This window comes from Lepisosteus oculatus, chromosome 15 (genome assembly GCF_040954835.1).
Source record: "Lepisosteus oculatus isolate fLepOcu1 chromosome 15, fLepOcu1.hap2, whole genome shotgun sequence".
Classification (NCBI taxonomy): domain Eukaryota; kingdom Metazoa; phylum Chordata; class Actinopteri; order Semionotiformes; family Lepisosteidae; genus Lepisosteus; species Lepisosteus oculatus.
Window position 1 is genome coordinate 1,623,495 of NC_090710.1, and position 103,415 is coordinate 1,726,909.

Below are 103,415 nucleotides of genomic sequence, written 5' to 3' on the forward strand. Positions count from 1 at the left end.
TTTGTGCAATATGCTTTGTCATAGCAAAGAAGGCTGACGTACAGTAAGTGACCTCACAATTTGCACGTCTGTTGGTACAGTACTTGAGCCTCATGCAGCACTAAGGGCAACTACAGACCTAGCTAATGTATCAATTAATGCTGACCCAAAGGATAGAAGAAGAAGTATATCACCCACATTTTAGATTTTGAGCGATGTCCTTCTGCAATATCATCTCAGATTACCAAATGCATGTTTGAGCAATTCAATGCCTCTGCTACAAAAATGTAAGCAAAGATGTATTGCCTTTCGACTGTCAGAAGATTTGGAATTATAAGCCTACAGCTGGTTGTAGCTTTAATTCTCCATTTAGAACAAAATATACAGTACAGATAACTACTGGGAATTGCTGTGCTACATAGGCTGCTGTGTGAAAAAAAACTTGAAATTACCATTTCTATGCATTCTGAACATTAGAAAGCACAAGATTCATCCTTCTAAGGAACTGATTATTTCCTAAATAATTTCCTATTGTGATTCCAAGTTGTAATTGCACTAAAAGTTGCACAGACATTAAAACAATGTTTTAATAAAACGTTTTACAGTTTGTAGCCAGCATACTGTATATGCAGCAATGCAGCAATGTTATACAGTACAGTATATAGCCAGCAGCTACTGTACTGTATATGAACTCCCAACTGGCAACCCACTAAAGGTAAGCAGGTGGGAGCCTGGCCAATACCTGAATGAGAGACTTCTTGGGAAAGTGAAAGTTGCCGCTGGAAGTGGTGTTAATGGGGCCAGTAGTGGGTGCTCACCCTGCGGTCTGTGTGGGTCCTAATGCCTCAGTATAGTGACTGGGGCACTATACTGTAAAAAGGCGCCGCCCTTCGGATGAGATGTAAAACCGAGGTCCTGACTTTCTGTGGTCATTAAAAATCTCGGCGTTTCTCAAAAAGAGTAGGAGTGTAACTCCTGGCCAAATTTCCCATTGGCCCTCACCAATCATGACCTCCTAATAATCCCCATCTATAAATTGGTTTCATTACTCTGTTCTCCTCCCCACTGATAGCTGGTGTGGTGAGCGTTCTGGTGCACTTTGGCTTCTGTTGCATCATCCAGCTGGATGCTGCACATTGGTGGTGGTGGAGGGGAGTCCCAATTACCTGTAAAGCCCTTTGAGTGTAGTGTCCAGAAAAGTGCTATATAAGTGTAAGTGTATTATTATTGTTCTATCTCATCCTGTTCCTAGGTCCCCCTATCAATCAGAGATTCAGCCAAACCTGTTTGCAACCCTACACATTAACCCAGAATGGTGTGATAATTGCCCGGCTCTTATGTTTAGAGGGCCGTTGATCAGGGAAAGACACACAATCATCGCTAAAGTATCAGTGGCTCATCAAGAGGCAATTAACATCCATACAGCCCTCAACACCTGCTGCTCACACACCCATTCTTTTCACTCTGTGACATGCAGATTTATTACCCATATAACAATGAATAAGTGAATCCCCATAATTAGTATTGTAGCATGTCCTAGCTAGTGCAAGATAAAGGCCTTTATTTTAGTCTAACTGCAGCCTCTGATAAGATAGCCAAATAAACAAGTAGATAAATCTAGAAAGTAGAAAGACAGTGGAAAGACTGAAGATCCAATTTATGGCCACACCATGCTAATAGATTAAAATAATATTAAAACTTAAAGCTCACCTTAGCTTTTTATATCCACTTGAGCAGGATGCAATGACAAGAGAACAGAGGCTCAGGATCTATTTTTTTTCTGCATTATCTGGTAGTAATAGCTAGACAGGAAATAACAACAGAGACAAGTAGAGACATCTTTACTACAGTAGAGGTCACCTTGAATTTACTGAGATAACTCAGAATCTCAGTTTGTTCTATCATTTAATCACTTGATTTTTTTGTGACAAATTTTCTGTCCAAAAATACTCAAATCTTTAAACAGCTAAATGTATGCACTTGTGAGCAAGAGTCTCCTACTGGTGTGATACAGCTGCAAGGGCTGGTTAAATGAAATCATTTAATTTTTTTCCCATTGAAATGTTCCACATGCTTTAGTCTATTCACACTCATTTCATGCCATGTAAATTAAGCACCCACAGTAGTTTGATGATGTAGGAGATCACTATATATCTGTTTAAGTCTGTTTAAGTCACTGAACTTATGGTTATAATAATAATAATAATAATAATAATAATAATAATTGCTTATTATTAAGCACTTATAAAGTGCTTTTCTGGACACTCCACTCAAAGCGCTTTACAGGTAATGGGGACCCCGCTCCACCACCACCAATGTGCAGCCCCACCTGGATGATGCGACGGCAGCCATAGTGCGCCAGAACGCTCACCACACACCAGCTCTCAGTGGGGAGGAGAGCAGAGTAATGAAGCCAATTCATAGATGGGGATTATTAGGAGGATATTAATGGCCAATGGGAAATTTGGCCAGGACGCCGGGGTTACACCCCTACTCTTTTCAAGAAACGCCCTGGGATTTTTAATGACCACAGAGAGTCAGGACTTCGGTTTTACGTCTCATCTGAAGGACGGCGCCTGTTTACAGTATGGTGTCCCCGTCACTATACTGGGGCATTAGGACCCACATGGACCGCAGGGTGAGCACCCCCTGCTGGCCCCACTAAACCCTCTTCCAGCAGCAACCTTTGTTTTTCCCAGGAGGTTATCCCCAGGTTTTCCCAATAGAGGTTATATATCTATTTAATTCATTGCATGTCATTTCTGTTGCACCATGCTATAACCCAATCTGTCACAGAACATGGTAGTTGTAAGTATTAGTTAAGCTCTTGTAATAACTGGAAAACCCCCAGAAAAAAAAAGGTCTTCTATTCCTGATATTTTATGTTGGTTGTATAAAAATGAATAAGTGCGAATGCATATGCTGTTTTAATCTGGCCATTTAGATTCCTCCATTATTATTAGGACTTTTAGGGCAATCTGGATTTTTTGTCAATACAAACAGTTAATTTTCAGAAAGAAATCATGGGCTCTGACAAAGTGTTTTGACTATATGAACACTGATCACCTTCCACACAGGAATCTATCTACACCATACCTCAACTGAAACTACAATGTGCAGCTAGTACTTTATAATGCTTACTTTGAGTTTGGAAGCCATTGAATAATGTTAAAATATGAGAAGTTAAATCTGGTGTTCCTAAGGGGTCAATACTAAGCCACCTACTTTTCAGCATTCACATGTTTCCACTTGGTCAGCTTTTAAGATCACATGGCCTCAACTATCACTTTTATGCTGACAATACTCAAATCAACATCCATACCAAACCTCCATACCGGCATCACATTCTCTCCACTATGCATATCATTTCCATATCTCCTCCCTCCTCATCCAACTTCTCTGGTTCCTGTCTCTCCAGCTTCTCTCTTCTTGACTCAGCATCCCTAAACAAACTAGTTACGCGCATTAAACCCACCACATCTATTTTAGATCCCATTCCCACCACTTTATTCCAGTCCTGTTTCTCTTCTCTCTGTACCATTGTCCTCAATATTATACATTAATCCATGAGCACTGACATTGTACCAACAGTCCTCAAAACTGCTGCCATTACCCCTGTGCCAAAAAAGCCTAACATGGCTCTCGACAGTCTTAACAACTTTCGCCCCATCTCCAACTTACCATTTCTCTCTAAAATTCTAGAATGTGCTGTCACACTTCAGTTACATAACCACCTCATGACAAACAACCTTTTCGAATCCCTCCAATCTGGCTTCCGTCAACTTCACACCACAGAAATTACCCTGGTCAAAGTCACCAACGATCTCCTAATAGCTTCTCATTCTGGTTCTCTTTCCATACTCATCGTTCTTGATCTCAGTGCTGCCTTTGACACTGTTGACCATAACATCTTACTTTCTCGTCTCGAGACTGTGTTTGGAGTTTCTGACACTGCCCTCAAATGGTTTAAATCTTACCTCACTGATCGCTGTCACTTTGTCTCTCTCAATGGGTACAGGTCTGAAATTGGTCTTGTCAAGTCTGGTGTCCCACAGGGCTCAATACTGGGCCCCTTGCTCTTTAGCATTTACATGTTCCCACTTGGTCAGCTTTTAAGATCACATGGCCTCAGCTTTAATTTTTACACTGACGATACTCAAATATACATCCATACCAAACCTGACACTGATGTGGCTGTCTCTATTCTATCTAATTGCATCTCTGACAAAACTTCCTTCATCTTAACTGTGACAAGACCAAAGTCATGCTTATTGGTATCCCCCATCAACTTCATAAAGCCAGTCCTGTAACCCTATCTGTTGATGGCTCTGTACTTGAGCTTTAATCAAAATTGAAAAACCTTGGGATTATATTCGATTATGGCTTAACATTCGACCCACATGTGCAGCATACTGTCAAAACATCTTTTTTTCACCTTAGAAATATCTCAAGACTATGCCCTATGCTATCATTAACTGTGGCTGAAAAGCTGATCAACATATTTGTATTCTCTCGAATTGACTACTGCAATGCTCTACTCACTGGGGTATCTAAATCTACTCTGAACAAACTGCAGTATGTCCAGAATTCAGCAGCCAGACCAGGTCTAGTGTTCACATTACTCCTATCCTGGAGTCCTTGCACTGGCTTCCGGTCAAATTCCGCGTAGACTTTAAAATCCTCATGCTCACCTATAAGGCTCTACATGGCTTGGCACCTCAATACCTGTCTGAACTATTATCGCCCTACTCCCCACCTCACAACCTCCGCTCTTCAAATTCTCCCCTCCTTACTGTCCCCCAAGCCCGTCTACATTGTATGGGCGACAGGGCCTTCTCCTGTTATGCCCCCAAGCTCTGGAACTCTTTGCCCAAGGATATCAGAGAGTCACCTTCTCTAAACTCCTTCAAATCCAGACTCAAAACCTTCTTCTTCAGAAAAGCCTTTACTTAACTGGTTCCATTCTTCACCCGTCTGCTCTTCTTAATACCACCTTCCACGGTCTCCTCTATTGTTATTGTTGTATTGTTGTTATTGTAATTGTGTCTTATCTTGTGTATTCTTCTTATTTATTGTTGTATTCTTCTTATTGTTATTGTCATCCTGTAAAGCGCTTTGAGAAGCCACCTTTAAAGGCGCTATATAAAATAAAGTTGTTTATTATTATTATTATTATTATTATTATAAACCTGACACTGATGTGGCTGCCACTATCTCTCTAATTGCATCTCCAACATCAAAACATGGATGATCCAAATCTCCTTAATCTAAAGTGTGAAAAGACTGAAGTCATGCTTATCAGCATCCCCCTCAACTTTGTAAAGCAAGGCTGTAACCCTTTCTGTGGATGGTACTGTAATTGAGCTTCAGTCTAAATTGAAAAAAATAGGGATGATATTTGATTCAGGCTTGACTTACGACCCACATGTGCAACATATTGTCAAAACATCATTCTTTCACCTCAGAAATATCGCCAGACTATGTCCTATGTTATCCCAAACAGTTTCTGAAAAGCTAATCAACACTTTTGTCTTCTCACAAATTGACTATTGTAATGCTCTATTTACTGGGGTTTCTATCCTCATTGAACAAACTCCAGTATGTCCAATGTTCAGCGTCCAGAATCCTGACCAGGTCTAGTGCAAGTGTTTACATTATTCCTATCTTGTAGTCCTTGCAAGATGACTGAAAATAATTGAAAAATATCAACAAAATGCTTAAATACGCAAAAAATAAAGCTACAGTAACTAATGGACAAAGCATAATAAAACGTTTTAGACAACATGTAGCCTCACATCATATTCCGTACTCTGAATTAAAATTAGGAACGTTACATGCCTCGCAAAGCTCTCACTCGGACCAAATTTTTCACTGCAGCGCCTAACCTTGGCAATGTTTCTGTCAAAATGGACACATTTTTAATTCGTCCACTAAAACGACTTTCAGCCGATCTAGCGCAACCAAAAAGTCTCACTAACGTCTCAATCGCTGATGGAAACCCTCCAGTTCTGGATCCAGAAGATGACAAAGCACGCACAGCTAGCTACAAAAGGCATAAATGCTGAGCTAAAAAAACCACACATTTTTTTGCCTTTTTTTGCGCACAATCTGAAATGACGGTAACTATTGGTGTGGATAAGGAACTCCTAAAACTATCATACACTGTAGCCCAGAAAATAGCTCAACAGAAAAAAAACCCCGTACTATTAGGGAAACAAATCGTGAGGGAATTATTTGTCCAAGCAATTAGCCAAACTCCCGCTATCAAACGACACCGTCAAACGTCTCCTCTCTCGAAAGATATAAGTACAGTGCGGTTTGCGACATTGACTTCGCTCTCTTTCCACGCATTGACCACATTATTCACAAGCATCAGCAGCAGTCCTCAAACTCAGTGATTTGCTTCCGTAATGAAGTTATAAAAAAGTCTGCAGTGACAAATTCTGTATTTTGGAAATTATTTTTATTATTATTATTATTATTATTTTTATTATTATTATTATTATTATTATTATTATTATTATTGATTAATTGATTGATTATGTTATGATTAAGGAATTTAGGCACTAGCAAAAATAACTTTTACTTAATTAACATACAGGCTGTTTTTTTAAATGCCTATTAATTTTGTGTCATGTTGGAAAAAATACGTTTTGGTTAATAAACATAAGTTTGCAAAGAAGCGCCTTTATCATCATTGCAGCAAACTTACAGTACAAGAGAGAAAATGTCATGGCCTGTGTAGGAGGGCTCTCGAATATTCTCTTCGACACTTGGGGGGGACCTTGGAAAGGTTGAGAACCACTGAGGATAGCATTGTGTGCTGATACCGCCCTCTAGTGGACACTCCTTTGTACTATTGTTGTCATAAGGCTTGTGCTTTCCAGAGCCTTGTCTGTGTATTCAACTACATTTCCTCATGGTGCACAGTCATTGTGAAAGTGCTAAGGAATCAGGTTAATTAACAATTTATCCAAGAAATTAATAACACGTTGAAATTGAATACTGAAATTTTACTGGAATGTTGTGGCAGTGCCAGCAAACATATCACTTTGTAAATTACACCAGGCAACCCATTGAAGCGAAGCAGGTGTGAGCCTGGTCAGTACCTCGATGAGAGACCTCCTGGGAAAAACTAAGGTTGCTGCTGGAAGTGGTATTAGTGAGGCTAATTAGGTATTAGGGTGCGCTAGCCCTGCAGTCTGTATGTGTCCTAATACCCCAGTATAGTGACTATAGTTTAGTTACTATATTGTAAAAGGGCACCGTTCTTTGGATGAGACATAAAACAGAGGTCCTGACTCTCAGTGGTCATTAAAAATGGCAGGGCATTTCTCTAAAGGAGTAGGTCATCCTGGCCAAATTCCCCCCTGGCCTTCACCAATCATGGCCTGCTAATAATCCCCATGTACAGTATGAATTGGCTTCATCACTCTCTTCCCTCCCCACTGATAGCTAGTGTGGTGAGCGCAGTAGCACACAATGGCTGCTGTTACATCATCCAGGTGGATACAGCACATTGGTGGTGGAGGAGGGGAGCCTCCATTACCTGTAAAGTGCTTTGAGTTTCCAGAAAAGAGCTATATAAGTGTTCTTATTATTAAGTACCAATAACTTATGTTAAAGAAATGTATTTATCTAGAAAGACTTCATACCTAGTGCTTGTTTTTCCAAATATGGCATTCCAAGACTGATGTGTCACGCCCTCTGGCTCCTTCTCTGTCCTGTCCCTAGTTTCCTGTGCTTTGCTGCCCTTCAGGTGTCTCTCTGTCTGGGGTTATACTGTATATTAACCCGCCACTATGCGTAGGGTCTTTTTCTACTCTCCTGCCATTCCACGGTTCATCCCTTCTGACATCCGTGACAGATAGTTAGTATGACTTACAACTCTGCAGGTGTACCTGGTTTGAGGTTTAGTATCAATAACTACAGTTATTGACTAGACAACACACTCTCTGAACCATCCAGTACACTTTTAGCTTCCTGAACAACACAATCAAAAAGTAAAAACTTGTTTCTGCTCGCTATGGACATGACAAAAACGTTTTGGAGGAGCTCTCCAAAGGGATCACACCGGTGTCCTTGGTACCCCCAAAAGATGTAATGGCCACCCCCGGGCCCTGTGTGGGCGTGGGTGATTCCAGTATTTTGCACAGACACTGATTCCCTGATAGCCTGGTGCATAAAGGAACATATTTGGTATTTACAGAGGTCTCGAGTACAATTGTCTGATATACTCACTGTGCTATAGTTTAGCCTTCCTGTGTAGGATTTGGGTGGAATACAAAAAAACACCTTATTACCTAAACTGTCTTCAAATGTCTCCTCAAGGCTGTCTGTTTTTTGCCTTAGCCCAGCTCAGAACTGAGTTTTATACTGTTAGAAACTGTTCTCTTCAAATGGCAAGCTGATTAATAAGCATTTACTTTTTATAAAAAAAAAATATCTTTAAGCTGATGTGCTTAATATTATCTGATGTATGAAGGATAACATTTACCATGCAGTGATCCCAATCCTGTTGAGGCTTTTGATCAAAGATAAATATAACATGATTTAGTTAGTGCAACATCGCCATGAGTTGCAAAATCAAAAGTAATTTTTAACTGACTAAACTAGTTTAGTTGGCTAGAAGAAGGGGTTGAGTTATCAACTCCTTTGTTGTAACTGGAACACAATGTATTTGATTCAGCAGTTCCTCAAGTGATCAAGAGACTATTGATTAGTTTTGGTTTCTGCAAGAGTGCTAAATAAAGTGTTGAAAGTAAACAGGTCCTGCTGACTCATTTTACTGTGGTGTTTGCTGTAGTTTGGGATGCAAAGACCCTTAGTTTTGAAAACAAAATGTAAATGGTCAATGAGCAGAGAGCTTAAGAATATTAACATGTATACTTCTACTTACAAACATATACAAGTCATTTATACAGTGGATATAAAAAGTCTACACACCCTTAGTGAAATAGCAGGTTTTTTGTGGATGTACTGTAAAGCCAGAAATCAAGATAAATCATGTCAGACATTTTCCATGTGACCTTAATGTGACCTTGCAACCAACAAAATTCAAGAGAAAAACAAATAGATAATTATTAGTAAAAATAACTGCAATGACAAAACCTACAACACCCTGGTTGCATAAGTGTGCACACTCTTCAATAATGGGGGCTGTAGCTGTGTTCAGAGTTAACCAATCACATTCAAAATCATGTCCTACAAGTAAGTAGCATACTTACTGCCATCAATGAACGTGATTCTTTTTGCAGTTGCAACCTACTGGGATAGCCATGGTCCGCAAGGAGCTGACAAAACATCTACAGGATCTTATTGTTGAAAGGTACCAATCAGGAGAGGGGTATTAAAGAATATCAAAGACATTGGATGTACCTTGCAGCACTGTGAAGACTATCTTCAATAAGTGGAGAAAATGTGGCACCACAGGGACATTGCCAAGATCAGGACCACCCTCCAAAGTTGATGACAGAACAAGGAGAAAACTTATCAGGGAGGCTACCAAGAGGCCTACAGCAACATTAAAGGAGCTGCAAGAATTTCTGGCAGGTACTGGTCACTCCTTACATGTGACAACAATCTCCCATATTTTGCACGTCTGGGCTATGGAGTAGGATGGCAAGACGGAAGCCAAAAAAAGAACATCTAAGCCCGTCTAAATTTTGCAAAAAAATACATTCAATCACTCCAAACCATGTGGGAAAATGTCTTATGGTCTAATGAGACAAAGGTTGAACTTTTTTATTTTTTTATTATAAAAGTTGTTTGGCGCAAAGACAACACAGCTCATCGTCCAAAGAACACCATATCTACTGTGAAGCATGGTGGTGGCAGCATCATGCTTTGGGGTGGCTTCTCTTCAGCTGGGACAGGGGCTCTAGTCAAGATAGATGGGATAATGACTAGCTCCAAGTATCAAGATATTTCGGCACAAAACCTGCTGGCCTCTATCAGAAAGCTGAAGATGAAGAGGAATTTCACCTTCCAACATGATAATGACCCAAAGCACACATCAAAGTCAACCAAGGAATGGCTTCAGAAAAGAAAGATCGAAGTCTTGGAATGGCCCAGTCAGAGCCCAGACCTCAATCCCATAGAAAACCTGTGGAATGACCTAAAGAGGGCTGTGCACAGGAGATCCAAAAATACAAAAACATTTGCACACCATGCAAAACAAACTTTTTTATCCCCCAGAGAAAAGTGAAAAAATTGCTGCTTCCTTTTTGTGAATGCAAAAGTGAAAAAATAAAGTAGAAATCTAGCAAGAGAAAACAAGGGTAAGAAATTCAATTGTTTTTATGTCACTAAAGCTTTGCAAAAAGGAAACACCATAGTGACAGAATTATTGCATTTGTGCCTCCAAAGGCTACACATTTAAAAGTTACCAGTGTCCACCTTTCAGCCTTTTTATATGTCATTTTGGCCAAGCAGAGATCTTGGTCAGGGAGCTGACATATTGGCTACAGCTGCACAATGTTGTGTAGGGCGAAAGGTCAGATTCCAGTTCATTGATTTCTATAGCAGGAAAAACTGGGTATATTAATATAATAAAATATCTGAAAGATTATCAATGTCATCAAATATGACATGTATATCTGCAGAACTACATACATATGAATAATTTAAGTTGGAAAAAATGTTGAACTGGGATTGATTAGAACCATTTAAAAAACTGGTCAGACTATGCATCTGCTTTTCATTTTTTTTTAAAATGTAGTAATGAAAAGTAGTGAAATAAATAGAAAGGACTACACAAGGGTTTCCTCAGTATTAAAAATATATGAAGCTGAAGCAAGATAAAATTAAATCAATAATTTATTTATCAAAGTTTTATTATTTTGAAAGCATAATGGTGGATTTGTAATTTCAAGAAATTCAATTGTAAACAGACACTTGTATACACAAAGGGTCTGGAACAAGCTGCCATGCTATGTTGTTGAGGCCAGTGTCTTTGCTGCTTTCAGAAAACAGCTGGGATCTGAGATCTTCAGCTCAGTTAGCTACTAGCAAGTCAACCTGCTAGACTGGACAATTGGCCTCTATTCATTTGTAACCCTTCTTGTGTTCTTATTACAGGGCATCATTATTAATGTTTATCCCTGATCCCTAAACAACAGTCCTTCCAGATTCAGGAGATACTCAATGCATATTAGTGTATCTCTCACATCAAGCAACAAAAGTGCTCCATTGTTTAGTTAGAATGTATTGTATTGATATAAAGCAAAATACATGGCCCCCAAAATGATTGTTCATGTTCACATCTGCTATACAACCATCAATATTCAACATATGTTTAGTGCCATGATGTGAAGTCTTATCACTTGTGGCAAAACATAAATATAATACTGAAGCAATCCATAAAACATTGTACTATACATCTTAAATTGATGATTGGAGCCTTACAATAGAGATAATAATAGAAGAAAGGTTTGATTACATAATCTGATCATATTTCACTATTGGAAAACTGGCAGCATTAATAGAATGCATTATAAACATTTAATAGCTCTATTCCATGCTGAAAAGAGAAGAAAGAAAACACTATTTCAACCATGGAGCCTTCTTCATTGTCCAATTCACATACAGCACTATATTTCAGCACACATATTAAGATTCTTTTAGTTTGCATGTCATTTTCATTGCTAAACATTTAAATTCTAGGGAGGGATTTCCAATGAACTATTTAAACTATGACTTGGTCGTCTCATATACACACAAGTGTCTTCATCCTCTTCCTCATCTTCTGAGTCTGCACAGTAAGTCTGCGCAGGGCCCTTGCTGGGCTCTGTATTGGGCTCCTGTGTGCCCCAGTCCACAGCCTCCACTCTCACAGGGGACTGTATCAGTTCATCCTCCAGCTGCTGTTCCTGATCCTCAATTGCTCCAGCTTGGAAAGTCATTGAGAATGCCTCGTCCTGGCTTCCCAGCTTCACCGAAAACAGGTTGACAGCTAGAGAGATTTCTGCCTCCTCTCTGGAATCCTTACACTCTGTTTCAGGTTTCTGAGTTTCTAGACCAGACTGGCCTAGAGGCTCTGAGATTTCAGCTTTGGACACATCCGGAGATGACTTGTGTATGGAGTAACCCAAGTTTGTGGCCCCAGCTACATTCACACAAGGGTACTGAAAGCAGCAGCCTGGCTCAGCGCCTTGTCCAGAGTCATCATTTGTCTCTGCTAGGATAGACTTTATATCAGATTCAGGCCCATTGCTTGTGTTTGTACAAGCAGAAAAACCACCCTTTCGGTTTTCATACCCATCATACCCCTCGTCTGTATCCTCACTGTCACTGGATTCCCCCAGATTCTGATTTATTTTATCCTTCTTTTCTAGGCTGGAGTAAAAGGTTACAAAACTTATAGAGTGCTGCTCTGCTGTGAAGAACATCTGAATGATGTCAGAGTGGTCCTGTCCCTTAAATGAGGCCTGTGAAAAGAGTAGAAAAAAATTGGTTTTCCCATCAAATTGGGCTGGCTTGCAAGACTAGTTTTAACAGTTACATTCCCAAACTACTGATTATCCTCTTGATTATAATCTCCAAATTTGAAATCATCATTTGTTAGTCATCTTGTCCACAATTTATCAGAGCTTTTCATTCAAAAAGCTGAAAATTACACTTAAAACATCACCCAGTACTTAGCTAGTTGACACATACCAGCTATTCTGCGTCAGTCACCCCACTGCATGGCAGATCAGGGTGAGAAGTAAGAAATTGTTTCACCAGTTGAATTAAGGGGTCATTTTGATAGAGGTGATGATACAAGTCAAGAGATTAGCCAGGAACCAAGCTGTAATACCTCTAGTATAAAAACAGGGCTCATAAAATACATTCAACAAGTAGTTTTAATGGCAGGATTTTAAAATAAAAAAATACACAAATGGCCCTGCAAGACAGACTACTGAGAATAACAGTAGACAGAAGATCAAATAGATATCGGGGAGCCAAACTATTGAAGGAATTAGGAGTCATAAAAACACTGTTAAAATCAATATGAGACTTAATACATAAATATAGTTAAATAACTGAGAATGTGTCGATTTGATCACCCTGAGACCTCTGAATGAGCTCTAGATTCTGGCTACTGAATTTTGCAGGGTGTATTAAGACTTGTGTAAAACGTGTAAACAATAAATCATTAATGAAAAAAAATCACAGAAAGCCACTGCTGAAAACCAGCTGGACATCTTGAATGGAAGAAGATGTCTGTTGTAATACATGCCCTTACCAGCACCCAAGGGTGACGAGTCTTGCAGATGCAGCAGACGTACATCAAGGCAGACACAGTCACTCCACAGAGAACCAGAGCAATGGGCAGAGTACCCAGAACGTACGGACCTGGCAGTAGAACAACATATTTTTTAGTTCAGCATTTATTCTCAAACTAGATAGTTTATATAAACATGATATTGTTCTTCAGTACCATATTTCCAAGATTCCAACAAGATACTAATCCATCCATTTTTTAACTGCTTTATCCAATACAGGGTCTAGGGGGCGCCAAACCTGGCAAACAATAGCTGCAAGATAGGGCACACCCTGGGCGGCGCCAGTCCATCGCAGCGCACACACAGGCACAAACAGACACACACAAACTCACACTAGGGCCAATATTTCCTATGAATAACCTTATTAATCTACCAGTATGTCTTTGTACTGTGGGAGGAAACTGGAGCACCTGGAGGAAACCCACAAGAACACAGGAAGAGCACACAACCACCACGCACATAGTGCCCCAGGGGTCCAGCTCAGTGAGGAGCAATCCTAACCACTGCGCCCACTGTGCCGCCCCAAGGTGCTAATGAAAAACATTAATACTGATATAATTAAACGGTATTTGGAAACCAGAGGTGTACCAGCATGATTTTAGTCACAGAAAAACAGGAACAATTCAACAAGCACACAAATGTGGTACATTTAGGAAACAATCCGGCATCTGCATTCCAGTTACACAGTGGGATTTCAAACAAATACGTAGTGTCACAACCCTGGTCTAATTGGTGTCTAGTCTCTTGGCAGTAAAATTGATGACAAGAAGCCATGCCAGGATCTGAAGTGAGATGTTTTTGTTCCCTGATTTTCTGTGCCTAAGGGTTGTCCCCACTTACTCTGACGATATTTGTTCTACTCACTTTCATTTTTATGCAATGCGATGCTATTGGTGATTATGGATTTTCTTATAAACTTGTATTTTGTATTTTGTTTTGGTCATCATGATGCAATATTATTGCATTAACCAAATTACTTTTGGTTGTCTAGGGTGTATCCTGCCTTGTGCCCATTGCTTGCCAGGATAGGCTCTGGCTACTCTGCAACCCTCTACTGGATAAGTGGTTAGAAAATGGATGGATCTTGGTTATTCCTACCTGTGTATTTTTGCACTGTTATCATTTTTCAATGTCACAATTTCACTTGGCATAGACAAAAACACAGATGGAATCCTTTTCATTTACAGAAATGCCATTACTCTTGATATTGTGGAAAAACATTTGGAATAGTCCTAAAAGAAGCCTATCAAATTTTCTTCAGTATAGGACAGGAAAACAACCTTACCTTTGCTTGGCTCCTTGGAACCCGTGAATTCACAATGCCAACCTGAATACAAGGTGTTTTGATTTAAGGTAGTCTTCATTTTCACTTTTAAGCAGTATTGGGCAGCAGGCTCCAACTGGCTAATTTTGTATGTAGAATCTGCATTATTGGTAAATTCAATTTCACTTTCCTGAAAAATAAAAGCATCCATCACAATAATAATTATTCATTAGAATGTAAAGCATGCCATCTATTTATTTAGAAATTAGAAGTGATATACATATCCATATTCTTGAACTTTTTAGACATAAAACATAATTCGACCTTCATGAAAGTCTTAATAAAAGATGTAGACAACCTGATTAGTTATAACACAAAAACATTACATATATTTCAATTATTTTATTAACAAAATTACCCAACTGTAAGTTTCCCCTGGTGAAGTATGTAAACACATAGATACAGTTACTGTTGGTACGTCCTTCAGCAAAAATGATTTCAACTAGACAATTCCTTTAAGTGCTTATCAGTCATTTGCACTGTTTTTCTGGAATTTTGCCCCATTGATCCTTTACACAACTGATTTAAGTTGGTGGCATTTTGAGGGTTTCCTATCATGCAAGGTCTGCTTCAGGGCCTGCCATAACGTTTCAGTGGGATTTAGGCTTAAACTTTTTTACTTGGCCAAAAATGCAATATACAAATAATTTCTCATTGCAAACACAAATTTCAACTGTTGACTTGCACTTCGGTGGCCAAGAAGTGCAAACCACAAAATCAAAAACTGAGAGTGCACAAACAAAAAAATGACAACACAAACAAAAATGGGTGCACAAATTAAAATGTGTTCAAAATGGAAACAGGTTCTTACAACAGACATGACATCTTGTTGTTGGGTGAGAGAGCAGTGCTGGGTGGAGTGCACGTATTGAATTCTTGATGAGACGCTTTTGTGAATTTTCAAAAATCTTCAAAAACATAATGTCAGTAGGATGTTCTGTGCTTTTTTGTGGAGGGCAACTTGGTGAAAACCATTCGGGAAATACGTAGGAATTCTTCTCCATGAAAACTTTGAAAAGGCTTCAGGGAGCAATCATGCGATTTCAGGTTGTTGTGGAGGTGTGTTATAATCCGCAACAATATCTATTGAAATATTCTACAATAAATAGTGTGGAAGTATTTCACAACCTTTCATTTTTCTGCTAGATCAAGGAAAAACCTTTACATTTTGCCAGTCATACATTTCAGAGACCAGAAGCAACAGGAAAGATGTCCGTGGTCTACATCCAACAAGAAGATATCTGTTCATCTGGTTTGAACGCATTTTTATTTGTGCACTCTTTTTTGTGTTGTGTCATTTTTTGTTGGTGCACTCTTTTTATGTCGTTTTTTCGTTTGTTTACTCATTTTGTGTGTACACTCATTTTTGTTTTTGTGTTTTGCACTTCTAGGCCACCGTAGGAATGGGACCCAGACTTCCGTATGTATGTTGCATAATAAAGTTAAGCTATTTCGTATTTTGATTGTGATGCTTAAAGGGCACTAAAGACCCCAACTGCTTGAACAATTTCTAACAATTTAGTTTGACATGCCAAGTGCACAGGAATTATGAACTCCGTTCATGGCAAATGTGTACTGCATATAATTAGAGCTTGACATTTCTTTACATAAACTTAAAAACAAAGGATGTCAAAAAGCCTGATAAAGTTTAGTTATCAGTCTTTACTTTGGCCCTCTTTACAATACTGGTTCTGACTTATTTCTCCACTGAAACTAAACAAAACCTCCATTAATGTCTAAAACATACAATTTAAAATAGCCTGTAAAGTTTAAATAATTCAATTTACCTGACTTTTTCCATGTTTTTTCAATTTAACTGTAAAATTAATTTCTACATAAATGTCTTCCAAAGATGATGTTTTAAAGATCACTTCTCTGGGAATATTTATTTCAAGTAAAAGACAGTCTCCACAGCCCGTAAGAGATACATCCGGCGGACCCAGGATAGCTAGAGTGCACAAGCAAAGTGTTAATCAAGTGCATATCATTGCTACATTCACATAAAACCTACCTTACAACATTGATGTATTAAGTGAAGAAATCTTTTGGGTTTTTCACTTCTTAATTGCTTACATTTTTTACAATATAAAGTAGGAGGTCTTAAATAACAAAGCATTTGATCCATCTTGTTATCTGATGTAGCTTCTTGGGGATCTTGCCAAATTAGCTTTCTCAGCTTGGTTCAAAAGTTTCTTAAAGAAATGTTCTTATCTAAAAACAATTTAATTTGAGTGCCCCATTCATAATATATTTGCTGTAAAAAAAGTGGTTATTTGTTTGAGACCGCATTTTTGCTCTTATTATGTGTGTGTTGTTCTTTCTAACCTTCAGAGGAGTCAGAAACTTCCAACTAATTAAACATGTTAAATCTTGATAGTCTGTTTGCATGTGCTAAGCCTCTGGTCATAAGAACAGAAAGAGGTCACCTCCCCAGCTATGTTCTCCTATAAAATTTGAATTTCAATATGGAAGTCAATTCATAGGCAATTGCATACTGTTATGTGGTTAGCTACAGTCTCAATGAGACATACTTACTCTGTGACAGGGGCTGGAAGACATTGCTTACAGTCCAGTTAGATGTCTGTCTCGAACTAAAGGCTTGAACACCAAATTTATAGAAATCGTTGAGATCTCTTAAATGGCTAGTCAGGTTAAACATGGTCTTCCTGGTAGTGTTCTTTAATATTCTGGTAAGCTGCTGCCTGTGAAAAAAATACATTTGGGTTGTCACTGTTCACATATGGCAGCACAGAGGAAAGCAAGTTGAATAATAAAAGGTTGGAGGAACTTAGTGTACGTTTCAACATTATGAATGGTACACAAGAATAAAATATTGCCACAAAAGGTGAAAAAGATGTTTGGGAGAGAAGATATCCTACTGGACATGACTCTGGGCCTTCAAGGCTCTTCTGCTTTGTAGTCAAGTCCAAGTGTTAATTGTGTGACTATTAGGCTTTCAAGACCACCACAGTAGACCTGTAACTGTACTTTCTCCTAAGACAGTATGAGAGGCATAATAGCAGAGAGACGTTTCAGAACATACCCGGCTATCATCTTCACTCTGTAACGCACTCCTGCCGGAGTGCCTTCTCCTGGTCCCCATTTTAGGATGTACTTAAAGTCGTAAGACTCAATTGCCACATTGACAGGAGCTGGGAAAGCACAGCAAACTGAAAAACAGATGAATTAATTTATCATTCACTGTGGTTTATTTCAAGGCGAAGACAATTCAGTAATAAACTATTCTCAACTTACCTTGGCCAAATTAAACAGACGGGCCAATCTGCTGTCAGTAGTTGACTGTAATTACCCATGCAAACAGAATCTAGTTGTTTTTTTTTGCCACCAGCACTGGCTGGGCTTGAGGTGGTCAGAGGATTGTTGGATAGTAATGAATCTTGTGACTTATTCATGACCTGTGATGGTTGCAGTTTTATGTACAGGTTTTATGTACAGAAAAGCATGCCTGTTTTTCTGTGCCAGCAGCCCCACTACACAGCAGATCAGGTGGAGTAGTGAGAAAGTGCTTTGCCAAATGAATGAAAGGGGATCTTGAGGGAGGCGTGACTGTCAGCAGGGTCAGTGCACTCCTGCATTTGATGTTGACTCTGAGGAGGCTTGTTGTGAAAACAAAAAAAAGAGAAGTAGCAGCACATATTTCAGAGGGCAGCACCAGAGATCCTGGCCCATTCTGTGTACAGGAATAACAGCATTAATTGGGGTTGACTGACCAACCACCAACATAACACATTTGCATGTAGGTAGTATAAAGGCAAATGGCACTTCAAACCATCCTCAGTTTAATTAATAAATCTTAAGAGCTCAGCCGGAATGAAAACTGGGTGTACTGGAATACTGCAATTACAGAACAGCCCATGGCTCTTCCAGTCAACTTGATTGTACAATTTTACTAGAATACTTTATTTATTTGACAATTTACCAGTATAATAATTGAACCAGTAGATATTAGTGAATGATAGTCTTGTAATGGAGCATTAGTTGTACCTAAATAACCTGGCCAGGGAGATACTAAGGTCATAATTTTTTCTGCTTAATTATAGATCACATTCTATTATACCTGATTCATACCCGTGATGAGAAATTATTTACTCAAGAAAGGAGAACAGATCCTTGTGTGCATGTTGTACACAGAGCAATTCCTTGCTGGCCTGAGCCCCTGGGAATGGAGCAGAAGTGGAAACTTTATAAACATTCTGAGAGCATAATTCCACAGGTGATGGGGATTCCTCTCCACCACCAATGTGCAGCCCCACCTGGATGAGTCATAGTGCACCAGTACGCTCACCACACACCAGCTATCAGTGGGGACGAAAAAACAGTGATGAAGCCAGTTCATAGATGGAGATTATGGCAAAGGCCAGGACACCACGTTTAACAGCCCTGGGTGAGTGCTTCCTGTCACTGTTAGACTACCACCTCTTCCAGCAGCAACCTTAGTTTTCCCCAGAAGGTGTCCGATCCAGGTGCTGGCCAGGCTCACACCTGCTTAGCTTCAGTGGGTTGCCAATTGTGAGTTGCAGAATGATTATAGCTGCTAGTTATACAGTATGTTAAAGACAATCTTCTTGGTATAATAAAGAAATGTAATATTTACCCAGTGCACACAGCTGCATTAAATAAATTAAATTGATTAAATATCTCATCTTTTCAGAAGATCTTGCAGTTGCTTGTATTTTCTTCCATTTTGTAGCCCTAGACGAAAAAAGAAATACAGAAGTGCAAGTACCCACCAAAAATTGTAATGAAAATTAAAAATAAGGTTCTGAAGGAGCCACACACATCTGTTGCCACATTTCTTTTTAAAAAGGGAAGTAACACATTCACACCAATATTTTCCTCTTCTTCAGGTTTGACTATTCAAAATCCAAGGTAATTGTTTCTTTTAGTCCAGATCTTTAAATTGTTTTTGTGTGTGTGTTATCTGTCCATGGTGTGGTCCCACTTTGTACCCTGTACCTCTGAGTTGCTATGATCTGTACAATGACCCAAATAAGCAGCCTCATGTGTTTGCAAAGTGAAAAAAGTCCAGCACATGATGGATATGTAAAATCGGATAATTACTGTAAACCTTTCCTAACTATAATTGCCCTCCGTTATATTTGTATGTACTAAATAAAAAATATCATTGGCAATGGAGCTCATACAGTATGTGCTCCTCAATACCTTGCTATAAATCAAATTTACTAACAGGGCTTTCACAGAAAATCTTTTTTTTTTCGTGGACAAAAGCAAAGGTCTTTAATTCAAAATACTGTATGTTCATGTTTTAGCGAGCCCAAAACTTTAGAACTGAATATATAAGTAACATGTCCATAAATGTCTTCATTTAAAATTTAAATTTTATCTTAATCAAAGATAAAAATCTTAATTTAAAATTCATAACTCTTACTGTACCACAATTTCAGTGGTGCATGTTACTAAAGTAAAAGCTTTATACCAAATCGAGAAAGGACGCTGCCCTGGCCTTAAAGGCAAAACTAGGTAAGCGCAGACTAGATGTAAGACAAAAATATTCGTTCCACCTTTAATTATTTTTTTTTTAACTGTCATTAACATCTTATGAAGCTTATTGGTTTTGATATTCTTTCTTTTTAAAATCAAGTGTAGGAAACCGTCTGGGCTGTGTAGCGAAACACCGCGAAATATCACATTACAAAACTTGTTTTCTGTTAACATGTTAAACAGTTAACAAACATTGCCCATCTGTAACAATTTTGGATTAAAGTATCTGCATCTGCATTAGGGACTGTTCTGAAGTGTGATTAGTTAACTCGTAATGTCAACGTCTACAAAGAATATGGCTAAAGTCCAAAACGCAATTTTACTTACAGTAAGTGTTAAAATATTGATTTACCTTTCCCGGGAGTCCAGAAGTTCACACGGAAGTCAAGTTCATTCTTCACAGGCACAGACAATAGCAGCACATGAAATATGAAACATGTCTGTACAACCACCCCACACTGTATAAAACAAGGAATCGAAAACAGAAATGTCTAGTTGTCGGCTTCTTTTCTTGTAAACTGACATTCACACTATACAGGTGCACCTCTCCTGCTCCAATAAATTTACGTTTTTCCGGACATACCCTGCTAGACGACCTGCTGATTTCCAAGAAGCCCTCTGGATCACGTGATTTCCCCAGTCTAAGGCTTGATGTCTGACGAAGTATGTGGCAGCGAGCAGTTTCCGCCTTTTATTTACCAGCGACTGGACGAAATCGCAGTGTATGTACTGAGCATCAAAAGAAACATTACTGGACTTCGAAAAGCAAAATATTCGAATATGGAGTAGTGATTAAATGTTTTGGCGTTATTTTATTAAATAATCATTAATGACTTACTGTAATAGTGTCTAATGTGTTTGCACAAAGACGAAATTCCTTCTTTAGTGAGTTAAGTGGACACAGGGGATGAGGCGACTTATATTCCCTACATCTTCATCTTCATCAAGAGGCTAGGATGTAGAAGCAACACCTCTGCTGGACTTGCCTGCCCTCTTTAGAGATGAATTACGGATTTGTGTTGATCACCTTGACAGGTGTGAATGAGTGTGGTGCTGACGTTCAGTACAGTATGGTAATTACAACAGGCCTGTAGATGGGGACCAGACATTGCTACATTGATTATGGATTGGGCTCATCTTGATGTGACAATATTCCTCCAGACAGGGGTGTCCATCAGCATACAATTCCTTCCTGAAGGGCCTAGTATCGCCAGTATTTCTTCCAACCAGTGCCATAAATTAAAACAATGAACCTAATTATTTTCTTAGACATATGCAGTGTGTTACTTAACATTGTTTTTCAGTTGATAACTCCAATACCAAAATACCAAAGAGCCAAGCTTCAGGTGTTATGGTTATGCAGTTAATTAAATGTGTTAGAAGAGTATGTGACTCAAATCATTAAAAAAAAGTGTAGGAACTCAATCAGAATTGCCAACATGTAAAAAATCAAATAGTCTGATATGTCAGTATGTTATACCAGACAGAACCAGACCAACTGCAAGCATTGTCTTTGATGTTGTCTGGTATTTAGGGCTTAGAGACTAGTGAACAGCCCAGGCACTATGAGAGAATCCAACAAAACAGGATCTGAATCTCTTGAGAAGTATTGCAGATTTCACATTGCATTGCAGTGCCAGATTGCGTGTATTGTGGTGGCAGTGGCCTTTCACTGTAGAGCCCATGCTGATTGTGGATGTCAGATATTAATCAATATAATGAATATACCTGTCACGTCTGTTCAATAAAATGCCAATGCCCTTGCTAAAAAAGGGTCTTTCCTTAAATAATCAGCAAATAACTCAACTTTGTGAAAGTTTGCTTTGATGCTCAATTATTTGAATGCATTTCAATTACTGTGTTCCTCCAAGGGAGAAATTCATATCTGCCTGACGACTTCCTCGCATGCACCACCAAGGGAAATGTATACAGTACATGGCAGGCCTTTTGGGTAAGCTTAATTCTAGCAGTTTGTACACACAGTGTGTAATTATAAGGACTGAACAAGATTCAGAAAATATCTTAGGTTAATGAGTGTAATTTTGCACTTCAAATGATGTCTAAACTTTTTAATTTAACACACTGGTTTAATCATGTTAAAGTATGATTTTTCTATTTTTTTATTAATGATCTAAGGCTGAGTTTGAACATGTATGGAAAAAGGATACCGATGGAGTCTGGTCTATGCTGGTGGATTTTTATTCCCTTTTTATTAAGGGAAATTAAGTAAGCTCATAGACATAGAGTAAAAGAACACTAAGCAGACATGACAATTATTTCAAAACAGCCATATAACTCAGTACATTGACACAATTGATCACCATGCAGTGCACTATTTTTAAAACGAAGAGTAAGAAACGAGAAAAAACACAGAAAAAGTCCAAGATAAGAAGTCTCCGAATGGTTTGGAGCTTTTCACTGCGCCGATGGGTAAAAAGGATCTCTTAAACCTCTTTGTGGTTTGTCAGGGAGCTAAAAAAGACCATTAAATAGGTTTTTTTTATCCAAATCACTGTGTGGAGAGGATGCCACACATTCCCCACTATACTGTACATGTGGCATTCTTCAGGATCCAATTTATTTTCTTCCACAGCTTCAAATGGCCCTACAAAGATTATAAGAACTAAGCTTCCTAAGGAAAACAATTCTTGACTGGCCCAATTTACACACAATCCAAATTTGTGCCCCAGTCCAAGTTCTTACCATAGGACTCTGCAATCTCTTCTTCTCTAACCTGGATGTTAATGGGAATAGTTTGTGGTCTTTTCCTTCATTTTGCATATGTTAAGCTGTAAACAGTGTCCTTACCCCAAGTCACAAGTCTGTGAATCTGCTCTCATAAGAGATGCACTTCTGTGCACTTCTGTCTACCAAACACAAATCTTTAATGAGGATGACTGTTAAATATATATGGTTCTTATAACTGCATATGTTACTGCTAAACACTAGCAAATGTCTGGAATACCTTGGAGTAAACGATCAAATCATTGTTTGCAATAACATTATCACTCAAACTTTTTTTCCCTAAAGCAGAGCAAACAGCTTTCATTCCTGGAGGTGTAATAGCTGGGAAATTATCTTGCCCTCCAAAACTCACTAACTCTATTCGGTTTGAATTTGCAAACCTCCTGTCTATATTATTTGAAAATTATGCCAGGATTTAGCTACATAGATGTTTTAGTCTGAATGTTGACATTGAATCATATACTGTGGTCATGGTTAATTTTTGTTATTGATTTTATTTAATAATTTTAAAGAAAATAATCAAAATACTTATCATACTTTAATTTTAATTACTTCTCTTAATTTCTGACTATTTCTACATTTTCTTATTTGAGAGTTCTTTGCCTTTAACCTGAGGGTCTCATTCATCTTGTTAAACATTGGGATGTCTCAATTGTGTCAATTGACAGTGTCAATTACCTGAAAGGAATGCAATCATTACCAATGGGGATGTGGCTTGTTTCTGATGTCATACTGAGATCTTTAACTACCTTAATCCCATGGGGATCCAGTCACATCATCCCAAACAGAACTCTTTCTTCTGAAGTTGCGATGGCTTTACTGAAAGGCAGGCAGGGCGACTGATTTGCAAAGTTTTACTGATTCCATTTTAGGGTGCTGAGGTTGAGACATTCCATTCCCAGTGTACCCTTTCGATACAAAAGGCAATCATAGCAAATGGAGATGAAATATCAAAGCAATCTTGAGCAGGCTACTGGCTGTATTAGTCATTAGACGGAGTTCTTTAGAAGGTGGGTTATCTTCTTATAACGTATAATGTGCAATCTAGTAAATTTGGGTTGTGCAATCTGGTGAATGAGGATGGAGAGGACTACTTAGTTGCATGCAGATCTCTGTGAAGAAGTCTGAAGGGCAGAGATGTGACACCTTGTACCTTGGCCAAATGGCATCCATGATCCAGTGTGCAAGGTGTTTTAAATTTTACCTCCAGACGTGATGAATACGCAGGGACTGGTCTAGATTTGTTTCTTCTGGCCTATGGAATGTGAGGATAGTTTTCCTATTTAGAGACAGAGGTGGAGGGACATGTGGACATGTGTTCTCCTACCATCAGGGTTTGAAATTCACTCACTTGAGAGGTTGTGATAACTGCAGTAAAGCAGTCTTTAAGGCCATGAACACAGCTGTGGAGTCTAGTGGCTTGAAAGGGAGTTGAGATGTGGTGGGCTTCTCTAGGACTGAGGGAAGGTCTGACTGGGGGCTGCCTGTTAGGCAGGTGTCCTGTCCTGGCAAGCAATGGGTACAAGACAGAGTACACCCTGGACTGCCAGTCAATCACAGGGCAGTCATACAAACACAAACACAGACACCCACAAACTTAAAAGTTTATTCCATGCTGAAAAGAGAAGAAAAGAAACATAATGAAACAGCATGGAATAAACCTTGACTTTGTTCCTTTGCATATTCTACACCAGTTAGTAACAGTCACAGACTGGTCCAAATACTCTTTAGTAGGATACAAATAGCATGATGTACAATACAAAACACAACACTGCATTCACATAAAAAGATTAAAATAGACATGACATTTCAATAAGTTCAAGTAGGCAGCTGTGTCAGCATGCGTGGGCTGCAAAGGAACAAGTAAAGGTTTATTCCTCACACCTGAAGAAGGCTCCACAGCCGAAACGTTGTGTTTCCTTTCTTCTCTTTTCAGCATGGAATAAACCTTTACATATTACAATTAATGTATATCACTGGGATGCTTATGCAAAACACAAATTAGTGGCCTTTACCTACTACTGGCTAGACTCAAAGCTACCTTTTCACTAATTACAATTTTAAAAAGTCTATTTTTTCACATTCTCAGTCACCTCTGGTGGGTACTACTGCTGGGAAATGTATCTTTAGTTTTGTAATATTGTATTGTAAAGAAACCTTAACGGTGGGTCAGTGGCAGCTGTAGGGCTGGGATAACACAAGTCAGGGTAACAAGCCTTAGTCTTTTAAAAGAACACTGTGCAGAAGTGAAAATAACAGAGATATCTGTCATTATGTCATGTAAGGGGAACAGAAATTCAGTTTGGTTATATACTTCTTCAAATCAAGATTTCTACCAGCAAGAAAAGACATATAGATAAAGACATATGTAACAACATGCATCAACACATTTCAAGTCAGTATGTAATTGAATTAATATACAAAAAATTACTAGATGCTTATTACAAAATTAGGGGGAGTGGTTAAATAAAATATAGGGGCGGAGCGGTGGCTCTGTGGCTAAGAATCTGGCCTGTGGCTGGAAGGTTGCCGGTTTGTATCCCATGGCCAGCAGAGGAATCCTACTCCATTGGGCCCCTGAGCAAGGCCCTCAACCCCAACTGCTCCAGGGGCGCTGTATTAATGGCTGACCCTGTGCTCTGAACCCAAGCTTCTCTCCCTGTCTGTTTGTCTCATGGAGAGTTGGGGTGTGCGAAAAGACAAATTCCTTATACAAGAAATTGTATATGGCTAATAAAGTGATCTTATCTGATCTTATCTTATCTATCCAAGTGGTAAATTCTGAGGCATGTGTTTTTTGTATTATCTGTGAAAGTGTAATAAAATCATTGTCAAAACATTTTAAAAAAACAAGCAGTAACAGAGCTACATAACACAAAATGTTAAACAACATGCACCAGTTACACTCTAACATGTACATGTATATAGAAGTCTATGTCTCAGAGCCCTGCATTCCAAAGACCCAGAAACACAGAATTCTGCCCCTGTTATCTGTGGCACTATGAAACACCTTAAAAGGCCAAAAAGACAAATCCAACCTGAATCAAAAAAAGGAATATGAGTATGACTCAGAAATCTTCTTTCAAGACATTAATGCCCGAAGATGAAAGGGAATCAATCTTTCTATCCTAACAATGCGTCACCAGACTAGGAGAGAATGATTTTAATTTCCTAAAATAAGTTAGACAGCAAGGGTAGCACAGTGGCACATTCTTAGTATTACATAGTGGTTTCCCCCCACAGTCCAAAGACATACTGGTAGGCTTATTGCCTTCTGGGAAAATTGGCCTAAGGTGTGAGTGTGTCTCAAAAATAAACATGCTGTCTATTTTGGTGTCTGAAAAGATCAAATCTATAGATATAATAATATAATTGATCATGTAATTTTAATAGCTGATCAAGTGTGCACATGTACAGTAAATGCTGAATAGTAGGGAGCTCAATATTGATCTCTGAAGCACACCAGATTTAAGAAATCCAACTTCAGAACTGAAACCCCCAAGGAGACGAATCAATAAGAGTTGACTCATTTAAGAGCAAGGTCAGAAACTCTAAACACAGTCTCAAGATGTGAAAGTAAGATGTCACAGTTAACAGTGTCATAAGAAACACTGAAGTCAAGGAGAATGAGAATAGATAGAGAATGGGAATCAGAAGCCATAAAAAGATCATTTTTTGATCAAAGATCAAAAGATCAGAGCAGTTTCTGTGTTGTTTAACTGTGTGAAACCAGTTTGCAATGAGATGGCTGTTTAATTGAATTTAAAATTTGAACTAGATAAGGTAGGTTGGATATAGGATGGAAATGTGTTTTGATCATATTTTTGTTTGGCACAGGGGTAATTGCAATTGTTTTAAAGGCCGTTGGTACCACTCCAGTGCTCAAGGAGTCATTTATTAGATTGAGGACAACAGGGAAGAGGGTCTGGATCTGGACTGAAATTAAACAGCAGAAATTGGATTTAATAAACAAGTGGTAGGTTTCATATGCAATACAAATTCACAAAGCATGCAGTGTCAATTTGAGAGAAACAGGTGAAAAAGGGAATCAGCAAAACTAAGCATGCAACTAAGCATGTGAGGAGGTGTAGTACTGACATGCATTGTGCAGACAATGTGATGTCCTATGTTGTCAATCTCAGTACTAAATAACATTAAGAAAGTTGGGAAGAAGCAGGTAATGTAGTAGGGTACTTTGGCTTAAGCAGTATATTGATGGCTGAGAACAGGTATCTAGGATTGTTATGGTTGTTCTCAATGATAAGGGAGAAATAACTGGATCTAGCAGACTAGATGCTCCTTCCAAGACTGAAGATGTACATTCAAGCCAGGAAGACACCACCTACACTCTAGTTTGTGGGATACTGCCTTCATTGAGAGCAAGTGGTCACATTCCATGTGGCAGAGCGGGTAAAGGAGATGGTTCATGTTTTAAGAGAGGCTAAGGTGTCATGAGTAGTTAAGAGAGAGCCATTAAACACTTATACCTTGTCTTCCAGAATAACAGAGTTAGAAAAACACGGCAATGAATCAGCACATCTAGTCTGGTCAACTGATCACCAGTTGCAAAAACTTACAGAGCATAAGGGTAAAGAGTGTGAGACAGGACATTCTAAATCAAAGAGAATTGCATGGTGATGAGATAAAAAAAGCCCTAGTTCCAGAAAAGATGGGAAACAAAAGAGCCATTTGTCATTACTAAGTCCAGGGTGCAGCCTTTGTTAGACATGGGGGTTCTAGATTGGGGAACAGGGACATTTAAAACAAGACATACAATACAAGAAGCCATTCTCTGGATATACAGTGACTTCCAGGAAATACAGGATGGCAACTGAGGAAGATCTATGACACTAGAAAGACAGATGAAGTCCAGGAAAGACTGGTGTGGGTGTATGGGATCAGCAACCTCATGCACAGCACTCACAACAGGGCACCAGCAAGGTTACAGAAATTGAGGAATATCATCAGAGTCTCTCGAGTGGAAGAAGGATGAGAAATTCTACAAGACAGAAACTATGGTAAATGCAAGGTATATGAGAACATCAGTGGGTTGAGGATACATCAAGCAAAAACCAATTGTAGGAAAGTGAAGGCACAGGTCCAGCACCCGGTGCAATAATTACTGGTGAGATGAAGGAGGACTCCAGTCAGGAAGCATCCCACAGTTTTGGAGATCTCCCAGCACCTATGCCACCTCCAAACCATGAAAGGAGGTCGACTGATGCTACATTAGAGACCCATTACCAATCACGAATCAGAAAAAGGATCAACTGCCCCAAGGCGAGCAACATCACAAAATGGAAACAATTGGATGAAGACCCAACAGGATACTGGATGCAACTCTAGGGGTTAGTTGAACATCAAGTTAATACACCTACAACAAGTCTTACAACTTGACAAAGAAACGCTTTGGTATAGAAGTAAAGAAAGGTAAGATTGGAATAGGAAAGCAAATTAATAGAAAGGAGAGAGACATATGAAGGGCCAGCAGCCATGTTACCCTGCAAATTACAATTGGCAGCCCACTTAAGCTAAGCAGGTTTGATTCTGGTCAGTACCTGGATGAGAGACCTCCTGGGAAAAATTAAGGTTGCTGCTGGAAGAGGTGTTAGTGAGGCCAGCAGGGGGTGCTAACCCTGCGGTCCATGTGGGTCCTAATGCCCCAGTGTAGTGACGGGGACACTATACTGTAAACAGGCGCTGTCCTTCAGATGAGACATAAAACCGAGGTCCTGACTCTCTGTGGTCATTAAAAATCCCAGGGTGTTTCTTGAAAAGAGTAGGGGTGTAACCCCGGCGTCCTGGACAAATTTCCTATGCCTCCTAATAATCCCCCTCTATGAATTGGCTACATTACTTTGTCCCCCCCCTCCCCCCCATTCCGATGGCAGACGGAGCGACGCGCCGGTTGGTGTATTCTCGACAAGCGGACCCTGCTGATGCAGGATTAACGCTAGGATGAGAGAGAGAGACATATGAAGCTTGAGATCAAAATCATGAACAGATAATTTAAGAGAATTGCAGAGAAGTTCCAAAGGAAGGAAGTTTAAGGAAAGAACCCAAGGATTAGTAGAGTAAAAGAACCAACAAAGGATTTAAACATCAGTGAACTGTCCTGGAAAGAAGTCCAAGAAGTGGTGAAAGAAGCAAGATCAGGATCTGCCCCAGGCCCAAGTAGGATCCCCTTTAAGGTATATAAGAACTACCCAATGTTTCTCTGAAGGCTGTGGAAACTATTTCCATCAACATGAAAGAAGAGGACTGTCACAGATGTCGGAAAGGACGAACCGTGGAGAGGCAGGAGAGCGGTAAAAGACCCAATGCGTAGCAGCGGAACGGGGGATTAGCCCGGACTCAGCAGTTCAGGGGTCATATAGAAACCAGTGCCCTCAGGCAGCGGACATGGGGCGACCTGGTGTTAGGCGGGTCTCAGGACATCCGAACGTCAATGCTGAGCGAAGGTGAATGAGAGACTCAGAAATATATAGCCCCAGAGAGAGAGACACCGGAAGGACAGCAAAGCACAGGAAACTAGGGACAGGACAGAGTAGGAGCGCCCTATGGCTGCAGAGTGCGTGACAGGGACAATACATCAAGATGGAAGAGGGCAGAGAGCTGCTTTGTTCCTAAGGAGAAAGACTCCTCATGTATTGGACAGTCTAGAATGATCTCACTTCTTAGCATGGAGGGGAAGATCTTCTTCTCAATGTTAGCCACAAGGTTGTCAACATACATAACCAAGAACAAGTATGTTGACACATGTATACAGAAAGGGGGAATCCCAGGCTTTTCAGGAGACTTGGAGCACCTGTTACATTATCCAGGAGGTGAAGTCCAGTAGAAGAGACCTGACAGAAAAGACAGGCTAGACCTGGCTAACGCATATGGATCCATCCTGCATAGCTTGATTTGGGCTGCATTGGAGCACTGTCTATCTTACACCACATCAAGGGAATAATTATCAGCTACTAGGGAGGAATCAAGTTATGGTTTAAAGCAACATAGTTTACAACACGCTGTACTATCTCCCCAATCTAAATCATAATAGGAATGAACCTTATAATAACAACAGCAGGAGATCAGGCCCGGGGACCTCAATACAATTGGGCACTCACTTTCCTGCCCTTAGGCATGGTTGATCTTATGGTAACAATTACATCTGAAGTACAAGCAAGGTGGTTTTTAAAAGAACTAGAGGATTTGGCAACCTGGCGAGAATGAAGTTCAAACCAAGGAAGTCAAGATGTATGGTGATCTGGAAAGGTGGAGTGACCAATAGATTCAAACTCCAGATCCAAGGTGAAGCCATTTATTCAATTGAGGCAGATGCAGTCAAATGGTTGGGTAAGTGGTTTGGCGAGACATTATTGGACAGGGTAAATGTCAGAAAAACAGAATCGCAGGTAAGTGTGTGGCTGAGGAAGATTGGCTTTATCAACATGGGCTACAACATAGACTCCTGTGGCTGCTAACAGTACATGACATACCCCTGACAATGTGTATGAACAGTTCTTTCCGGACCCTATGCGGACGACACAATCCGAAGAAGTGGGGAAACACTGGGAAAACGTCATGCGGGAATACGGGGCTGAAAACAGGGGGGCGTGTCCAAAATGCGCTGGTGCACGGGGGAGGTGTGGCCGGGGCAAACAATCTAAAAGAGTAATCCTTAGAGGGTATCCAAAACACAAGGGTAAGTCCAAAACCAGGAGATCCATCAAAACTAGGAATTAAAACCAGAAACTGGGTCGGAACTGGCGGACAGGGAACAGGAACGGGAACAGAGATTAAAACCTTAATGGGACCAGGCGCTTCCAGGTCCCGGACTCGCACGGCACGGAAACCAGATGCAGAGCCCGGATGAGCGTCAGCGCCTGGCTTTTAAGGTGGGCTGGGAATAGGAATCAGGTGCACAGAATAAAGTCTAAAGTGAAAGAGCTGGAGCACCCTTAAGGAGGGGGGGCTATAACCGTGACACAATGGTGGAAAGAGTGGAGAGAAAGATGAATAAGCACCTCCAAAAGGCTGGGAATCTGACCAAGCTTCACATCAGTGGGGTTTTATATAAGATCAGGACAGCTCTAACTCCCCCTGTCTTCAGGTGTGGAACAATTTAAGGTGGAATTCAAAAAGCAGGGTGGAGATGTCCTTTAGAAACTCCAGAGATAGCCTGATCAGAGGGGCAGGAATCATTAACAGATCAGGAAATAAGTGGGCTGCTGTGGACTCTTTGACCCAAGCACAGAATACATTAAAGCTTCAGGACATCTTTAGAAACCCATGTCCTGACAGACAAGGTCTGGGAAAAATACATTTACATCAGTGGGGAAAATCTAGATTAAAAGAGAGGAGAGATATGGTACAGGAAGAAGTGAGGAATCAGGAGAAGAAGAGCTGAAGGTCCAGATCAGTGGAGCTGGGGGTGCAGGAAACATGGACAAAGTGGAATCTTTCTGAAAGAAGAGTGACGTGGACAGAATTGTGGAGGTTGGAGCTTTTTGCATCTCTTTCCTGGTGTTCTATTGCAGTCAATGACACCCTCCCATCACCAATAAATCTGTACAAGTGGGGTATGAAGGAAGATCCACTCTGAAGGCTCTGTGGAGAGAGGGGTACCATGGCACATGACATGGTCATGACAAGGTCTTCATGACACCAGCCAACATCCTGGAGAAGGAGAGACGGAAGAAACAGCAAGCTCATGGAGGGTCTACAAACACAGTTGCATTTGTCAGGGAGGGTGAGAAGTGGACAAAGTCAGGGAAAATCAAGGATTATATCCTGCATAAAGCTCCATTGTGGGACATGAGAATAGATCTTAGAGGAGGACTGCAATTTCCTGAGGTTGTACAAACACCCTTAAGGCCAGATGTACTGTAGTGATGTGCCCAGAGGGAAGGAAGTTGATCTTCATTGAGCTTGATATTGTTACAATGAGCTATGCAAACGTTTCAAAAAGTGCAGAGTGTATGCATCTCACAGTGTCTGGGTAGGTGCTGTTACAGAACGTAGCAGTCCTTATCTTAATAGACCTGAGCTGCGTACCAGAGAGGAGAGAAGTAAACAGAGATTGGGCAGTGTGGGAAGGGTTGACAAGGATCTTTAGAGCTTTGTGTTTCAGTCTAGAGCGGGTGAGTGTATCCACATAGGAATATATATACATTACTCTCTCTAGGTACTTCTTGTCCTTGACAGAAGTGTTGCTATACCACACAGTGATGGAGTGATGGAGTCAAAACTCTCCCAATTACAGATCTGTAGAAGGTAATTGCTTCCTGTGACAATCCAACCTTTCACTGTTTAAACTGTAATGGCAACGAGGTGTACCTTAATGACATTATGGTGGAATCCAGGATGACACAACAAAAAATGGAAAAAAAAAACAGGATATACTGTATCAAATGGTTTTGAAGTGCACCTCAATTCCAAAACAAAGCAGATAGGCTGTCAGAAATAGAATTAGAATCATGGTAGTAGTCCGATTGCACGGAAATAGTAATAATTCATACAGCTACAGTTAGTGGAAAACATAATGATTTAATGATAGGAAAATCACTGTTTTCTCTGACATGCACAATACAATAGACAACACAACACAATGTACACAGTACATTACAAAACAGTAAATAATAAATGATGACAATCACACAGAGATAGTACAGAACAATGAACACACAGGACACTAGATAGTAGCCAGTAAAAAGCAAAGAGTGCAGAGGTGCACTGAATTCTGAAGCATTACACAGCTGGCTGATAATTATGCATACTGCTATAGGTTGGAAGCTATTCTTAAGGTCCATGCTTTAATGATGTGGTACCACTTGTTAGAGTGTAAGAGGGAGAACAGTTTGTGGCCAGTATTTTGGGATCCTGAATGATAGATTGGGCTGCAGATTGGTGGAGATCTGCAGTCTGAGGAATCTGAAGCAGCTGACAGTTTCCACTGTTGTGCCATTGATAATGATTGGGGCTTGACTCCATCTGGGTCTCCTGAAGTCCACAAGTCCATATTTTTTTGTCTTGTTCACATTCAGGTTGCTGTCATGGTACCACCTTCTCAGATGCTCTATCTCACTCCAATATGTGTACCCATCGCTGTGGCTGATCAGTCAACTATGGTGACTTCAGAGAACTGGTTTCTGCTGCAGATGGCTGAACAGTCATAGTTGCTGAGTTGCATAAGCCTAGATTCCTGCTCAGGTTTTAAGGACACAAGGGAAACACCAAAGCGGTGTAGGAGGTGTTCAGCTCGTGCATGATGCATTGGTGGAGTTCGTCAGTCTTAAGTTTGATGATCCTTGGTGATGGCTGCACACCAAGGAATGGTGGGAGGTAAAGTGAAAGGAGGAGAAAAGTGTGATAAGAACTTAAAAAGATGTAATTTACATACCAGGAATGCACATATATGCAATAAAAATTAATACAAACTCTTGCCATTTCACAATGTTGAAGGTGCAGAACTTTATAAGGATAATTCTAGTGCTGCCACAGACAGTTCCTGTCAGGTACAGACCTGACTCTTACACATGTGTCCCCCTAAAATAAATGTAGTTCTATTGCTGAAGGACTCAGCAACAGTAAGCATTTCAAAATTATACAGTTTATTGAATCAATCACCACTTACAGGGCCTGTTTTCTTACATTTCTGAAGAATACCCAGTGTTTCCCAATATAGCACTGCAATTGTCATTACACTCAGCTCTGTGTAACCTACAGCAGTGGTTCCCAACCCAGGTCCCTGTGTCTGCTGGCTTTGATTACAACTGAGCTCCAAGTAAACTGGTCAATTAGTATTGGAGATTAGAGATCATATTTACCTTCTATCATATTTCAACTTTAGGTCAACTTGTTTCTAAACTCAGCTCTGAGTTTCAAAAATATATCAAGTGTTTTGTTCACAACAACTTCAACCCTCAGAAATTTAAGCAGCAGCCCTTCGATCTGCTTGCCCTTGTTTCTGGTTAAACAGCTATTAATGTTTACCATTAATTGATTACCTACATTGTTAATCACTCCCACAATGACAAGTAACTGGCAAAAGGCATTTTAGGACAACTCAGAAACTGTTACATTGTTGATACTAAATCCTATTTAATCTTTTTTTAAATTAAAGGCTTCGGAAGCTGTCTGGTTAGACTTTGTCCCCTTCAACTTTGTCCTTTTCAAACAGTTCTCTGTTTTATAAGTTTATTGCTTTCCATTTAATCAGATTAGTAACATGTTTTGTTCCGCAAATTGATAACATTTACAGTGGTTATCAAAAGATTTCAACCCCCTGGATTTTTTTTACATTTTATTTGTTTCAATATGGAATCATGATCTATTTAACTGTGTGTTTTTGCCACTAACTGACAGAAAACACTCCATAAAGTGTCTCCAAGTCTCTTGCAGGCTGCCGAAGGTTTTCCTCTAAGCAATGATGAAGCAAAGCATTCCATAGCATGATACTGCCACCATTATGCTTCACAGTAGAATGGTGTTCTCAGGATTATGTTCACTGTTATACTTGTGCCAAACATAATGCTTACCGTTGAGACCAAAATAGTACATTTTGGTCTCAACAGACCACCGCGTCTTCTTGTACTTGGTCTCAGATTCTTTCACATGTCTTCTGGAAAAGTGTAGTCAAGATTTGATGTGACTTTTTTGTGACTGTCTCATGAAGCAGAAATTTGTAAAGCATTTAGGCAATAGTCATATGCACAGTGTCTCCCATCTTAGTCATTGTTCTTCACAGTTTCACTGTTTTGTCATATTCTCTACATTTTTTTATAATGTACCTTACTGTACGTTGAGGGATATGTGATGCCATGGAAATTTTATTATTCCCTTCCCCTGATCAGTGCTTTTCAATGACCTCGTCCCAGATTTACTTTAAAAATTCCTTTGTCTTTGATAGTTGTTGAAGGAGCTGTGCTAATCAACTGTGGGACCTCCCAGAGATTGGTACAGTATATGTATCCTGAACTCGTGTGAAACATCCTTATTGTGCACAGGTGGACTCCATTCAACAAAATCATGTGACTTCCAAGGACATTTGGTCTTTTTAGGTGTGTCATAGTAAAAGGGGGGAATACTTAAGCAATCACTTATTTTCTGTTCTATATTTATATTTAATTTTGGAGGATCTGTAGAATTTTGTTTTCACTTTAAGATAATTGAGTGTTTTGTGTTGATCAATGGCAAAACTATCTCAAATAAATACATTGTGATTGTATTTATCACATTGTAACAGAGTAAAATGTGAAAAAGGCCAAGGGGGGTGAATACTTTTGATGGCCACTTTAATGCATGAATCAGTCCCATTACTTGCTAGTTGTACTGTGACATCTCTGATACTTTGTTTTTTAAATTTAATAGACTTATATATTGTTATAGTGTTGCTAAGGTTCTAGTACATCATGCATTTACTCGGTGTGTTACTTTTAATATTTACTGCACAGCAAAAGTTAAACTAAATTGGTAAAATATAGTAGATGATTGAAGTCAAATGATTTCCAGTTGCTTTGTTTCTAGTACAAAAAAATAGCAGTTTGGATTTCATTACTTATTTTTTACAGTATTTTGTTTTTATGCAGACAATTTGATTTTCAAACCCAAAAGCAAATACATCAGTACATAGATAAAGCAGTAGTACAATTTTCAATATTATAGATCAATGCTTTTGGCATAAGGCCATAAACAATGCTAACATTTCCAGTTAGAAAAATAACTGATCTACCTAGAAAATAGTAAAGGTCAGCAGTCAGTGTTCCCATTAGGCTCTATTGTCAAGTGATCACGAGCTGGGACACTAGCTAATAATTACAATAAACATCTTACTGTAAAAAATCCACTGTATCATATTATGAAATGTGCTAGATCATCAATATTGTCTGTAGTAAATCCCATAGGAATTCATCAGCATGTGAACGTAATTATTTTAGCCTATGAAGAGGGCCTAAATTAGGTTAGAGTACCATGTGGTTCAAGTATAAAATACACTGAAGAAACAAACACATTTCCCATAAAGTTTGGTTGTATGTCTACAGCCTAATATGTTTGTATTTATTTCATAAAAAATATTATGGTCAGAGTAGTCTGGATCTGAACCTGCAATCTCCATGCAATCTGAAATATCATTAGCGTCTAACTCTAATTCTGCAGCATAACAGTGTCCAGGTTTTCGAAGTGACGTGAATAATTCATAATTGATCAAACTAATCATTGGTTTGTTTAAATAATAGCTCATCAGGTCCCCTGCTGTGCAACATCTGCATTAAGGTGTTAAACAGTTCACTGGCGGCTTCCAAACTACTGAATCTTCAAGGCAGTTTAGCCAGGCTAGTAGATGAAGGTCACTTGACAATGCTGACTTTCAGCTGGTTCTGTAGAAACAGGTAGAGGGAGGTTGGGGAAATATTCTCCAATGGTAGGCAGGTTTTTCACACTGTATGCCTTCAGTAAGGAGATGCCATTTAGCAAAGCAACGTTGAGGAAGGAAACCTGAAATGGAGGAATATTGGACATTTCTTGGGATCTCTCCAGGGTGGTGATAGTGAGGCCCTGCTCAGGAAAACGGACGCCCGCGGCATTGTTATAAATGTGAAGTCTCTTTAGGTCAAAGAGGGTGAGATACTCTGGAGGCAGAGGGCTGCTCCCACAGGCTGCCAGCCGGAGATCCTGCACACAGCTGTGGTTCACTAGGTCCTTAAGCACCCAAGGGTCCTCCACCCAAACCGTCAGCCCACCCTGGTAGGTCAGGCCCACATTCACTGAGTTGAGGCTGGAGCGTGGGATGGTCCTGCAGCTGCACAGAATGTTGGCCTGAGCGTGGCTGCAGTGCTGGATCTCTGAGGCACAGCTGCAGTTGCGGATGCTGTTGTTTCTGTCATACAGTAGGGTGCTGTTGGGGTGCTTGGCTACAGCAGGACGTCCACACAGAGCAGAGATCAGCAACAGAAATGTGAGCCCGACTGAAGCCATTTTGAGAATGTTGTCTCACCTACATCTCAAGTTAGTCAATGGGCTGCTGCCTGACAAAGAAAAAATAGATATTTATGAAGTTAAAATATGTGTTTATGTTTGTCTCTGTGAATGATTTCATTTAAGAAAACAAAATTTTCTATTCTATTCTTTCATTTGTAGTTTCTAATGAACTATAGAACAAAAGGGATGTGTATTGTCCCTGGTATTAATATTGTTATATTGTAAGGTCCAGCATCAGATTATCTTTTGTGCTCTTTAGGTCTCACTTAATTTCAATTAGCTAACATTTCCTTAACTTGTGAAAACACTTGAAAATACAGTATTTCTTCCAGCTCTTTAGCTATTGATGATTAGATATCTTTAAGTCATTAAATCCTTTTGAAATTACTACAAAGGGGCTAAACAAAAATAAGTTCAAGCAGAATTCACTGAGTCAGAAGTTCATCCATCAAGCAGACTGTACACCTGGCATTGTACTACATGGGGTGGAAAAAATAATGGATACATTAACAAAAAAGGACTCAGATTTTAGAGTAATAGAAAAGTCACAATTTAAAAGGATTCTGTTTCATAGAAATACTAATTACCAACATGTTTCTGTAAAAAAAATCAATACTTTAATAATTGAATTTCTAAAGCAATATCAGATGTCTAACAGATTTTGAAAGAGGTCAAATAGTTCTTGCCCAAATTGCAGACACAATTCAGTCACAGAAACAACAAACAGCAGCCATCACAAGTCAAATATCATTCACAGGGACACTTGACAGGATAGCTACTAAAAACACAAAACAATGGCCTCAGAAATTATCACAGAACTGAATCTACACCTCTGTGACCCAGTCTTAACAAAAAATGTGCATTGTAAGCTTCAAACTACTATTTGGGCTTCTATTCAGAAACTGCTTGTAACCAAGACCAATGTGTACAAAGCATAACATGATGTAATGAGCTCAAAACCTGGACTTCTGAGCAGTGGAAGAAAGTAATATGTTCTTATGAGTCATCTTTTACTCTTTTTCCTACATCTGGATGGGCTTATGTTTGGAGGAAGCCAAAGTAAGCTTCCAAACCACAATGCCTCATCCCAACTGTTAATCATGCTGGTAGACCTGTTATGGTATGAACAGCCATATCTTGTGAATCATTGGGTCTTATTATTACTCTACATGGCAGAATTAAGGTCAAGGAACATGAAGTCATCTTAGGCAACCAGATGCACCCTGTGGTGCAAACACTGTACTGCAAAAAAGTGCTTTGAAAAACTACTTATTCCGCACATTAAAGCCAGCATTCCAAAAACACGGGATCCTCTCCAGTTTGCCTATCGCACAAACCGCTCCACAGAGGATGCAATCTCTATAGCTTTACACACCACACTAACCCACCTGGATAAAAGGAACACCTATACAAGGATGCTGTTCATTGACTTTAGTTCAGCATTTAACACCATCATACCCATAAAACTTGCTACCAAACTCAGGGCTCTAGGTTTATATGCTACCCTCTGTAGCTGGATCCTAGACTTCCTCACCAGCAGACCCCAGACTGTCAGGATTGGCAACCTCACCTCCAACACACTCACCCTTAACACCCTCAAGGCTGTGTGCTCAGCCCACTGCTTTATTCCCTGTTCACCCACGACTGTACTGCCAAGTTCAGCACAAACACCATCATCAAGTATGCTGACGATACCACAGTCGTGGGCCTGATCACTGACAATGATGAGACTGCCAACAGGGAGGAGATAAAACAACTTAAAGACTGGTGCCGAACCAACAACCTATGTCTCAACATCAGCAAAACCAAAGAGCTGATCGTTGACTTCAGGAGACAAGAAAAAGTCCACTCCCCCATCTACATTGAAGGGTCTGTGGTGGAGATGGTGAATAACTTCAAATTCCTAGGTGTTCACATCTTTAAGGACCTCACACCTCCAGTCTCATCAAGAAGGCACAACAGCGGCTGTACTTCCTGAGAAGGCTGAAGAAAATACGCCTGCATCCACAGATCCTCACCAACTTCTACAGATGTATGGTGGAGAGCATACTGACCAGCTGCATCACAGTCTGGTACGGCAAGTGCACCGCATCCGACCATAAGGCACTGCAGCGGGTGGTCAAAACTGCCCAACACATCACCGCCAGTGCCTTACCATCCATCCAGGAAATCTACAACACCAGAAGTCTGAAAAAAGCCACCAAAATTATGTCTGACCCCACTCACCCAAATCATAACTTGTTTGTCCCCCTACCATCTGGCAGAAGGTTCTGGACACTCCAGTTGCACACAACTAGACTCCAAAATAGCTTCTCCCCCAGAGCCGTCAAGCTGGTACCCACAATGACTGTACTCCAACACCACTACATACGGTACACGACAACTGAATGTAAGCTGAAATTGTACTTAAAACTGTATTAGTCACTTGTGCACTGTTTTTGTCCTGTTGTATTCTTTCTCTGTTTGCATATTTGCATAGTTTTGATTATATGTTATGTAATTACACTGTTGTTATTATATTACTGTCTATTGTCTTATCTTCTATTTTATTTATATGCTGCACCTGAGTGACTAATGAGAAACACTTTTCATTATACTGTGCACGTAAGTATAATGATAAATAAAGTTGAATTGAAGTTGAATTGAATTGAAATAAATAACACCCCCATACACAGTGCTAAACAGATTCAGGAGAGGTTTCATGAACACAGGATGAACTCAAACACCTTTCATGGCCTCCCCAGTCTTGAAATCTAAATATCATTGAATCTTTATGGGAAGTTCTGGATTGCAGAGTGTGGAGTAGTTTTCTACCTTCCTCATATCTCAATGAACTGGAGACTTTCCTTAATGAAAAAGGGTCCAGTATCCTACAGTTCAAAACGTTGTAACAATATTGCAAGAATGATTGAAATTGTTCTAAAGGCAAAAGGTGGCCCAACTCCCTGTTAGTTAATAAGTATTTATATATTGCTTTGTGCTTCCATTATTTTGTCCAGTATATTTAATATAGCATACACTTTATTTCAAATTTTTAGTGTTGTAAAAATCTTAAATCTTTAATTTTAACCTTTAACCTTAACATTTCTTTAAGGTTTTATTTTTACAAAAATGCAGGACCATGTACTAACTACAGAAACTGTATGAAATTCAAGTTTGTAAAGAAATAAAACAGCTGTCTCCTTACTTTTTTCAGCTTTTGTTCACTTCCCCTCTGGTATGAACCACCGACAACTGTCACACAAGCCAAATCCTAGTCAACAGCTGCCCATCTTTTGCTAGGGTAAGACGGAAGGCTTTCATGTGACAGCTAAGCAGAAACAGAAACCACTACTCTGATCTCTGATGACATTTTCCATGGCAAAAAGGGGTATAAATAATAATGTTCTAATAAAATCTGTGAATTGTTCATTTTTAGAGCAAGTATAAATGTATAAACTATGTAGCTGTTATAGTTTTCCTCTGGTTAATTCTTCTGTCTCGTTTCCAAAGCACATTTCTTTCTTAAGCCAAAGAGTACTTATACAGCCATATTTCAAGGGAAAAATTCAGACGACCCTTACCTTTCACGCTTACTTGAGACATAATGTCTGCTCAGACAAAACAATAAATGTAGTGCCAATTTTTTATTCCTGTCTTGGTTGTTTTCTTGAAAGCACCAGAGGAACCAGACTTCGATACTTTGCTGCCACCTCATGTCACTAGGTCATATTGCAATTAAGTGTTATGAAATCTTAGGCAAGCTGTCAGAAAAGGATCATCTATAAGAAGCATAGCAGACTTTGCAACACAAACGTAAGCACACAGAAACACTCACACCAAGGGCCAGTTTTCCCAGAAGTCAATTAATCAACCAGTATATGAGTGGACTGTATGAGGAAACTGGACCATCTGGAGGAAACTCCTGCAAACACAGGGAGAACATACAGTATAAACTCTACACAGATAGGGCTCCTGTACTGCAAAGCAGAAATGCTAACCACTGCACCACTGCCCAGACAGAATATTTTCTGTTTTAAATACTAATTAAATAGTATTTAAAGATAACTATGTAAAGGTCAGACATATGTCCCAGATCTTGAAGTGAGTCATGAGTTCTGTATGTGGACTTCAAAGAATCTCCTGAACTGACAGCTTAAAATCCTAACCTTTTCAGTTTTGAAATCTAGTGTGAAACCAAAACAAATAATCAGGGCAAAAGTTAAGATCCAGCAATTTTCTTTGTTACATGGTGCCAAAAATGGTACTTTTCTAAAAAAAAGTCTTACTAATACAATTGTTTTATTTGTAATATTCGTTATAAATTTGTTTAAAAATGTATAGTAAAAATTGTAATGCAACATCCCTAGATTGAAATTATTTTGTTGTGACATTTGGTTCTAACATTCAGTTTGCCATTTGATTGTTTCCCCACTTCTTCATTTAGCCTAGAATTTGTAAATAATGTGTCAACATAAATACCCAAGTCTATTTTTTAAATAGACTCTTTTTCCTGTCTCTACAAAGGTGGACCCTGCCACACAGTAATGCTTATTAGCGAATCTTATTTAAAATGAGATTCCTATGTTATGGCAACATTTTTTCCTTTGTAGAAAATCTTGGTCACTAGTACACACTGTAGGAGAGTTTAGCACTGATATATTGGTAGACAAAGCAGACATTAACAGAATCAGAATGCAAAGGGGTCAATTGTCACTTTCAAAGAATAAATAAATGCAGAAGAAAAGTTATGTCTATAAGATCTCAGTTTCCAGTAATATCTCACTACAAAAAGTCTGAGCTGGCACCATACTATATACAGTATTATAATAAAAATTGTAATGCAACATCCCTAGAAAAAGGGAAAAGGGAGTGGTGTGAAAAAGTGTTTGCCCCTTTCCTGATTTCTTATTTTTTTGCATGTTTGTCACACTGAAATGTTTCAGATCATCAAACAAATTGAAATATTAAACAAAGATAACACAAGTAAACACAAAATGCAGTTTTTAAATGAAGGTTTTTATTATTAAGGGAAAAAAAAATCCAAACCTACATGGCCCTGTGTGAAAAAGTGATTGCCCCCCCTGTTAAAACATAAATCAACTGTGGTTTATCACATCTTTGGAAAGCTGAGTTCAATTTCTCTAGCCACACCCAGGCCTGATTACTGCCACACCCGTTCTCAATCAAGAAATCACTTAAATAGGACCTGCCTGACAAAGTGAAGTAGACCAAAAGATCCTCAAAAGCTAGACATCATGCTGTGATCCAAAGAAATTCAGGAACAAATGAGAAACAGAGTAATTGAGATTTATCAGTCTGGAAAAGGTTATAAAGCCATTTCTAAAACTTTGGGAGTCCAGCGAACCACAGTGAGAGCCATTATCCACAAATGGCGAAAACATGGAACAGTGGTGAACCTTCCCAGGAGTGGCCGGTCGACCAAAATTACCCCAAGAGCGCAGCGACGACTCATCCAAGAGGTCACAAAAAAACCCACAACAACATCCAAAGAACTGTAGGCTTCACTTGCCTCAGTTAAGGTCAGTGTTCATGACTCCACCATAAGAAAGAGACTGGGCAAAAATGGCCTGCATGGCAGAGTTCCAAGACGAAAACCACTGCTGAGCAAAAAGAACATAAAGGCTCCTCTCAGTTTTGCCAGAAAACATCTTGATGATCCCCAAGACTTTTGGGAAAATACTCTGTGGACTGACGAGACAAAAGTTGAACTTTTTGGAAGGTGTGTGTCCTATTACATCTGGCATAAAAGTAACACAGCATTTCAGAAAAGGAACATCATACCAACAGTAAAATATGGTGGTGGTATTGTGATGGTCTGGGGCTGTTTTGCTGCTTCAGGACCTGGAAGACTTGCTGTGGTAAATGGAACCATGAATTCTGCTGTCTACCAAAAAATCCTGAAGGAGAATGTCCGGCCATCTGTTCGTGATCTCAAGCTGAAGTGCACTTGGGTTCTGCAGCAGGGCAATGATCCAAAACACATCAGCAAGTCCACCTCTGAATGGCTTAAGAAAAACAAAACGAAGACTTTGGAGTGGCCTAGTCAAAGTCCTGACCTGAATCCAATTGAGATGTTGTGGCATGACCTTAAAAAAAAAAACGGTTAAGGCTCGAAAACCCTCCAATGTGGCTGAATTACAACAATTCTGCAAAGATGTGTGGGACAAAATTCCCCCACAGCGCTGTAAAAGACTCATTGCCAGTTATCGCAAACGCTTGATTGCAGTTGTTGTTGCTAAGGGTGGCCCAACCAGTTTAGGGGGCAATCACTTTTTCACAGAGGGCCATGTAGGTTTGGATGTTTTTTTCCCTTAATAATAAACCTTCATTTAAAAACTGCATTTTGTGTTTACTTGTGTTATCTTTGTCTAATATTTCAATTTGTTTGATGATCTGAAACATTTCAGTGTGACAAACATGCAAAACAATAAGAAATCAGGAAGGGGGCAAACACTTTTTCACACCACTGTAACTAATAGTCAGAAAAATTGAATTGTCCACATTCGTGGCTACAACATACCATAGACTACTTACTACACACAGCTACACAGGAGCTTGGAAAACCTTCCCACCCTGAACTCATCTACTGTACATGTAAGCTCTGCACCTGGTTGATGTCATCTGTAACCATGTCTTCTCTTACCTAGAGACTAACAGAAACACTTTCAGATGTGTGTAAAGCACATACAGTAGATGTCTCTTTTGTATAAAAATGTATGTGCATAAAGTAGACTTTTACATTACAGCGAAATTCTTATTCACAATGTAGATACAAAAGATTTTTGAGGAAATCAACAAGACCTTGAAACAGTTAATAAATATGCCATACCACCACCTTGACACCTAATAACCGCAGAACAATTTTCTGAAGAATAAGAATTTCAGTAAAGAGTCTAAGCCTGGCAGCCTCACAAGAGCAAGGGAAATACTTAATTAAACTGTATCATACTGTGTTGTACTATTGTTTATTCTACTGCATTATTCTATAATGCGACACTCTGTACACTCATAACATTCTCCAGTACCATTCTGTTTTTAGAATAGCTTTGGCAATACTTAAGTAATGCTATGCAGTAAGTCTTGTATTGAACATTGAATTCCTTCAGTTCAAGAATCTTACACTTGTTTCACTATGTGAATATTAAAACATTTTTTGAATGTAGCTACTGAATGGAAATCACTTTGATAGGTGGTCACCCTGGCCTTGATAGCTCAAATCCTCACATATCAGAGCAAAGAGTGAGCTCACAGCTGACACTTCATTTTTAATTAACTGAACCTGCTGCACCTTTAACTCTGAACAAATCAACCATTTTTACCAATTCTGGAGTTAAATTTATTTTAACGGGGAGGAAGCAAGTAAAGAATATAGGAAAGGGCATCAGCAAGCCGTGAAACAAAACTGACACATTGAACAGAGCAAAAACAAAAGATCAATTCAGGGCAAAGAGGGAAGAGAGGTTGTTAGGATAGGGAAGGAAATGTTTACTAGACCAAACCAACTGGAACATTGCTAATGTTTTCAGGTTTTGGGAATTGCATGATATGCTCTATGCCTTGTGTGCAAGAGAATGGAACTGTAGATTTCCAATGAAGTAAAAAGCAGGCAACATGCTAACACAGGGGAAGAGACATCCAGCATTTTAAATAACTACATCGAGAGGTTTCCAAATACTGACTCTCTCACCTCACTTTAATGTTTCAGCTAGTACCTGTCCCAGGTACTGTCTTTATGCCGCACTCTTTACTTCTACCAGAGCTCTTTTTAACATTCACACATCACTCCTGTGTCATCACACTTGCTCATAGGCATCTTATGCTCCATCACATCACAAAAAAATGCTAAATATTTAGTCCATCCCTCAGATACTGCTTTCCTTGCTTTTTACTTCTCACTATGTTCTGCTTTGACAGTTTCACAATTTCTGATTTCTTGCGCAATTCTATAGTTTTCTCTTGTGATCATTTAAAATCCATTATTAGAAGCTGCTTCCCTGCCTCCAATACTTCCCTGTGAATACAAGGAAAAGCTGGGGCTTTGTCTTGGATTAGCTGCCAGTGCATAAGAGGGCACTCGGGCTCACAACCAGAAAGGGGCAACTTCGAAACTCCCACAGAGAAAACAGGGCCCACAGAGAATGCCCATGTGAATAAGGGGAGCAATAAGGCGGTGTGGTGGCTCTGTGGCTAAGGATCTGTGCCTGTGGCTGGAAGGTTACTGGTTTGCATCCTGCAGCTGGCAGAGGAATCCTACTCCATTGGACCCCTGAACAAGGCCCTTAACCCCAGCTGCTCCAGGGGTGCTGTACAATGGCGGACCCTGCGCTCTGACCCCAAGCTTCTCTCTCTGTCTGTGTGTTTCATGGAGAGCAAGTTGAAGTATGTGAAAAGACAAGTTCCAAATACAAGAAATTGTATAGAGCCAATAAAGCGATCTTAATGCAAACATCACAGAAGTTGCCCATCTGGAACAGAACCTAGTGCTCAGGAGCTATGAGGCAGCAGCACTAACTGACATTCCTGGATAAATTCTTCTTAGCATCTTCAAGCAGAGTGGTTAAACATTTATAGATACAGATGTTTACAGATATTCAAAACTGTCAAAAAGCCAGATAAATGAGAATGCCTAAGCATGTATTGTTCACGCAGATCAAGTTTGATTTGATCTGAATATATACAAGTACTACAACCTCTTTTAAGAACGTCATGTAATTTGCCAAACACTTTATAACAAACGGCGTCACCAGAAGCTGGAGCCTACCTAGCAAGCAATGAGTGCAAGGCAGGGTACACTCTGGACAGGGCGCCAGTCCATTGCAAGGGAAGTACAAGCCAGGACCTTGGTTTAATGTCTCATCCAAAAGATGGCACCCACTACAGTGTGGTGTCCCCTCCCCTATACTGGGGCATTAATAATAATAATAATAATTAATAATTGCTTACACTTATATAGCGCTTTTCTGGACACTCCACTCAAAGCGCTTTACAGGTAATGGGGACTCCCCTCCACCACCACCAATGTGCAGCATCCACCTGGATGATGTGACAGCAGCCATAGTGCGCCAGAACGCTCACCACACACCAGCTATCAGTGGGGAGGAGAGCAGAGTAATGAAGCCAATTCATAGAGGGTGATTATTAGGAGTCCATGATTGGTAAGGGCCAATTGGAAATTTGGCCAGGACACCGGGGTAACAACCCCTACTCTTTTCGAGAAACGCCCTGGGATTTTTAATGACCACAGAGAGTCAGGACCTCGGTTTTACATCTCATCCGAAGGACGGCGCCTGTTTACAGTATAGTGTCCCCATCACTATACTGGGGCATTAGGACCCACATGGACCGCAGGGTGAGCGCCCCCCGCTGGCCCCACTAACACCTCTTCCATTAGGATCCATACAGACTGCAGGGGGGGCACCACCCACTGGTCCCACTAACACCACTTCCAGCAGCAACCATAGCTTCCCAGGAGGTATCCCATCCAGGGACTGACCAGGCTCACACCTGCTTAGATTTGGTGGGTAGCCAGTTGAGAGCTGCAGGGTGTTTTAAGAATGTGAGGCAAGAAACTATATTGATATAAAATATGCATCACAAGCACATCTACATATGTAATGATCTCTTCTTTATCACTATAATTAGTTGAAATCATGAGCTGTTCAAGATCAGCCTTCCTCAGTTCAATGAGAAAATCTGAAAGTTAAAAGAATAGGAGGGACAAGGAGGTTTAGAAGGACACAGGTGATTAATATGTTTTGAATAGACAGCTATGTTAGGATCACAAGAAGCACCTGACTTGGTATAAATTTCAGACTAAAATGACTAAATATGTGAGGTTGCAGACTTTCAAAGCTGGTTGAATTTATCATCAGCAGTGATTATTAAATACCATTCAGTTTGGAACCTCCTGTTATCCCATGACTGAACACTGGGACCTGCTCAGGTAAGAATAAGATATGTGTTCCTCTGATGTGTCTACCTGCAGAGCCACAGATTACTGATCAACGTTGTATCTCCACAGCATCTGATTTGCAGAGTAACTATTTCTAATGTCCCTGTGAATCTGCAGGAGCCGGGCAGGTCTCACAGGATACTAAGAGAGCCTTCTCTGTCCCTTCACTGTTATTTGTGATTTTAACATGAGCAGTTTAATTAGTGCGATTATGGCATGTGCAGTTCTCCCTGCCTCTATCTGGGTCTGAGGCTCCAAGCACACATAGCACCACTCCCTAAATAACGTATAATTCCACCAGGCCAAAAGACCAGGTCTGCTACACTGTTTAGATTTCAGATTAGGGTGATGCCTCTTCTTTATTTTGCTCAGTGCACTGAGCAACTGTTAAACAAAGAAAGTTTGATTGAGCTAGCAAGTAGTGTCTTTATGAAGGTCAGTTATGAAGGCATAATGATCTATTTGTTGCCTAAGATCGACGAATTCAGCTTGGCGGTTTAATCAACACTTGTATATTTGAGCTGTGTAGGCTATCGTGCAAATTGAGATTTTTATTTTAAATGTTAAAATATACATGCTATGTAAAAGCATGAAGATAAAATTCATTGGTTACATTATTATAAAGGTCTTGTAACTGACAGACATGTTTTAAAGATATCTTACAAGAAAATTTCAATATAGGATATTTTAAAATCTGAAAATAATTCAAATGTTCTGCTTCTTTATACCACATGTATAATCATAAATCTACTTATCTGTTTCTGTTAAACATTTTTAAAAAGTAATCAAAAACTGAAATTGATGTTTGATGTTCATCAATTCATTCATATTCTATATATACAGAAAAATTAAGAATCCCCTAACAGAGACGTATGAACTGAAATATCTTTCTGCAACAGTGCAAAAATGTGTGACTAAACATTCACTGTATGGAAGAGTTGTTTTTCTTGAGAGATGGCATTCACCTTTCCTGAGGGCTTTGAATTCCTCAGATACACTCCCAACAATCCCTGGACTGTTTACGCTCTCTCACTGGCCTGAGGTTAACAATGCAGATTTATGGCAACAATATTTGTACAATCTCTTTGGGAGTAACTCATTCCAGCACTGACTTTCAGCTCTACTACACACCTGAAATGTGAGAAAGAACCATGCAGCTTTATGCATGAAGCTGTGACAAATTAATACTGTATTGTGCAAAGCTGATTTGGTTATTATTTATCATAAAAGGTCCTGAACCAGAAAAGAGCCCTTGCTATACTTGTGCTGGTTAGTTTTACGGCAGGCCTGAACAAAAAAGCTATTACAGACTGGAAGAGAGAAAACCAGGGAATTTTCTATTACTGTCATTCTTCTTTATTGGGAAGTCTATTTCTGGACTGCTTTTTTATGTTTTCACTAATCCACCTCTGAAAAGATCTGGGGTCAGTATAATTGTTTTCTGTAGGTCTTATCTAGCACATCTCACAACACACCCTGTTGTAAAACCGGAGGCCATTTGTAAAATGTTTGAACAGTTGGTTACCAGTTCTGTTTCATTGCTGTTTTTAAATGTTTGTATCATCAATTTTGGAATCACGTTTGTCTTTATGTGTCATCTCTCTCTGACAGGTTATGCACCCACACAGTGGGAAGGTGGCATTGCTGAGACTCTCCTTTGAACCCCTATCCATCTAGCCATTCCTGTTCTGACACATTACAAGATCTGCAGTGATGCACAAGAGATTCAGCACCAATTGGAGCAGGAGTGCATCACTCATTGTCGTCACAAGCTCGATCACGCCCAGTCTGGCACTTGGAGTCTATGACCATTTTATTAATTTTCAGTAGATGCTGGTTTTATGAAAGCCTAATGAGATTTTTTGGCCTTTCATCGCAGAAATCAATTCATCTGGGGACCACAATCAAAACACACAAAGCCATCTTTATGACCCAGAAAATAGTGTACTAAATCATATATTGTAAATTGGTTCATTACAGAACTAAAATGCATTTTATCCTCTTGAATGAAATACAGATTCTAATATAGTATATGACATTTGTTTTAGAATTAAATCTTTTTTTTAAACTTTAGAATTTCTAAAGTCCTGCAAACATTTGACTTATCAACAAATACAAAACAAAGATTTTGTTAGAATATGTGTGACTGAAAAAAGACAAAGAACTTTGAATATTAAATTAGTTCAAGTAGGTAGCTGCGTCAGCGTGCGTAGGCTACAGAGGAACAGGTAAAGGTTTATGCCATGCTGAAAAGAAAATAATAATTATCCGACAGTTTCCCTTTCTCCCTCACAACTGAAGAAGGCTTTACAGCACAAACATTGTTTCTCTTTTCTTTTCCGCATGGAATACACCCTTACTCCCACTAAATGAGTTATCATAAAAAGAGTTACAAATGAGAAGAGCCCCATATACTGTAGCTTGAAACCACAAAACTGTGAGCTCCCAGACACAACCACATTTACTGCATGTGGAATAAAGCTATATTGATTATATCAGTTAAAGAAAGAGTCACTGTAGTTTTTGAAAAAGAAATTCAGAAAAACAAAAACATCCTGTTCCATTGTAAACTGTGATGAGCTAATTAATCTGCTACAGCAACACTGTGATTTAACATTCTGTACTACAGAATCACACAGATAGTTTAACTTTAACTCTTTTTAATACAGTGAACTTTCAATGCTTTATTTATAAAAGGTGTGTGAACCTTCATTTTCAGTGTTACTGTGTGCATGAAGGTGAACTCCTGTAAGTACTTGATGCATGCTTTATGGATTTTGATTTCCTCTTAAACTTCGAAGGATTCCATCAGAATATTTGGAATTCCGTGATAACTGGAAATTCATTCCAAACTGGAAACTGGAATTCATTCCATTAATTTAGTATCTTCTATAATCTAGTAAATTCTAACATTCTGCTTAACTAGTTCTAATACAAACTTCTTTTAAACAACAACTCCCAGTAAAGAAAGAATCACATTTAGAAAGTACATTTTAAATATTACAAGATTACAAAAATTATAATAATATTATATTTTAGTATATAGTGGAATACATCACACAAAAACATAATTTAAAATGCCAAATATTATATATTATTAAAATCAATTGCATCTTACAAAAATTACAATTGATAAATTAAAATGCACTACTGTATTTGTATTGTCTCCATAACTGAACAACAATCTGATAAATCCTAGAATTTATTAATGCAAATATATTTTGTATAATTCATAGAACAGTCACAAGTCTGCAGTCTTGGTATGTGTTTAGTTATGAGTGTATTTCTTTCCTTTATCTATGTGTACTACAATTTTACACTAAATCTTCTTCTCCCAGTCCAATCACTATGCTGTAGCCAGGCTTTCATTCTGTGTCACTATTTAGGGAGGTAGGACTGGTATCAACAGTTTCTCTTCAGTTCTTCATGTCAAAATCGAAAAGGGCATTTCTGTTTTGGTCCACCTGTTGATTACTGTACAGCTACAAGGCTAAATGATGTAAAGTCAGCTACAGTAGATGGTCTAGCTAGAGACTCAGAACCTTTAGTTTAGTTGCTCCTTTAGCATGAACTGAATGGTGTTTATTTATATTCACCAAACCCATGAGGCTGTCTGAAGTGCTACATTAGCCAGGACTGATGTTACCTTTAGCAATATACCAGATGCACATACATCAGCAATCATCCTTTTTTGAGTTGATTTACATCTGTCATTTTTCCAACAGAATAGCTCTGGACTCTATAATTTAGAAGGGGAGGGGAATTTTTTAACAGAAAGAAAGAACCAGTGCTAGTTTAGCTTAAAAGTTTAGAGATCATCCTTGAATCTTGGCTAAGGCTCATGTTGGTTGACTGTGACTGTGATTCCTTAAGTGGATGGGCTTGAGTTAAGATATTCTCAGGCCACTCAGATCAGGGCATGGAGCATGTGATGTGCTGAGCTGTGAGCTTGATGGGCTGTCAGGGTGAGCTGCACTGCGAGGCCTTGCAGTTTGGAGAATGTGGGGTTATCCTGACAGAGCACTTTGGATAGGAAAGAGCACTTTGCTCATTCATTGACCAAACAAGTCAAACTGATAGTTATTTGGGCTGCATAAAAAAAGTCCGGATGGAGTAATCACATTTTAGAGGCCAAGAACATACTTGGACACACCAGATAGGTAAAAAATAAAAAGTGGTCTGCATACCTTATAGTTAAGGTGTCTTAAAGGTGCTGCATTCTTAGGTCTTCTAGGCTGTTGTAGCACATAAATCACTGCAATTTCCAATTTAATGTAATTCCCCTTTATATTTATGGAGCTGGTTGTCACAAAAAATATAACTTTTTTCCATTGGTGTTCATAAAGCATGCTGTATTAAAATATGAAACATCTTAAAAAATCAGGCACTCTGGGTTAAGATAGCGGAGGGCTTCATCCTGCTCACTTGTGCTTGATTGTGACTCCAACTGAATTTTTAAACTAGGGTCAAGCTCTCATGGCTCTATACAATGCCTTGCTTAGCACTGCAGTATGATGTCTATTATTCATTGTTCTAAGCAGTGAAAGGCTTAGTGACAAACCTTTTTGAAGGATTATGCATGCTGGCATTCCAGACTTTTCCTGAATACCTGTTGTGGAGTGATGGGTGGGGGTGGGGCTGAATTTCCATGTATCACTACTAGCCTTCCATGGGCTGTGCTCACATGAGTAATCATTTACAGATTTGTCCCAGAAAACCTGCTGAGTACAGCCTTCTACAGGTAGGTGATGACCCAGAACGCAAAAGAATGCTGGGTAATTACTCATTAAGAGTATCTGTTTAAGCCATTTAATAGTTATTTCTAACTGGAAAATGAGCTATTACTAGTTGCAGTAGTTTTTTTTACAGATGTCTTACATCTTATTTACATATTTATATTAGGTATTGGAATGTAAGTACAACTATGCTAGTCATGACAAATGAGGTTCTCTAAAATAAAGTGGCATTGACATGAGAATAGTAATGTTTTAGTATATTTGTAAAGGATCTTGTCTTGTTTCTTTCAGAGGAAACAATGAGGATTTTTTTTAACTATAACTTGATCTGAGTTCCTGAGGCATTTCTTTGTATTAAACAGTACAAAAAACCATAAGGAGGATAAGGATTTATCTTTTACTATTCTCATGTGTTGAAGGTTGAGTTATGTATTCCAATTACAAGATTTAGCATCTACTACAGAATGTGTTGGACAGAAAATAAAGCCTAAGCACATGTTGAAAGGATGAATCCTGGTGACAGAAGTAGACCCCAGAGGACACAGACACTGCAATGCAAGAAGTGTTGTGGTTGGGCAGACTGTGAGGTACTTAAATATGAATAGTACAGTACTCATAAAAACTTTTTGAATCCTAATCTTCATTTTTTACAATGTAAATTAAACTTTGTTAATTAATCTAAACTCAGATTTGTTGGAACTGATTTATGGGCAGTCCACATTCTCTGTCAGTGCCAGGTTCAGACTGTTTAGACTGTCCTAGAACAGCAGTATAGCAGAAATTGAAAACTGAAGTTACCTTTGTTTTTCCTGGCATTTGCAGTTTAGAGGGTGGGTTAATCAAGAACTGTCATGACATTGTTACACCCTGTAGAGCTCAACTCAGGAAAAAAACGTCTCATGGTTATCATCTATGAGATTACCAAAATGTTTATTTACTGTATATATAGGATAAATTAGTTACAGTTTAGGCAGTGAAAAGCAATTACAGTATGTGCTATATGTACATACCTCAGACAAAGCTTTGTCTCATGAAACAGTTGTGGTCTGGATAGCCTAAAGCAATCAGTGCTTTGAGCACTTTGATATACAGTACTATGTCCTGTTTCTGGTCTGCTCCCACCTTTACTCTGGTCATTTTCAAGGCTTTAGTTATGCATATTAATCCATTCTGAATTAATTTCACTACAATCCATTCTGAATTAATTTCACTACACTCACTTTCCTCTTTCCGCTGACGTGTTTGTGAGAAGTGCAGTGAAAAGAGGAGGACAGCATCACGGCACACTAGCGAAAATACAATGTGCTCCTCCTTGGGTTTATTAGCATAAAGTTGAGTACATGCACAATGCTCATGGTTGTGGCAAATCTAAACAATTCCAACAAAAGTTCGAAGATCTAACTACATTGTCAATATCTCGGATCACAGTCCCAGATTTATAAGAGTCAGCGTTCTTTGCTCTAAAACTTCAATGGAACAAAATGAGGAATGAAGATTCGCGAAGGACGAGTCTGCTGATGCTTTCATTGAAATGTTGTGATAATCCATAATTCCCGGCCTTCACATTGTGCCCAGATCAGATGCAGTGAGGAAAGTGGCTCCAATTTAATGAGTTACACACAGACGCCATAGAGGTTCTGAGTTCAATGTCTGGGCAGGAATTTAAAAGTAGCAAAAATATGACCACACCTATATGAATTTCAAATAAGAATAAATAACATACCTGTGAAAGAGCTGTAGTTCTTTGGTCCAGCAGACAATTTAAAAAAAAAGACTTTCTGGTTATTTCTCTGGTTAATTCTTATGATGTAAGCTTGAAGAATCTCTTGGATGGAATGCAGCCTCTACATTTTCTCAGCTCATGCTTTTCTAGGGCCAGCAACTACCACCCCCCTATACACACACCTCTCTCTCCAGCCCTCCTTTTTGGTATCCATAGCAACCACAAGTGCAGCTTGTGGCCTACTCATTTCATTATTAAAACAGCAGGACAAGTAGTCTTTGTACTGTTAGACTCCCGGAGAACTATTAATTAATTTTGTCACAATAGTGGGAGAATTTAAACATCTTGCTACTTTAATTTGCTCACCACAAACAACAGCTAATTTTAAAGTACATAACACCATATTACACATATACACTATAAACTTTCCCCTGTTTCTTTTACTCCTGATTCTTATGCTAGATGGAAAGAAAGATTTAATTCCTAAGGAATTGCAAAATAATGGTTGCTGAGTGCAATATTTCCCCCTGAGTTTCTACTAGTGGATCTGTACTTTCTTGTTGAGTTACAGTACCACAACTAGACAGCTTATAAAAACATTAAACCGAAGAGGCTGGACTCCAAAACTACATCCGCATAAGTCCACTCTGAAAAGTCTGTTTTGGGGGAGAACTGGAATATGATGCACAGGGGTGGAGTGAGGAAGACATGAGAATCTGAGAATGGGCAGAGGGTATTGCAAATGATTAAGCCCAAAATATTAAACAGCCTTACAATCTTTGTATATACCAACCAGTCATGTTTTTAGTACTCTATTGTGATTCAATGTCTGTGTTTTCTTTTCTGCTAAAAATGTGACAAATTGTCTAGCGATGTTAAAATAAGGTGGCAGAATGGAGGTGCTGCTCATATATTTAATCTTTAATCGAGGTCATTAAATTTCTCTTGGCAGTGTTGTAAGAGTAGTTTTGCATCTTCAGCTGTCACAAAGCGTTAATCAGGACCCTGTGTAGATGGCAGAATCCGGAAGGGAGTGAAACAGACACGGGGAAGAGACGACAAGGAACTGGGCTCGTAGATGAACAGGGGTGCACTGGTCCTCTGGAGTGTGTGGTCCAGGCGAAAATCCAAAGGGAGTCAGAAGGGAAATCCAGAGTGAAAGTCCAGAACCAGGTAATCCATCCTCGACAGATACGACAAAAGTTAAAACTGGAGCAAACTAAGGTGGAATGATGGTAGTATGGGGATGCATAATGAGTGAAGTTTATCTTTGTTTTGTTGTAGCCTATTAATTGCCCACTTGTAGTTTGGAAACAAGATTCTGCTGACTAAGCAAAGGACAGAAGGGAGCTGGCTTGCTCCTCAGAATTTTGTAAGTAGAGCACTACAAAAATGCTGATTTTGTAATAAATGCTTAGAGAAATACAACTTGTCTGCATTGATGCTCTTTTTGAGCTGTTAATTTAAAACTTCAAAAATCTGTTACTCATCTTTACTGATTAAATCTCTAAACAATCAACCATCTCTTCTCTACATAATATTTTTATTGATTAGTCAATCAATCAATTTGGTACAGTTCCCCTAGCACAACTTTTCCATAGAGTGCTTTACAGATTTCTATAGCAATGCTTAATTCATTCATGTGGAGCCTTTACTGCTATATATAAACAACATAGTTATCAATTGTAAAAACAACCTTAACATTTAGGGAATATGTAAAAATGTAATAGGTGGGTATTCAGAATAGACAAAATTCACTGAACTGTTTTACTGCAAAGAGTAACTGGAAAAAAATCTGTTGTTATTTCAAGAGAATTGAATTCTAAGTAAAATCTTCTCCTGTGTTTGTATGGGTTTCGTCTGGGTGAGTGTGTGTGTCTGTGAGTGCCATGTGACAAACTGGCATCCTATCTAGGGTGTATCCCACCTTGTGCCCAAAACTTCCCTGGATAGGCTCCTGGCCAATTGTCACCCTGAACTGGATAAGCAGTTATTTTTAGTTAAGTGATAGTGACATTATTACAAAATAAACATTCTCTGTGAACCTTGATGAGCACATGACAACCTGCAATATACTATAGTCGTCACAGACGTATAGTATGCAGTGGTCAATTGTGATAGTGCTAACTAGGTCTTTCTGTTAATGGATTGCAGTGTTCAGCTCTTTCAAGAATGATTGTACTGTAGACTGTTATTCAGGTCCACCCACACAGAAAGAGCAGGAGGACTTCCTCTGGCAAATATTCTGTTGCTAAAGGGTAAACAGTTAAGTCAATAAATGGAAAGCAGAAAGTCAATAGGCATTGCTCTTACAGTTCCTAGTAACAGCTTGGCTGGGAAAATACCTTTAGTTCTTTATTGGTAAAAGGTAAAGGTTATTTGTTGCAAAAGTACTCCATATTTCCATATTTGGGGAGTTGACTTAAAAAAAAGTACATTTTGACAAGATATTTTTGTTTTGACAAATAACCTAATTAAAAGCATGTAGGATGTATTTGTAATGTATTATTCCATCCATCCATCTTCTAACCACATCGTCCAATTCAGGGTCAGAGGGGAGCTGGAACCTATTCCAGCAATGGGCACAATGCAGGGCACAGCCTGAATGGGATGCTGGTCCATCTCAGGGCACACACAGACAAAAATAAAAGCACACACACTCACATGTATGCCCAATTTTCCAGTAGCCAGCTAATGTATCAGTATGTATTGTGGACGAAAACCTGGAAGTAACTCATGTGAACACTAGGAGAACATATGAACTCCACACAGATAGCAAACCAGGTCTGAAATTAAACGTAGGGCCCCAGTGCTGTAAGGCAGCAATGTTAACCACTGTGCCGCTGAATTCATTAAAGCAATTTATTCACTTTTATTGTACTTCAAAAATAATAAAAGCATAAGAAATAATAGAATAACAGAGGAAGAAAAATCCTCTATATCAAGCATGTGAAATAGATATCAAATTATACAGAATCTGTGTGGTGGTCAACTAATGTGGTCAACTCCTTTTCTTACCAAGAAGTGCATTCATTTGTACAGGTCTTTGTTCTGTTGTAGATGTTTGAGTTGTATAAAATCAATTCACACAGTCCATCCTTGAGCCATTCCATGCCACTTGAATTCTAAAAATAGTCACTTTAAACCTCTGTCAACCTTCTAAATATCTGTCCTTGTTGACCAGCATTGCCTGGACTAATTCCAAAGCAGAAATATCTTTTCTGTAATGTTGTGGCCAGAATTGTACACAATATGCTAACTAGGCCTAACTAGTGTATTAATCATATTTAACATAACCACCCTAGATTTAAGTTCTATACTTTTTAAAATAATTTTATTTTATAATATTTGTTTTTTGCTCAAATTTGTTTGCAGTTTGTATTGCTTCCCCTATTAAACTAAGGCTCTACAATCTCTCTGGATAACACATCTTGAACCATGGTATTATTTGACAAGGTGCTCAATCTGCATCTTTGACCAACTGATAAAGCCAGGAAAAACAGCAACCCTTTGTTCAAACCTGATGGTTTACCAAGTGTGTGAGGTTTCAGTCTTGTACTGTATGGATCAGATTATCAGCTTTTGCCTGAAGTTCACCCCTTTTTGAGGTCTTCAGCCAGGCACAAAAATCTCCTAAAGTGACAGTGCTGCATATCTGGCCATTTGCATAGGATGCATCTGTCACAGTGACAGAATGAGATTTGCAGACATATCTTAATTTCTGGTCACATCTTATGAGTGTATTTATGTGCACGTGAACTACAGAAGATTGGAGTCCAAATATTTTTAAGGATCTTAAAGTGAACAAAAATTTCAAAAAATCTAAAAAACATTTGATCTTTAAGGGATAGATTTAACAAATTGAGAGTGTTTACAGTACAAAATGGAAAATGGCTTTGAATTGGCATGTGCAAGAAGGAGTTTTTGAGGATTAAGTGTGTTCGTGACAACACTCTTACTAGACGGTTATTACTGTGGTTTGATTTTTTTTGTAAACCTTGTTTAACAGTTTTCTCAGAGAATGATTACTAAATCTGAAACCTGGGTAGCAAAGTTTTGCAAAGAATGGTGGTTGGTTAGATAAAAACAACAGCTCACTTATCTGAACAAAACAAATGCCACCACCAAAATGACAGGCATGACTAGTACACAAGCCATGTTCAGCGTGCCGGTGAACAGACCTCAACCACATAAAAACAAAATGCTTCATCTGCTCCGGAAATAAGACAGTTCCCCATGTAGCATCACTATATTAGCTGTAAACGCTAGCTTGAATAAACACTTTAGATAGATAACTTACTGTAGGTACTGTAGATACATTAGGTAAAATACATTTACCAACTAGGTAGAGTAATGTGACAATGTCTGGAAATGTTGTGTAATTGTCAAGAATTGAGATCTAGGCTCTTAAAATCTAGTCTTCTGGTTTCTAAACCAGTAATAAGGCTCTTGTTACATATTTTTTTCAAGGTATACAGGAAATCAGTTAAAAGATTAATTCGATCATAACTCATCACATTTTTACCTACTGACAGATATCACATTCATCTGGATGGGCTGCCCTGCTAGAATGAACCTTTTCTTGGTCAAAATAGCAATGATCAGGGTAATGAAGGCACTGTGTTCAGATATTACAGGTGCTTGGTGGCCAGATACAAACACACACAATCACACCTGAGCCAATTTTCACAGAAGCCAGTTAAGCTACAGTACCAGTATGTCTCTGGACTGTGGGAGGAAAGTGGAGCAAATGCAGAAAATCCATGTGAACGAGGTGAGAACATACAAACTCCACACAGACAGCACCCCAGGTCTGGATGAATGAGCATAAAAAAAACTTTTTCTGTACAGCTCGGCTAAGGGATCACAAAAGTTTTTTAAAAACCAGTGAAGGCTTTAGAATAATCATTAAAGTATCACTTTTTACTTTTCGGTTTGAGGTTTTACTATGTCACATTTGGAAACACAGCTACGAAAAATGTTTCCTGTGTAATGAAATGTCAAATTTAAACTAAGGGTGAATATTAATTTAAAGAGTGAAGTCATTTTTCACTTTAAAAATAAATACATTTGTAGAGAGCAGTGTCTATTTTCTGTTCTGCTTCCTGTAAGCCACGTGGAACTGGGGGGGAACTTTCTCAAATGCTTGGCCCACTTTAGAAACAGTTAAGGAAACCAGAGTTCTCTTAGCATGTGAATTCAAGCACATACTAGCACCTTAATTTGTAATTGCCAATTCCTTAATTTATTTAAGGAAGCCTTAATTCTGAATGGATATTGATGATTAAATGAGTTTCATGAAGAAGGATGACTTAAGCACTCTGGATATTGGAATTTCCAATGATGTTATAATCTTTGGAATCTGAGCCAAGACTGCAGTAAAAATGTGGAAAGTCCCAGTTTGATCACTTTAGATTTAGGATAGTGAAGGAAAGGAAAAAGATCATTCACGCTCTCCACCTCTGGAATTACACAGCAGAAACTTTTCTACTGGCTTCTTTTTAAAAAAAATGAGATTTCATTTAAAGATATCTCATCTGCTACTCAGGAGGCAAAATTGAGAGCTTTTTGATTTGGCATTTTTTAATCTCATAGATAATTCCTATTTTTCCAGTTGGCTAAATTCCATTGGGACTTGAAACACCTGGGTGAAAAGCTGAATGAAGGTGAGTTGGAATTTGTAACCCATTTTAAACCCAGCCCTCTTGTACAATCTAGTTGTAAAAAAGATTCTTTGTGACGATAATGTCAGATGACATCAGGATTTTGTTCCTTTGCATTTATATTGACGCAAAACTGCTTTGCATCAACAGCTTAGCCTTTAAAGTAAAATTGTTAGTTCCTTAAAATGTGTTCCTTTTTCTCTGTGTTTTCAGTACAGTAGGCACAATTACTGACGTGATATGGTCACAGAAAGATGCAATGATAATTCTGAACTGTTTGCAGATTTTGAAGCTATTTGAATTACTGGGAATTCCTTATTTATAAAATATATTTTGAAAACTTACTTTTTTAACTGTTATCACAATCTTTCGGATGAGATGTTATGCCAAGCTCCTGACTCTCAGTGGTCATTAAAGATCACTGATACTGATTCTGAAGACAATACTGATAACATACTTACAATTTCTTAATTATAAAATGTTACTAATTATAAATGTAAAACATGCAGTAAGCGCACACCTACAGTCCTCGGTGGCCAGGCTCCAGCTCCAATAATTGGGAGCTGAAAATCCCTGAATAGTCCAGTTATGGTAAAGATTAACTTAATTACTATGGATTGTTAAGAGCAGAGGTTGATTGAAAATCTGAAGACACTCCTGTCCTCCAGCACTGGACTTGAACTGCACTGAACTGCTGTTACATCCTCACACATATGTGCAGATTCATTCTGACAATAGGTAGACTAAAAAGGCTAAATAAACGGCAAAGCAATACAATTAATCACTAAAAAAATGTCAAACAATTATTGTGAAATCTTTTCATTTAATTTCCTGCTTGGTCTGTACTCGTCAGTGCATTCAACATGATTCCCTAGACAGTCGTTGTTTATTTTACTAGAATTATCACTTAATTACTAATATTTATGTGTCCAAAGCCTTTAATAAAGTCCACTTGTGTTTAATTACACAATAAAAAGACAGAAATCATGGGCAGCACAGTAGCATGGTGGTTAGGGGGTATTGCCTGTGGACTGAAGAGGCTTCTGTATGCAGTTTGCATTATCTTTGCAGGTTCACGTTGGTTTTCACCAGATTCTCCCATTTCAGAAACATGTGCTGGCTAGGTTAATTGGTGTCCCTAAATATTGCCTGTGTGTAACTCAACAACCACACACAGTACATGGGAGACTGAGTGTGCTGCTTGAATAAAGTGGCCTAACACACTGCAGGGTACAGCACAAATCTTACACCCTTTATTACAAAGCAAAGCAAACAAATTTGTGCAAAACAGAGAATGGAGTCACAACAGATAAGTGCAAGATTATTTCACAATACTAATGGAAAGTAAAACATAACAAACCACTGTCATAACACAGAGGAAACTTCTGTACATGGTAGTCTTTTTAAAACAGAGAACAGGGGACACTTTTTTTACACTAAGGTCTGTGACAGTATGGAACAGACTACCCAGCTATTTAATTGAAAATCTTGCTTCTTTTAAAAATGGCTAGATTAGATCCTTGGATCAATTAGATACCAACTACCAAATTGGCGCTTTACGTTTATATATGACAAGGGATACATAAAAAAGATATGTGGAATTTTTTTACCGTAGTGCACTACTGGAGAATTATAGACTACGAGCTGAGAGACAGTCCTGGGTTCTGCTTGAATCAGAGATGTTTTGTGAAGCTGCTTTGAGTCCAGTGCTCAGGCCTACAGGCAGTCGGGAGTAAGGAGACCAGGAACTAGTCGTCTTTCCAAATAGGTGTCTAAGAAACAATGGGAACATCATCCAGGTAACAGCACTCGTCTGTCTTCACTTGAGAGGAAACAGCCTTGCCTTGTCAAGTCCCCAACCACTAACTAATAAAAAATGTTACTGATGATTTTATTTACTATTCTTCACTTTATTTTCCAATGGTATTCGACTATGTTCTCATTTTCCAAGAGAGAGAAGGAATGTAGCCCTTGATTCATTCCCCCTAACGCACATGAGTGTGAAACTCTTCTGAAACTGGAAGTTATTCCTGTAACTGCCTCACCAGCTTCCCCTTTTTCATACCATCATTTAAAGCTATGTTTTCCATGTGATGGGCCACAAATCGAGAGTCTCCCAGCAAGAGCAGAAGGTGTTTTCTTGAATGGGAATTTCCTGAATTTCAGCAATTGGGAGGACTATAGGAAACAAAATTAAATCAGAACAACAAGGCAGCTGCGAGGACGCAGACGTAAGTGACTTACATTGTACCTTTTACCCTACCCTGCCTTTGAAAATGTGTTTGGAAAAGGATCTAGATTTGCGTTCTTCGGAGTAGAATATTTCGTTTACATTTCCAGATCTGTGGTTTTCCCATATAAAGAGCATTATATAGCTTTAGTGTCAACAGACATAGAACGTGTGATATGTATTTTGAGACTGATTGTTATTGTCATTGCTATCATGATTAGAAAGTAAATTTTAGACTGTTTTTAAAATCCATCTGGTTTTCATTTCAGAAAATAAAGAAAATGTTTCCCAGAATGGAAATAATATTTTCTTACCTTGTTCTTCTACACATCGGTAAGCCTTTTCATTTTCCTTTTTGTTCTAATAGCAGTAACGTAAACAAGCAAATTGTTCTCTGTGTATTGTTTGTTATGTGTTATTTCTCTGGTTGCTAGATCTGCTTCAGGTCATACAGTAAGTCAGGTCATAAATAAATAAGTGTTGGTTTATATTTATAACTATATAAGTGTTGTATAAACTCAACACAGTTTTTTTTCCTGAGAAAGGACATTCTATTATATAACCATTTAAATCCAAATATTTGGAAGGAAACTTCTGTGCAAATAAAAATTCTGTGTGTTTCAGCTGTTATTATTTGAAAATAATATTTATGGGCTTTTGTAATTTAATTCACATCTTTAAGAGCATGTCGTTGTTTCATCACTTCCCCTTATGGACACTCTAAAGTCATGACAGGTAGAACTGGTTTGGAGCATTTGTGCATTTTGCCAGCAAAGAGAATACTAATGTAAACAAATGAATTATTTGAGTCCAAGGACCCACTGTTATCTGTTGTGGGCAGCCATACGGGGGAAAATAATAAATGGTAAAACATCTTACCTGAGCACCTCAAATTTTCAGGAAGGGATTTTAGAAATCCAGTAGAAATCCTGTAGTGCTTTTTCTACTGGAGCTGCTCCCACGTCTGATTAAATGCAACGATTGGTTAGTCTTGAACAACTGTCCAATGAAAAGCAGCTGTATCAGTTGTATCCAGGAAGGTGGAATGTTTTTACAGAGTGAAACTCTGTCATATTTGTGGAATTTACTAAACTAGTGTTTCATGACCGAATGTAAAACCCTTTCCAAAAGAAACCCACTGGCTATAAATTGAAGTATCTTTCTAAGCATAAACATAACGTACAGTATGTGCGTTATGCATGACAGTCTATACACTGTTGGTGTATCTGTAGTTTCTGTAATATCATTACAATGGACAATGACAGGAGAAAAAAAATGGACCAGTTTCTGTTTCAAAGTTCGTCATATGGTTTTTCTAAGGCCTCACCCAGCCAAACCAAAAATAACCAAAACTGGCCGTGAAACTATAGCAGCAGATGGAAATGGGAGGGGAAAGTATCCTACACTAGGATTAGCAGATACAGATTTATGTATCCATGTGCTTTGTGTTTATAGGCATCACGGCTGGCTTTAGTATTGTTCCCATAATTCCTCTGATTTGAGGATACAATGGCATCACAGCAGTTCACTGAACCATATTAATCAAGCATAACCCATCTTACAATCCTAGCAATTGCTTATAATATAAAGCATATATATATATGTGTGTGTCTGAAAAATAAACAACAATTTTAAACACATACTACTAATTTATTCCAAAATAATCCTGCTGTAAAGTTTGTGTGCCACCTAGAGGCTTAACTGTGAGTTTTTAAAATTGTCATAATTATTATATTATGCATTTTGACATCGTCGTCTGAAAATATTTTACAGCTAGTTGTTATGCGATGAAATAAGAGATTCAAAACCATCAAATGTAATTATCTAGATTGAAGACCTGGCAGTTTTTATTATTTTAAATTTAATGTGGTTTGTTCAAGTTGCAAGCTCTATATTAAAAGTGGAAACCTGGGATGTGGGGTGTGACCCTATTTAGCTGTGTTGGGGGGAAGCACATGACATGTCATGTTCTTCTAGTCTTCATATTCTGATACATAAATGACTATTTTCATCAATTTAATCCTTCGTTAATACATCCACTCTTACTAACCCAAAACTCTAGCTCAAAACTTGATGTTTAGTACTTAGTAATTACTTAGTAATTTGGAGAGCAAGAGTTATTCATTCTGTTGTCTAAAATGCCATATTGTTCCATGAAAAAGGTAGTTGTACGTTTGGCTATGAAGAATTTATTACTCACTTGGGTTTCAGTGAATGAGATAAGTCCATTAGCTAGGGCTTTTTTGGAATCTTTGATCTCTAATTAATGGAGCTCGTATCTTTTGTAGTTTTTATTCTTATTAACCTTCATCATCATTATTGTATTTTTATGTACGTAGCAGATTGTCAAATGATCCATGGCCAATTAAAGTGTTTACAATTTTTTTCATTAAGGCCAAAAATGCAAACATGATTAGAAGTGAGTACAATAAATTCAGTGAAAAAATGTACAACAGGGCCACCTTAACAATGTTAGAAACATAGTGCAACCCAGGTGAAATGCAGACTCCCTTTTGCTCTTTGTTTTGTGCTCACGGTGAATTAGTACAGCAAGCAGTAAATAGCATAACCTGACACAGGTGAGTCTTCAGGAGGCAGAGGGGGTTGAGCTGTCCTGTGGATAACTATTTCTGTGGGAAGTAACTCCAGCACTGAGTGGAGTGAGAGAGGACAACAAATGAGCTCTGGGTGTTAGGAGAAATGAGAGGGGTTACGGAAAGTCTGGTGGAAGAGGAGGATTTCACAGGGGGCAAAGGGAGAGATAATGAGGAACAGAGTGGTGGAGTCAGCAGTAGTTGGGAAAAAGAATCTTGAAACGTTAAGTGTTATTGATGTCTTTTCTCTTATTTCTATCTCCGGAAGACACCAGTATAACATCATTATTGCCATATCAGGTCAGGTTGGTCTCTAATAATAATGACACATCTGAGTTGTGTCATCATTTAGACTGATGGCTTCCCTGCAGTATTAACAAGAGTCTTTGTGTAATGTCCTGGGATTTCTTTTGGATATTTGAGGATTTTCAAAGGATTCAAAGGAGCTCTTTTGGTTCTTTTTATTCCTTGTAAAACATAAACTGTGTAAGTCCCCCTCTCTTCCAAGATGAACTGCAAATTCCTTACCATCCTGCATTTTATGGTAGGTCAGATATTCTGGAACAGTTTTTTTCTCAGCTGGGTCCAAGCTCTAGGTTTCTTGATATCTGAGATGCCACCTGTCACTGTGACTCTACCTCTCTGTTACTGATATCTGTCACTGCAATGCCAGCTCTCTCTTAGTAATATCTGTCACTACATTGCAAGTTCACGGTTATTGATGTCTTTCACTGTGATTCTAGAGCTCTGTTACTGATAACTGTCAATGTGATCCCAGATTTGAAGCCCTACTTTTAATTTACAATGTTTTTTGAGTGTTATTCAGGTTTCCCTAATACTGTAAATGTTATTGACAGAACTTTTTTGTCTCTAAAATTATTTTAAAATAATATACACTTCCCAGAAACCTAAGAATGATTAAAGTAATGTATGAGAGTATAACATCTGCAGATTTCAAGTTTAAAATATCTAATATTATTTTCATAGAAGTTGTGATGTGAATGAACTATAGGAACACTCCAAAAAATGAGAAGGGTTATAGCATTTCATTGTTGGACACACTGTTGATAAATTCTGTGACTGTAAAAAAATAGAATATACAAACATTGTGTTAAGGAACTATCTTAACTAAAGGCAAGAGTCTTTGACAAAAAAGTGAGGCTGAAGAAGGGTTTCAACATTTAATTGTCAGAAGTTGGGTTGATCTGGACTCCAACTCCATTTCCAACTCCACCAACAATCTGAACCAGGAGGAGCTCTTGGGTCTGTTGAGTAGTTGCCCCTGGTTGCCAGGCGTTCACAACAAACAGAAATTCAGTATACACAATGGGTGTGGCTGTAATTGTCTAATGGGTGTAGCTGAAATTGTGTCATGCTCCTGCTAGTGCCACTATGAAAAACTCAGGATTTCCTGGGCTGAGTTTTTTTCTTATTTTTTAATAGACTGTTTTTTAATATTTATTCTGATGCAAGATTTGTTATGTTGTCTTTTCTGTAGTTTTAATCTGTTAACTACTATAAAGAGTGCAATATTTATTTTTTTAGAATTTGTACCTCGAACATATGGCACAACAGAACAACAGTTCCAAGTTCATTTGTTAAAAATCATTCAGCCTTTTATGTCACAATTTATTTACTGTATGTAATGAGATTTTAAACATAAGAATAAATGTGCATTATCTATCCTATAAACAAACAATATTTAGGTATTTTAATATATTATCTGTTTTCATATTGTAACTACATATTCTTGTATGATTGGGTTCCAGAGGAAGTAGTTTTGAAGACAATATCACATGAAACTATGTCAACACTTGTCGAAGTGTATTTCTGATTTCATTTTTGGATTTCAGTAGTTGTCTAAGCAACTGTTGGCACATACTCCCAATTCTCCCATTTATTCATTTATAAATATACTATGAAATTAATATTAATGAGTTTTAGATTTTTTACTTTGAAACCACATCTCCTTAGGAACAGGTCAAAGTTTAATCCATGATGAAAAGAAAAGAGACACAACATTTCAGCTGTGGACACCTGTCAACCAGAACACCTGAAGAAGGCTCCACAGCTGAAATTATGCGCCTCTTCTCTTTTCAGCATGGGGTAAACCTTTATTTGTTTCTTCACAGCCTAGGCGTGCTGACGCATCCACCTACTTGGACAGCTCCTTAGTTTTCATATACCGATAGTTTTAGATATTTTTGGAATTGGATTAGAGTGATGCATCTATTGTCAGTGTCCGACAAATACTGCACAATGTAGTTGATTTACTAAATTGATTTACGAATCATCAAATAGGAAAAATCAGGGCTGGGCATTCTTGGTCCTTTGAGAAAGGACCTGTATGTGGCTTTCTGTGTCCCACAGAAGAATTAAAGGTTCACAGTATTTTGTTTATCAGACATTTTCTGTTCAGCTTTTTGTGTCTGCTCTGTGTAAGTTCCGCTTTACTGGTGTCCTGGAATATGGAGACTGCTGAATAATACACTTTTGAAGGTACGACGGGCCTCCTGCCTGTTCATTTCTGTCTTTTGAGAAGAATAAACCATTGTTGATTGTTTGGTTATTCATGTATGTTGCCTTGGTCAAGAAAAAAAGTTTGGGAAGTTCCTGTTTCTGCTAGTGCCTGTTCTCAGGACAGAGAGAAATTACCAAGTGAATTGGTCATGAACTTTTTAATGAAGAAACGAATGAACGCTTGACTGTTTTTGTAGATTTCTGCCTCTATCTGTTGATTTAAGTTTGGATTTATTAGTCCCACAAAAACAGACACTTTTAAATTAGTGTCCAGACAACAATTTTAGTTTCATTTTCTGTGGAATGCAAATCAAATTATCAAAATAATTTACGCTATAGAACAATGATACCATAAGCAGTCTACATTGAAAAATGATTAGAATACAGAATGTACTGTGTTCAGATTTGTATTGCTTAATATTTTAAGCAACTGTTTAAAAAAGGATATAGATTTGTGTGGATAAATTAATTGCAATCAGGAGATTAAATCCTACTAACCAAGAGAATTACTCTAGCTAAAACTGAGGTTTCTCTTCTGAAGGGAATAACCACACAAATTTTGTCTTGCAGGAAGTATGAATCTATTTTCGTATTACTTTAATGAAGATATGAGCAATTTCTTTTAAACCATATGCTTTAGAAGCTTAAAAGGCTGAGGTTAGGCACATGAGTGAGTGAGTGAATATTCAGATTTTGAGCAGGGAAACTTTTAATATCGCTCATTTGGGACTTCCCTGACCTTTTGAAAATAGAAAACAAAACCTAGCACACAGCCATTTATGAGACAAAGTTTTGATGACATTGCAAACCATCTTTTCAGAATCTGGGAACTTCTAAGCTATACTTAACATTACAAAATATTGTGATATGCTACCTTGTAAACACATTTAAAAATACCTTTGTGTTTAAAGGTCAAATATCTACCCTATGAAAGAAGGAATATTAATTCTTACACATTAGTGTCTACATGTTTTTATATGTTAGTAAAATATTTTTTTCTAGGTTATTTAATGTTGTTTTACTTTAGCTTGTTCGGGATGACCTTTTTGTTATTAAGTGACCATTATAAATATTAATTGGAAGTTTAGAATATAGGTTTTAATAATGATTTTTAAAGGGGATGAGAATTGTATTTTCAAAACCTTTGCTCTCTTCTGCTATGAGCTCTTTGGAGCCTTGGAAGACAGTTTCTGAAGCTGAAGATTAAGTAGGAACATCTTGGGTCAACACAACAACAGAAAGGCTTCTACCAGCACAGTAAAAAGAAACGTGCCTCTTGAATGAGGATCTACGCAAGAGAAGACTGTTTGATGTAGAGGAATGGTATTGTCTAACACAACTGCTAGCCACCACTTGAAACATCCATCCATTTTCTAACTGCTTTATTATCAAGTGGGAGATCTGGAGCAAGCAACAGGTGCAAAACAAGATACACCTCAGATGGGACAGCAGTCCATTGCAGGGAGCACACATTTCAAGATAGAGCTGCATCATGTTGTAAGAATTAATGAATTCCCCCGTATGGTATGTACAGTATGTTATGTATGCAGATACCTGCATTGGCTCTTTTTTCACCATATCCACGTTTTTTCTATATTGGCATCCATTTACAGGTTAACAAGTTGGTCGAGAGTTTATCTCCCTGTGACTAAGGCAAGGATCTTTTAGAATAGATGTTACTTTTTTTGACAAAACTTTTCCTGAAACTGCTTTTTTCATAGAAAGGCAGGGCAGAAATATCTCCATTACATTCTGGAGCAGTTGTTCACTTATTAAGGCGGTAAACTGTAAAACTCCCTCACATAACACTGAAAGTGTCATTTTTTTTCTAGCAGTGACTTTCTTTCTCTTAAATGCTCACTCTGTTCGTAGTGTTCTTTCCCTTTCTGCGCTCTGTCATCCCTCCCAATAAACCACTTGGGAAATCCCAGTTTCACCTCTGTCTCCTCAATGCAAACCACAGAGGCCTGAACACAACACTCCACTCTGATTTTCTGTATTCAGAAATCAGGAAGGTGTTGCTCAGCTACAGAGTCCTGGAGAACAGAGTTTAGTTTACATGACCTATTATTTTTAAGAACTAAGTACTATAATGCTAAATTTCCTGGAGCTTACATAACTCTGACTTGATAAGGGTTCTTGTCAGGGTTCTGGTGCCATCTACATTATTAATTATAAGGGTCTGAATCTCCTGATTTACTTCCTAGCTTAACAGATTCAGATTTTGATCAATATTTTTTTCTTGCTGTTGTCACCCATAAAAATAAAGTCCACCATTCTGTTCCCTAGACAGAATCCACTCTGTGTCTCTTGTAAGCTCACTTCTGGAACGTAGATCAAGATTGTGGGTTCGTGTTTTTATGGCATGTCTCAAGCTCTTTCTTCCATACCTGTTCTGCTACCTGTTCTCATCACAGATTCATCCATATTGTAAAGATTTTGCAGGATTCAATTAATCAAACTACAGTACATGTAATGTGCAGAGTTAGAGTGCTGCACTGCTGGTACCTCTCTGCACCCAATAGACCAAGCAACAGAGCTTCCTGAACAAAAGCCTTGGTCCTTTTAAAATATCAAAGCATAATTTAGAATTAATACATATTTGTTTCCTGTAATTCCTTAAATATCTTCTTAATATCTGCTAACTTCATTGTGACAGAATACAGAGGTGGAAGTGTGAACTGAGCAGACAAAAGAAATCGAGCCCACCATTTTGATACGTGTCAATACAAACCACTTTTAGATATACAACATTTCCCTGCATGTGTTCACATCCGTTTGTGCGCTGTAGGTAATGGCAGTTTTGCTGGAATTATAAAAATGTTTTCTGTGTGTACCACATTTTTTTTGGTTTTTACTAGATGAAAAACTTCCAGAAGAAATCATCATCATTGTGCATTTGTATCACTTTTAGGATAACTGTAAAAATAAACACGTCAGCTGTAAGATGAAAATTCACAAAACCCGGCTGCAAACTAATAAACATCATTTTAGCAAAGCAAGCAGTAATATAGTGAGAAATGTGTATTATTTGCAGGGAAGAGTTTTGACAGCATGTTCAGAGAGTGCTCTCTATAAAGGATCTAGAGAAATGCATGTGTTTGTGTGTTGTATATTATATTGCGATCAAATTTTGTTTTGTTTTCAAAGCATTTAAACTGCATTTGTCACGCCCTCTGCAGCCAGATGGCGCTCCTTCTCTGTCCTGTCCCTAGTTTCCGGTCTGCTGTCCTTCCTGTCCCTCTCTTTCCCTTAGGCTATATATTCTGGGTCTTGCACTCTGTCCTCGCTCAGCATTGACGTTCGGATGTCCTGAGACCTACCTAGCACCAGGGCACCCCACGTCCGCTCCCTGAGGGCATAGGTTTCTATACGGCATTCCTTTGCACTAATGAGCCCGGGCCTTCTTCCCGTCTCGCCGCTACGCATATGGATCTTTTTCTGCTCTCCTGCTCCCCACGGTTAGTCCCTTTGGACGTCCGTGACAGCATTGGGTGGCATCATGTCCATGGCAACTCTTGTGCTCTAGGTTTGATTCTGGAATTGGGCGTCTTCTATGTGGAGAGTCTCTAAATTGTTGTTCTGGTTTTCACATGTGCACTGTCATGGATTACTGTCCCATGTGGGATGTTGTCCCTTCATCTGGGTGGCCACTGCCTATATCAGAAGTAAATCAGTATGATAAAGGATATCTGGACAGACAACATTAACAGACCAGTTTATGCTTATAAGGTTTTGCTGGATTTTAAATCTACAGCAGTTCCATTTCCATCAATCTGCTTCCTTCATTTGATCAGCAAAAAAAAAGGTCAAATTGACCATTTAATGTCAAATTGCATTTATAATCATAATAATTGCTTACACTTATATAGTGCATTTCTGGACACTCCACTCAAAGCGCTTTACAGATCATGGGGAATCCCCTCCACCAATGTGCAGCATCCACCTGGATGATGTGACGGCAGCCATAGTGTTTTGGCTTGTTAAATGTATTTGGGTTAAATAATTGTTTTGTATTACTTTATCCAAAGCTATGTGCAACATACATGAGGAAACAGTCACTGGAATCATCGGCCGACCAGTGATCATCCCCTGTGTTTACAAGACAGAAAAGCCCATTGACTTGAAGGAAATGAGGGTCTATTGGCAAGTGGAAAAGAAGGACAAAACAGTCCACGTGTTCAATAAAGGACAAGAGGAGATGCAACATGTTACTGAAGAATATAGAAATAGAACAAGCTTCTTCCTGAAGGAATTAAGGCAGGGAAATATTTCTGTACAGCTATCTCCTGTCAAACCAACAGATGATGAAGTGTATATTGCACTCACTCAGGAGAAAGGCAACATGAAGACATTATGCAAAATTAAAGTTCGTGTTGGAGGTAAGTTATTTTAATGCGCCAAAATGACAAAGACTAAAACTAAAACATTTGAAAACAACAATCAGCGTGCAGTACTTAATTATGAGAGGACAGACTGAATTGGGCTTGACAGCTCTGACTGAGTGATCCTGCAGAGTTGTTAGAAATCAGGGGTGTCAACATTAATGTAAACTTACAGTATACATTTAACTGCACTTTGAAATATTCCAAATTGAAATATATGGAAGTCATATTGAAATTCATTTTGAATTGTTATAAAACAGTTGATAATAAACCCAAATGTATGTCCACCACAACAGTCCTCAGAGATAACTTCATTGATATGTTCATTATTATTATTAATAATAATAATAATAATAGTTAGTGGTTGGGGACGTTTCTTAGACACCTATTTGGAAAGATGCAAGTAGATGTAAGGTTTATTCCATGCTGAAAAAAGGAAGAAGAAAGAGAACACAACGTTTCGGCCGTGGAGCCTTCTTCAGGTGTGATGAGTCATCACAGATTCACCCATATTGTAAAGATTTTGCAGGATTCAATTAATCATACTACAGTACCTGTAATGTGCAGAGTTAGAGTGCTGCACTGCTGGTACCTCTCTGCACCCAACAGACCAAGCAACATAGCTTCCTGAACAAAAGCCTTGGTCCTTTTAAAATATCAAAGCATAATTTAGAATTAATACATATTTGTTTCTTGTAATTCCTTAAATATCTTCTTAATATCTGCTAACTTCATTGTGACAGAATACAGAGGTGGAAGTGTGAACTGAGCAGACAAAAGAAATCGAGCCCACCATTTTGATACGTGTCAATACAAACCACTTTTAGACATACAACATTTCCCTGCATGTATTCACATCCGTTTGTGCGCTGTAGGTAATGGCAGTTTTGCTGGAATTATAAAAATGTTTTCTGTGTGTACCACATTTTTTTGGGTTTTTACTAGATGAAAAACTTCCAGAAGAAATCATCATCATTGTGCATTTGTATCACTTTTAGGATAACTGTAAAAATAAACACGTCAGCTGTAAGATGAAAATTCACAAAACCCGGCTGCAAACTAATAAACATCATTTTAGCAAAGCAAGCAGTAATATAGTGAGAAATGTGTATTATTTGCAGGGAAGAGTTTTGACAGCATGTTCAGAGAGTGCTCTCTATAAAGGATCTAGAGAAATGCATGTGTTTGTGTGTTGTATATTATATTGCGATCAAATTTTGTTTTGTTTTCAAAGCATTTAAACTGCATTGGGTGGCATCATGTCCATGGCAACTCTTGTGCTCTAGGTTTGATTCTGGAATTGGGCGTCTTCTATGTGGAGAGTCTCTAAATTGTTCTGGTTTTCACATGTGCACTGTCATGGATTACTGTCCCATGTGGGATGTTGTCCCTTCATCTGGGTGGCCACTGCCTACATCAGAAGTAAATCAGTATGCTAAAGGATATCTGGACAAACAACATTAACAGACCAGTATATGCTTCAAGGTTTTCCTGGATTTTAAAACTACAGCAGTAGATTCCATTTCCATCAATATGCTTGACACCTGAAGAAGGCTCCACGGCCGAAACGTTGTGTTCTCTTTCTTCTTCCTTTATTCAGCATGGAATAAACATATTACTTGTTCCTTTGCTGCCTACGCATGCTGACGCAGCTACCCACCTGAACTACTATTTGGAAAGATGACTAGTTCCTGCTCAGGAGTGCCAGTGGCCTTCTCAGAGTCTCTCAAGATATTTCTCCTTGCCTCCCACTCTGTCCAATCCACCACTTCTCACTGTGGGCTCCCTCTGCTCCTCTGACTGCACCTTCCCCTACTCTCCTTACTCCCGACTGCCTGTAAGCTTTACTTAAATTAATAATACTAACTATGATTATTTTCCTCTGTAGGAAGCTTCAGTGTACCAGCCTTAACAGTAAAGACCTGCACACAAGATGAGGAAATAAAGTTAGAGTGCACTTCCCAGGGAGGGTATCCCCAGCCCTCTGTCAACTGGACCATTCACAGCCAAGGAGCCGTGCTACAGCCAGAGAAAACTGAGACTCAGTTCACTCAGGACCCGGAGAGCAGCTTGCTGTCAGTTATCAGCACTGTGACTATCAATAGAACAAAAGCAAATAATATGACGGCCAGCTGCTCCATTATCAATGAAATCCTGGAAGAGAACAAGACCTCTCCTTCCAAAACATGTGATGACCCCAGAAAGTATACACAGGGTGAGAAGAAAACTTTGTGCCCATCTGTGTTCAAATCCTCTTTCTTTTTCATTTCCTTTTGTCCATTCTCCCCTAACTTGTGTTCCTGTTTTTTAATTCAGAAAATTCATTCAAAAATACAAGATTTGTATAAATAGTATTGTAATTTTAATATATTAGACATGTTTAGAAAAAATAGCAGAACTGAAACTGGATGTAATACTCTAATTGGATGACATTATGATTTTTTTTATTACTTTGTTTTAGAGACGCCCCCTGAGGATTCCTCACATTCCAAAATCTGGATAAGTCTGCCTGTAATTCTTTCAATTATAGTTCTTGGATTGATAGGCAGCAGAAAATACTTCAGTAAACGTAAGTGATGGATTTTCCTGTTTGAATGTACTGTATCTGAATGAGGACAGAGAAACGGATGGAGATGTTCATTAATTTACATGTTTAAAAAGGAAACAATCTAAAAATGTGTGATGTTTTATAGATTATAACTTCTTTACACTTTAATTGTGAAACACTAGGGTTGTCTAAGAGTTTCAATGCCTTTAGTAACAGGCTTTACAAAAATAAACTATAGATGACATATAGGCCTCTTAAGAGAACTGGAATATACCTATAGGTTATTGTTGAGGGTGATTTTATGATTATATAAACAAAAATGAATTCTAATAATTCTTATCAAACCTTTTGGTAATTAGGAGACTAGGATGCTTAGATATGAGCCATATATAATAACAGCATTATAACACCTTCCAAAAGATTAGAGAATAGTATGTCTATTAGGAGTGACCCACCCTCTTCAAATTAAAGACTCTGGGAAAGGCCCAGCACTTAGTACGTACCATATAAAGTCTGTAAAGTCTGTAAAGTCCACTCCATAAATTTAGATCTGTATTTTGGAAAAGGTCGTACTAACCCATACAGTTAGTAAACAGTTAGCATGTTAGTGCATGAGACAATTCAGACAACATCAAGGGTTTACAAGCAAGGATAAGTAACTGAAAGAAGTAGAGCCCATAATAGGGCGTTCAAGCTTTTGAACCACAGTGATGGAAGGAAAATAGATAAGTACTTTATTGTCCACTACTATGGAAATGTATCTTTGGCTTCTACAAAACACACAAGCAAAACATAAAAGTCACGTAAAATCACATAAAGTAAATGAAATCGCAACAACACTATGTAATACTTAAATGAATAGGTAGTGGGGGTAGATGTTTACATCCATTCATTGTGCAGTTTAATTGTACAGGGGACAAAAGGGGCGTCTATTTCCCAATTATTTTTCTTGCCATTTTCACAATCCTGGACAGTTTGGTTTTGCTTTTCAACCCCAGGTTTCCATACCAAACTGTCTTAAATGCAGGATGCTCTCAACAAAGCTCATATATGCCATCTCTAGGACAGAGATGTGTCCTATGTGATTGTTGAAATGTGATTCCATATTTTGCTAAATTACCACTGAAATATTCCATATCTTCATGGACGTACAGTATGTGAATATCTACAAGAATCAATGACACAGCATTTTACAGTAATCTATGTTCTGGTCTATTTAATATTCTGCTACAGTACCTCAGTAAAAGATTAATTTAAAAAAATACCTTGAATGTACATTCATATTTAAGAATATTTATTTTTAGAACAATACCAGTTTTTTTAGAATGGCAGAAGGCAGTGAGTTTTATGTTAATGTCAGCCTTTTCTGTTTCTGGACATTGGTTTTCTCATTCAGACTGTAAGAACCTGCCACCAAACAGACATGAGAGACAGGTCTCTGTGTGTCACAGAGCTATGGCAACACCTCCATCGGGAACACAAGCCACCACACACACTGTAAATTCCCTGGCACACTTCTCAGTGCTCTGTGCCCTTACGCTGTGCTGACTGGTGTTGATAGCAAAATCACTACAGCACTTTCAGTTCATTATTGACTGAATGGCCATTGCCGAGTTGAGTTGTACCATGATGCTCACCTAAAACATCAATGGGCTGGACACATACAGTACCAGGGACACAATTGAATCAGTGAAGCATTTGTAGTTGATTCAAAGAGTGAAGAATAGTCCTTAAAAGGACAAGATGCAAATACCTTTGCAGAAACAAACTGAAGCTCATGTATTCATCATCATGAATTAAATCATTGGCCGGACATCTTTTTCTTGATTATGTCCGCAAACAAACAAAAACAAACCAAATAACCACAAATAAAACTGAAAGCACCAAAAGCATGATTTTACCTAAGTACAGTATATATCAATAAATGTAATTTATGATGATGGATTAAATGCAATTTAATTGTATTCAATTTTCTTTTTCAATATATTTCACTATAGTATGCATTTTTACTTTTTAATAATGCTCAGGTGGTCCAAACTGCACTTTACCAATATTTTTATTCTTAGGTGCTGCCTTCAAAAGATATTAATCTTAGGTGGGGAAGCAGGCATTAGGATATATGAAAAAGTTAATTTACAACTTCATCCTCTCACTGTTATTTACTTTTCTTTTCTAGAAAACATTTTTCAGTGCCTCAGAAAATCAAATAATATGAATCCTGATGAAGGTACAGATTTTCATTTTTTAAATGATTACCTCAAATATGTTGTGTATTTTTTGTGGAAATCCATAGGCCATTTGCCATCCCAGAGCACTAAAAAAGGATAACCCCTGCAAAATCTTAGACCAGAAAACTATCAGCCAGTGACAGTTTTTATCTGTAGTATTTTACTGTAACCACAACTGTAGATTTATCCAATCCCATTGGATATGTGGTGTGGCATTGCTTTTTACATGACATCTGGATGTCATCAGTGAGGTCTGTGATATAATTTGGAAAGGCTACTTCACCCATATTTGGTGTTCTCACAATGCACTGCTCTGTGTTGAAAGTGCCTGAACATCTGAACCTGTACTTCAGAGATTTGTGGTGCAGAGAGTGAAGTTAGTTTGAAAGTTGTTCTTTCACAGGTCTTCCTGTTCTCTGTGGAGGCGGGTGCCAGTTATCCCCTGCTGAATTTTTACCAGCCTTGGTGGGCTTCAACATCCAGAAATCAAACAGCTGACCTCTGGACTTGGCTGACTTACTGCCAAGCAGGAGAGTCCCTTCCATCATAAAAACATGTTATGATGAGCGTTTCTGTCACTTGTGATTGATTCATTATGGGGTGTACATTTTTAGTGAATATTATTTAACTCCAGAATGTAATATTTTGCAAAAACGTGTACAAACACAGTACTTCTTTAATCCCAAAACTATATTTATAAGAATATATCAGATTAATTAATTTTAATTTGATCATTTTTCCTCCCCATTTAGAGTCTGGCCTCTCGCTTAACCACACATCTCAGCATTTAACGAAGACACCGCCTAATCAAGTAGGTTTTTCACTTTATTTCATGTGAAATATATGGGAACCATTTAGGCTTCTTGTATTGTAGTTGATATTAAACCAACCCTAACAATCACTTTTTACTTCACTCTCCTTTTTACGTATTCAAATTGCAGTTACAGCTATTCTCTGTGTAAATACATTAATTTACAGGCTTTCAGTGTTTTGTTTCACAGTGACATACTTCCATTATAAATGAAAGAAGTCAATGCCTGTTCAATTTAGAAAAACAAAACAATTGCCTTCTTGGTGTATTTTTTATCCTTACTATATATCATAGATATGACTTTTGCACACTATGTGCATCTCAGTCATCTAAAAAGAATGCTGTTTTGATGTTTTGAGAAAAGTAATAAAAGCTGATAAAAATAATGTGCAAACATACCACATCCTCACATCACATAGTGTAACCATGTCAGTTGTCCATTGGTGCAATAATAAAATGCAAACTGTGTTACAGTGACTGTGATGTTCAGTGAAAACGTAGTACATTGAGGTGAGAGCTTAAATGTTAAAGCCACTTTAAACTTACAGTTTTAGTAAACATCTCTTGATGAATCATTTTTGGACTGGTTCCACCTGCTAAGTTGGATGAATGAAGTCAAACAATTATTGAACCTCAGATTACTAAAGGGCATATTTAATATTGTTTAATATTACCAGCCTTGGCCTGCCTTGTTACAGCAGTGACCTACCTGTCTAACCCCAAATCCCTGTAGTCCAAGTAAAATTATTGAAATTTCAATTTATTTCTTTACTGTTTTTTAGTCAGTCTTACAGAAAGAATTGCCTAATTAAATATATACTGTATATAATCAGCAAAAATGAGATAGCCACTGTTTATAGTCCATTTTCACAAATTATTAAGGTTACAAGCTCTCGTAAAAGTCAGGTGTTAAGTAGCTAATGTAAATTAACTTACTTGTTATTTTCGAATTATTGGCTTGTGGGGATTGTAAAATTATATTACTGTATTTTGCTCTTTCCTTTGTCCAATATTCTATTCTTGAAAACCTGAAATGTAAAAAAAAACATTGTGATCAGGAATTTTATCTGTTTATCAGAGGCAATGGGAGGCAATGAAAGTCACAGATATACTGTAATTTATATTATATAATTACATTATATAATGTAATTATACATTATAATTAATGCATTATAATTTATTTTTATAATGTGATACATTATAAATAATGTATTAATGGGGTGGAGCAGTGTGTCACGCCCTCTGCAGCCAGAGGGTGCTCCTTCTCTGTCCTGTCCCTAGTTTCCGGTCTGCTGTCCTTCCTGTCCCTCTCTTTCCCTTGGGCTATATATTTCCGGGTCTTGCACTCTGTCCTGGCTCAGCCCCACGTCCGCTCCCTGAGGGCATAGGTTTCTATACGGCATTCCTGGACTCTTTGCACTAATGAGCCCGGGCCTTTTTCCCGTCTCGCCGCTACGCATATGGGTCTTTTTCCGCTCTCCTGCTCCCCACGGTTTGAACGTCCGTGACACAGTGGCTCTGTGGCTAAGGGTCTGTGGCTGGAAAATTGCCGGTTCAAATCCCACAGCTGGCAGAGGAATCCTACTCCGTTGGGCCCCTGAGCAAGGCCCTTAACCCCAGCTGCTCCAGGGGCACTGTACAATGGCTGACCCTGCGCTCTGAACCCAGGCTCTCTCTGTCTGTGTGTCTCATAGAGAGCAAGATGGGGAATGTGAAAAGACAATTCCTAATGCAAGAAATTGTAAAGGGTTAATAAAGTGATTTTAATTTCCATTTATTATTTTATAATTTCTGTGGTTAACACAGAGCACCTGTTTTAAAGGTGACATTATATAGAACAGCACAATAAATTAATTTCTCTTAATCTGTGGAAGAAGCGATTGGTAGATTCTGCTAGGGCAATCAGAGAATGGAGAGAGCTGATATGAAGGCAGCAGACAAAACAGAGAGAGTGCATACTTTACTAATATCAAATAAAAACAAAAACCATTTAGAGCATTAGGTATTGATTTGTTTCCTTTTTTTTCTTAACTCCACAGAAACAATCACCTCCAACACTAATAGCCTCTGAAGAGCACCCTTGGATAACAGAGAACACAGAAGAAGAAAGGAAAACCTAACCTTAACTCTTGATGGTGAAAATGAGGGACAGCTGTGCTGAGAAAAAAAACCACATCGGATATGCAAGCTCAGACTGTGCAGTATTTCTCGAGGGTTAATCTGGAAACTGAACAAAAAAACTGAAGTTAACAACTGGAAAATCTTTTTGTTTGTTGCAGACTAATGTTGTTCTTTTTATATATATGGCACTCCTTCAAATCCTTGACATGGAGCCACATTTGACTTGCAATCAAAACTGTTGTTTCCTTCATTGAAAAAAAAACCATCAGATTGAGTTTTCAAGAGACTTTCATGGTGCTCTGCACAGTTGCACAGTTTCAGTGGTGAGTGGAGGAGATTGGAATTTCTGTTCTCATAGGTTCTATTGGAATGTGGATTGCCAGGAGAAACAAAACAATGGATAGCTGAGAGAGTTGAGTACTGTCTTTAAATCCTGTAGAGGACCAGGTGCAACAAGTCTCGACTGTTGCCCTTTCGATGTGGAATAATGTTGAAGAGAAGGTCTGCTTTTTCTTCTTTGAAGAAATCTAATACTAATATGAAAACTGAAGAAAGAACCTCACCTCAGGGTGACAGAGTGACTGATTTAGTGAGAAAAGAAGAACTACACGGCAACAGAAAGGTTATGGGAAAGCTTTGGTTATTTCACTGGATAGAATTCTGGATTGGAAAACCCCAAGGGCCTGGCGGGGTAATTTCCAAGGCCGGAATGATACAGCAACAAAGACTTTTCAAAATTTGTACTTCTAGTCAACAGACACCTATGTGGGGCAGGCTATATACTTAGGATGCCAATTAAACATGAAGTGTGTTGCAGATTGTATTGTGTTTAATGTGCCAGTTTTCTGGCAGGTCAAATAAGACATTGAAAACATACAGTTAACTCTAAGAACCCTTCTTAGTAATTAATATTGAAACATATTTTTTTCTATTTTTATTGCTCTAATTTATTTTGTGTATGTGTTAGCTACACATAAACAAATGCATTAACAAGTGAAATAAGACTGTCGTCAAAATGAGCAAACCTCTTGGTGTAATTTATCTAGTCTAATAAACTGACTGCAAGGGAGCATGGAACTGTGGAATATGTTTCTTGCTGTCTTGCAAAGGACACTTGTCTACTGTCCTTTGGTATTCTGTGATGTGCTCATCCTGCTGGCTGTCTCTTACTATTATGTGTTTGCTTTTTTGGGGCAGTTTTGTGTGCAGTTAAATGTCTGTTCCAGTTTCAAGGGAATATCTTTCATTTATCTGTGAGAAAGGGCAGAGTTCTTACATGAATCTGCATGTAAGGAGCAGCAATATCAGAGATATAAGCTAACCTCCCATTTATAGATATAACCTCTTACATAAGACAGAAATTTCCTTTTAAAAACCAAAAGAAATTCAGTTTTCTGCATTTGGATTTCGCTGTTTGTTTAAATGTCAATAGAATTCAAAGTCTTTTTTACTGACCATCAGAATATTTGAATTTACAGTTTGTTATTAATAAGCAAGACTGTTGTGGGATTTACTTTAGCAGGACAAGATCCTTTGTGCTTAAAAATAACCACATATTTATTACAGGTATTTGTGATAGTTCTCAGCTTTTCTTTCCACTACTGGTTTTACATTTGCATGTTTCCATAACTCATAGGTAGATCATTTCCATAACCCAACCACATCAGCTTATGACCTAGAGCCCATCCTAGTCTCCCTTGGTATGAATATATTTTTATTGTTCCCAAGGGGAATGTTGTAATTGTTAGCACTTAGATAGGGCACCCAGGATTACCCTCCAGTGCTGCTGGTGCTCATTGCTCCAACTGGGTAGACTGAATAAGTAGTAAATACACAACACAAATCCAGTGGTTTCCAGTGAACCACAAAGAGGAGGGTATGTATTATTTCAAATGTACTTGTAACCATCAACATTTAACAAAGTTGGGTGCTTCTGTATCTTTCTCCACAGGTACGCACAGAACAGCCAATTCAATTTAAATGAGTCCCACTTTAGTAAGAAGGACAGAAGTGATTAATCTGTTGGATCAGAAGTCACCAGGATCAGGATATGAATATTTTTGGGGGCTACTTTCAACCTATAGTTAATATATCTGCTTTGTCCAAATGTGTTCCACTTGCTCCATAGGAATTTAGTATCTACCTCCTATTTATGAATATGAACAAAGTTATTTGAATATTTTAGTTGATTTTATAACAATTTCTAAATTTGTTATTTTAGAAATCATACTACGGTATTGTTGTTGCTGAGGTCTGGCTTTTTAAGCTGTATTCCATTTGAGTTTTTTAATAGGTAATTGAGATAGTTTTCACTGTATACAAGCCAATTTCACCATATTGTATATTAACCTTAACCTTAATTTCAACCTTGGCACACATCTAAAGCAGGTTTTGCATTGAGGAGACTTGTAATACCATGAAGTGTGCATTGATCAAGAGCACTTTAAAATCCCTGAAAATGATATATAGATTATATATATATAGAATATAGAATTCACTGTATGTAGAAAATGATGTTGGTGTGCAGAATGTGGAGTACTTTAATGAACAGAAGTGGAAGAAAATAAAGCCGTTACCCCACCTACTAAGTACAGTACTGCAATTTGCTAAATGAGAAACACCACTAATAATTGGAATTTGAAACTGTCCATTGTCTGTGGTTAAAAATCAAGTAGTGTGGTCTCAAAAAATAACTTTGCTAATTTGTGCATGCTGCTACAAATTTCTCTCATAAGTTGCCTGAAGTTAACCTTTTCCTTTTATAAAGATGCATTTTTAGTGACTTTAAAGATGTGAGTTTCAATTAAATGTGTCTGGGATGTCTTTGAGAACTGACTGTGCTGATTACAGTCCTGGTATCTTGACACTTGATGTAATTGCATTTTTTTTTAGTAGTAACTAATATCAAGTCTATGGGAAAGTAAATTTAAACCCGAGATCAGAAAGCAATTCTTTACACAAAGTGCTGTGGGCGTATGGAGCAAAACGTATAACCATTCTGTTGAAGCTGTCTTTTTTAAAAAAACAACTAGATGAGACCCTGGTATGAATTGTCTATAAGCAGCCAAACAAGCTAGATGGGCTGAACAACTTCCTCCCATTTGCATTCTACCATTCCTTCGTAAGACATACTGTACATTAGCCGCAAAAATGCACACCCTGCATGGCTAGATGTTTTTCAAGTTATAAAAAGGCTTGTCAGTTTATTTAAGCTGTAGCAGTATACTGCTGGGTTTTTTGGAACAAAAGATATTGGCTCTTTAAGGCATTCAAATAGTGGAATTACTGTCTCCCCCTCTGCCAGACAGAATCCAAATCGAAAACACCTCCAGAGAGGTGCTTATTTCACTGTACCAAGAATTTCAGGTAGGCCCAGTCTGAGTCTCTGGACATTGACCCACAAGGCTTAAAACAAATTGAACACCCAGTAGTTAGTTAGTTCCTATGTTCAGAGAATTCTTGTTCCTAGCCAATGCAAAAGCACCAACAAATTAAGACTATGGGGTGGGTAAAAGTGTGAATTTGTATTTTGTACTTGAATTTTGTTTTAAGAATACTGGAATGTATACTTGAACAAATGCAAAAGAGAATATTTTTTACATCTGTCAAATCAAGACAGTCATGTTTGTTTCCAACTTGTTTCATAATCAATAAAAAGTTGCACAAAAATATCTCCCCGGATCTTGTTTATTTTAGCAATAAGACACGAGAGGCCATGCTATATCGTGAATATAGTCACTGTTAAAAGGTGCCATTAGGCCCGACGCAAAGCATATTGAAGTATTTCAAAACCTATAATGTAAATGTTAATAATACATAAATCTTTAAATATTTCAGTACTGATGTATTTTTACTTTACATTTATTACCATACGTATGTTAAAAAGGAAAAAATCAATCTAGACGATGTTGTTTATCTTGAAAAAAAAGTAGAAGAGGTGAGGCAATAAGAGCCAATGAAAATGTAATTATATTTAGTTTTATTATAATTCATTAATACTGTACATGATAGGATGGCGATGAAAACAGGAAAGGCATAAATACAATACACAAAAGGAGGTGAGGCACTGGTAATATAGAATACATTTTAAATCTCTGAAGATAAAAATAGACAAAAGATAGCTGTATTGATAAAAAAAAAGTCAGAGCATTTTATACCATAAAGAACATAACATTTCCCACATTTTTAATATATGTGTGCAAGTATGATGCAAAATCATTGACCAGCTACAGATCTGAAGTCACTGTGCTTATTTGTTATGAATGACAGGGAACAAAGTACAACTGGTCCAGAAGACATCCTCAGAGAAGGACAATGAGCCTAGTTAAAGAGAAAAGCACAGTGCAAAGACTTCACAGCGGATTACAAATACTCTGAAAGAGAAATGAAATGCCTAAGCATCTGGACCCAACAGTTGCAACAAACGCATGGTGTTGTGTTCCAAGGGCTGGTGTACTGTACATGAAGTACTGTAGTTCCACTCCTTGGAAAACCCCAGTTACACTTGGAGAAAAAGTTTGGGAAGAGTTAAATAAAACAGAATGTTTGGAAGTGACAGATGGTTTTGTAGAATAGAAAACAAACCAGGAGAAGATGTGAATATGTGTTGACTCAGTATTCACCTTTTGGATGTTGGCAAGTGCAAATGGACAAAATAAGCTCAGAACTATGCATGTTAAAATATATCAAAACAAAAGAAAGTCATTTAGCAGACCTCATTCAGCCCCAGAGATTTTCCAGAAAATATTAAAATAATTACTTTAATACTTGAGGACCTAGAAGATGTGGATGTAATTATGGCATGGGGAAACAATGAAGAGATGCAAGGTGCAAATCAAGGTGAAGTGCATCACATGCATTTAATTAAAATGCAGTTTCTGAAGTATTTTACATGAAACCCTAACAGAAGAGGGTCTTGAATCAGACTCAGAGAAGGTTGTGGCAGTAAAGATCGACAAAAGAAGTAACAAAATAGAACTGCTCTACTATCCAGGAATGTCCACATACTTAAAAAAAAATCTATCCACCATTACCGGTCCTCTAAGGAAGCATCTGAAAAACTAAATTTCATGAATCTGGATGAAGTAACAGGATAAATGCTTTGATGAACTGCAGAGATTGGTGACTGAGGCTCCAATACTAAAATACTGTATTGTGCTACTCCAGACCATTGAGGATGAGCGTGAATTCTTCCAGGTCCAAGGTCTACCTGCAGCTCCATTCCAGTACTATACCCTTACCATGTGATTCTCAGGCTCCCTGTGCAGATATTTCCAGACTGCAAAAGAATTTACTGGAACAGTAGTTTTGTAGAGAATATAAAGTTGAAACAGACCATATACACCCCAAGAAGCCCAATTAAGTCACTATCTGAAACACAACTCTGCTTTTAGAAGATGTTCTTAAAAATCCAGAAAATTCAGGCTTCCAGTAATGTACAAAGCAAGCACCAGCGATGTGTGACTAAGAACATGAGGAGCACAGAAGACTGAGAGGAGACCAAGGATATCAAGCGTGAATTGTGGTACATCTGCCAGGAGCTCTGGAGGGAAAAGGAACAGAATCAGACCTTACAAAGTGTGAAGTCACTGATTCAGGAAAACCCCACCAGCAACCAAAGGTAAAGTACCAAAAGAAAAAAAGTAAGGAGCCCTTGGGCATAGACACATTTGCAAGTCTGCATGTCCTGTGACTACAGACATCACTCTGATATTCCTGGGCTAATAGAAGGGCTGAGAAACCAGTGCAAGTCACAAGTTTTTCAAAGAAAGACAAAACTAATATCCACAGCATACAACTAGATCACCTCCTGCCACTAATTACTAATGCGAAAAATAACTAAAAAAAGAAAGGGGACATAGGATGTAACTAAAGGTGTACGTCCTATGTCCCTGAGGCTCCGACAGGAAGAAATGTAAGTGGTATAAGAAAGAGGATCAAAGCCTTTGCTTCCTCTGCTGCCAGGAGATACTCTCACAGAGACGAGAACGAGGCGAATGGGCAGACCACCTATGGATGTAGGAACCTGCCCCCTGCAATATATTATACCAGAAAATGGAGTGTGATAAAGCATGACATGGAACCCAGGCACCATGAGAGTGCAGGAAGGTAAGTTCCCAAACTGAGAGATCATATCTGACATATCTGAAAAAAGGAGTGAAAATGGACATGCAGGAGTGGTTGTGCAACAAGAGACACAATAGTCTCCATTAGCCACTCATGCTGTGATAGTCCAACATGCACTTTGAGATAAAATAATTAATTAAGAAATATGTTAAAGATGTTGAAGATGTACTGATATAAGTTGATGTATCCATTTGATGTCCATTGATGTCAGTAGTCCAGAGATCTTTGTGGGGAGGGAACACATCTTTGTGTAAAACCCATATACAGTAGTTGAAAACTTGAAATAAACAAGCTTTTTCCCCATCAAAAATTACCTTAGTCTGTTAGGTTAAACAATAGTCATTACTTGAATGCTTAAACAGCTATCTTTTATCTGGTTGTGTCATTTGAGGGATTCATAATGGCTACCGTAATAATTCAAGTAGCCAAAAACTTCCAGAATCATTCTACTAATATTTAAAAGTGAATGGAACTTAAATGGACCTAATTTATTATGTCTTTCTTAGAACATCCGTAGGGAAGACAGGGAAACAGACAGAAACAGACTGCAGGAGAAGAGAGTAGGAGAAAACAGAAGAGAGTGAAACTGTTGTGAAAGAGTACCTCGTTCAACATTCTAAGAGACCAGAATCTGGCCAGGTAATTTGTGTAATTTGAGGACTGGATTCTTAGGTCCTCAAAAGCATTGGTTGTTTTACATGTGGAAATTGCATTAAATAAAATTCAGGAAATATTTCCTAGTTGTGTTTACCTTCAGGTTCAAAACAATCTCTCATTGCTTATGCTCTGTTCTAAAAAAATATTCTAATTTTTAGTATAAATCATATAAATATAGTATAAATGTATATTTTTATTTGGTAAGACAGAAGCTCAATTTTTTCCCATTTCTGTATTTTTATCTCAGTTGCTGGGTAGAGTTCTGTGTTTTCTTTATAGAAGTTGGAACTCTGGAACTCATACTGTAAATATCTAAATACATACAGTAGCTATGATATGTTTTATGTTGTATATTTTTATTATAAATACATCATTGTTTTTTTAAGCTTGCAGAGAATGCTGATGTGAGGACCTAAATGGATTGATATTTCTTGTTTTACAATTTTAAGTTCCTAATTTGTAACACTAACAATAACAAACACAATAAGTATTCCTTTAAATACAGTCCAGCGTAAAATCTACAATATTCTTACAGAAATATTTCTAAAAATAACACAAAGTTACAAGAATACCTCACTTAGACAGAGAGCCTATTGCCTGACAGTTCCTGGTCTAAAACCCAGCTCACCCCTTTCTCTGTGAGCTCTCTGTTACTCTGAGGAAAAAGGGGGCTCTTGGCTGTACCAACACTTATCAATGAGTGTTACCTCTAATTCAGCCTTTCAGCAAAATAGACTGCTAAAGGATTAATGTATCTATGAAACTATGAATGTGTATTTCAGATTTCTATCATCTCAATTTCATTCTAGAATTCTCCATTGTGCTGGGTTTTAGTAATATGGTAACAAGCTCCGAAAACAATGTTATTATCCCTTTCCATACTTGGAACATTATATTCATGCAGTCATGGATTTTCCCTTCTGATTTGTAATGTTCTGTGCTTTCCAAAATCTGTTGCTGACTAAAGCCTTCTCCTGTTTAGAACATATTCTGTGTACATCACACAGGGTTCAGGAATGCAAATCTTTACTTTTCATTTGTGATAGGTTAAATTAATGCATGATGCTTTTTACAGATCTAAAATAAATCTGAAAGTTAAATACTTCTCTGTTTGAAGAATACATTTATGATTTAAAATAAACAAATAGAAAAACATAAAATCAGCTTTTCTGATAAAACTAATCCCAAAACTAGACTTTTCTGTTCGAAACATTTTCTGTTATTATAATTTTTCCGATTTGTTTTTGTCATTGGAGTTCAAAAGACGTGAATAGTGTTACTCTTTAGTTTTGCTAACATAGATATGTAATATAACTCAATCTAACTAATGTGTAAAATGGTAAAACAGACAACAGAATGACACTGCAAGTTTGGAATTAACCAAGAGACAAATAGAGTTTACATTTTACACATCTCTGGAATTTTTTTTTGCCAGATATGTCAAATTCTACAGAAATTTAAAACAAAATGGTAAAACAAGATATGTAAATAAACTGAAAAAAATCCACTGCAAATTCTTTAAGAACTTCACATAATCATACTTAGGAAATTACAAATAACTCCACTTCTCAAACATGGTAATATGAGAAAGTTTTAGTAGGTCAGCATGCACAGGCTGCGAAGGAACAAGTAAAGGTTTACTCCATGCTGAAAAGAGAAGAAAAGTATTATCAGTATGTTATAGATGAAATGAGAAACTGGGAGACTGCTTCAGGGAACATGTCTGGGCTGTGAGGATCAAAGATTTCTCCAAGCCCATAGTTTCTCATTTCACCTATGACGGCCAGGATCACACTGATGTCTCCGTCTGCGTTTTCAAAGAGGGGTTTCTCATCTCCTATTGCAGAAAGACAGCTGAAATCCAAATTATCCTGAAACTAGGATCACACCTTCCCGCTTCTCTCAACGACAGACTCGTTTCCTTTAGATCCTCTCTATTCATTTGCAGGTTTTGACTTCACGCCTCTCTTCACCTCTCTTGACTTCACACTACCTGAGTGTCCACTCTGCTTCTCTCCTGCTCTCGATTCCTCTACTCTCCTTTTTCTCCCATGCTTTATCACCTGCCTGTTTCTCTCTCTCTCTCACACCTGAAGAAGGCTCCACAGCTGAAACTTTGTGTTTCTTTTCTTCTCTTTTCTGCATGGAATAAAGCTTTACTTGTTCCAATATGAGATGAATTTTGCTTTTCTTGTGTAATGGTTGAGCATTGTTGATCACTGAGATCAAGTTACTAAAACACAGAGTAGCATACTTTTTTCATTTGTTTCTACAAGAGTTGTTCTCTCCATGAATAGAATCCTAATTATCTGGACACTATTAGATTAGACTTAATTAATAACCATTCCTTGCATTCATATTGCACTTATCATCCAAAAGCACTTTACATATAGGAATGTTCCCAGCTATTTCACTCCTGAAGTTCAGATCCACCCAGGGCATGTGTGGCAACCTTTATTCACCAAGAGCCTTACAACACCAGAGAAGGATAAGTGGAGGAATGAGAAATTACTTCTATAACTAAGCAAGGTGAAATTTTAGGGAGGCCAGATTGTACAAGGTAAGAGTGGAATACAGCCTGGACACCAGGGTAGACCCACTATTCTTACAAATAGTGCCATGGGCCCCTTGATGACCAATTAGTCACATTCCTGATTTGACATCTCAACTGAAAAATTGCATCTCCTACAGCACAGTATCCTGACCCTGATACTGGGGCATTGGTTTGGAAATTCTGGTCTACAAGGCCACCTACTGGCCAAACAACACTTGCCATAAGCAACCTGGAGTTCCTTGGAGGTCTCCCATTCTAGTATTGAACAGGTGCAGCCTTCTGAGCTTTGATGAGACCAGACTACGAGGTGCTGTTTTATTTATTTACAACTGGGTCATGTCATTCACTGACTGTGTCTTGCAATGTGAATAAACCTCTACTGTTCCTTTGTAGCCTACTCATGCTGACGCAACTACCTACCTGTAGCACCAGCATCTTCATTTTTACAGAAATATTTAGTTTGTTTATTTGTAAAACTCTTTAAAATAAACTTTATAAGACTTTTAAATAAAATATGATTTCATTAAAACTTAATGTCCAAGTAGTCTCCAGTACCAGCCTTGCATAGTGTGAAAGTTCTAATATGATCAGGCTTCAGGGTGATAAAGCTGTTGGCTTAAGAAATCAATATCTCAACTAGGAGAATGTAAGATTGCTTATTACAGTAATGTTTGAATTATGTGTAACAGGAACTTTGAAGTCTAGTGAATTTTGTCTTTTTGCAATCTGGTATGTTTTATAAAACAAAGTCCAGCTCCTACTGACACATGGCATATTGTTCTGTATTTGATTATCTAGTGGACCATAGTATTGAGCCTTGGGGGTGCAATCTAGAATGGCCAATGAACTTTGGTGTGTCTTTAAGATTTGGGTTGGGTTGGGTGAAAACCCAAACAAACATGGGAGGACAAGTTCATTCCTCATTGTCTGTCCCATGATCCCATCTCTGGACCTTCATCCATATCCCTGGAAGTAGCTTTGGGGTTCTTTTTGATCTCTAGGAGCATCATATGGTCTGATCTTGGGATCTTGGGAATTGAATTTACTGGGATGCCTGCTCCTAGATACAGTCAGAACCGTCTTGAACTTTTTCCATTTGTAAATTATCTTTCCCACTGGGTAATGATGGTTTTCTTAGAATTTCAAACACAAATATGTTTTAGTGCCGCCATTATCAGAAATCTATTTATTTTGATTCTCTTGCACATTTTTCGTTATGATACACCAGTGTTTGGACACCACAAAATGATTAACGTTGTGGCCTGTTATGTGTGAGCTGCTGTGATATGGGAATTGTATCAGAAGGTGAAGGGCAGCAATGTGAGCCCCAGCAGCTGACTCACAAAGAGACTGAGTGCTTGGCATGTACCCAAAGTGCACGTGGGGTTGACTGAAAGACTCTTAAGTGACAAACAGTGAACCAGCAGATCAGTGGCACCTTCAGATGGTGCTTGGTATGCTGCAGACTTCTTGCAAGACACTTCCAAACAGAGGAACAGCAGTGTCAGAAGGCTCAAGCATAGAGAAACAGCAAAGACACAGCATGTGAGCAGTGGGGTAGATGGTTTCTACTCGTGCAGTGGCTCAGTAGTGATTCCATCAGGAGTGAGGCACATGTAATAATGAGCCCCTGCTATTCCAACATCATGAAGAATTAAAAATAAAGTAAACTTTTAGTCACTTTTTGAAAATTCAGGCTTTTCAAAAACAGGGATCTCATACAAAAATCGGGAAAAGATGGCTAATCAAACAAGTTCTAAAGATTCAACCAAGACAAGTGCTTTTAGAAGAAAGAAGCTTGAACTGGGTACCCACCCCTACAGCAGAGATGATTCAGTCCTGGAGTGCATGACCTCTATTTCAGGTGTAGACTAAACTAGATGGTCACTCAGAACAAGGAGATATGTAACATTCAGGGATAGTCTCTGTTCATACCAGAATGCATTTTTTTTTTCATTTTAACCTGTACTTGGTTTACAAGGGCATGTGGGAGTAAGGCTTAGACAATTCCTCTGCTGATTTTCTATCTTTCAAAATGTATTATAGGAATTGCTTGTCAGCTTACAGAAGATTGTATGACATGATTTCTTTCCCTACTGATCCAGATAGGTGAATGAACTATGCGATAAGCAAGTGAGTAGGATGTGAAGATCTAAGAAGTTTGAAATTATAGTATATAAAATGAATACATATATTTTGAACACCTAACTTGTTCTAAATTATTGTTTTCATTCTTGCACTTTTCAATGCATTTTACATTACCCCAACCAAAGACATTGTGTGAATTCAGGGAGTGTAAGGTTTTTAAAAGCAATATGTTGTGTATCATATTTGCATTAAAATTTTATTTCTACTACCAGTAATTCTACTTTACTCAGTAGTAAATGAGACTATGTTTTTTAGTTGTACTGCTTTTAAAGTTGTAAGCAGTTTGATTTATAGAGGTTGTTTAGAATGAAAAGATGGAACTCTTCTGATCTGCTCTATAGATTTGTGAACATATTGCAACTTGCATATTGCAGTATCATAGACAATGTACTGTAAAATAAACTCCAATGGCTCTCATCCCTGAATTCATTAATGACACATTCAGATCAAAGATCAAATTTGAAATCTGTGCTGTGGAAGAACAACCCCAACTTAATTCCAAATCTTGAATTATTTTGGGGTAATCCACAGAAATTCAGTAATTGTTTTCTACAGCTTGTCACAAAAACACAGAATACTATCCCTGCTTCAGAAATGTAGAATGTAGATCCATAGTGTGGTACACCTTCATAAAAAAACTAGTCCAGAATTTGTCCAGTCTCATAATGGGATTCAGAGGATTAAACCCACTGTTTCTGAGTTCAGTCCACAAATAGTGAGGGGAAGACTTAAGCCGAGTAAGTGGCTCTTCTTCTCTATTAGTTGTTGATATGATATTCAAAAGCAGTGGAGTAGATTTTGCATTGAAAAAAAAATAATTTCAACATTGTCATCTTAGTGTTGAAGTGTTTTTTAAGGTGATTCTTAAAGTAGTAACAATACTATTAGCATTCAGTAAATTAAACAAATCGATTAGCATCACATCTTTATTTCAAATTGGTCCACAGATTTTGGTTCCCTTACTATGGATCTCACAACAAACACCTACATCTGGGTATCAGAGAATGTATAGGAAGCACAAAACTTTCCCTTTTGCCCAGCCTGTTACTAAGAACCTGACAAGATTTTCACTGGATGGCCTGATGAAGTATATAGAAGAATTTGACAGTGGGCAGCATTAATGGGAAGCTACATTCAGTAATTCTGCACCGCATAGGAGCAATGGATAAGGAAAATGAATGTAACGGTTCTTCATAGGTAATGCTTTCCACGGCTTTTATTATCTGCTCTTCTTTAAACATAAAGAATCTGAAAAAAAATTCACACTTAATATCTGTAAGAACATCGGAGTTTATCTCAACTACCCTTCAGGCATTCTTTCCTTTTACAAAATCAAGTCTTCAAATGAAATATCATTGATCTATTGATTTAAAACATTTTCTGAGCCTGTTTTTTCAGTGTCCAAAATGTAGTATCATGGAACATTAAGAATGGATTTAAATAGGAATAACATGAATACAGGCCTAAGAACCAAATGCATGCCAACACCCTTTCTAGCGAATTATACATTCTTTCTAGGGAATTTGAAATTCCAGAGAGGAATGGTGTTACAGTTCTGGGAACACGGCACTGAACTTTCCATCAGATTTGAGGCACAGACTGACACAACTTCTCTAAAGTACTGTATCCCTGTTTTTTTTTGCTTTAATTTGCTTTAGATCAACAGCAGTAAGTAGAACTTATGTTAAAATATTGTTTTTCTGCTTGATGAGTACTATTCACCCCTGGGCAAACTACGGCCCGCTAGCCACTTTTAACCAGCCCTCGAGGTAAAAAATAAATTATTTGCCATTTTCCACCTTGTTTGATGCAATTTTTTCTTACATTTCATTATTCATGCCGCTAGATAGCGCACGAACGCCATACGAATTTGATTTGAGTATGTTGGAGAATTTCTTCTCTGATTCTCCTTAACAGACAGTCAGGAGTCCGTCTCAGAAGTTAAAAGAAGTTTTTATTTCATGCGCATGGGATCGAAACACACAGAGATGCTCGGTGCGTTTTTCTTAAAGAAATTAAACCAGAACAGTCCTTAAATATATTTATTATCTATCTCACTATCCTGTACTTACAAGATTAGCAGTGCTCCAAAATCCCACACAACCTCCTACCTCCTATTTGCTAAAGATAACTTATTTTGGTTACTTAGGTTCCTAGCATGCGTGCCAAACCCAATTCAAACCAGTTCTAAATGTCCACCTTGTAAAATATTGCATTCTCTGCAAGAAAAGTGTGTACAAATTTCACAGAGACCCTCTCAACAAACGGATTGAAGAAACATAGAGGTAATCGGTGAAGACTTGGCTTGTAGGTTGAACAAGAAAATGGAGAATTTCAAGTTTTATTAAATTGCATTGGATGAAAGTACTGATATAAAGGACACAGCGTAGCTTCTAATATTTGTCAGGGGAATTAATGACAGTTTTGAAATTACAGAGAAACTTTTATCAATGGAGTCCATTAAAAGAGCAACAAAGGGCTTCGACTTGTATGACAAGGTGTCTGGTTGTATTGAACGAATGAAGCTACTGTGGAGCAAATTAGTAAATGTTACCACAGATGGATCTCGAATCTCGGGAAAAATGCTGGACTACTGAAGAGAATACAGGACAAAGTGAAAGAAAATGACTCTGAGGCAGAGGTAATATTTCTCCACTGGATCATTAATCAGGACTCCCTGTGCAGAAACGTGTTGGGCCTCGATCATGTCATGAAGGCTGTTGTGAAACTTTGTACATGCGAGGGGACTTAATCATTGTCAGTTCATTCAGTTTCTTGAAGATATTGGCGCAGATCATCCTGACTTTATCGTTCAAATGTTCGTTGGCTTAGCTTGGTAAATGCTTTCAAGCGAGTGTGGGAGCTGAGAGGGGCTGATCGACTCCTTTTGGAGAACCTGGGGAAAGCCGTGGATTTCCCAGAGCTCAGAGATTCAGACTGGCTCTGCGACTTTGCATTCGCTGGGGACATTTTTGCTCACTTGAAAGAGCTTAACGAAAAACTGCAAGGAAAAGGTGTCTTTGTTCCCAAACTGCACTTGAAAGTGAATGCATTCAGAGCTAAGCTCACCTTGTTTTCAAAACAGATGATCAGCCACTCGTTCACACGTTTCCCCACTCTTGGGACACTAGACGTGTCACACGCTCAAGCACAAAGATCCTGGCAGGTAAAATGACTTCTGAGAAAATTTGCTCTGGTGTGAGCGTGTCTGTGCATGAGCATGTTTGTGTCTGTGCATGCTCTGAGATGGACTGTCATCTAGTCCAGTTGATGCCAGCTCCAGTGTGTACCCATTGCTTGCCAGGATAGACCCCTGTGACCCTGAATTGGAAGAAGCAGTTTTAAACCTGTTTATTATGTTTTGTACTAGTACTATATTTCGTTTTGCAGACTTTGGAAGCTCCCGTGTTTATTTTGGGTGATCTTAACCACTGTAAACTGGAGATGGCATTGCCTGGGTTTGAACAGTATATCAAATGTATATCAAAGGGACAAGAGGGAACAGAGTTCTAGACAAATGCTACTGTAATATAAAACGAGCCTATATCGCCAAAGCCAAACCACCTCTGTCTAACTCTGATCACAATACTGTTTACCTCATCCCCACTTACTGGAAAGCTCTCAAGAGCACCAAACCTGTCACTAAGACTGTAAATGTATGGACTGATGATAGTATTGAGATGCTGAAATGGTGTTTTCTTTGCACAGACTGGGAGATATTTCATAGCCTGGAGATTAATGAGGCAACAGAGACTGTTACAGACTAATTATAATTAAATTCTGTGTAGATAGTGTCATACCCAAGAAAAGCATAACAAATAATAAACCACATATAACTAAGGATGTGATAGACTGCATCAACCGTAAAAGACTCGCTTTTAAAAATCAGGATCAAGTGCAACTGAAATTACTGCAAAAAGAGCTTAAACTAAAACTCAGGAATGCAAGGAATCAACATGAAGAGACAATGGAGAGTGACTTTGAAAGAATGAACTCCAGGAGGTTGTGGCGAACAATGAAAACAGTCACAAACATACTTCATTTCTTCAAAGAAGAGCTTCCATACAATGGATGAGCTGGCTAAAGCAAATGAGCTGAATGACTTTTATCTAAAGTTTGAAACACAGGACCTATCTGGTGCGTGTGATAGCATATTAGATACTATTACAGCTAACAGTAGTGCTGGTAGGCTTGTAATAAGTCCGCAGACGACCACACAATCTTTCGAGCACATATGTGTGAAAAAGGCAACAGGCCCCGATGGCATCACTGCCTCTCTTTTAAAAAACTGCGCAGAGGAATTAACACCCGCGTGGTACCCCATCTTTCAGAAGTCAGCTGACACTCACTCTGTTCCAGTGCTGTGGAAAAAAGCAATAATCGTGCCAATACCCAAAAGTCCTGTCCCTCAGATAACAATGACTACAGGCCGGTAGCACTGACGTCTGTTGTTATGAAATGCTTTGAGAGGATTAAGGTATCCATGTTGTGCTCAGAAGTGAACACTCTGTTGGGTTAGTATCAGTATCAGTTCCATATCAGTTTGCATAAAAACACCGGCGGGACACCGATGATGCAATTAACACCATTATGCATCTTGTTCTAAAACACCTAGAGGACCCCAATGCCTATGCTCGGATTCTGTTTGTAGACTTCAGCTCTGCATTTAATACACTGCAGCCCCATCTATTGATAAGCAAGCTGAATCAAATGTCCGTTAACCATAACATTATAAGATGGTACCATTCAATTTTTAACAAATCGTACACAGTATGTCAATAAAACTCTTTCCGAGTCACGATCTATTAGCACAGGTGCCCCTCAGGGCTGAGTGAGCTCTCCAGTTCTGTTCACACTTTATACAAACGATTGTACAAGCAGTAGAAGCAGTAGTCAAAGCAACTTCATCAAAGCAACTTCTCAGCTGATACAGCTGTGCTTGGTTTAATGCATAGAGGTAGCAGCTCATCTGTACACATGTCAGAAATCTAAAGGTTTGTGCAATGGTGTGACAACAATAGCCTAATTCTGAATGTTAAAAATGTTTTGATCCCAGAGCAGTTGGTGATCATTCACAGGCAGTAATCCACAATGAATTTATCACTCAGGTTGATTCATGTAAGTACTTACATAGACAGTAACCTGTGCTGGACTACTCATGTTGAGAGTGTTTGCTCCAAAGTTCAGCAGCGCTTATATTTCCTGCACAGACTAAGAGTGTTTGGGGTTCGACAGGAAGTAATGCTACTCTTTTACCATGGTGTATCGAGAGCATTGTCAGGTATGGTATTTCAGTGTGGTTTGGTAATCTATCAGTTCATTTAAAATCATAAATTACCTGCCTCATCCAGACAGCATCCCTCCCACATCCTCAATTCTGAATACCAACTTCTTCCTTCTGGCATACGTTTTAGGGTTCCCAAATCAAAAAGATACAAACATTTCTATGCTCCACTATCCATTAAAGCTGTCAACGCAAATGTCAAGGATAAACAATTTTGACCCTTACAACCCACTTAAAAGTGCAATATGTTTTGTGATGCGTTATAAATGTTACATGTTGTTATGTGTTATGTGTTATACATGTGCAATAGAATAATGTGCAATGGTTTTTTTTCTTCTTCTTTTTTTTTGTTTGCATTCTATTTAAATGTACAGGGGTGCTGTGTGTCCATAAAAAAATCCCTCAGGAGACAATAAAATCTTATTTGTTTACAAGCAGTAGATGAAAAATTAAGTACAGTAGTTGAAAAGTTAAGTAGGTGCATATAACCTAATAAGCATGCATTTGCTTATTTGAAAATGGTTATTTCACTTGCTGTTTTTGGCTTCTCTGTATTATTTTCTCTTGTATTTTGAGATGTACTGTACACTCATCCACTGTAATGAATTCATAATGACAGGAATTATTACTCATGAATTTCCATTATTGTTTTTATTTTTGGAGATTTGATAACAAATCACATTTCCAGAAAAATATTTTTTCTAATCACTGACAAAAAGAGTGAAGTACTAAGGTTTGTTGTTGTTGTTGTTGTTGTTGTTGTTGTTGTTGTTGTTGTTTTCCGTTTTGGTTTGCATCAATGAAAAATAAACGTCAATGATTCCATCATTGGGCTAGATGTCTGCATCCTTAAGTACATTTATATCCTCTAAACTTACCCCAACTACAGGCTCAGTAATGGTTACTGTTCCTTCTAAATTCCTATAGTTCTTCAAATCACTGCTTTGTTTATTACAATTAAGTTTTTGCATAGTGACACTAAAATGTTTTAAATGAAAGTCAATCACAAGTAGCAAAAATGGCCTGACATGTTAGTTTAATTTTCTAAATCATTATAAATCTGTACATTATTTTATGATGTTCATCACAGACTCAAGTGCCATTACCTTTTCTCCTAAACAAAAAAAAAAGGAGTAAGTTTTCAATGAGGCAAAATGCTTGGAATGATGCATATTTATTTTTTGTCATTTGAGGAGATGATGACACATAAATTTGTAAAACAGAGGGGTTTTTGACAATTTGACAATTTAAGTTCCTGGAATTAGAAGTTTTGCATGTTGAACATTGTAATAACTTTTCACATTGGAGAGAAAGTCTTATTGATTCATTTATGCTATCTACATTTAAGTGTGCAACTGTTAGCACTGATATTGTGTCTGTTGTGGCCGCTGGCGAATAGGCAACCACTTGAACTGATAGGGTCCACCGGGCGCCCACCTGTCACTTTGCACTCTCGGGACACATATGAACAGTGCTAAATACCTTGTGTTACTTTCACACAATCTATAAATTGTATTGTAAATTGCAATTGTATAATTTATTGTATCCTAATCTTAACCTAATCCTTATAAATATCTGTCCTTCTCTTCTATCCCTTTTAACCAGCTCTCAGTTAAAGCATTTCATTACCAACAACACCGCTGTATGATGCACTGTTCGTGCATTGATAAATAAACCTCGATTGATTGATTGAAGTGTCTAGTGGCAAGTATGTAAGAAGTAATGAAGTTACGACCACACCATGACATAAGGGGAATTAGCAAATCAGCTGGGTCTCTCTCTTTCATAATCGAGTAAAGGTATCACTTGACATTTCTCATCTAACACCAGCTCTATCTTGAACATTAAAAACCTGGCGGCTTCAGCCAAATTTAGTAAGTAGACAACTATGAGAAGAGAGCTTCTGGGTAAGATTATTAATTAATTTTATATATTACATTAATTTTATACATTTATACAGTCATATTAATGCCACACTGTTTGACAGAATTAAACCATCAATTGTTTAGGGTGTTCTCAAAACTACATGTTTTGTTGACCCACCCCAAAATGCCACTGACACCTGTGCATGAGAATTTACCGACGTGACTTGCTCTGATCATTGGGGTGACATTAATTTTGTGGTTATCATTTGGATTAGAAATGTTTGTTTGTTCTGATGGCGATTTTTGTAATGAGTGCTAGAGATGATGTGGAATTTTCTTTTTTGTTCCATTCCTCTTCTTCTATAAGGGATGTTCTCCTGTTCATATACCCTGACACCCTGGTGTGCTACTGCAGGCAGTGACAGGACTTTAATTATGAAGCTTGTGCCCCAGAGGCGTTGCTGGGAAGGACGAAGTGTTGCTATATAATAATAATAATAATTGCTTACACTTATATAGCGGTTTTCTGGAAACTCTACTCAAAGCGCTTTACAGGTAATGGGGACTTCCCTCCACCATCACCAATGTGCAGCCCCACCTGGATGATGTGACAGCAGCCTTAGTGCGCCAGAATGCTCACCACACATCAGATATCAGTGGGGAGGAGAGCAGAGTAATGAAGCCAATTTATAGAGGGGGGATTGTTAGGAGGCCATGATTGATAAAAGCCGATGGGAAATTTGGCCAGGACACCAGGGTACACATTTTTAATGACCACAGAGAGTCAGGACCTCGGTTTTACATCTCATCCGAAGGACGGCGCCTGTTTACAGTATAGTGTCCCTGTCACTTCACTGGGGCATTAGGACCCACATGAGCCGCAGGGTTAGCACCCCCTGCTGGTCCCACTAACGCCTCTTTCAGCACCTTCCTTAGTTTCTCCCAGGAAGTCTCTCATCCAGGTACTGACCAGGCTTATACTTGCTTAGCTTCAGTGGGTTGCCAGTTGTGAGTTGCAGGGTGATATGGCTGCTGGCCATATATGCTCATATGTTGCCTTTGTTGTGGTTGTTTCGTCCTTGTAGTTGATCTCACTAGTAAGACTTCTAGCCTCCTCAGTGTTTTTAAGTCTGTGAGCAGCTCAACCCTCCAGCCCCCTGCAGACTGGATTCAAGTGGTCTATGTGCTTATCTAGTAGTGAGCACATATGTGTTTCAAAGAGTTAGGGGGATGGAGGCTTCATTGCAAAACAAACAAAAAAACGAGAAGAGTGAACTTCAATTTGTGGTCATCTACAGTGGTGTCTCCTTGATAGAAAAAATAATCCATTCCTGGTGAACCCACAGTACTTCTCAGTGCTACAATAGTTTCCATGTTCATTGGTTTTGCTTTAAGTGGCCTATTAATATGTCTGACCATTTCTTTCTCAGGTTTGAACCAAATCTACTGTAAATAAACCCATTGTTCTCCCAGTTTTTATACTGGACATTTCTGTAATAATAATACTTTGAAAAAGAAAGAAAGAAGCAATACATTATTAATTTAATTTCTCGAAGCTTTTAAAATCAACATCAAGTCTATGAACATTATACTCAGCATAATCTGGTTTGGGGTATAATTGTTTACATTCCTCTGCTTCTTTGTGGTTACCGACATCGACAAAATGGCTTTATATTATTTTTGTTCCCTTTTCGTATCCTGTCAAGAAGTAGTTTACTTTCTTCTGGAAGCTGGAGGTCTAGCATTTGAGCATTTTACTCACAAGATATCAGAACTCGGAACTCCAAAGTACACCAATGCAACCAATAAATCACATTCACAGCCAATTTGCAAACTAACAACAGAAATCGTGTGCCGCGCTTGCTTTGAGACCGATCATATGCAACAACAAGATTAGCACAGCAGAGACAAGTGACCACCCTGGGTGAGCGCATTATTTCAAGAACAGCACGAACAATCACAATCATCGGACACTCCCAATTCAGGGGAGATACCTTGATCAGCCTGTAGGTGGAGTCGTCGGATTGTTTTTCTGGTTTTGTGTAAACAGAGTTTTGCTTTTACGAGTTAGAAAGCGGCAGCTTTTGGATACCGCAAGAATGCTGTGCGTTTTAAGCTCTTGAATGACCTCATAAAGGACCGTATTTAGTTCAGCAGAAAAGTGTTGCAGAAGGAACTCGGCTTTGAACCTCGGCTCTTGGGATTCATCTTCACTCTCCCAGGTCAAAAAACATTTGAGGTTCTATTTGCTACATATCCTTTATTTGAACAATGTGTGGAGGTGTTTGAGGCATAAAGAGGGAAAGTTCATGCCCTTGAGAAAATCCACTTGCAGCCTACAGAGAGAGGAAAACAGTGCATGTTGTTATGTTCTCGGAACTGGCAAAGACAGAAGACATCCGCACCTGGTTTAACCAGTACTGGACGGAATAAAAACAGGAACAAGGAAATTCGAGGTTCACTTGCTACCGGACAATGTAAGTGGAGGCTTAAGCCACCTGCCCTCTACAATCTGGCTGGGTGCCTACAATGGTTGTTTTTTATGTGGGACAGCCAAAGGTGTGTTGGCGCTGTGGTGCTGTGGGACACCTGGCATCGTCCTGCACTGTGAAGACCTGCGGCAAACAGGGACATTTCACCTCTGACATGCTTAATGCCTCACAAGTGCAATTTATGTGGCTCGGAAGGACACGTTTTTAAGGACTGTCCTCACGCCTACACCAATAAACTCAAAATGAAAAAGGATGAGGCAGTGAGTTTTTCAGCCAAACCGGCCTGGAAACCCAAAGCAAATGACAGCCAGGATCAGTCCTGCTGTGGCTCCGGGGCCGGTGGAAGAGAAATCCGCCACGAGCCCACAACTACAGAGTGCACCAGACAAGCAGGAGGTTTTAAAAACCCAGGGAAAAGTGGGGACCCCTCCCCCATTCCTGTTTCTCAGCACGAGGGCCAGTGTGGGGTTCCCCAGTGGAGCGGGTCTAGCGAGGTGCCCAGGATTCAGCAGAGCTGCTATTCTCAGACTCTGCAAGTGCTACAGATCCCCTCCTCTCCTCCATCCAGTCCATCACGGAGGATCTGCAGCAGCTGGTGGGTGAGGGGGAAGAGGAGACTGGTGCCCTCAGTGCTCTCAGGATTTTGACTTGAGGAAAAAGAAAAATGACTGTTTCCTCTCCGAGCGAGGAGGAAGGAGAGCATGGTGATGGGAACCACTGGAACACTTCTACCCCCTTCCTTGAAACGGACTGTGAAGGCATTTACTGCTGCCACCCTGATGAAGGGTCATTCAGAGGATGGCTGGCAGGAAATTGGCAAGAAGAAAAAGAAAAAGGCCTCTGGAAACTCAACACAAAACTGCTAGAGAACGAGGGGATAGTATCCCGCTACAAGGAGAAACTAACACAGTGGCTGTCCTTGCAGTGTCTGTATGGGTCAGTACGAGAGTGGTGGGAAGAGGTGAAGGTGAGGACAAGGGCCTTTTTCATGGCTGAGGGGAGGTAGGCCGCTGTCAGACAGAGAGGGGTGCAGCGTCTCTACACAATGTGCTCGAGCATATCACCCTTTTAAAAAAGGACATCCAGAACATAGCGGAAGAAAGTAGTCGAGGTGTTCTGTTAAGAAGCAGAGTGCAATTCTTGGAAGAAAATGAGAAGTGTACTCGCTTCTTCTTCTGGAAAGTAGGTAGGCTCCAAGTCTGTCCTGGAGAGTGTAATTGATGAGGAAGGAAGAGAGTGAACAGACCCTAGTGCTATCCTCTCCTGCATCGAGACCTTCTACTCAAGGCTGTACAGCTCCACGGAGGTAAAGGATGAAGAAATTCATTTTTTACCTCAAAGCTAGAAAATGTTTTGGGCGAAGAAGGTAGGGAAGTACTTGAGAGGGATTTGACAGTAGAAGAACTGAGGCAGGCTATGGAAAGCTTACAGAAGGTGAAAACTCTGTGTGTTGAAGGGCTCTCAAATGAATTTTATTGCACCTTTTGAGATCTGCTTAAGGATCCGCTACTGCATCTACTGTATACGAGGAAAGCTTCAAGACAGGATACCTGCCTGACTCTTTAAGAGAAGGCACTATCTCTCTCTTGTTTAAGTAGGAGCGAAAAACGATATAAAGAATTGGAGACCCCTCAGCCTGTTAGGCGTTGACACTAAGATTCAATCCAAAGCCCTTTTCCTGTGCCTACAAAATGCAGTGGCCTCGTTAGTAGGGTAAGAACTTGTGGGATAGCAGGACGCCTAATGAGTGACAACCTGGCCTTGTTGAGGGATGTCTGTCTGTACTCAGAGGATCGCTCCCTCCCTCTGTGCATTTTAGGTGTACACCTAGAAAAGGCCTTTGACTGCCTAAACCAGCAGTATTTAACATCGGTACTTGAGCACATGAAGTTTGGCCCCATCATTAGAAAATGGATTAACCTGCTGTACACAGGTAGCAACCGCAGAATAATGGTTAATGGCTACAAAGCACGCCCCTTTGAAGTCTGTTCTGGGGTGAGGCAGGGCTGCCCATTATCCCCCTTGCTATTCATTTTGGCTTTGGAGCCCTTAGCCTGTACCTTGCGCCAAGATAAGGCCATTAAAGGGATACCAGTGACTGGAAGCAATGGAGGAGATGTAAAGACGTCTCTATACATGGATGACGTCACTCTCCTCCTCTCTGACAATGCCTCAGTTAGCAGAGTTTTGCAGTGCTATGATCTGTTCTCTTTGGCTTCCTCTGCAAAAATTAATACATCTAAGAGAGATTTTTTATCAGAACTGGAGTGATCCAAAAGAAGAACATGATCTCAGTCTGCAAGAGAAGAGAATTAAGGTCCTGGGTTGTATTTTGGAGAAGAGATGGAAACAGTGAATTAGCAGAACAAACTACCAATCTTAAATAAAAAAACGATGCAATGGAAGGACCGAGACGTCCCCATTACAGGGAAGGTGCTGGTTATCAAAGACGAGCTCATGCCCGTCTTGAATTTCCTGGCTTCTACCTTTCCAATCCCACACCATATTGCAGCGTTGCTGAGGAGATTGATTTTCAATTTCTATGGGGTAGGAAGCAAGAAAGACTCAGGAGGTAAATAATGTACAGGCCGCTACCCCTGGGGGGGGGGAGTCTGTCCCAGATATTGCTACGCAGCTGCTGAGCATTTTCCTGTCCTCTTTTCTGAGAGGCTTTGCGACAGCACCTGAAGCGCGTACCTAGATTTATTTTGCCAGGCTTTGGGTAGGTAGGTGATCAGAGTGTGGGGTATCAGACCCAAGCTGGATGTCCCACTCTCTGACACATGCCCTGCAATTTATGAGACAGTTTAAAGTTTTCTAAGATCTCATCCAATAGGCCATATTCCCTTCCAAGATGTCAGCGTCCAAAAACTGGAAGATGTCGTTGCACTTCAGAATAATAAGCAGACCCCTGTGGGCATTTTAGCATCAGCCCAAACAAGGAAGGTGTCCTCTAAGTTTCTGTGCAAAGTTCACAAAAACTTACCCTGGAGTGTCATCCACCAGTGCTTACCGGTGCGAACCTTCTCGTACTGCAGGGGCCTCACCCCCACCCTCACTGTGTTAGGGTGGGCTGCGGTGAAGAGGAGACTGTGACCCATCTCCTGTGGTCCTGTTTTCTTGTGAAGGCTTTCTGGGCCCAGTTTGAAGACTGGTTGCAAGCCCTCTCACCCCACTTTTCCCTGACCGCTGCTTTCGTTATATATGGCATCTGTCCTGTCAAACTTCCTTTTGATGTGTTTTTACAGAAACATGGGGGTGTTCAAAGGCATCCAGGTTCCAGTCAAGGCAGCAGGTAGCCTGGCCCTGTCCATTATTACAGAGAACTATTACCTCAGAGATCTGTGGAGAGAAGGGAAAAGGAAGCAGAAAATCTGTGGAAAATAGAGGGCATAGGACTGTACCTCAAGAATCTGTGATAAAGATTGTAATGTAAAGGTAAACAATGGGGTTTGTCCTGTTTTGGAAGTGATGAAAAATGACTTGGAAAAAATGCACCTGAACTAGATAAATTATTGTTATGTAACTGTTACCTTGTCTAAACTTAATGAGATGTGTTCATAAATACTGTTTTAAGTAAATAAATTAATGTAAAGCTTTCTGCTTTGTGATTATCTGTATTTATTTGCGAGAAGAAAATAAAGTTCTTAAAAATCGAAAATCGATTAATAAATTATTCAACGTTTTTTATGGACCAATGGGGGCCCACAGGTCTGTTACAAAAATAATAATAACATAACAAATTCGGGTTCCGTGGGTTTGTGCCCTCGCCGCACGGACTCGAACCCGGGCCCACAGTATCACTCAACAGGGAACATGCCAGCTGAATTAAACCAGACCTCCCTCAGCCCAGGCGGCTGATATCCCTTGGACACCCTGCAACCGGCATGTACAACCTGTATGTCGGCCAAAGGAAACAGCAAAACCCCCATGAATGTCGGTTGTATTTGTTATAATAATAATTCTGG

The 103,415-nt window shown here is 38.6% G+C and overlaps 3 protein-coding genes across 8 annotated transcripts; 1 reads left to right on the forward strand and 2 right to left on the reverse strand.

The window, feature by feature from the left end:
- Positions 1–10,779: 10,779 nt before the first annotated feature.
- Positions 10,780–20,762, reverse strand: LOC107079430 (interleukin-10 receptor subunit beta-like). 3 transcript variants are annotated; one of them, XM_015363610.2, is made up of 9 exons: positions 20,678–20,762; positions 20,447–20,552; positions 19,187–19,284; positions 17,615–17,741; positions 17,107–17,273; positions 16,359–16,519; positions 14,533–14,701; positions 13,208–13,317; positions 10,780–12,407 (listed from the first exon to the last, which is right to left on the reverse strand). In XM_015363610.2, exons 3-9 carry the CDS (start codon positions 19,233–19,235, stop codon positions 11,640–11,642), a joined length of 1,551 nt encoding a protein of 516 aa, XP_015219096.1. In that variant the 5' UTR covers positions 19,236–19,284; positions 20,447–20,552; positions 20,678–20,762; the 3' UTR covers positions 10,780–11,639. The 3 variants fall into 3 exon arrangements, with proteins under 3 accessions (XP_015219096.1, XP_015219095.1, XP_069035230.1); XM_015363609.2 differs by having other exon boundaries at positions 20,447–20,726; XM_069179129.1 differs by lacking the exons at positions 20,447–20,552; positions 20,678–20,762 and adding an exon at positions 17,827–18,188 and having other exon boundaries at positions 19,187–19,269.
- Positions 20,763–32,360: 11,598 nt separating this feature from the next.
- On the reverse strand, positions 32,361–60,559 carry LOC102694173 (exosomal polycystin-1-interacting protein). Of its 4 annotated transcripts, none has more exons than XM_069179130.1 (2): positions 60,495–60,559; positions 32,361–36,854 (listed from the first exon to the last, which is right to left on the reverse strand). In XM_069179130.1, exon 2 carries the CDS (start codon positions 36,802–36,804, stop codon positions 36,163–36,165), a length of 642 nt encoding a protein of 213 aa, XP_069035231.1. In that variant the 5' UTR covers positions 36,805–36,854; positions 60,495–60,559; the 3' UTR covers positions 32,361–36,162. The 4 variants fall into 4 exon arrangements, with proteins under 4 accessions (XP_069035231.1, XP_015219028.2, XP_069035232.1 ...); XM_015363542.2 differs by lacking the exon at positions 60,495–60,559 and adding an exon at positions 53,222–53,696; XM_069179131.1 differs by lacking the exon at positions 60,495–60,559 and adding an exon at positions 39,995–40,056.
- A 34-nt stretch (positions 60,560–60,593) lies between these two features.
- Positions 60,594–81,981, forward strand: LOC107079417 (butyrophilin-like protein 10). The gene is made up of 9 exons (XM_015363540.2): positions 60,594–60,683; positions 60,962–61,115; positions 61,384–61,447; positions 70,260–70,610; positions 72,502–72,828; positions 73,075–73,182; positions 75,338–75,388; positions 76,142–76,200; positions 78,240–81,981. The coding sequence occupies exons 3-9, from the start codon at positions 61,396–61,398 to the stop codon at positions 78,318–78,320; spliced, it is 1,029 nt and encodes a 342-aa protein (XP_015219026.2). The 5' UTR covers positions 60,594–60,683; positions 60,962–61,115; positions 61,384–61,395; the 3' UTR covers positions 78,321–81,981.
- The last annotated feature ends 21,434 nt before the right edge of the window (positions 81,982–103,415 follow it).

Coding starts and splice junctions, on each gene's coding strand:
- LOC102694173 (XM_069179130.1), bottom strand. CDS start 36,804: ATGGCTTCAGTCGGGCTCACATTTCTGTTGCTGATCTCTGCTCTGTGT.
- LOC107079417 (XM_015363540.2), top strand. CDS start 61,396: ATGTTTCCCAGAATGGAAATAATATTTTCTTACCTTGTTCTTCTACAC. Junction 70,611..72,501: donor AATTAAAGTTCGTGTTGGAG/GTAAGTTATTTT, acceptor TTTCCTCTGTAG/GAAGCTTCAGTGTACCAGCC. Junction 73,183..75,337: donor CAGAAAATACTTCAGTAAAC/GTAAGTGATGGA, acceptor TTTCTTTTCTAG/AAAACATTTTTCAGTGCCTC.
- LOC107079430 (XM_015363610.2), bottom strand. CDS start 19,235: ATGAGATATTTAATCAATTTAATTTATTTAATGCAGCTGTGTGCACTG. Junction 17,742..19,186: donor AATGCAGCTGTGTGCACTGG/GTAAATATTACA, acceptor TCTGTTTTTCAG/TTTGCTGTGCTTTCCCAGCT. Junction 17,274..17,614: donor AGAGTGAAGATGATAGCCGG/GTATGTTCTGAA, acceptor TTTTTTTCACAG/GCAGCAGCTTACCAGAATAT.